We start from the raw sequence: 138,686 nt of genomic DNA on the forward strand, positions 1-138,686 counted from the left end.
TTTGAAGCTCTCAACTAATGGAGCCCAGCCCTGACCCCCATCTAAGGAGGGGTTGAACTACCAGCCCTGGGCCTGAGTCTTGGCCCCCTTTGACTCCTGACCACCCACAGCTCCCAGAAGCTCAGCAAAGGCATGGCACTACATGAAGATAAATGCTACAGAAAGAGGGGGAACCCCCAAGGCACACTTTCCTTTTCCCCCCTTTAACAGCAGAGCATGATGCCCAAAACCAGCAGGAGGGTCCCCAGGTGGACCTGGGGCACTGCTCCTCCAGCCCTGCTCTTTGACTCCCTTGGCATGTGGTAAACGATCACCAGCTTTTCTCCGGCACTGGAGGGATCCATTTCATCCCCCTTGTAGCAGCTCCGACCCCCGAGGTGGCTGGCTTGGGGGTCATCTTGGAGCAGGTCTTCAGCTGGATTCTCTGACCCAGCCAAGGCCACATTGACTGAGACATCCCGCATGCCCACATCGTTGACAGCGAGGCAGGTGTAGATGCCTTCATCCTCCTTGCTGAAGTTAGGGATGGCCATGGTGCCGTTCTTGAAGACCAAGAAGCGCTCTTGGTTCTGCTTGATGTTTCCATCCCTCGCCACATTGGGCCCACTGATCTCAACGCGGCGGCTGGAGGTCTGGATCTTCCACCTGATCTCTGGCAGAGGGCTGCCCGCCACACTGCAGTGTAGGGTCAGGGTGAGGCCATCGTACATGACAGTGTTGTCCAGGTTGGAGAGGTAGGTGAGCTGCACAGAGGGGGCAACACAGTAGTGGTCGGGGATGTCTGTCACCGCCCTGCCCTTCAGCCTGCCAGGAGCCACGCACAGCGTAGACCCCCCCTTGGTAATGGAGACAGAGGTGTTCTCAGTCCACTTCTTCAGCCAGAAGACCTTGCAGGAGCAGTTGAAGGGGTTGTTGAAGATCTGCAGTTGGGACAAGGAGGGCAGGTTGTCAAAGGTGCCCTCAGCCAAGGTGGTCAACTCATTGTCGTTGAGCCAGAGGGAGCGCAGGTCCTTCAAGGAGCGGAAAGCATCTCGGGGCAGCCCGGCCAGGCGATTGTTATTCATCTTCAGGATCTGCAGGCTGCTGAGGTTATGGAGGTCCTGCCAGGGGAAATCTGCAATCTTGTTGTGGCTCAGGTCCAGGTTCTTCAGGTGCACTAACAAGGCAAAAGCCCCTGGCTCCACCACCGCAATCTGGTTGTAGCCCAGCCACAGAGACTGCACTTCGGGAACCTCAGTGAAGGAGCCCTGCCCCAACCAGCCAATCCTGTTGGCCGACAAGGTGAGGATGGTCACATTTGAGGACAACCCCTCAGGTACCTCCTGGAGATCCTTGTAGGCGCACTCAGCCAACAGCCGCCCATTCTTCTTTGTGGAGCAGGAGCAGGCACTAGGACAGGCCAGGCAGGGCCCCAGGAGTGCAGCCAGTCCCAGGCAGCAGAGCAGGGGCCTCATCCTTCCTCCTGGGAACAGAGGTGGGGGGCAATGAACAGGACTGGTCAAGCCAAGATAGTGATCTGCTTTTTCTTGCCAAATACTAAGAGGAAGCAGCAGAAGAGTAAAGCAGCCGTGTGATTATCCCCAGAACTTCAGCTGGAAAAGGCTATCTGAAATATTCCTTAATCTGAAGAAGGCATTTTCTCACCAAGAGCAGAGCCTTCAATTGCCTATATAAACAGGGAACTTTCCTTCCTCCACTAGAGAATGCCTTGATCTTTGATGAAATGCTACCCCCTGGGTTGGTGTTTCCCTAGGTTTTGGGATGAAAAGTGGGAGCTGGTGATTTAGAGTTCACCCTGATGAGGCTGGAATTAGGAGAAACAGAGCAAGCCGAGCTCTTTCACAACCAGCCTTCCCCTAAACCACCAAGTTATTGAGATTTTCAGCACGCTTTCAGACCTCAAACCAACCCCCCCATCTCCATATTTTTCCATGTCATGGAAAAAAACAGCTTCTCAAGCACTTCATCTCAGCAAGAGAGTGTGGGGTCGCTGGCTGCTGGAAGTCTTTAGAGCGAAATATTTCTGCGCTAACTCCTTACTCCCCTTCTTCTTGCCTTGCAAAGGGGACTGTGCACGCTTGGTTCCTGGCGTCTAGAAGCTGTGTCCCACCAGGGAAGAGGTTAACTGCAGCTCTGCAAGGAGCTGGCAGCGAGACCCCTTTGTCTGCCTCGTAGGCAAGTTTTGTTGCTCCTTCCAGTCCCCAACCCTGTCATTTAGAGCAGGAGGGGGGAGACGTTTTATTGGCAAGGGAGAGGCTGAATAAGACCCGCACAACAACGGGGGGGGGGGGGGTGGGGGGGGGTGAGGGGGGGTGTAGCAAAAGAGGACACAAAGGGTCCTATCCTGCAGGGATAGACCACCTCAGGGATGGGGTTCAAGGGATGGGGAAGGAGCCCCGAGGGCTCTGGGGGTGATGGAAGCAGTGGGGGTGGGGGTGTTGTGTTTCTCCCTGGTTGATGCATTTAAATCCCCTGGAGGGTAGAATTTTGGGGTGCCCCGTATCTGTGCCAGCCCAGCCTCGCCAGCAGGGGCAGATCCACATCACGGATACAGGGGGAGCAGGGCTGGGGGCGCATCCCCTGGGCAGCATCGGGCGGAGGGACGGGGCTCCCTAGCCGCTTGAGTTCCCGGGGCACCCCTCCACCCCGGCTCCCTCCCATCCCAAACACCACCCCCCGCACCTCCAGCATCCCCCCCAGGGGCGCAGTTACCTCTCCCCGCCGCCTCTCTCGCTGCCCGGCGGGCCGAGGCAGCCCGGGGGCGGTGTGAGCAGGGCCCGCACGCAGCATACCAGAGCCGTGAATAACCGTCCAGCCCTCCCTCCCTCCCCGGCCCGGCCAGCCCGCTCCCCGCCGGTCCCCGGCTCCCCCCACCGCCCCCCTCCCCGGCCCCTCCTGCCCTTTCACCGGCAGCTTCAGGGGGATGGAGTCCGGTCGCCCTCGCTTCTCTGGAATGGGGGGAAAACGGGACCGCCGTTTTCCTCGGCCCTCGTCGGGCTTCTCCTCCCCTCCCCGTCCCCCGGGCCCTTTTGTTTTCCATGGCACCGACCCACTCCCGCTGTCGGAAAACGGCTGCGGGGGCCCTTCCCCCGCCCGCCCGCCTCCCCCCGGAGCTGCTGCCGGAGCCCGGCCCCCTCCTCTGCCCCCGGAGCTGGGGGGAGCTTCCAAACTTCTGCTCGCTCTGCCCGACCTCCCCGCCCCCCCAGCCCCGCATCTCAGGGGCCATCCTGGGCCACTCCTTGCAGGGGACATCTTGGGGGACAGGGCAGAGGGTGAGCGGCTTCTGGAGGCCGTGGGGAGGCTGCTGGACGGTGAGTCGCCTCCGAGAGGGGCTGAAAGGCTTTGGGGTGTTGGGGGTGGCAGGGTGGCCCCTGCTGCAGGGCACCGGGGCAGGGTCGGAAGGAGGGTGGGTGGGTGCCCAGAGGCTGCAGCAGGGTAGCAGGAGGAAGGAGGATGAGCTGTTGAGCCACAGGGAGGTCACCCGGAGCCAACCCCTCTGCTCTGCAACAAACTGCTGATCAAAGCTTTTAAAAGTAGATTGTGGGGCATTCCCCTTGCAGCCATCGGCCTCCAGCCTGGCAGAGGTGGGCATCCAGGACCAGGATGCTGAGTGGATGCTTGCTCCCTGCCCTCCCATACTCATCCACTGGTCTAACTGGGGCGTCTTTTGTAGGAAACCCTCCTGCTGTGGGACTGGGGCAATGTGGTGTGAACTGCCCTCGGTGTGGAAACACTGAGGCATCTGCAGAGGTGCAAGGAGCTCCATTACAGAGCAAGCCAGACCCTCTTTGGAGAGGTCCTGAGCAAGGTGAATATGGAACAGGGGGAGAGCTGGAAGCCCTCGGGAGAGCTTCAACTCCATGTATCCCAAGCACAGCTCCCTGTCTTCACACTTGTGCTGACGCAGCCGTCGCTGAGGCCAGGCTGTGAACAGGCTTGGGGTTAAAAATAGTGCTGTGCAAGGGAGAAGGGAATTATTTTGAATCTAGAGCAGATCATCAGGCGGGCTCACAGCGTGGCTGCTGCGGGACGTGCTAGGGTGCCGGGTGAGCTAGGGATTTTCTCCAATGGGGTCAGGACCTGCTTTGCAAAGCATTTGTGGAGGCTGTCACTGCCCCTGTTGGGTGCAATACTCTCACGGACACGGCCAGCATGGGCGTTGCTTCCTGACACCCCATGGGCTGATATCGATGCTACCCCTCCCCGTGGAACAGGGCAGGCTGACGTTCCGCTGGAGGCGGATGGTCCAGCAGCCCCCCATGTTGTGAGGCATGTCTTGAACCTCTTCAGAGCCCACCTGAAGGGTTCAAGGTCTTTGGATCAGTGGAGCAGGCAGAGCAAGGGTGACTGCAGAGAACCAAGCCTAATTCTGCCCACTCACCCCCACAAAGCAGATGAAAGATGCTGCTCTGACCACTTCTACGGGGACCCCAGACTCCATCTGTGATCCCACTGAGGCACAACCCCTTCAGCGGGTGAGGGCTGTAGTGCTGCAGGTGACTACACCGAGGGGGACACGGTGATGCTCTTTTCCCTTGATTTTTCATTCTGGGATAAGACACAATTTGGGGATGGGGCGGATGAAAGCTTCTTTATTCTGGGGCTGTCCTGGGCAAAGGGTGCCAGACGCCTTGCCAGAGTTGGGGTGACACCGTAAGTGTGTGACAGCCCGGGCTGCGTGTGCACAACCTTGTCACCATCACGCGTGGGCAAGTCCCACTCAGCCCCCGGGCTGGTGGCAGGCTCTGCAGAAGGGTTAATGCCTTAGCAGGGGCTGAGCCATCCTGCCGGGATGCTTTAACCCTTTCCAGGAGAAACCCTTCCCAGCCCCCACCCCCTAGGACATGGAGGGGGTGGGAGGATGCAGAACTCCATCCCTGACTCCTCCTTGTGCCTTTGGGCACCGGGTGCTAATTAGTGCCCTCCTGAAAAGAAGCAAATCTCAGCGTAATCCAGCATCGGTAGGTAGCTCATCACCGCAAGATTCCCCGTAGATATGTTAGGCGGGGAAATCTATTACTCTCTAATTAAACGGAGGCAGAAATGATTGTTCTTTTTCTATTCCTTATATGTTTCTAAGCATGAAACTCAATTATAAGTGTATCCACAGAAGGGAATTTGTCTACAAGGGGGAGTCTCTGCTTGGCACGGGATTTTAAAAGCTGGAGCAAACACCTGGGCTGCCGCAGAGCAGCCTCAGATTCCCAGGATTTGGGGGATTTGGGTGGGCACCCCCCTGCCCACCACCTCTTTGCTTGCTGACCTGCTTTGTCTGTCTCCCCCACGCTCCCTGCTGCTGCGGGAGAAATATGTAGAGGCCAGACTTAAAATAGAAAACCATCCTCTGCGGGACAGAGAAACTAGTGTTTGCTTGTGGGGGGGCTCTGCTGGGAGGCGGAGGGTGCGTTTGGGGAGGGTGAGTGGCTTCAGTGGGACCTCAGGGCCCACCTGTGGGTGCTGGTGAGTGGGTGACGGTCCCCATAGGACAGCAGGCTGCCGCCTCTGAAACGGGGACACTAGGAGGGCATGTGGCTTCACAGCTCCAGATAAGAAAAGCAATCAAAGGCAGCCTTAAATCTTCGCCTTGTAATTGTGGGTTTAAATCATCAGCGGGACGAGAGGCGAATGCTCCTGGCCAGGCTAGGGAGGGGGCATAAATCCACCGGGCACCTTCTTAGCACCCCCAGTCTCAGGGCAGGGAGCGCTTGGGGACTGGGGTGATATTAACCCCTGCCCAGGCAACCCCATCCTGCTCCAGCAGCCCCAGCATGGCTCTGTGAGGCGGCACAGTGCCAGGAATACAGTCATGTATGTACATGCATACAGGGTGTGTAAAGGAGATAAGTGTTGGGCGTATGCATGCACAGAGAAAAAACGTGTATACATGGGTAGTGTGGGTATTTAGCATGTATTTGTACATATATTGAGCATACATATTGCATGGGTGTAGATACACAGAGCTTACATAAATTGTATGTATATTTTGTATGCATTCTTACTGCATACCTACGTACACAGTGTATGAGAACTGGTACGTGTGTAGAGTGCGTGTGTATGTGCTGGGGGAAAATATTGTTTGTCTTTTTCTATATAGTGAGTTTATAGAGAGTGTCTACAGAGTATGTAATAAATTTGGGGTTTTTTGTATTTTCATACACACACTGTGTTTATGTGTATAACCTATGTGTAGAGGCTGAGCAGATACGAAATGTGTGTGCATAGTGAGTGCATGTAACAATTATTCGTGTGTATACGTAGCGTGTGATAAAACGAGTGTATGTAGCATAGATGTGTATATATAGTGTATGTACCTATATATACAGTATGTGTGTGAATTATATATAATGTGTATATACAGAAATACATCATATATACTGTATGTGCACATGATGTTTGGGTAGGAAAAAAAAAAATATCTATCGTGCACGTGAGTGTGCTTTGCCTGTAGCTGCGGCGATGTGCCTCCGTGCCGTCTCCCGCCTCCTCGGGGTCCCCTCGGCCGTGCCGGGCTGTACCGGGAAGAGCCTGGGGGCAGCGGTAGGGGGACCCGGGCGCAACCTCCCCCTCGCCCCCATCAAGCACAAACCCGGCTCCACTTTCAAACCCTTTTATTGACTCTTTTCACAGACAGAAGCTCGCAGAAAGGCGCCCGCGGCTCTCGCCGGCCCCGGGGCTCCCGGGGACGGGAGTGCAGGGAAACGGCGGTGGCGGCGACCCCTCGCCTCCCGGGGCCGGGCCCCCCCGCCGCCCGCCAGCAGCACGGGCGCGTCTACGGCACAGACACTTGGCTACAAGGCTACTCTACCCAACACACATCGAGGGGCCCCGCCGGGCCGGAGGGGGCGGGATGGGACCGGGAGCGGGGGGGGCGAGTCGGGCCGCCCCCGCCACCCCGGGGAGCGGACGGGGGGCGCGGAGCTGTCCAGCCCCGCCGGGTGCTGAACGGCGCGGCGGGGACCGGCGGGGAGCGCACCGGGCAGCGCACCGGGCAGCGCACCGGGGAGCCCCGGCACCCAGCGGGCAGCAGCAGGGCTCGCACCCCGGCACCCACCGGGCAGCAGAAGGTGGAGAATCGCACCAGGGAGCCCTGGAACTCACCGAGGAACGGAGAGCACCGCCGCGGAGCAACAGGAACCGGGGAATCCCGGCACCCACCGGGGAAAATAGGGATGCACCCAGAACGCGGTGAGCACCCACCGGGCAACGGTGGGGACCGGACCGAGGCGCGGTGGGGACCCACCGGGGACGGCGGTGACCGGACCAAAGTGCGGTGGGGACCCGCCGGGGAGCGGCGGGGACCGGACCGAGGCGCGGCGGGCACTCACCGGGAAGCGGCGGGGAGCGGGGAAGATAACGCCGAGGAGCGGTGGGGTTCGTACCGAGGCTCGGTGAGGTCGGACCGGGGAGCGGCAGGACCGGACCGGGGACAGGAGGGGACTCGCCGGGGACCAAGGGAGCGGCGGGATTGGACCGAGGAGCGGCAGGGACCTGCCGGGGACTGAACCGTTTCCAGGAAAAAAAAGGTTTTGGGGTATCGGGCTTTTTTCTTTTACCCATTTTTTCTCCTTTTTTCGTTTTTCCCCTTTAAGAGGAACGAAAATACGGGGCGAGCGGAGGGCAGAGGCGGGCGGAGGACCGGGAATCGTTGCGATGTTGCCGCCGAGCCGGGAGCGAGGACCGCGACACCAAAACGGAAACGAAATCGTTGGAGAAACGTCCCGCCCGTATCGAGCATCCCCGGGTCGAAGTCCCTTCCCCCGAGACCTGCCGCCTGAGCGCGGAGGAAGAGGAGGAGGAGGAGGAAAGACAGGCGGGCGTTGCTGAGGGTTTTTCGGTCTTTCCTTGGAGGAAAAGCAGCGGCGGTGCCCCGGGGGACAGGGGGGGCCGGGGGAGGTGGGTACCGGGGCAGGGGGTCCGGGGGGGGGGCGGTGCGGGGAGGCTCAGCGGGGACGCTGCCGGTAGTTGCCGTTGATCTCTTGGGAGATGGTGACGGCCTCGGCGCCCAGCGGCAGCTTGTCGCTGTACTCGGAGCGGACCTCGAACTCCTCGCCGTTGGCTTTGGATTGCGACTCCGCCATGGAGCTGGCTGCCACGCTTTCCTCTCGCTCCAGCTCTGGAACCCCTTCAGCTTCTCTCCTCCTCCTCTGCCTGCCTCCTTCATCCTCCTCCTCTTCATCGTCATCTTCTTCCTCCACATCCGCTTCCCCCACCTCGCTGGGATTGTAGTTCTTCTCGGACTCCAGGTAGGAGGCGCGGGGGTCGAAGTCAGCAGCCATGTGCTTCTCCATCTGGTCTGGGTTTTGGGCCTTCATGATGAGCTTGTAGGTCTTCCCTTGGTACTTGGAGAGGAGGTGACACCACGTGGCCCCCATCAGGGGTAAGGTGGCCAGCACCAGCAAGAAGATGCTCACAACCACAATGATGATGAGCGAGGGGATCTCTTTTTTGGTGGTGAAGACCACTTGGACCTGGCAGTCTTCCCCCAGGTAGGTGAGACACACAGAGTAGTTAGTGCCGGGGTTCAAGCCCTGGAACCAGTATGAGTTCACCCCTTCCTCGATCTTGGACCACTGGATCAAAGCATGGCCCTGGCTGCTCTCCTGACACAGGTAGAGCATCCTGAGGTGGACTTTCTCGGGCTGCACATAGGTGGGCGTGAGCTGCACCCGGGCATCGCGCTCTGACACATCTAAGGCAATCACCCCCAGGTCAAACGTGTGCTGCTTGAAGTCGCCACTTTGGTTGAAGGCGTGGTTGGAAATGTACTTGCTGGTTTGTGTGGAGCCACACTTCTTCTCAAAGGGTGGAAGCTGGAAAGTGACTTGCCCGTCTCCCGTGGACTCTGTCCCAGCTGCCGAGGACGGTTGACTCTGCCGGGTGGGGCCGAGAAGTTTGTTCCTCTCATCTGGCATGAGCACACTGTTCTTTGCTCCCTTGGCCCCAGGCTTCTTGTCACCTGGCTGTGCTTTACCCCCTAGTGGGTCTCTCCCAGGCTGCAGCGGGTATTTCTGGGTGCCTGCCACAGCCACATTGACTGAAGTCTGGTTGCTCCCCATTTCATTGCTGGCCAGGCAGGTGTAAGTGCCTTCTTCCCGCTTGCTAAGGTGGGGAATCACCAACGTGCCGTTCTTGAAGACCATAAAGCGCTCGGGATCCGGTTTGGGGAGATCCTTCCCAGCACTCTCCTTCAGGTTCCCATGGAGCTCCAGGGTTTGACTGGAGGTGCGGATCTTCCAGCTCACTTCAGGTGGCGGGGTGCCTGTCACAGCACAGTGCAGCGTCAGGGTGAAGCCATCAAAGAGCTCCGTGGTGTCCAGGTTGGGGTAATAGGTGAGCTGCACAATAGGCGAGGTGCACTGAACATCTGGGATCTTCCCCACCGGCACTCCTCGGAGCTGCTCTGGGAGAGCACAAGTGATGGAGTCCTTCTCGGGAATGGAGATGAGCGTGCTGTCCATCCACTTCTTCAACCACTGGAGCTTGCAGGAGCACTCAAAGGGATTGTTGTAGATCTGCAGGTGGGAGAGGGAACTAAGGGAGTCAAAAATACCCTCTGCAAGGGTGGTGAACTTGTTGTTGTTGATGCGTAGGGACCGGAGGTCCTTCAGAGTGTGGAAAGCCCCCTGAGGCACGAGAGCCATGTGGTTATTGTTCATCTTGAGCAGTTGGAGAGCGCTGAGGTTGTAAAGATCCTGCCAGGGGAAGTCCACAATCTGGTTGTGGCTGATGTCGAGGTTTTTCAGCTGCACGAGGATGGCAAAGGTACCAGGCTCGATGGAGCGGATCTCGTTGTGTGCCAACCACAGGGAGGTCACCTGGGTCACCTCCACAAAGGAGCGCCGCTGCAGCGAGGTGATCTTGTTGGCTGAGAGACTGAGGGTAGTCACGTTGGAGGGCAACCCCGTGGGCACCACTTGAAGATCCTTGTAGGCGCAGTCGGCGAACTGGTGGGCGTACTTGTCCACGCAAGCGCAGGGCTCGGGGCACGCCCGGGCCAGGCCGAGCAGGGCCACCAGCCACAGGAACAGCAGCGGGGCCATCTCCCCCTGCCAAGGGACACAGGGGGCTCTCAGGGCTCCCGCCCTCTCTCCCCGCCCCGCTCCCCGCCCCACTCCCTGCCCGGCGAGAGGCGGCGGCGGGGCCGCGCCCCATTGTCTGTGCCCGGCTCCCCCCGGCTGCCGCCCCCTCGCCCCTCGCTCCTTCTTATCCCCTCTGCCCCTTTCCCTCCCTCTCCCCCGTTTTCCTCCCTTTCCCTTCTGGCTTTTCCCACCCTTCTCACTCTTTTTCTTGTCTTGTTCGCGCTTTTCCTTACCCCCATCCCCCCCAAAAAATTAATTAAATCTCATTTTCTTTCTTCTCTGCTTTAATTTCTCCTTTTTCTATTATTTCTTTCGTTTTTCTTTTTTCTTTCCTTCTCCTTCCAGCCTTCTCTCTCTTCTTCTCCCCACTTTTCTCCCTCCCTTCTCTGTCTCTTCCTAGTTCTCTCCTTCCCTATTTTCCTCTCTCCCCTGACACCCATTCGCCCCTCTCGTCGTCCCCCCCTGCCCCCGCCTCGCCGCACCGGGGGTGACCCCGCACCTTACCCGCTCCTAAGTGGCGTTAAGCAACACGCAGCCCTTCTCCTCGCCGTTGCCGGTCCTTTGCATCCTCCTCCGGAGCCCCGTCCCTGTGATACGAAGGAGCCTCCGCCAGCCCGGACACGACGGCGAGGGGCGCGGCGAGGAGGTGGGGGAGATCCCCCCCACCCGTACCCCCGCACCTCGCCGGGCTGAGCTGCGAGCCGGAGCGGGGCCGTACGGGCACTGGGCTGCCGAGGCGAGAGCGAAGGGAGGAATTAGCATTCCTGCCAGCCTCCCCCTCCGCACGGCTGCCCCCTCCCTCCTCACCACCCCTTTCCCATCCCACCACCCACCCACCGCCGCCGCTCGCCAGCCTCTGGCGGGGACGGAGCCGGCTGCTTCCCGGGGCGGGCACGGCGCACGCCCCCCCCCCCCCCCCCAAAAAAAAAAAAAAAAAAACCATAATAAACGCCCTCCCCGCAGAGCAACGAGTACAACTCACAAGCACTTGGCAGCAGCCATAATCCAGCCCCCCCTTGCTCCCTGCTCTCCCCCCGGGTCGCCTCCCCCGGTCACCCCCGGGAGGGACAGGGATGCCGTCGGGGCAGATACGGGACACGGCTACCCGCGTCCTCCCGGGACATCGCGGGGCCGCAGCCCTTTGTGGACGGGGAACCGGGGCTTGGGACCCAGGTAAGCCCTCCCGGTGGCACATACACACACACACACACACACACACACACACACATCCACACCCACCCACACACACACACCCCGCTCCTGTGCTCCCCCCCCGCCCCGCGGCTCGCTGCGGTATTTCTGCCGGCGACGTGCGGCGTGTGCCACCGCCCCGTCCCGTCCCGTCGCGGGTGGTTCCTTTCTGCGGGGCGCTAATTGAATGCAAAAAGCTTTTAAGCATTTGAGCGGAGGAAGAAGGAGGCAAGGGGGGGTGGGGGGTTGGCACGGGGGGCTGCCGGGTGTTGCCGGAACGGGACCGTTCTCGCTCATCTTCCTCCTGAAGGTTTCAGACCCTTGGAAAGGCGCGGTAACGGGAGCCCCGCTCTGCCCTCCGCAGTTTCACCTCGACGTGGGGGTCTGTTCTCCCCCGCCAGCCACCATCACCCCCGGCCCTGCCCCTCTCCTCTCCCCCCAGCCATCAGAAAATCATTGATTTTTGTGAGCGGGATCGATTCCTGCCTCCCGCCCCTCCCCGCCCCGCACCCCTCCTCTCCTCCCCACCGGCGGCTGCGCCCGGGAGCTCTGCCGGGGAGGGGGATCGGGGTGTGGAGGCCCGCGTTTTTTGAGGAGGTGTCTTGTCGTCTCCCTGCTCGATCGCAGGCAAAGTAAAAGCTCAGTCACTTCTCCCTCGAGTGGAAGCCCGGCTCCGCATACCCGCGCCAAGGCCACGGGGATGGGCATATTCTCCCAAGGACGAGGAGCGGGAGCCGGGATGGTGAGGAGGGGGGGAGCAGAGGGGAGGTGGTGGCTGGAGAGGCAGAGAGGGGAAGCTGCTTGACAGCAAAATGCCAGGTCTGATCCTCGATGCCAGCTCCAGGCACCTCCACCCTTCCAGGAGCCGTGTCCAAAGCCCCCCAGCCTGGTGCCCAGTGACCACCTCTGCCAATATTCTCGGCCTCGGATGTGCCTCAGTTTCGCTTGAGCCCTGCGATCTGATGGCTGGTGGGTGGCTGACACCCATGGGGTGATTTGTGGACACCAAAACCATCTTGTTTCCATCCAAGTGAACCAACACTGTCCAGATGTTGCACCGCGGCCACGTTCACCATGGCTGTCACTGCACTCCCTGGCACAGATTTGGCCCAATCCAATTGACATCCCACAGAAAAGCCCTGGGCATGGTCTAGAGGACTGTCCCGAGCAGATGGACAAGGCCACATCTCTTTGGGGAGCTATAGGGTCCTGCAGAGGAGAGAGGCATCGCTTCAAATCCAGCACAGATATCTACAGGGCAGCACTTTCATGTCTCCCTTCCTGCTGGAGTGAAGTTTGAACTGCTGTGGTGTTCTCAGCATCCTGAGGGCTGGGCCATGACTCACTCCCTTCCCATCCCCGCAGCTGGCTGGTCATCCAAGCATGCCCTCACCCTTACTGTGACACTCTCTCAAGCACTAGCAATTTGCAGCTGGGGGAATTACAGCATCAGACATTTGGAGTTGTGGTTTATAGGGATTGTTTTTCACTGTTTTGCTTACTCTCTGAATGCCCACGTGCTGTCAGCCTCTCCCAAGCCCCACGGCAGGGAGTCCTGTGGTCGATGGGGCAGCACCCTGGGGGCTCATCATCTCCAAGCAGGCCAGATATGTACCCACGCTGCTCCTGAACCCTCATGCTGTGTGTCAGGTTATTGCACATCCCAGGCTCCTCATGCTGCCGTGGGGCTGCAGGACCAAGGGTCAGCCCTTGCTGATGTTGACCCATGACTGGGATTTGGGCTGCAGAGCTCAGGTAGGAGACACAGGGACTGCAAACTTGCTTTGAGGAGCATGGAAGCAGGTTAAAATGCTACAAGGACATGGATGACACGGAGAGGACACTTGTTTTCTGGCTTGGCTGCTATCCACTGCACTATGCTGAGCTCTTCCCAAGATGCCTTCATTCATCATGCAAGAGGAAGAAACCCCAGTGTCCTAGATATGGTTGCAACATTTCAGGAGCATTGGAGGCAGCATGTTGTGCTAGAAACGGGTCAGGGGATGAGATGAGGCAGACGTGACAGGATGGATAATGCATCCCTCCTCATGCTCCTGAGGGCTAGACCCTAACCTAGACACTTGTGAGGGCATTGTAGCATGAAGCAGCATGGCATGGGTTACACCATCCATCCACCTTCCCCTTCACTTCTCCCCAGTGGACATGTCGTGTGGGCTTAATGTCATCACTTGTGTCTCATTTTCCCATGGGCTGAGCACAGGGAGTAACAACAGTGCTCTGTGGTGGCTCTTCAGTCCCCTCAGATGAGAGCTCCAAGACAGGATGGCAGAGGATGGAGGCATGGATGGGTGGGTGGGTGGATGGATGGATGGATGGATGGATGGATGGATGGATGAGCAGACTCTGGGGTTGTGAACTCTCCTCACACCACACCTGCCTCAGCCCCAGGCACCCTAAGTTTCATCATGCTCCTAAACATCTGACAAATAGAAGCTGGGCTGGAGTCCACAGCTGGTGTTGACCATCACAGCTCTGGGGACACGCCTCCCACTGGTATAAATGAGGGCAGCCTCCCAGCTGGAGGAATCACTGGATCACCACTGTGGTCAATGAGGGTTTGCTGATTTACATCATTAATCTCCAGCTGGTGCCTGAGGAAGGAGCCCGCCTCACCATGCTGGTCAGGGGCATTGCCTATCTAAGGAGGAGAAGGCTGAGCCCCCGCTTGTGCTCTCCTGGTTTCTTTACCTTCTAGCCCCAAGCCAGCTCCTCCAAAATCAGGTGAGTGCATGAGCATCCTGTCTGTCCAGAGATGATGTGGCTTCTCCTTCCAACTAGATAAGGCTTCCCTCAGCTTTGCCTTGCTACTGCTCCAAATTTTTAAGAGTCCTGACCACCCTGTCCTTGTTCTTAGTGGTCCATGGGATGCAAGTTGTCTGGATGTTAGCAGGCTGGTGTTTTTATTAGATGTATAATCCAGGTAACCTTTCTCAGGCTCATTGGGGTGAATCCTCCTCTTCCTTGGACTTCCACCCACCCTGGGCAGTGAACCTGAGTGATCTCACAGGGCGTAAATCAAATGCGGAGGAACTGGCCCTTTGGCTCTAATTAGTGTTGCATGATTGGCGGGGGAAGAAATCCATTTTCATAAACAGAAAGGATTTATGCTTCTCCTTCTTGCCTTTATTTTTTTTGCCCATCCTGAGTCCCAAAGCACTTTGCTTGGGGCTAGCAGGGAGCCAATTTATGAATGGTTTAGATTGAGCAATGCATTATTAATAACAGCCAATCAAGCAAGCAGCATATTATATATCATTTCAGGAGATTCGCTTAATTCAGTGAAGTTATTTATTGCTCTAAAATAACCAGAGAGACTCCAATTCTTCCTTATATATCTGGCTTGGAGGGGGATTGTCATGTGGTGGCTGTGGGTGGAAGGGAGGCCCAAGCAGGGCTGTACCAGCCTGTGAGTGTGTAGAAGCTGCCTGTTGGTGGTAGAAGCTGGTGGGACCTCTGGGGAGCCCACACCTCACAGGGGTACCCCAGCTGCAGCCCTTTCCTCCAGGGCTGGGGCTTGTTGGGTACCATTCTGCTCACCCTGCAGTGACAAACCCTTTTCTAGCCGGATGAATGAGCTTTATGGCAGCTCAGGGCAAAGAAACAGCTAATCTGGCTCCCGCAGCCCATTGACTTCGCTATTGTTTTACAAGACTTTGATGAGGCTGGTGACAGCAGACAGATGGGCTCTGCTCTCCTCCGGCTGCACCCCTTGTAGAGGCTGCTCCCGGTGCACAGACCTTGTATCAGACACTGGAGAATCCCCAGGGTGAGGTGGCATTGTCTGAGTTTGGGGACGAGCCCTTAGAGCCACCACGGTGCAGTCATGGGGACTCCTTTGGGATTGCTCCCTATAAACTGCTGCTTGGTGCTGGATCTGTCCTGATTCTTCCCTCACCCAGGGAAGGCAGCAGGCAGGACAGGCAGGGGGAAGGCAGCCCTCTTGCCTACCGCTGCCTCGCTGCCCAAGACCCAGCTCTGACAAGCTTACCGCTGTGTCTGGGCCACTGTTTGTTCCTGGGGGGCTCCCAGAAGATGCGGGTCACATTTTCTACACATACACACAGTTTTCCAAGCCTGGCAGCTCCCACCGCACCCTCTCGGCGAGGAGACCCTCACCACATCCCTTTCCTGCCCATCTTCACCCACTTTGAGCCACCCAGGGGATCTGTTCGTTCCCCTCCCCGTGGCCAATAGAGCAGACCAGACGCCCCGGTGATGGTCGCAATACCTCCCAGGTACAGGAGGGACCACCAGCGGGCTCCAAGGATGCGTGTGCGTGCGAGACGCGTGGGTGTGCGCGTGCACAGAGCGGGTGTGCGCGGGCGTGCCCGAGCACGGGAGCCAGCCCTTGCACGCCCGGCCGAGTGCGGCTGTGCAAAGGGGACACCTGGCGGCGTGTGGCCCGCACTGCCTTGTCGCACACAGCCCCGGCTGGGGACACCGGCGGCAACCTCTGCCTGGCACCGGGGGATGCATCCAGGCTGCGGGTCTATTTTTTTGGGGGGGGGGAGGGGGACGACGACACTCGGTGTAAGGTACCTGCTGCTGTCCGGGCAGAGCGAGCAGCGCTCCGAGTTATCTCCCCCCCTGCCCGGCTGGGAAAAGGGGTGGAGATGCCCCAATAAATTACGCTGGGCTGCCCTGCCTGATTTATTTTAGAAAGATATTAATTTGATTGGGTGGTTTCTTCCCCCTAGAGCTGATCCAGTGTCCTGAACCTTTTAAGCCCCATGCTGGGAGTAGAGAGGGTCTGCATGTCGGGCTCGTGGCCGCTGTGAGCATCCCTGCATCTGTGGTGAGCACCCCTGGTGAGGTTATCCTGTGATCTGGCCAGCTCAGCTCACCCCATGGATGTGCTCATGCCTGTTCCAGCTCCCAGAGGATGAGGTTGCGTCGGGCTAGGATCTTGAGCGCCCTCCTGGTGAGCAGCTTCTCCTGCACCAGGGGCCGCAGGATGGTGTAGCTCTGCAGGTTGCAGTGGGTGAGCATGATCCCCGCATCAATGCAGGCAGGGAGCTTCAGGGCTTCCCAAAGCTCTTGCAAGGCCTTGGCTGTGGTCAGAGCGCTGCCCTCATTGAGCTGCTGCTGCAGGTGCCTTCTCAGCAGGTTCTGCAGCTTGTAGGAAGGGGCCTCGGGCAGCTTTTCTTTGATCAAGGACAACATATCCACGTAACCAGCTGCAATGTGGCAGAAGTCCACTTTTCTGTCTGTGGCATCCAGGGCTTTAAAGAGAGTAGGCAGCTCCGGTCCCCAGAAGTTATAGACGATGAGGACGGGCCTGGGCAAGGAGGAGAGGTACCAGAGGAGGTGCTGCATCCCCACCTCCATGGGGACACCCTGGGAGAACAGCGCCAGTATTGACTCGGGGGTTTGAATCATCGTCTTGAAGGTGTCCTTTCCGTTTGCCGCTGCCACCTCCATGATGTGCTGGGCTGCGGAGGGGAAAGGATGCGGCTGGAGTAAGTATCTGGGGGTTCCCCTCTCAGCACCCAGCCCCCTGTGTCCAGGAAAAGCAATGCTCACTTTTGTGATCAACCTTCAAGCTGAGGAACACCAAGGTGCTCAGCTCTGACCTGTCATTGCAGGGGCTGGTGGGGCCAGTGCTGTGGTGGGGTGAGGTGCCGCTCCCGGACCATGTAGGGCTGGAGGGCTTCTTGCTGTCCTTGGGCTTGCTGGAAGCCTGCAAGAGATTGGAGAAGGGGGCCAAGTCCTGTCTGCCTGCTTGGGTCTGGCTGGGAAGGCATGAGGAGCTCCTTGGGTGCACCATTGGCCATAGGCAAGGACCTGGTTTGTGCAATGCCATGAAACCCACAGGGTCTGATGTCCCGGTACTGCCAGGGATGGATTTGGTGTGTGTTGTGTCTCAGGAGTGGGCTGGCCATGGGGAGCCCCATTGAAAACCCCAAACCAGGATGCGGGTGAAACAAGCAGGTGCATAGCCCTGAATGCAGCTCATCCTAAGCGGGGGGTGTGATGCTGGCAGTCGCCAGAAGGACACAACATGCAGGACTGGGAATCTTGCTGTTCCTTTCTGCACATCTTATGTGGATGCAGCTCATGCAGGGACATAAACATGGCTGAGCAACCTTACCACATGAGATAGAGCTAGACTAAAAGATCTGTCTGGTGTTTAGAGGAAAAGGGGACTGAATTGGGCCAGGAGGAGGTTTGGTGCCCCTCCGTGCTCAGCAGATCCAGTGCCTACAGTGGTGCTTCCCAAGGGTGAGTAAAAGCAGCCATGCCAACCATCCCCTGCCCAGCCTCAGGAGGGATGGACATTCACAGCAAATATCTCCCTACGAGAAGGTAGGACAGCAATACATTCAAGATGTTCCAACCTTGGTTTTCCTCCCTCTTTCCCCCAGGGACAATCCTGCACCCCTGGTCTGGACACCCTGCAGCGATGGGATGTTCATCTCCCTCCACACCAGTTTTTGCATCTTTACCTGCAGCCCAGGAGCTGTGGAAACATGGCTGACTGATGTCCACAGGCATGTGAGCAAAACCAAGCACTCGCCAGCTCAGGGGACCTGGGATTGCTTAAATGCCAGGTTAAAATTTGAAGGGCATATGGGGTTCCTCTGTCTGGGAAGGGACAGGAAAAGGTACCGGCAGTGGGGTGGTGTCCTGTGTCCCCCTTGCCTGTCTGCACCCAGAATGACCCAGTTGGCCTGAAGGGAGTTAGATGAACCAAACTTGGCAACAGAATGTGATTGCAGATGCTCTTGTTACCCAGACCAGCAACATGCAAATTGAATTTCTATGCAAAAAGCTTTTATTGAAGGGTTAAGCAGAGAGAAAAAAATATTTTGGGGAGGAAAATCACCCAGACTTGTAGCACTGTGGTGGCTGTGGGCGATGGATCCAGGCAGAGCCAGGTGCTGACGACGCTCTTGCGGCTTCAGCTCGGCATGCGGAGCATGACAGTCCCCAGGTGACCCCATCTCCCCAGCCCCCCAATCTAATTTTAGGTGTCTGAGCCTCTAGGCAGGTCCTCAGCCCTTACCCTCCACCCCCTGAAGGCTGCAGCTTCCCTGGGCTTCATCTCACTGTTCAGCCTTTTTTCTCATTCCGTTGCTATTTCCCCACCACCACCTTTTCCAGGCTTTAAACCGATTTTTCCCAGTTCTCAGAGTTGCACTTTTGTACTGCCCAGCACCAGATGTTTATAACCCTGGGACTTCTCTTTTTCAGCCTGTGCCTTTGTTACACCCTTCACAATGTTACACCACATCGTACCAAAGGACACCTGATTCATGCAGGGATTTCTCACAAGCAGCTAACATCCCCAAAAGCCCCAGGTTTTGGATTTTTTGGCATTAGCAGGGAATGGGGACAGAGTTTTAGCCCCACAACTCTTCCCTCCCCCCCCCCCCCCCCCCATTAGAGACAAATCAGGAGAGCAAGGAAAAACAGCAAAGGAAAAAATTAATAAGGAAGCCAGCAGCAGGCTGGAATTTAATCTGGGAACAACTTTATTGAAGAGTAAGAGCTTCTGCATTACTTTATACAAAAAAAATAATGGGGCTGTTAACCCCTCATTAAGCCAGTGCTGGAAAACCAGCCCCTGCCAATCCCAAATTGTCCATGCTCACCTCCATTTCCAAAGGGATCCCCTGCTTGTGATGGTGACGGAGTATCTCAGCAGGGATTCCATGCCCTTGGTTCATCTAACCAACTCAGCCAGGGCCATTTGGTTGCAACACACAGGGTTTGCAGCACCAGTGCTGTGAAATGTCACTGCAGGGAGCTTGGAAATGTCACTTTGGGGATGCTCAGCTGGTCCCTACCTGCTCTGGTAGCTCCTGGGAGCTTTTTAGCCTGGGTAGGCACAGGACTACTGATGAATCTCCGAGCATGGATGCTACATTCAATTTGAAAACTTGATTTTTATATGAAAATGGATTTATTTTTTTTTTAAGATGAGAACAACCTTTCCAGCAAGGTGGAAAGGAAGAGGCCATAAGGACCAATTTGAAAGGGTCGTCTTGGGGGATCGTCTGGTGTGGGATCCCACCTCAGAGAAAAATCAAAGTTGGGTTTGCTGACTGAGAGAGAGGACCCTGGTTGCGCCAGAACACTAGGAGATGCCAGCAAAGGTCTTAGTGTAGGAGGACTAGATTTGGGGTGGCCCAGATGCCCTGCTGCCTGGGAGCAACCACAGCAGAAGAGAAAGCTGCAAGCAAGTCTCTGGCTGATGCTGGGAAGGGAGAAGGCTTGGGTCTGAGCATAGCTGGAGGAAAGGGAATGGCACCCCAGAGATGATGGGGGGCAGCTGCCTCTTCTGCGTGCAGCATGGCTCAGCAAGGAGGGAGGTCAGGCGTTCCACTCACCGCCATGTCTTCCTCGCTGTCCTCTGAGCTGGAGATGATAATGCTGGTGTCTTCTGCAGAAGGAACAGGAGGATGCTGAAGCTTCAAGACATGATTTTGGATCACACCGATTTTCCCATCAGAGGACTGATCTTATCTCCTGATTTTTGCAGTAGAAGGCAAATGCTTCTACAAGGACCATGAACCGCTCAGCCCTTGGCTGCTCTTGGATGCACCCCAAGGTGGGGGCAACCTCTCCACTGCTGCTTCACCCTGTGGACCCTGTACCAGCCTCTCCAGAAGATGCATTTCATCCTCCCTCCTGTTTGCAGAGTTGAGCCCGGGACCCCTCACTGCAGGATGCTCCAGGAAAATCCATAGCTCCTGGAGAAGGAGGCAGCAGATTCTGTCTGTACTTACCCTGCTGCTACGCTCCTCCCCAGGCTTGGGTTTTGGCTGCCTCAGAGGCAGGGCATGGAGCTGGATGGAGCATCCATGTCCACCCCTGAGCACTGCTCTTGTATTTACCCCCTCGGGAACCAGCTCCCACCCTTTGCTTCTCTGACCCAGGAGAGGTTGGCCAAGGCTCTGAGTGCATGGGGGTGCACAGAGGTTGGGAAAGATGGGGGGACCCCCGTAAGATGGGGGAAGGGATGGGGTAACAAGGAGGGTCATGTCCTCAGTCCCCACCTGGATCATCAATGCGGCTTCTGGCGGCAGGGATACTGCTGCAGTTCTGGCTCGGCATGGAGGTGCTGGGCCCCTTTTTGCCATCCCACTGGTTTGAACTGGGATCGCTGGGGTCCGGCATGTTGTCACACTCCAGCTTCAGTACCTTGGGTGAGACCTGGCTGCCCTTTTCCACACAGTGCAACCTTCGCCTGGGCCATGCAGTGTCGGTGACAGCCTAGGCAGAGGAGAGCACAGGGGATGTAAGGCACCAGGGTGGCATCTCCTGGTCCCCAAAGGCTCCCGCCTGCTCAGGGCTGTTCTTACCGGGCTCATCTGCATCTCCCCAAGGCTGATGGTGAAGGTGGGCAAGATGGTCTGGCTCTCAGGCTGGACAGACTCCCCTTGCTACAGAGAGAGTGCAGAGCAGTGTTAGAGTGAACCTTGAGAGGGGCAGAAGCATCATCAACAGAGGGGAAACTGAGGCACAGCCTGGCTCTCCAGCTTGGCTCAGGGCTCATGCCTCAGCTGTGGATGTTTGGCAGTGCTACAGCTCAGGGAGGCTGCGTTTTTTCCTGACAAGAATGAGGGATGAAGCAGCAGGCTTGGACAATCAGGATGGGGTAGGAGCATGTCTGGGCAGCGGAAAATGATGGCTAAAAGCAGGTTGTTCTCTGCCCAAGCAGAAGCATCCCTGGGGGTTTGTTACTGATGAAGAAATGGGAGTGACGGGCTGGGGAGGGGAAGGCAAACCCTTGGTAAAGGCTTGCAAAGGTCAGAGGAAGGGGGGATTCGTATCTCAGCTGATGCAGGAGCCCTCCCCGCATGGCAGTATATACCGGGATGAAACACGGACATCTCACCGGGTTGTTCTCCAGGGCCACCTCGACTGCGGGGACAGCTTGGGAATTAGTACCTGCAATGGAGAGAGCAGGGCTGCAATCCTGAATCGGGACCTCTGGAGATCCCAACTGGCCCTGGTGGCAGCTGAGCTGGGAAAAACCTGCCCAGCAGCTGCAGCCAGGAAGGGGCAGCTCTGGTCTCCTTTCCCTTTCACAGCCCTTTGGTTAGGGATGGCCCAAGTGGCTTAGGATTTTTCTGGGGACCCAGAAATCAGCATCACCAGAACCTGCCAGATTGGTGGGACAGCAAAAAGAGGCTCTGGCCATATAAGCAAAGGAGCAAATCTTGGCCCCAGTGGAAACAGGCACCCTGCAAGAGTGCAGGGCTCGTTTTGCTCCAGGGAGGTGGCTCTGAACCCTGAGGGACCCAGAGCCGGGTGACTGCTTTCTGAGCTGGCCCAGGTCCCCACTGCCTGTGGTGTGGCTGGATCCATCCCCACACTGACTCCTCACCTGGGTGCCCCATGACACGCTCCACCAGCGCCTGCAGCCTGGCTCTGCACTCAGCAAAGTTCCCAGGCTGCGCTCGGTCCTTGGCTGCTGGTGGCTGCAGCTGCTGCAGCTGCTCCAGCGAGTTCTTGATGAAGGGCTGCATGTCCATCACCTCCTGCTCTGTGGCGTAGAGCTTCATCTTCTCCACCAGCCGCTCGCTTGCCTCCATCCGCCGCAGCACTCCCGCCATGCGCTGCAGCTCCTGCTGGCCCTGCTTCTGCCGCGCTTTCACCAGCCCCAGCAGCTCCTCTTCCTCCTGCCGGATCAGCCTCACCAGCTGCTCCACGTGCTGCCGGATCAGCTCCCGCATCTCCCGCTCTGCCTCCTCCAGCCTGGTGGCCTCACCCTCCAGTGCTGCATAAGTGGCCTCAAAGCCACTTCTCTTCTGCTTCAGCTCCTGGCTCATAGTGCCCAGTTCCTCCTGCCTGCGCTGGGTCTCGCTGCGGATGTCGCAGAAGGGGGCATGCTGGCTGTCCAGCAGCGCGCATGAGCAGCACAGCGCCTTCTCACACTTCTTGCAGTAGATGCTGGAAGGAAACAGGAGCATCCTTCAAAGCTCGTACATCAGCAGGGCAGAAACAAGGCATTTCCACTGTGCTGGGCAAGGCTCCCGCTGCCCAAGGGACAGCTGTGGAGTTTAATGAGAGGAGCAACTGAGGCACAGGGCAGGAAAGGGCTTTGCCTCACATCGCCAGCTGCAGATGCGGGCATGAAGCTGGGTGTTCAAGCCACCTTTGCTCCCCTCCCTCCTCCCAGGGACCTGCCAGCCCCCATATCACACCCTACTCCTGCCCCAGATGTCATCGGGGTAGCAGCAGGCCCTCTCCAAAGGCAGGTGATGAAACCCCCTTTCTGGCAGAGCTGGTCTTGGAGCAACAGCCCCAAAGCCCTTGGTGCAGGATGGGATCTGGGGATGAGGCACCACTCTCACCTGGAAATTTGGCCCTGGTCGGCATGACCTGGACGGGAGCAAAAAAGGTTGCAGGACTTTCTAGTGTCTTCCAGGAACTGATGGGCTGACTCAGCACGAAGCTCCTCCACCTTCCTGGCCTCGTGGCTCCTCTTCTTGAAGAACCACTGGTGGTCCTCAAAGCACTTGGTGCAGAGGAACTCGCACTCGGAGCACCACACCGCTGCTGTTTCCCCCCGGCACCGGCTGCAACTTGGGCCGTTGCTGTCTCTGATCTTCTTGTAGATGCTGAGCCTGGCCTGCAGGTTGGTGAAGAGCAGGTTGTCCATGTCAGGGATGCCATTGGCCTGTGGGATGGCCGTCCAACACACAGGGCACTGCCCAATGGGCTTGTTCTCACTCAGGCAATCAAGGCACAAGGTGTGGAGGCAAGTGAGGAGCTTGAGGTTGGGCGATTCCTGCTGGCAGCCCTCACAAAGCACGAACTGGAAGTCATCCTCCACCACAGGAGAGTGGGATGGAGTGGAGCATGAAGGTGTAGCCTGCTGGGGTCCTGTCGCCATGGGGGCAGCAGCGCTGTCTCCATCTAGGTGGAATGTGAGGGAAAGACCCCGTTGGAGCACATCAGATGGGCCAGGGGGACAGGAGCCTCAGTCCCACCCGTGGGGGCCATGCAGCCCGCTTTACCCTCCCCGCTGCAGGGAAGGGATAAGGGACTGCCTCTTCTCCACCCCTTCTGCTGAGAGCGAGTGGGTGGCAGCACCCCAGCAAGGCAAAGGGTGCTCTCCCAGGGAGATTCTCTGCTGGCAGCAAAGGGCTGTGCTCCCTCCTGCCCTCAGTGTGGGACCCTTGGAGGGTCTCCTTCCCCCCTCCCCAATCTCTTTCCCTTCGGGGGAGTTTGCATTTCGAAGTTGGGGCGGGAAATGAAGGCTGCAAAGCGACTTTACTTTCGCTTTGCTGCCACCGCCACTTTCTGCCCTGCGTGCGGGGAGGGCAGGGGAGGGAGGGGGGGACCCTGGCGACCGTCCCCTCCGGTTCACGCAAAACCTCCCGGGCAGCACCGGGATACTGGCACCAGCCCTTTCTCCAAAGGTGTCCCCCCTCCCCACCCCGGGCCTCCCCCAGCCCGGCAGCGCAGGCAGAAGCCCCCCGAATAAAGCAGCCCCCCTCCCTTACCACCCCCCGCCATGCAACGGTTTGGCACCCTAAAAAATAACGTCCCCCACCCAAGCAGGCAAGCCCCGTGGCTCCTTTTGAGGGGGCCCTGGGCCAAGCTTTGCCCTGTCCCGTCCTGCCTCCCCCTCCAGAAAAGCGGGGACACACACACACCACCCCCCACCACCGCCCCCCCCCCCCCCGCCCCGCCTTACCTGCTGGGCGGCCGGGGCCGGGCAGCTGCGGGGCGGCGGGGCTGTCGGGCATCGGGGTAGCGGGGCCGAGCAGCGCTCACCGGAGACTTTCGTTTCCTCAGCCTGCCTGGGTGGGGAAGAGGAGGAGGAGGAGCTGATGGGGAAAAAGGCGGGGAAGGTAGGAGGGTTCGCCGGGGGACTGCTGGGTGGCAAGGGAGCGAGCCCCCGGGGTTCCTCGCTCCCACCCGGGCAGCGCTCTCCGCCTTGCCTGCCCCTGCCTTCCCTCTGCCCTTCGCGGGGCTGGGGGATGCAGGCACCGGGGGGATGCTGGCACCGGGGGGATGCTGGCACCAGGGTGTGCATGCAGGCACCGGGGGGTATACAGGCACCAGAGGACTGCAGGCACCGGGGCAGGGATGCAGGCACCCGGCGGGGGAGGGAAAGCATGCTGGTACCACGGCGGGGTCGGATGGCAAAGCTCTACTTCAGTTGCCAAATAGGACCCCCGAGCTGTGCTGGGGTGCGTGTCTGGGTGCTGGCTTGGCTGCACAGGCTGCTGCTGTGCCCGGGGCAGTGTCTCAGGCCCCCGATTCAGCCAAGGGGGGCTTTAAACCTGCTCTATTGCCACCCCTCACCCTCAGCAGCGCGGCTCCGGGCTGTTCTTTGGTCTCCACTATCCTTTGTAGGCCTTCGACATGGGGGCGGGGGGCCTTGGTATGGCGAGAAGGCCATGCCGGAGCAGGAATCCCTGAGAAAAATACTTCTCCTGCTTCCCTCTGGGGCTGGGCTACCCTCCGGAGCAGCCCAAGGTGAATGTGCAATGGAGGACCCGGTCCTCCCCGTTGCCAGTGGAGCAGTTCCGAGGCAAGGCCTCTCCGGAAAAACTCACCCAGCCGTGAGCCATGAGCCGTTTCGTCCCTGTGCCGTCAGCAGCCACATGACAGGCGGACCAGGAAGCACCAGCTGCTCCTTCCTTCCCCACCACCGCAGCGTCCTCACCGCCACAGCCCCTGGTCCCCACAACCACAGGGCTGGTGGCCGGGGATGCCACGGGGTTATCTCCCAGCTCCAAGAGCGTGCGAAGCAGAAGGCAGCTGCGGGGCTGCAGCTTTTGTCTCCTGGCTCGGCTCCTGCCCAGAGGGTTGCTGGGAGGATGTGAAACCTCCAGCCCCCAGCAAAGAAACTCCCTGAAGCATTTAATTTCTTCCAGCAAGCATCCTCCGTGATAACAGCAGGGTTTGTCGTCTTTTCTCCAGCGTCTCTCCGGTTGCACATCAGGGCAGGGAGGTTTGCAGGCAGCTGTGCAGGGGGGTTGGGTCGGGTCAGGGACAGGCAGAAGCCATGCTGAACACAGATGTGGCTGCGATGGCAGTGGGGAGCTGGGCTTAGAGGGCTCTGAGCACCAGGAGCAGGGCACTGTGCAAGGCACCAGCACCATGTTCAGCCGGTCGGGATACCAAGCCCTTCCTTTGGGAGACTTTGACCGCTTCCAGCAGTCCAGCATTGGGCTCTACGGTGCCCAGAAGGGCTTCTTCTCCTTCAGCTCCAAGCAAGAAACTCTGGGGCCAGCTGGGAATACTGCAGGTGAGTCCCAACCTTAGACAGGAGTTGCTGCTTTCCTCCCTATTACCACTTTTGCTGTAGGGTGGTGTGCTGGCTTGGTACCCCCCATGCTCTTGGCTTCCCAGGGGTGCAGGGTGCATGGAGGGAGAGGCTTGGATGAGGGTTCATGGGCAGGGCAGGGGGTTTTGGAGCAGGTACATCCCTGTTTTACCCCTCTGCAGACTCTTCCCAGGGTTGGCTGTCCTGGATCTGCCATGGGATTATCACCTCCTTGGTCTTCTTGCTGATGGTTGTCACCTTCCCCATCTCAGGATGGTTTGCCTTGAAGGTAAGGGAGGAAAGCAGGTAAGGAGTGGGATGACAACTCATCCTCTGTGGAAGGGACCGCTCCTGGCTGCCCCTGCTCCTGTTGCTTCTGGCACCACAGGACCCAGTGCTTTTCTTCTGCCCTGATCTAAACTCTCCTGTTCCAGGTCGTGCCCACCTACGAGCGAATGATCATCTTCCGCCTGGGCCGCATCCGGGCGCCACAGGGACCTGGTGTGGTCCTGCTGCTGCCTTTCATCGATCACTGGCAGCGAGTGGATCTGAGGACGAGGGCCTTCAATGTGCCCCCCTGCAAGGTAAGCTGCCTTGGGCCTCAGGGCAGAATGGAGGGACATCTCTAAAATACCCAGAGCAGGTAGATTTTGGGATGGTCTGACCCTTACTGCTGTGCATGAACCCAACTTTCTGTTCCTCCATCATCACGGTGAGGTGAGGGGGGGCTGTAGCTGGTGCTGTGAAGCCAGAGTCCTCACCCGCTTGTGGTTGGAAAGCTCTTCTTGACTTTGCACACCTTGCTGAATGGGTGTTGCTGGCTCAAAAACATCAATCCCTACCCTTCTCAGATGTCTTTCAATAACAGCTCTGTGCTGGAAACTTTCCTCACCATTCAAACTAGCCCAAACTGAATTATTTGGGTTGGTTTTGCTTTCAATAACCCTAATCTTAATAAAGAGATCTAGAGCTGTTTGCCAGCTGGGAAAGAAGTGAATGCCTTTGCTCCCAGGCTCCTTGCACAAGGGTTGGGCCATGGGGCGGAAAGGAGGAGAGATCCTGACTCCCCTCTGCCCCAGCTGACCTCCAAGGATGGGGCGGTCATCTCCATGGGCGCCGATGTCCAATTCCGAGTGTGGGATCCCGTGTTGTCTGTCATGATGGTGAAGGATCTCATCGCAGCCACCCGGATGACGGCGCAGAACGTCATGACCAAGACCTTGGTGAAGAAGAGCCTCCGTGAGATCCAGGTGGAGAAGCTGAGGATCGGGGAGCAGCTGCTGGTGAGGACTGACCCAGTTCTGTGCAAAGCTCTCCCAAGCCCCTCAAACCCTTAGGCTCTTAGTGTGAAAGTAACAGTAAGAGAAAGACGGAGCTGCTGAAAGTCCATCTAGCCATGGACCTAGCCAAGGAGGGCAGCTGGGAAAACGTGGTGATTAGTGGGGAGCAGATACCTTCAGCCTGTGGATTTCTGGAGCTCGGTGGCTTATCTCTAAGGGCTTTAGCCACACAGACAAGCCACATGTTGTTGGCAGGCTTAAAATCTCCACCAGGAAAATATCTGGAGGGGGCTGCAAACTGGAAAGGGCTTTTGGGGAGAGAAGGAGGACAGGGTGGCGGCAGAGGGGCAATGAGTAGTGCCTGCAGCCAACCTGGGCCACGCCAAGTTCTTGTGGGGTGAATGTATACAAAGAATGATATAAAAGGATGCTGGGGGGATATACAGGTATCTCTGGGGTGGTTTAGAGGCCAGAGATGCTGCCTGGCACCATACCATGACACGTTGCCCAGGGGGAAGCAAGGAAGGGGAGGAGGCCGTGGAAAGGGGAGGAAGACAGAGCTGTCCTCCCTGTCCCAACCTCCTCCAAGCCAGGAGAGCAACTTGGGGAGCAGGGTTGAACGTTAGAAAGTGTACAGCTTGGAGGAGGTAGACTATTGAGCCTGGTCCAACACCCCAACAGCTAAAGCTGGTGGGTAGCAGAAGTAGAAGTCATGGGATGCCCATGGTTAGGGGTGCGATGGTGGGTGGTCTCCACAGCCATACCCAGATCTGCCTGGGCTGCCAACACTTCTCCCTTTCTTCCTGGCTCTGCAGCTGGAGATTAATGACATGACAAAGTCCTGGGGCCTGGAGGTGGACCGGGTAGAGTTGAGCATGGAAGCTGTGCTGCAGCCACCCCGGGAGAACCTGGTGGGCCCTCTGGCCACCATGCCACCCGTGCCAGGTCTGGAGGGGCTGGATGGCACCATTCAGCAACTGGCTGCCCATTTCTTCAACAACACCCTGGTTCCAGCAGGCAGTGGGACTGGCGCTCTGGAGGCAGGTAACCAACCCAGGGCCACTGCTTTTCTGCTGGGGGATGTTCCTCCTGCCCAATGACCTTTGTGTCTGTTAGCTGTTTGATGGAGGAGTCAAAGTCTGGGAGATATCACACTCTTATGAGCACAGCACAAATAGGCTGGTGGGGGTGGGGAGAGCAGACCACTTCCACCACGGCTCCATAGAACATGTGGCACAACTCAGCCTTTCTACCGACACATTGGAGATGGCACCGGGGAGGGCAGGAGCAGATCTGCAAGAGCCCTGGCTCAAGACCAGCTCAGATCTCAGCATTTCCATCAGGAAAACCCAAGCCTGATCTTGCCAGGAGAGTCACATCTGAGGGCAACATGGATTTTTTTACAGAAACACTGCACCAGTTTGTGCCCAGCTATTTCTTTCAGGGATAACTTTCCAGCCTCTGGTAGAAGGGGAAAGGTGACCCATGGCAAACAGAGGAGCAGGCAGTAGGAGCTGGTAAAACCAGTTGTCCTCTTTTTGCCTAGCTGGAAGCTTGCTGGATACATGGGTTTCTTTAATCTGGAGAACTTTTCTGGTGGGTCCATGCAGACCAGCAAAGCTCACCACCTGAAGGTGTTCCCTCAACCCACTTCTCTCCCATTGTCCCCAGGAGACAGTATGGAGACGGTGAATGAGGTGGAGCCTCCCACTGCTGCCGGCAGCACCCAGAGGAAGCCCAGCGCGGATGAGCTGCTCTCCGCAGTGGAGCCTGTCCTCTCTGAGAGCCTGGTTGGCCAAGTGGGAGCATCCTACCAGGTCAACATCGTCCTGCCCAGCGGCGCCCAGAGCACCTACTTCATAGACCTCTCCTCAGGTCACCACTCTTAGGGGTTGTTGTGTTGGAGACAGGAGAATGTTCTGTGCCTGTACCCCCTTTGCATGCTGTGAACCCCACAAAGCTTGGTGGTAGGGGGGTCCCAAACCAAGCCCGCTTGGTAGTTCCCTGAAAGGCACCCAGGGTCCATCAACTGAGCACTGCAGTCTGGCAACCATGGCGTTGAGTCCATGCTCTCTGGAAGTCCAAAGTATAATTTGTTTTGTGTTTAAAACCATGAATTTTCCTTCAGAAAGAGTATTGGCAGAAAATTGGCAGCCAGATCTCCTCATGGCTGGCCAAGCAGGATGGCTCTGACATGTCAGGGTTTGTTGTCTCTTGTATGCCACCAGCCCAAGCGGGTAGTCATGGAGGGACATGTGTGAGCAGCACCTTGGGCCACTGCCATGCTGGAAGATGTCCTCCCAGCACCCTAATCCATCCCCCCCATAGTCGCTGACGGTTTTCCTGGTGGCCATGGCAAAAGTAGGACACGGCTCAGAGGTGGAGCACTGTAACAGGACTTTGGTGGAGCAACACAAGAGAAATTTATCTCCATAAGGAGTAAGGACTCCTGTCTCTAAAATCCCCCTGCCAGGCCCTTGTCTGTCATCTGGCCCAACTCAATCCTTATGAAATGGTGGTGGGAAATGCCAGCAGGCAAGGCTGGATCCTGAAGCCCGCTGTTTCTTCCTCTCCCATCCATTGTGTACTACAGGCAGTGGGCAAGCTGGCCGTGGCGTGCCCGAGGGCAGCCCTGACGTCATTCTGGAGGTGGCAGAGAAAGACCTACAGGACCTCTTCTTGGGTGACCTGCGCCCTTTGAGTGCCTACATGAGTGGGAAGCTGCAGGTGAAAGGCGATCTGCACCTTGCCCTGAAGCTGGAGGAGCTCGTCAAGGCGATGAAGCAACGTAGATAGAGCATGCGTGTGGGTGCGTGTCTGTGTGCTTGTGTCTCTGTAGGTGTGCAAAGGCAGGGGGACATATAGAGGTGCTGCGTGGTGGGGGCCTTGCCCTGCTGGAACTCCTGCTGCCCTCCCTGTGGAGGCTACAGGAGCTGGTGAAGACCTGAGCAGGGAAACTGAGGCTGAGCTCCATTGCCTGTCCTTGTCCTTGGCTTTACCTTCCCTGCCCAGCCTTTGCCTACAACATCATGGGATGGGAACCAGTTGGCACCCCAAGCATGTGCCAGTTTGCTTCCAGGTCCCTTGGACAGTATGCCACCGGGGCACAGATGGATGACCTGGTGCCCCCACAAAGAGCTGCATGGCTGGGCATCTCAGACTGGAAGGGGCATGAGCTGAGCAGAGTGGGTAGAGAAGAGCTTGAGGACACCGTGGCCAAGGACAGTAGTCGTGGGGTGGGCAGCCGAAGCGGGGCACAAGGGCTGGCTGGACCAGGCTGGGATGCCACCAGCAGGCTGGAGTTGGGGTCCAGCATAGCACTGCTAATAGGATACTGGCATTTATGGGTGAGGAGCAGAGGTGGCGATTTAGGGAATGACCTGCCTGGAAGTGCGTGAGCCTTCTCGACACAGCGCTTTGTAAAAAGTGATTGCGCTAATTTGTGCTTCAAAGTGCTTTTGCATGCGTGCTGTGAGATCTGTCCGCGGGGGCGTGTGGACTGTATATAGGTATATACAGATATTTATTTATTTATTTTGTAAGCTTCCTTTCTATCAACACTCGATGGACAATAAACCTGGTCTGCAGCCTTGCACTTGGGCAGCGATGGGCCAATGACTTCTGCAGGCAGATGGGGCTTCACCCCTCAGTGCCTCAGTTTCCCCAAGGGATGCCAGGGTGCTGCATAAAGAGGCCATGTGCTAGCCATGGTGTGGGAGTTCTGCCAGTCAAGGAGGCTGCATGGTGTGACTCCATCTCACCATATGATCATGATGAATACATGAAGTCCTGCCACGGTGAGGAAGAGTTGTCAGGATGTGGCATGGCCTTTCCAGGGATGCTTAGCTCCCCAACAACACCCCAGGGGTTAAAATGTCCTGGAGTTCCAGGCAGCTTTACCTGTCCCCAGGATCTTTTGCTGGACCAGTGGGAGAAGCCTGACCGGTCTTCCCGGCCTGACCTGTTCCTGCAAAGGGCTGCTTGTCAGGGAGAGGGCATGAGAATTGAAATGTTTCCAAAATTAGAAATGTTTCTAATTGAAATGGTTGGCAGGTGCAATCAGGCCAAACCACCCGCTAAATATCTTCTTCAAAGCCTGGGTCTGGGTGGCATCAGCCTGGGCCAAACTTTGAAGATCCTACAGCCTCGAGGGGAGGTGACAGTTGTGTCCCACCATGCCCTCTCCCTTTGGGGATGCCAGTCTAGGTGAACCCCAAGTGCTCCTGGGGGTCCCCCTTTTGTGGTGGTCCCCCTATCATGGTGGTTCCCCTGGTGAGACAGCTGGGGGGGGTACCAATGCCTTGCAGGAAGGGGCAAAGCAGAGTCAGGATACAGCCCCCCCCCCCCCCCCCCCCCAGGACCAAGAGGGATGTGGAAATCATCTCCAAGGAGCTGGGGGACAGTCCCTGAGCCACCTCACAGCCACGGGGTGCAGAGGGATAGGGTGGTCGCACAAGCCGAGCCCCCTTTGGCACTGCCTCCTCCGGAGCGGGGCAGGGCACTGGGGCCCTGAAATACATTTTGGGGTTTTTTGGGGGGGAGTCTTGGGGTCCCCTCCGCGTTTCTTCCCTCCTGGATGGCCGGGAAGGGCTGAGCCGGCTGTGAAGCTTTTTTCGGGGTGGGGTAACCAGGGCTGGGAGCGGGCTCTGAGAACCGCCACCCCCGCCGCGCCCCGACACGGAGGAGGAGTTATCCGCAGCGCAGAAGAAACCGAAAGTGCAGGCAGCGCGGGCAGGGGGGGGGGGGGGGTGTGTCGGTCTCCCGGCCCTGCCCGCCCCGCCATGGCCAGCTCCGGCTGCGGCCCCCGGGTGAGCTCCGGCCGGTCCGGGGGCGGCGGGGGGGGGGGGGGGGGCGGGCGGTGCGCTCCGGCGGTGCAGGGGGGCTCGGGGAGGGGGGGGGGGGGTTGGTCCAGGCCACCAAAGTCCCCGGCTCTGCGGCGTGGGCTGGAGGGAGGGGGGGGGGGGGGGGCGATGGGGATAAGAGTTTTGGGGTGTTCCCCCCCTCCCCGGTTTGGTGGGTGGCAGGGAGGGTAGGGCTGGACCCCAGCCAGCCCAGTGAAGGAAGGCACCGGTACGGGAAGAAGGGAGGCAGGAGGCCAGAGGGATGGGCTGAGCGAGGGAGGTGGGGAAGGGAATGGCTGGGAGGGTCATCCTCACCCTGCCAGGGTGTCACCCAGGCGTTCTTGGATGCTCCCTCTGTTCCTTGTCCTCCACGCTGCCCCTCTGCAGCCCCCCCAGCCCCATAGCCAGGGGGACCATCCTGTTTCCTCTTTGCTAGAGAGAGAGGAACCATTCAGCAGGGCCCTGTCCATCCAACCATACCGCAGTGCGGCCATCTCCAGACTGCTTACAGGGCCTGGGCATCACTGGTGGGAAGTGGTTGCTCACTGGTTGCTCCAAGTAGGGTTTGCAGGTCACCTTCCCCCAAGATGGGGTTTCAGAAGCTCTTAAAAACACACCCTAGTGCTCATTCCTCTTCCTCTCTCCCTCCCTGCCCAAGCTCCTAGAAGATGACTTCCAGTTCATCCTTTGTGAGGGCTGCCAGCAGGAATCGCCCGACCTCAAGCTCCTCACCTGTCTCCACACCTTGTGCCTCAGTTGCCTGAACATTAACAGGTCCATTGGCCAGTGCCCCCTGTGCCGGATGGCCATCTGGCAGTCCGGTGGCATCACCGACATAGACAACCTGCTCTTCACCAGCCTACAGGCCACACTCAAGGTCTACAAGAAGATTGTCGACGGAGTTGACTTGGTCTGCGACAATTGCAAGAAAGCAGGTGAGTTCTGGTGCTCTGAATGCAAGGAGTTCCTCTGCACCAAGTGCTTCGAGGCCCACCAGCGCTACCTGAAGAGGGAGAGCCATGAAACTAAGAGGGTGACGGACATCAGGGCAGGGTCTGCTAAAGACTTCCTTGAGAGCATCAGGAAGACTGGTAACTTGTCCTGCTTCAACCCGGCACATGAGAGCCAAACTGTAAGGTACGTCTAAGGAGGTCTGTCCCCATCTGGGTGGGTTTTTGTCACAAATCTTTTTGTGATAGTCCATGATGGGACTGAGCAGGGTGTCCCTGTCCCTCTGCTGTCCTGATTGCCACCATGTCATGGAGAAGATGGGTGGGAAGTAGTGACTGGTGAGCTCTAGGCATGGAGGGATGGGTTTGGATGAAGCCAGGTTCAAGTTGATGATGGGAGAGTGTGGGCAGGGTAGACAGGTGGAGGGGAGCATGTGGGGTGCTTCTTGCTAGGGTAAGGAGGGTGAAGTTGATGGAGCTCTACGAGAAGAAGGCCCGTTGCTTCAGCTGCTGTGATGGACAGCAAAGAAGGGTGTGTTTTGCTGATGGTGCTAGATCAGCTTGGAGATGATTTGGGAAACAGCATGGGTGCAATGCAGGACAAGGTTTAAATGCTCTCAGGGAAAAGTCCAAGAGAGAGGGGAAGGGCTTGGAGCATCCATAGAGGCCAGCACTGAAGCTAGCCACAATGGCCCAGATGCAACCCCTGCCTCAGCATGTCCTGAGCCCACCACTTGCTGAGGCTACCAGGACTCATATGAGGGATGGATGATGATCTCCACTCCCCACCTCTTGTATTCTTGCCTTAGGTATCTTATGGAGATAAGATACTCTTTGGTCTTATATTCTTATACATAACCCAAATAAGCACTCATGGAAGGGCAGCAAGCTCATTTCTTCACTGCCCTTGTGGTGTGTAGAAGAATATCTACCATAACACTTGCACAGTCACCATAGTGACTTTAGCCAGCCCAGCAGAGGAGCAGAAACCCTGTGGAGACAGTGAACCAGCATATTGTTTTGAAATTCAGAGAGTATAAAACCAAATGCCTGGCTGAAACATGATGGTAACTTAAATTCAACAAATGAACGAATTTGCAATTTGATAAACAAATGAATTGCAAAAATGCATGGTCTAAGTTACCGCTCTGCTTGTATTTGGCCTCGCAGCTTCTACTGCAAGAAGTGCGAGAAGGCGCTGTGCTGCTTGTGCATGCTGCTGGACAGCCAGCATGCGCCCTTCTGCGACATCCGCAGCGAGACCCAGCGCAGGCAGGAGGAACTGGGCACTATGAGCCAGGAGCTGAAGCAGAAGAGAAGTGGCTTTGAGGCCACTTATGCAGCACTGGAGGGTGAAGCCACCAGGCTGGAGGAGGCAGAGCGGGAGATGCGGGAGCTGATCCGGCAGCACGTGGAGCAGCTGGTGAGGCTGATCCGGCAGGAGGAAGAGGAGCTGCTGGGGCTGGTGGAAGTGCAGCAGAAGCAGGGCCAGCAGGAGCTGGCAAGGGAGCTGCAGCGCGTGGCGGGAGTGCTGCGGCGGATGGAGGCAAGCGAGCGGCTGGTGGAGAAGATGAGGCTCTACGCCACAGAGCGGGAGGTGATGGACATGCAGCCCTTCATCAAGAACTCGCTGGAGCAGCTGCAGCAGCTGCAGCTGCTGGTGGCCAGCGACCAAGCGCAGCCTGGGAACTTTGCTGAGTGCAGAGCTAGGCTGCAGGCGCTGGTGGAGCGTGTCATGGGGCACCCAGGTGAGGAGGCACTTGGCCAGGTGGGCTGGGGAGGGGGGACCAAAAGCAGAGTGGAAGGTTATAATCCCTCATTAGACCATATTCTCCATGGGTTTCAAGTCTCCTTCCACATGGTGACTTGATAGACCTGTGCCGCCAGCCTTTGCTCATGCAGTGGGCACACTCCAACCTCCCCCAAGTATGAGATGCAGTTATTGCATCCCTCTCTTCCAAAGCAATGCTCGTCTCTTGCCTTTGTGGTCCCCCAAATGCAATCGTGTTGGGAGGGAACATGGTGAATTGCTTGGAATGAAGCCATGCCATGGGCTGAAGGACAAGGGAGGCGAGTGGCACCTGGAGATGGTGTGCATGGAGGGGGCTCACAGAGGCTGCTGTTGGCAAGGAGGAAGCAGATGGAATGGTTGGATCCACTCTGCATCCCCTGTGAGAAATGTTTGTGCTGGTGAAATGTCCAGGTCCCTTGGGGGTCATAATCATCCTCCAGCCCTTAATGTCCTGCCATCACCTGACCACTTCTGCTCCTCAGATCTCCAGCCAGCTTGTCTTTGCTCAACCTTTGTCCACAACCATCTGGGGCAGTTCCCCTTTGGGGTTGTTGATTACCACCTTGGGATGGCATATCCAACCGGGAAGGTGAAATATTCCCAGAGGGCACTCCGCGACAGGGGTGGCAAGAGGTCCACAACCACTGCTGGGTTTTCCCAGGTCTTCCCCCAGCTCTTTGGCAGCAGAGCTGTGGCTTAGATGCTGGTGGTTTGGGGGTGGTGACAGCCTTGGCTTCTGTGGTGTGTGCAGGGATGGTGTGCTGGAGGATCCAGGTTTGGTCAGAAAGTGGTGGCATTCTTCCAGAAAATGGGGGGGAAAAAAGCAATGGGAGGAAGATACTTTGTGGGGTCTTCTGCTCCATCCCCCTGCTGCTGTCTTCAGACCTGGGCTATGACCAGTGTCCTCCTTGGACCTCTGTGGGTGTCCAGCACTGAGCTCTCAAGGGCAAGCTCATGGGCTATGGAAAGTCCATAGAAGAGCCCAGGGGTGATGTCCTGGATGGAGCTTGGGGTTTCCTGTGGACAAGCTGCCTCCCACCCCACTCCTTCCACCTCCATCACATGGTAGGCAGTGTCCCTTGATCTCCCCTCTCCACCCCACAGAGGCAGGCTGGGTGGACCATCCAAGCCCTGATTCTCCCCTCCTACTCCCCTCAACTCCCCTCCCTGCAACAGGTACCTCCGCTCCTGAGCATGACTTCCTGTCTGAAGAGAAGACCACCCTGATCCTTGACCTTGAGCCTCCCGGGGAGCATTGCCAACCGCATGGAAGTCTCCCTGCAGGACTGCCTGCCCACTACCAGCCCTGTGCCCCCGTGTCGGACCCCTCTGGTGGCAGAGGACACAGGTGTCCAGACCAGCAAGGGAATATATCCCCCACCCAACCCACACCTCCAGCCTGTCTGAGGCAGAGGGTTGAAGAAGCAGAGGAAGACTCAGAGTCAGCCCATGGAGACACTGTGCCTCTTCACAGGAGCATCCAGGACACTCTGGCCTCCCTGCAGGAAGACTTTGGTGTCTGGGCCAGGTCCAATGTGCAGCAGGCAGACAAGCTCCTGAAGACTGGCAATCACCTCCTGCAAGCTCAGCGCAGGGCAAACAGGCACCTGGTGTCCGTGACCCAGGAGATCCAGGCCATGTCCCGCTCCCTGGCCACCATTGCCTCTGCTGTGGGACCCTTGCTGCAGCCTGTGGCCATCCCACGGGACCTCCCTGCCACAGACGTGGACTGGCTATCACTGCCCTCCCATGTGCTGGAGTTATTCCCGCCCAGCACCCCACAGAATCGTGAACCACTTGTCCCAGCAGCTGCCACAGCCCCTTCCCCCAGCAGACCTCCTCCTGCCACTGCCCCTGCCAGCCCAGCATGCTCAGAGCCCTCCAGCCTGGCCTCCAAGGGGGAATGCCCCAAATCAAGGGATCCCACCAAGACCAAGAAAGGTGGGAAGCCCAGCACCAGACTTCAGAAGCGGAGGAAGAAGTGAGGGTCTGCAAACCAGAACATTTGCCATGGACTGCGGCTGCTTGGAAAACCCTTTAAAGGTCCCTGCAGAGAGCAGGCTCTTCATCTCACCTTGCTATGGCAATAAATTGTCCTGGATTAAATGGTGCATTGTTCTTTTACTGGGTTTGGGAAGGCAGCATCTCCCCTGCAAATGAGCCCCACCATTGCATGGCAGTAACTTGCTTGGGAACAGCATGCTACTACTAATTTTCTTTTTTCTTTCCTTCCCAGCACATGTGACCTCCTGGCTTATGGGTCTGGGATGGGTGGGAGGGCAGGAGAGGAGAGCTGGAGGAAAGGCTTTAGTGCAAGGATGGGTGAATGAGCTGGCAGGTGGCTGGGCAGAATGGACACTTCTCCACCCAGCCTGCAAGCTCACTGCTGGATTTCGGTCTCAGTAGCAACTCCAAGAGGTGACCCTCCAAGAAGATGGCCCCAGAGCCACCTTCTGCAGTGTCTTTTCTTGCTGCTGTCAGACATCCCCAGCATTGCTCATCCTCCTCTCAGCTTGCTGTGTTTTTCTTCTTTCAGAAGCCACCCCAGCTCCAGCCATGGAAGACTCCCACCAGGTGAGAATGGGCATTGCTTTGGGATTTTTGCCTCATGGGGTTACCTGGCAGGAATCTGGGGCTACCCCCAGCCCTTGCAAGATTGTTTGAGCTCGAGCATTTGGTTGCTGCTTTCAAAGTTCTCTTTTGAAAGAGGAGATCAGCCAAGCTGGCTGAGCATAGAGCTGCAGAGCCGGGGCAGACTTTGTCCCTTGAAGGCACCTTTCTGGCTAAAGTTTAAACATCTCAGCGTGAGACATGCCGCTGCATGCACCGTAAAGAGCTCTCGTAGGCATGGTAGGTTGCAAGTCATTTCCTGCCTGCACTACGCCCTGCCCTGCTTATACCAAGGGCTGGTGGGGGAGAGGTGCTGTGACTGGTTGTGATGGATTTGGGGCCCTCAAACACATCTCCCAGAAGAAGGGCAGGGCCCCACTCAAGTAGAAATGGCCTTCAACAATGTTGAAGGCAAGCTTTCTTCTGGTTTCCAGTCCGATAGTGCATGAAGGACTTGTCTAGCATCAGACCTGTCTGCCCTTGTCTGGGACAAAACAGCCATCACAGGACCAGGGCTGGGGACCCCCAGGCTGCCCTCCTGCAGAGCATGTCCCCAGATCAGAAGGGCTTAGCCCTGCTACAAGCCCTGTGGAGCCTGGGAGCCTCAGGGCTGAAGCAAGAAGATAAAGATGATTTATTTCCCCCAGCTCGGGAAGGGGAGGTCCCCGTATTCTTCTTTGCAGCCGTTAAGCGAAGAGGAAAGTTTTCCTGACCCCTGTCAGGCAGAGAGGGGACCTTGACCAGAGCAGTTGGAGAGGCCATAGCCTGGGAGATCCCGGGCCTTCATGCCAGAAATGAAGACATGGTGCTGGGTGACCCCAGAGCAGCAGAGACCATCTGGGCAAGCAGAGCACTTTCTTTGGGCAGGGACAAACCTGTATGGTCAAGCTTGTTCAGCTGTGCTCCAGTAGCAAAGGACATCTCCATTCCTGGCCACGCAGGGCCTCTCTCACTGGGCTCCTCTTTGTACGTTTAGATCTCCACCTCCAACTCTGCAAAGAGGAAAAAAGTCCAAAATGTGTCTGTCCCGGTCACCAGTAAAGGTGATGAAGATTGAAGACAATGACGATGGATGGAACCAGACCGTGCCTCAGCAGCCAAGCTGCTCGGACCAGCCTGGGACCAGCCATTTGCTGTCTCCCATGACTCTTGCCAAGGAGGACATCCTGCTGGAAGACATGCCAGATGGCAACGGTGGGCTGCATGACTCAGGTAAGTGGTGTCCAGAGCAGTGAAGCCATGGGTAGACTTTATGGGATGTGAGTATTGAGGCAGGGTGGTTTGCAGCATCTCCATAGACCTCCCAGGAGGATAGTTATGTCCCAGCACACTACCCTGTTTAAAAACAAGATACTTGGTGGAGACTGATCAAGAACCAGACTTTGTTCCTTCAACTGCTTGCACACTCTTAGGCTACGTGACACTGCATTTTGGTCCTCTCTCCCCCACAGGATCTTGCCTAGCGTGTACTCTGTATCTGTGGCTTGAGGGGGAATCAGTCCTTTTTCAGGTGGACCCTGAGCGCAGGGTTGCTCCCTGCTTGCTCCCCACCCACCTTGCTGGCTGTCCAGGGCCACCTCTTGGCATGGTTGGTGATGCCAATCAGGGGGCCATCAGCCCTGGCATTCACTGCAGGGGTGGACAGCCCTGCATCCAAAAGGTGACACGTCTTTCCTACCTTGGCTGATAGCGATATTCTCAAGTTGGATAGCTTTGAGGAGGACAGCTCTGATGAGGTGTCAATGGTGAGTGCAGCTAAAGGGCTTTCAGTGCGTGGCCCTGCATTGCTCAGTGTTTGAGCCATGAAGACTGGACCACTTGGTGCTTCTAGGCCTTCAGGACCACCCCATAACCCCCCTTAGAGCCTGGCAAGGAACTTGTGAAATCCTTCCTGAGTGCCAAAATAAATCCCCTCTAGCTCTCCTCCACTTCTGGGGGAACACATCTGCCTGGCAGCTTGGAGACTTTGGTAGATACCATCTTGGTGACACCAAGGTGGTAAGCCTCCAAAATGAAGACCAGCAAGAAGATGCAGTCCCAAACCTCGCCTCCTCTTTGAGGCTATGGATGGATGGTGGTTTTTTTGTTAATTTGCAGAACCGATCATTTTCCATGACAGTCTGCACCACCAAAAGCTGGTGACCAGCTCTTCAGAAGAGATTTTAGAAATGGGCAGCTTCCCTTCCCTGCCTGCTCTTTGCTGGCTTAGGCCCTTGGCTCACAGCCAGAGGGGAGATGTTGGGTAGCCCAACTTTTCTGTGACTTTTGAGCAGAAAGCCAGTCAGGAAGGGTCCAAGCAAGCCATCCCATGTGGACATGCATGGAGTATGCATGTTACTTTGTTTTGTGGTGCCAGAGGAGGCAAGTCTTCATGACCAACCAGCGGGGCTTATTACACCCTAAGTTCTCTAGCAGGCAGTTTGAGTAGATCCCTGAGCTTTGGTGGCCTTCAGGACACATGAGTGCCCAGAGCTGCTGCCCTGGTTCTTCCTGTGATGTTTATTTAAAGGAAATTGTGTGCTCTTCCAGGACTCCAGTCTGCTAGATGATCTCAGCAACATCCTCGATGAGAGCATCAGCTTTCCCATCAGCAGCCAGAACACAATGGACTCAAGACAAGGATCCCTTGTCTTCTTTGACATGAGGATTTTGAGTAAGATCCTAAGTGGGGACGTCCCATGTTGCAACCAGCTCAGTGTCTCTTTTTGGTTTTAGGGGGGGAAGTTCAGGAATATCCACGATGGTATTGGCTGTGTAAGGGAGAGGACAATATCCTGAGCTCCCAAGAGGCCTTGCCTTTGAGTTTCAGGGCATCTGGAGGAACATGGAGCCCATAGGGCCATGGGGAGATTTCTCTGAGATTGCTCAGCCAGTTAACCAGCCCTTGCACCATTCTGTCAACATGGGCTCCCCTGCTTCTCCTTCCCATGGGCCAATCTTTCTTGGGTGAGGTGGATTTTACTTTTCAAGCCCCTCTCCTTAATTCGCCCTCAAAAAGCTGTAAAAGCCCTCCTGTTCCTGGTGGGCACAATGATCCTACTGCAGGAGGTGTTAGTGTTGATGGAAAGGACACTCCTGAAGGAACGTTGGAGAAGCTGGACGTTGAGGGTGTGACTGAATGGTGGAGATAGGTGAAATGGAGGATCAGTCCCCCAGCTGCTATCAATGGTGAAGGCTGTTAAAGGCTGAGCAACTCAATCAATGTTTTATTTTCCTACTGAATAAGAGGCTAATTCTGCCTTTCTTCCCTCTCCAATCCTCTTTCCCTTTCCCTTCCTTTTCTCTAGAAAATGAAAGCATTCAGATGACGGTGGTAGATGGAGAGAAAATATTCCCAGTCCTGATTCAGCCAGTGAAATATTTGTCCAGCTTGATGGCCAAAAATACTGTTTGTGAGATCGGTCTGAGGAATCTGCTGTGCCACCTCAACACTGTCCACAGGCCCATCCTGGGTGGCTTTGGTCTCTGGTCACTCTCCTTTCCCACTCTCTTGAAAGCATTGACAGTCATGAACAAGAACGAAGAGTTCAGCTCTGTTGTGTATGGTTTCCTGGACATTTTGCCCCTGATTAAGGAGGAGATCCCCAAGACGGATAACTACAAGCTGAAGAACTTGGCCAGCACTTACCTTTGGTGGCACTTCAGTGACAGCAGCACCATGGAGAATGACAGCATCATGAAGTATCTGTGCGAGGTGCTGGATGTCAACCTGGTGAAGAAACGCAGGCTGATCCTCAGTCAAGCCAGCCTGGAGTCCTTCATCTCCCTCCAGCCCTTGCTGGACGAGAAGCTCCTCACCAGCCATCAGCCCAAACACTGGCTCTGCACAACATTGGCCTCTCTGAGCTCTGGTCCTGCTACCAGCACAACCCTGAGAAAGGGCTCCAGGAAGTGTGCCGTCTCATCAACGCCCACCAGCACCGCTCCAAAAAGAAAGTCCGAAGCCTGAAGAAAATCAAGGTCTACTTCCAGCGCCAGGAGCAGTCACCTGAAAACCAGAAGACCCAGCAGGCAGCAATTTCCCAAGAGCCATAAAGAGCAAGGAAAATTGTTGAAAGATGCTGGTGCCCTCTCACCCATGGGGAATGAGTCCTGGAGCCAAATCCTGGCTCACATCAGTAGTTTTGCCTTCAATATTTCCTGCCTGCTCCTGCCTGGGGTGATGAATCTGTCTCTGGGGTATGACAGTCTCTTGCTGTCCTTTCTCATCTGAACTTGTGCTAAGGTGAAGAGGTGAGGACACTAGCTTGGCTGGGAGATGTCCTGGCTCTGATCTGATACCCTGTAGCTATGCCGTGCCTTCATTTCCCTCCTGGATGGATCAAGCCATCTCTTGGGAGGAATCTTTTGAACCATTTCTGGTCTGGGTTTTTTGGGGAGTAAAGCAGAAAAAACAAATAATTTTCCTAATTTGTTGCACTTTCCAAATTATTTCCCTTTGCTCGCTGTTCGCACAATACCCGCCTCAAAAAGGCAGCTGTGCAGGGTGGCGGGTACTTTGCCGTGTGATGGCCCCTTGAGCCCATGACACAGCTGGTATAAGCACAATGAGCACAGGATGATCCACATACGTGAGATGTGCGGCTATCCCCAAGATAACTTGGCCTGAAGACAAGCGAAAGAGCACCAAGAGGTCCTGTTTGCTCAGGGAGGTGCTGAGAAAGCCTGTCAGCCTGCTCCCCATGGGAACAACCTAAGCCATTTCCCTTTAGATGGTGCATAGCTGTCTTACTGGCAGCTGTCCAGTTTGGATCATGCCAAACCAGCCACAGATATCACCTGAAACTTGTGGGCATCTCACCTGGTCCTCACCTGCATGTGCAGGCAAAGCAATGAGCACACTAACATTCACCCAGAGGCAGGGGCAGGGGCAAAGCAAACATCCTTATCCCTAAAACCCCATACAAGGACTCCTGTCCAAATCCGTGCTCCTCCCGGTGTCACTTCAATACACAGTTTTTCTTCCTGATTTACAGCCTCTAACCAGGCATGAGGAAGCTTGCAGGGTGATTTAGCTGGGTCAGCCTGCCCAGATCCCCTCCCTCTGGGGACAACACAGGTGACGTCCTGCTGCTGAATCATCCCAGGAAGGGATGGACTGCCCAGACACCGTGGGAACCATTTTGCTCCATGTCTAATACTTCTAATAACTATTAGAAATAATCATTATTTCTGATAACTAGTAGCTCTAATACTATTCCTCATAAGGATTATTCTATTCGTTATTTTACTACCACTCACTTCAACACCAGTCCTGCTCAGGAAGCCTGTGGCTCCAGGGAGCAAGTCCGTTCAAGAAATGGTTAAACAGCTACGTGTGCACAAGCATTTTCCTCCCTTTTGGTAAAATTCCAGGAAACCCAAGGAAACATGGGTGGCCGTGCCGGTGCGGACGCCACCGTGTGGAGTCTGGTCCTGCAGGAGCAGGAATGTGGTTCAGGGAAACCGATGGGGATCTCCTCCACGATCCCCCTTTTCCTTTAATCTTCCACTAGATTCAAGCTTAAATTTCCCCTTCTTCCTCCAAAAAATCAACTTTTGCTCAGCAGTGAAGAGCCAGCCGTGAGTCCCTCACGTCCCGAAGAAATCTCCAATTGCCCTTGACGTGAGTGGCTCCAAAAGGATTATCACCAGTTTAAAGCAGCTAGGGACAGGGACAAATGTGGGCACCTGAAGGGTGGGTTTGCCTTGGGAAAGTGTCACCCTCCATGTCATTCCCTAGCGACACTGCTGCAGCAGAGCCCCACGATCTGGAGGTGGGACATCTGGTCTGGAGGTGAGACACATCTCTGTGGATCTTACAGTACCAAAACCCAGTAAAAAACTACAGTTGGCTGCACAGCAAACTCGACATCTCTCCTGTGGGCAAGGGACCCAATCCAGCACATCATTAGCTCGTTAGAGCCCACCAGATGGGCTCCCCAGGGAACTGGGTGCTCTCAGCTGTTGCCAATAGCCCTTATGGAAGGTACGGCGAGCATCACCTGGGGTGGGAGATGTGGCCTATAAATGGTCCCTGGGAGGAGCTACTCCTTGTGCTGGACCCTGGTAGGCAGGATGAGGTTTGCAAGCAGCCTGGGGTTTGTGCTTTTCTGCTGGGTTTTTGGGGAGGTGGTTGCATACAACCCCTGGGGCTTCATTAGAGGTGAGGCAGAACTATGGAGGTATGGAGGGGATCTTTCCTTGGGGCAACCCCGTGCCTTCTCCCAGCCCTCTCCCTGGGCATGGGTGGATGTCTCCCAGCTGCAGGCTGCTGCCCCACTACACCCTGTGGCCGTGCAGTGCCAGGAGGCACAGGTGGTGGTCACGGTGCACAGGGACCTCTTTGGCACGGGGCGCCTGGTTAGGGCTGCGGAGCTGACCCTGGGCTCGGCTGCCTGCCTGCCTGCAGTCTGGAGTGCTGCTGAGACTATGGTGACCTTCGTGGCTGGACTGCATGAGTGTGGCAGCACCCTCAGGGTAAGGCTGTGGGGGGCTGGAGGCCTAGGGTGTGGGTCTGCCTCTTGGCTTGCACCTCAGTGCCTTGGGATGCCAAGACTGGCAAGAGATTGTGGTGTACCTGGGCTCAAGGAAGTGCTCAAAAGCCTTTCCTAGAGGCTGAATATCTCAGTCTGCTTTTCAAGGTCAGCAGAAGCTGTGCTGTCCTGTCTGGGGCTAGTTCTAGTGTTGTGTGAGCAGGGAAGGGCACACGAGAGGCAGGGAAACTGTTTTTTTCTGATGACTACAGAGGTATCTAAGTCTTCCAGGACTACTTACGCTGTTGCTGCCACCTTCAGGGTGGAGCCCAGATGACCTGGTGCTGGGAGCCACTGCAGCAGTGGATGCTTGCCTCAGGAGGCATCTGAGTGCTACCTACTGCTGCTTGAGTGTAGCATGAAGCTACTCCACAGGAAACTTAATTTTGGTTTCTTTCCCCTGGGAGAGGCTTGTGACTGTGAGGGTAAGCAGGTGTCCCCCACGTTCCATCCAGCAGATATCTTCATTAAATGCCACTGAGAAGAAGTCACCCTCTGATATTCTGGGGGACAGACTTTCCTGTCTGTTGTTCTGGGGTATGGCAACTAGAAGAAAAAAGTAAGGATCAGCTTAAGCACCTCTGCATCCAGCTCCACTTCTGACCAGAGGGTGTCCTGGGACAGGCTGGAGCAGCTTCTCAGCCCAGAGCATCCCTGCAGCAGGATGAGTGACACTCACCTGCCTCCACCACAAATGCTATGAGAAGAAACATCTCAGCACTGAGTCTAGAGGCTTCAGTGTGCTGCTCTGTGTGTGTGGACAAGGAACAGGCTCTTAATGATGGGATAATGTGTCTTGTCTTTTCCCCAGGTGACCTCTGATACTCTAGTCTACAGCACCAGCTTAAATTACAAGCCGATTCCTGCTGGCAACCCTGTTATCATCCGCACCAACCCTGCTGTGGTTCCTATTGAGTGCCACTACCCAAGGTGAGCCAATGCAGATGAGGGCCAAGCAAGCCCTTCTGCTGCCACAGAGAATTTAACTACAGGCATCTCTTCCTCAGGAGGGACAATGTGAGCAGCAATGGTGTCAAGCCCACGTGGGTGCCCTTCCACTCCACCCTGTCCTCTGAGGAGAAGCTGCCTTTCTCCCTGCGCCTCATGAATGGTAGGTTTTGGGTGAGGGTCTTCTCTCAGGGCTGGCCTCTGAGGTGGACATGTTTCTGATAGATGGCACAGCTGGTGCTGGTATCACCCAGTGCTCCTGGAGCAGCTGGGCTTTGGTATGGTTTTGGTGAGTACCTTGTGCTTGTTGGGGTTTCCTTGGGTGGAAGCAGTGAAGCACAAGCTGGCTTCCCATTCATGAGTGCCTGGTGATGTCTTCTTCCAGATGACTGGACTGCTGAGAGAGTCTCCACTATATTTCAACTGGGAGATGTCCTCCATTTCCAAGCTGGTGTCAACACAGAAAACCATGCACCTCTGAGGCTTTTTGTGGACACCTGTGTGGCCACCCCGACCCCAGATAGGAGCTCTTCTCCCCAGTATGCTTTCATTGACTTCAGTGGGTAAGAGCCAGCTGTTCCCTTATTCAGAGACACCTTTCTGCGGGTTATAGATATCTCTGACAGTGGGATCTTTCTGGCCCTCAATTTTGTGTCTAGGTGCCTGGTGGATGGGCAACTGGAAGATGCCACCTCAACTTTTATATCCCCAAGACCCAGGCAAGATGTGCTTCAGTTCACAGTTGATGCATTCAAGTTTGCAGGAGACTCCAGCAATCTGGTAAATCCTTCCTAAAGCAAGTGAACTCCCTTGTCTAGGCAGGGCCTCACTCCTTTAAGAAAGTTAATGTGCTTTTTGTCTAGAACTACATTCCCAAGGAAACCGCCTCATAGCAACATATGAATCAGGCCACCCTGTATTACTACTGGTTCATCACCCTCTCAGCCAAGGATTTTCCTTGGAGACCAGTTCTGATACTAGTCAAGACAAACCCTTCTGACGGGCTTCAAAGCCTGAATCCTTAAGTGGCTTGAAGGAAGCAGAGGGTTTGAGCTGCCCTGGGGAGTTGGTGGTCCCATTGGAGACCAGCTTCATGGTGTATGGGAATGCCATAAAGGCAAATGCCAGCCTAACCCTTCTGCTCTGCCTGGCCTCCCCAGATATACATCACCTGCCACTTGAAGGTCTCCCTGGCTGACCAGGCTCCTGACCCTCTGAACAAGGCTTGCTCCTTCAACAAAGCCAGCAACCTGTGAGTAGCTGGAACAGCAGCTTGCCCAAGGGTAAAGCGCTTGGGCTTCTCATCTAGTGTGCCATCTTCCAAGAAGGTGGGGTTGGCCATCTGGGCAGGAGGGTTTTGGTCTCTCCTAGGAGACCTCAAAGCATGTGAGGAATTCCTATCATAGGATGGGCTGGTCATCAGGCTTTCTTTTAGCTGGGCTCCTGTAGAAGGCACCTGGGATGTCTGCTCCTGCTGTGAGATGAGGAGCTGCGGCTTGGCCAGGCACTCCAGGAGGCTCCATGCTCCTTCTCGATGGCAAGGAGGACGTGCCCGGAGAGAACTGCCCTCCCAGCTTGGTATGTCTCAATGTGCTGCTTGGTCTTTGTCACCATTGTGGTAACTTGCTCAGAGCTGGGTGGCTGGAGCTGCCTCACTACCTGTTGGCTCCTCAGTGCTAATCCAAGACTTGGGAGAGCTAGATGTTCAAATGAGTTTGAGTACTCAAAGGTGGTCCCTTTCAGATCCCTTGGTGAAAGAAGCAGATGTTGTGGTTGGACCTCTCTTCATCCACAGCTGGCAGGACCGCCCAGTTAGGAGGATGCCTTCACAAGGTGGGGCAAACCCAGAGAAGGGGGATGGTTTGTGCAGCAGGTCCTGACTCTGGCCATAACTCCCTCCTTACTTCTCCCTAGATACAGGTCACTTGTGGATGGTATTGGGGCTGGCTGCAGTTGCTGGTTTCGTCATCCTGATCCTTGCTGTGCTGGGAGCTCTAACTGTCTGCCGGACACCCAGCAACCCCGTCTAAGTCACTGTTTTCAACTTTTATAGTCTACCCAATAAAAATAAATTGAAGGGCTGTGAGAAGGAGAGACAGAGAAATCAAATCTTCATGCTAACTAACTGTGCTTCTTTGTCTCCCTAAACCAAACATGAGTATCTCATTCTCCTGAAGCCCTGTCCTCAGCAGAGCTTTGTACAGCCTTACACCCCCATGAACTTCTCCCAGAGCACCTAGTTGGGAGCTATACAAAAAATCACCAGATGCTCTGTTTTCTTGTCTGTGGAAGCATGGAGTTGTGTTTAGCCTCAATGTTTTACCTTTCTGTGGAGCTACTTGGGTCTGCTCCATACTGGCAACTCCTAACTTAATAAGCCAAGGGGAGCTAAGGGTTTAATAAAACTTGGACCACTTTCCTCCTGCCTGAAGCTGTTTCTGGGAAAGAAATCAAGCTTTGCTGGATGAGGAAGGGAGCTCAACTCTAGGGTCGGTGGGTTGGGCTCTTCCTGGGACAGACGCAGGCAGGAATTCCAGTCCCTGCCCCAAGGACTGTTTACACATAGTTATGCATTTCAGCCAAGGCTTGTTACATATAAACAGTCCTTGGAGCAGGGACTGGAATTTCTGCTCCCACTCCCCCACCCCCCCCACCCCCTCCAGAAAGGGGCTTTCTGACATGCCTGAGTCACACTTGCTTTTTTTTTTTCCCCTCCCAGTGCTGTGAAATTAGCGAGTAGCTGTAATGGCAAGATGTTCTATGCACCAAACCAGAGACCTGTTGCTCCCCACTAGCTGGGAGAGGTTCCCGTTTTAGGCAGCAGTAGGAACTGGACCAACTGAACATCTTGGGATGTGGTGTTTGTCAGGTGGCTGGATTCATGGAAAACTTGAGACCTCCAAGGAGCAGGGTCTTGCTTGCAGCATGGCAACTTCTTGAGCTGGTTTTGCAGGGCCCAGGAGGAGTTCCGCAACCTCCTAGCATGCTCTGGGGGAGCTTGGGCAGCTCTCTTGGTTGTGAGGGACAGAGGAAATTGGTGTCTTGCACAACCTAGCATGTCTTTAGGTGTCATCCAGCACCCCAGGGTCCCTCAGCTGGACGCCCTTTAATAGATGTCACCTTACAGTGGGATCTCTTTGGTACAAAGCTGGAGTTGAGAGTTTGGGTCACCTAGACCCCAGTCCCACCCCTTCCCTCGGCTGCTCATGGATCTAAAAGCAAATTAACCCTCCCTCAAAATCAAAAGGTTAGTTCTGGGTTGGATGAGGGACCTGCAGTGACTTTGGGTTAGGGTTGTCAGTATGGCTTCTTTCCTCATCCATATAATCTGACCCTTGCTGGAGGGGTTTGGTCCTTGGGTTGCAGCAAGGTGGGAGGTAGGAGATTTTAGGGGGAATAGCTGCCTGAGAGCTGTGAGCTATCTGCTTTTGGGGCAGAAGGGAGAGGAGGGGGGCATGGAAACATGGGTAGAAGTGATCTCAGAAGGTCTCCAGTCCAATGCCAGATGTATCGGCCTTGCTGAGGCTGGCAATGTCTGTAGGTGAAGATGGGCCTGGCCCAGGGCTGCACCAACCCCCTTGGAGAAGTACTTTCTTACCCAGCCTCAACTTCCCAGGCCATGAGTTGTGGCTGCTGACACGTTAAATCTTCACATAACTGATTTCTTCTTGCTCAGCTTCTTCTCTGCATGTTCAATGTCCTGACCATCCTGCTCTGAGCAGGGACTACCTCTCATAGAGGAGCCTTTTGAATGACAACCCTTCTCCATGCCACTCAGCACAGCTACACTGCAGCCATTCTACCAAAATGCCTCAGTTGGCTCCAGGAAGGAAGACAAATACCAGTCAAATCTGTCCCAGCTGTCCCAGTCCAGCAGCTCCTGCCCCTTGCCTGGGCAGCAGCCCTGGCTCCAGCAAGGCTTAATGGCAGCAGTGACCTTGCTGCCTGATGAGAGATTTTTGACTTAAACTCTGTTATAAGAAAAATGAGATGTGCTTTAAAGTCTCCTTTATACAATGGGGGAAAAACACAAGGTTTTGTGCTTGTCTACTGCCCTGGGGCTTTCTAGTCTCTGCTTCCTCTAAAAAAAACAAAAAAAACAAAAAAACCCCAAAAAAACCCCAAACAAACTCCTGCACTTTCCCAACTGTGCTGGTCTTTGGCCAGTGTTGTTCTTGAATAAATATGGGACAGCTGACCCTGGCCAGGGCTAACCTGGGAGCAGAAATTCCCTTTTTCATAGAGAAACACCACCTCTGCCCTGAGGCTGGGTGTGTTTATCTCTGCTAATTTGAGCTGTGTAAACACAAGATGACCAATCAGAGGGATTTATTCTCCTGCTGGGATCAAGCCCTGGTACCCAGAGACCCACAACCTAACCCTAGAGCTGGGCCCTGAGATGTGGCACTCTGGGATGCAATGGGGTAAGACCAGGCATCTCCTGCGGTCCTTGCAGCCAAGGACCCGTCCCAGCAGTGATGCTCTCTCCTGGGGAGTGGGGCAGCCAGTTATTCACTGATTGCTGCTGCTGTTATCTCCCTGATGCTCAGCCTGCTGGAATCCCTGGCATTTCTACGCAAGTGCCAGTCTCAAGGTATTCTAAACATGAAGGAGAAGTCCTGGATGCGATTACAGCAGCAGGGCTGGGGCATCAGCTCCCGGAGGAAAGGAGGAAGGTTTTACTCTGGCCTGTGCACGGGTGGGTTTTGGGGATGTTGAGTCAGGCACAAGCCAGTCCCAGCTCCAAACCCAGCAGGATTTCTTCTAGGAGTGGCCTGATCGACATCTGCCCCCCAAACTTTCTGTTTCTTTTCATTTTCCCAGAAATAGCTCGGCTGCTCCAGCTCAAACATCCAAATCAGAGGCTTTCTACTATCCCTAGGGCTTGCCAGGGACATCCCAAAAAAGAGAGAGGGATTTGGAGTATGAAACAGAGCATCTCTTGTGCAGAGCCAACAGGATGCTTGCAGAGTGCAGAGCCCTGGCAGGGAACAAGAGTTAAAGATGCTTGAAAGAAGAGACAGAAACTCCAATAATGAGGCTTGAAAACATATAGGGTTTATTTTCAAGCAGCTGTCCCTGTTTCGCAGCTGTGAGAGCTGGACAATGCCCAGCTCATAGGGGGTGGGATGCAAACTGGGATGCTTCAGCGTGGGGAAGGGAGCAATGGGTGGAACCCCTCACCTCCGGTTGCTTCTACTCCAAGCCCATTTTGTTGAAGGCAACAAAACAAACACAACCCAAAGAGCTAGGGAAGGGCAGCAGAGATAGAAAAGAAAGGTTGAGGCTCTGCAGCTAATGACCTCACTGCAAAGGCTGAAATGAGGGTTATTTGGCCCCAGCCGAGAACGGCCATGCTTGTGTCAGTGGTGAGAGCTCTCCATCAGCTGCTGCTGACCGAACGTCCTGGTCTCGGCCCCGCTGAGGAGCTGGGGGACGCGTAAAGCCCCTTGGTTGGGCTGGAACTGTGAGCATGTGGGCTCCCAGCCCCCTCAACACATCAGCATCCAAGCGGAAAACCAAAGTCCCAGGGGGGTCAATGGCGCCAGGCAAGGATGGTCCCTGCAGAGGAGACGGGAAGCACCCGGATTGTAATCATGGACCCTGCTCTCCCCGCTCCTGCCACCTCCCCAGCAGCCTTGAAAAGCCCCTTATCACCTTATAACCTAAACAAGTCACTTTGTACCAGTCTCCCCGTCTCCGGCTTCTGCTGAGTTTTATAAACAACTTCCCCAAAGAGGCTGACGAGGATGTTTTCTCTCGCCTTGGGCAGCCCAGGAACAGGGGGTCCCAGCACCCCGGAAATGACTCGGTCATGCCCGCACCCCTGAGGGCTGGCCTTTGGGTGCCATTGGTCCCCAAATGGGAGCACAGGGGCGGACGGCTCCTGTTCCAGGGGAGGATATAAAGGCTGGAGGAGCAGCCCTGGGTCTCTGTGCCGAGGTTTGCTGGAAGAAGGAGAGATGGGACCTGAAAGCAGCCTGATCCTCACTCTTCTCTGCTGGGCAGCGGGCGAGGTGGCTGCCTACCCACCCTGGGATTTCTCCTGGGGTGACCCAGCGAGACGAGGGGCAAGGGCAGACCCCCACCCCTGGTCTTGGGTGGAGGACCCCCAATCTAGAGCCATCTCCAGCCAGCAGCAGCCGGTGATGGTGCAGTGCCAGGAGGCTCAGCTGGTGGTGACGGTGCACAGGGACCTCTTCGGCACCGGTCGCCTGGTCAACGCAGCCGACCTGACGCTGGGGCCCGCAGCATGCAAGCATTCCTCGCTGAACCCTGCCCACAACACCGTCATCTTCACCGCCGGCCTCCACGAGTGTGGCAGCACTGTGCAGGTAAGACCTTCTCCCCGTGGTACCTCCACCAGTCCTGGGATCCCACAAGGCATCCCCCCCCATCCTGGAGCAGTGCCAGGCTGTGGGACTAGGCACCGGGCAGCCCCTGTGATGCCGGGGGAGCTCCGGGTGCTGGACACAGAGCACCATCAAGGAACATCCTAGTGGAAGGACGAGCAGGTGTTTCCTCCAAACCTGTGCATTTTTCCCCGAAGCTGGTTTGCCCTTTCAGCTGGAGACATGCTGATGGCACAAAACCCCCCATGTCAGACCCATTTCACTTGTGTTTTGGCCCATTAGGAAATTTAACTTGCTGAGAACAGGGTGGGACTCCTTCTCCACCCCTTTTCCCTGGCTTTTCCCCCGCTTTCTTTGGATTTCCCAGTTGGGAAAGGGCAGCTACATGGCTTGGTGGTGGTAGGAGGTGGGGGTGGCCTCTCCAATTGCTTCTCAATGCTTTTCTGCCCAGATCACCCCGGATTCCCTCATCTACCGCACGCTCCTCAACTACGACCCCAGCCCCGCCAGCAATCCCGTCATCATCCGCAGCAACCCTGCCGTCATCCCCATCGAGTGCCACTACCCCAGGTAAGGCCTTCCTGTCCTCGGTACCCCCCAGCCTGGTTCCTAAGGACCAGCATGGGGCCATATCCTGATGCATGGTGGTCCTTACCCAGGAGGGAGAACGTCAGCAGTAACGCCATCCGGCCCACCTGGGCTCCGTTCAGCTCCATGCTGTCGGCAGAGGAGAGGCTGGTGTTCTCCCTGCGCCTCATGAACGGTAGGTGGGAAGCCATTGCGACCTGCAGATGGGGATTTTCCACCCTTTTCCCGGTGTGGGGGAGCTCAGGGACCCAGCACCCCACTGGGGAAGCCAACCCACCCATGGCAAGCACCTTTTGGGCTGAGCCTTGGCTCTAGTCCCATGGGAGCTTGGGGACACTGGAGCCACCCACACTTTGTCACCCCGACACTGCCTTCCAGAGGACTGGAGCGCTGAGAGACCCTTCACCGGTTTCCAGCTGGGCGACGTCCTCAACATCCAAGCAGAGGTGGGCACCGAGAGCCACGTGCCGCTGCGGTTGTTTGTGGACAGCTGCGTGGCCACCCTCAGCCCTGGCACCGATTCCTCGCCCCACTACACCATCATCGACTTCAATGGGTGAGCCCCGGGGACCTGCCAGCAGTGGCACACTGGGGGGACCCGCCGGGATGCTGACCCCTGCCCCGTCCCACTGCAGGTGCCTGGTTGATGGGAGGTCGGACGACACCAGCTCTGCCTTCATCACCCCCCGGCCCCGGGAGGACATGCTGCGCTTCAAGATCGATGTGTTCAGGTTTGCCGGGGACACCAGGAACCTGGTAAGGCTGCATGTCCCTCCCCCACCAGCCCCAAACCAAGCCGATGTCCCCCACCAGTGGGTCCCCACCTCTCTCGCTTGCCCTCCCCACAGATCTACATCACCTGCCACCTGAAGGTGACCCCAGCGGACCAAGCCCCGGACCCCCTGAATAAGGCTTGCTCCTTCAACAAAGCCAGAAACACGTGAGTAGCCACCGCACCGGGACGGGACACATCTGGGCAGGTCCCCACCAGCATCCTGCAGTCCCAGCATAGATGGGGATGTGTCACGGACACAGACTCAGGGGGCACGAATGTTCCCTGGGTGCAGGGGATGATTCTGGTGACGACGCTCCCACCCTGCTACAGGTGGGCACCCGTGGAAGGCACCCGGGACATCTGCAGCTGCTGCGAGATGGGCAACTGCGAATCCCCTGCGCTCTCCCGGAGGCTCAGCCCCCTGGAGCAATGGCCTGGCCGCCGCTTCCGCCGCCACGATGCCAACGGTAAGGTCCCTGTAGGGATGGAGGGGACACCCCGGGGTTGCAGGTCAAGCCTGCCTCATCACTCCTTCCTCCCTAGGGAAAGAAGCTGAAGCTGACGTGGTCATCGGCCCTGTGCTTCTCTCAAGGGACCCGGGTGCCATGGGAGAGCGGCAGGAGGGAGGTCAGGGTGAGTCCCCGCTGCTTGTGACCCCATGGCATGGTCCCAGTGACAAGCTCAAACAGCTCCCCTTGGTTTTGCAGGTGGGGTGACAGCAGTGTCTGGTGTGGTGACAGGGCTGATCTGCGCAGTGGCCAGCGTGGGGCTGGTCGGCATGGTGCTGGCCATCAGCATGGGACGCAGGAGATGTGCCCGTGCCCCGGCATGAGCGTGGGGCAAAAGCCAAATAAAGCTTGGGAAGGACAAACCGTGTCTGTGCTGATCCCTCTGCAATGGCACTCTGGGGACGTGCCTGGGCTGGGTGCGCTGCCAAGAAGGGAGCATCTGTCCCCACCATGTGGCTGTGGGGGTGCCGGAGCCCCCCCAGCTCCCGGGGAGGTCCCCCACATCTCCACCCGGGTTTCAGCCCTCCCTGGGGCTGAGTTTTGGGAGCTGCCCTGCTCACGGGTGACACTGGGGACAGTCCACTCGCCCTATCTGTGTCCCCGCAGCTGTGTGCCTCCGGCCTCCGGCCACCGCTCCCGGGGGCAGAGCAGGGGGCGGGGAGCTCCGGCTCAGCCACGGAGGGACCTCAGCTCCTTCGGGAAGGCGCGTTTGGGGGGACCCTTCTGCAAGGGGGCAACTGACAGCTCCGGGGCCCCCTCGCCAGGCCACGCCCACCCCCTGCCCCGCCCCTCGCTCCGCCCATTTAAGCCCCGCCCGCCCCTTCCCCAGGGTCGTGGCGGTTCCCGGCGCTGCCCCGGTCACTCCGCTCCGCTCCTTCCCCTTCCCTCCGCCGCCTCCGGGCCCCGCCCGCCCCCAGCCCGGGGAGCCCCGGGGCGGAAGAGTCGCCGGTTCCGCCCCCAGCCCCGCCCCCGCCCTCCCGCGGGGAGGCGGCCCGGGCCGGGGCAGCCGCGGGGCGGGGGCCGGGCGGAAGGGGCCGGGCCGGGGAAGGCGCGGGCTCCGCGGCGACGGGCACCGGGAGCCGCCGCCCCGCCCGGAGAGGCCGGGGGCGACCGTGCCGCGGCCCCGGGGCCCGGCCTGGAGCACCGCGGCGGGGAGCGGGGCCGCCCCCGCCCTGCCTCCCTCCCTCCCTCCCTCCCGGGCACGGAGCCGGGGCCCGGCGGGACGCGGCGCGGTGAGGAGCCGGGAGCAGCCGCCCCGAGCCCGGGTGAGGGGCGCCGGGGGCCGCGGGCGCAGCGGGGCAGGCGCCGGGGCCGGGGAGCCCGGCGGGGCCGCGGCGGGTCCCGGGCCGAGAGCGCGGCTGCAGCGGGGCCGGGGGCGGCGGCTGCGGGCTCCACGGGGGCTCCCCGGGCCGAGCTGCGCCCTCGCCCCGGGCCGGGCTCCCCCTTCCCGGGGGCGGCTTCTGGGCGGGGCCCCAGCGAGGCCCTGCAGCCCCCGGACCCTCCTTCCAGCCCGGCCGCACCCGCGGGGCTGCGGCGCCGGCGGCCCCGGCCCCGGCTCGCCCGCGGCCCGTTTCGCCCCCAGGGTCTCCGTCTCCCCACCGGGCCCACAGCAGTTGGTTCGGCTCCAGCCCCACGGTCGCTATTTCAGCTCCAGCCCTGCAGCGTCAACAGGCAGTAGGACGAGAGGAAAAGGCCTCGAGTTGTGCCAGGGGAGGTTTGGATCGGGTATCGGGAACAATTTCTCCACCGAAAGGGTTGTCAGGCACTGGAACAGGCTGCCCAGGGCCCTGCTAGAGACACCCTCCCTGGGGGTATTTAATTATTTACTATTATTACAGTATTAGTCTACAGCTTTTATTTCAGCTCCAGCCCCTGCCCTACAGCTGATTTTGGCTCCAGCGCTGCGCCGTTGCTTCTCCAGCTCTCCAGTCTCTATCTGAGCTGCAGCTCCAGACCTGCAGTGTTTATTTCAGCTCCAGCCCTACAGTGTTTCTTCCAGCCCGCAGGTCAGTATTTCAGCCGCAGCCCCTGTCCCACACTTTATTTCAGCCCCAGCTCTGTGATGTTTCAGCTCTGGCCCTACAGCATTTCTTTCAGCTCCAGCCCTGCATCGTTTCAGCCCCAGGCACACAAGTCTGTATTTATCTCCAGCTCCAGCCCCAGGGTCTTTATTTTAGCCCCAGCCCCACCCCTGCAGTCCCTGTTCAGGCTCCAGCTCTGGACTCTTTCAGCCCCAGCCTTTATTCCAGCTCTGTGAGATTTCAGCCCCTGCCCTACGGTCTTTACTCCAGCTCCAGCGACAGTTGATATTCCAGCCCCAGCGCCGTGTTGTTTCAGCTCCAGCCACGCAGTCGGTATTTCAGCCCTGGGGTCTGTTTCAGCTCCAGCACCAGCACCAGGGCAGTGTTTGTATTTCAGCTCCAGCCCCACGGTCTGTACTTCAGCCCAGCCCCAGCCCCACAGTATCGGTCTGCAGTCTTTATTTCAGCTCCAGCTCTGCACCCTGTCAGCTCCAGCCCCAGAGTCTTTATTTCAGCTCCAGCTCTTAAGGTCTGTATTTCTGCCCAGCCCCAAGGTCTGTATTTCTGCCCAGCCCCAAGGTCTGTATTTCTGCCCAGCCCCAAGGTCTGTATTTCTCCCTAGCACCATGGGTTTGATTTCAGCTCAGCCCTGCATCATTTCCCCTCCAGCCCCACAGCATTTATTTCAGCTCCAGCTCTGCATCAGGCCAGCCCCAGCCCATCCTGCATTTCAGCTCCAGCTCTGCGTTGGGATCTGCCCCTGCAGTTGCCATTTCAGCTCCAGCCCCATGGTCGGTATTTCAGCCCCAGCCCTGCAGTCCCTGTTCAGGCTCCAGCTCTGGACTCTTTCAGCCCCAGCCTTTATTTCAGCCCCAGCTCTACCACCTTTATTCCAGCTCTGTGAGATTTCAGCCCCTGCCCTACAGTCTCTATTTCTGGCCCAGCTCCACAGTCTCTATTTCAGCTCCACAGTCTCTATTTCAGCCCCAGCACCGTGTTGTCTCAGCTCCAGCCATGCAGTCGGTATTTCAGCCCTGGGGTCTGTGTTTCAGCTCCAGCCCTACAGCATTTAGTTCAGCTCCAGCACCAGCATCAGGGCAGTGTTTGTATTTCAGCTCCAGCCCTATGGTCTGTACTTCAGCCCAGTCCCAGCCCCACAGTACTGGTCTACAGTCTTTACTTCAGCTCCAGCTTTGCATTCAGATCTGCCCCTGCAGCCGGTGTTTCAGCTCCAGCCCTACAGCATTTAGTTCAGCTCCAGCACCAGGGGCAGCATCTCTATTTCAGCTCCAGCCCTATGGTCTGTATTCCAGCCCAGCCCCACCCTGACAGTTTTTCTCTCAGATCTTAGTCTACAGGATTTGTTTCAGCTCCACCTCTGCCTCACAGTTGATATTTCAGTCCCAGCTCTACAATTTGTATTTCAGAACTCCAGCTCCACATTGTGTCAGCTCCAGCCCCACGCTGGTTTCTTCACGTCTAGCTCTACCCTTACACATTTTATTTCAGCTCCAGCCCTGCCATCTTTACCTCAGCTCTGCATCTTCCCTCGGCCTCCACGTGAAAGCTGCTCCTGCTTCCCACAGCAGCACTGGGGCTGTTGACAAGGTCATAAATCAATCGCTGCCATCACTCACATATCACCCCTGTCCCAATATTGCCTTCATTCGTGTGTGTGAACCCCGATTAAAGCACTGGTCCCCCAGCCCCCACCTCAGGCACTGAGTTCGGCCTGGTGCATGCCAGTGTCCCATGCTTCAGGGGCAAACACGACCAGACCCCCACCCCCGGTGAGGGCCACACGGCCCTGATCCCTCCCCCACACCCCCCGAGCTGCCGTCTGGGTGCTGGGAACAGCCACTTGGCCTCTGGTTCCCCATCCCAGAAGGCAGCGCTCGGGCCGGTTCCAAGCCCCCAAAACGGCCCCGAGCCCCAACCCCCGGCTGGTTCCCAGGCCTGGAAGCGCAGCCCTGGCTCCGCTCCCCGCTCTCAAACCGCAGCACTTGGGCGGGTTTTGACTGCGCAGCCCAAGCGCTGAGACGGCGGTTCAGCCCCAAAGGCGGCCCTCGGCCTCCAGGGCAGGGGCCGAAACCCGCCCTGTCAGAGGGACGGAGTTGCGCACCCACCCGCAGCCCCGGGCCCGGGCAGGGAGTGCTTGGGAACGGGGGGCACCTCCCGCGGGGAGGGACCGGCCCCGGGGCACCAGGGGCAGTGCCCGGGAAAAGCCTGAGGGAGCTTGGTCACACTTTATTGAGCTGTTACACACCGTGTTCACAGTAACAGAATAAACCAGTAGCAGTTCTTCCACCATCTTCAATTACTTTATTAGCTAAGCCCAAGCCCCCGCCCCGCCGGGCCCGAGCCCCACCAGCGCAGCCCCGGCGCCCAGGGGACGCCCCGAACCCCGACCGGGCTCCCGCTGCGGCTCCGGCCACGCTCGGGACCCGCCGCCCGGAACCGGCCGCCACCCCCCCGGAACCCACTCGGCGCCGCACGAACCCCCGCGGCACAACCCCAGCGGGGAGCGGCCGGCGGGACGGCGTCCGGCTCCTCCGCCGGGCACCCACACGGGCCGGCCCCGCGCTCCCACCCGGCACGCCGCCCGCCCGCGGCCGCCCCCGAACCGCCTCCGGCCCGCGGCTCCCGGCCGCGCCTCTCCCAGCCCCGGAGCACAGCGCGGGCCCGCCCGGGTAGGCGCCCAGCCCGCTCTCCCGCTCCGCAGCCCGGCTCACCGGCGCTCCTCGGCCCGCCGGCGGCAGCGCCAGCAGCAGCCTCCGCTCCCCGCCGCCGCCGCTCCGCACTGACGACGCCGAGGCCCGCGCACGCGTCCTACAGCCTCCGGGCCCGCCCCCGACACGCCCAGCCAATCCTGGCACAGGCCGCCGCCCGGTCCCACCAATCCAAGCCTGCCCGGCCACGACCCGCCCACCTCATTTTGACCCAATCCCGGCCCGTGCCCCTCCCGTCTCCTGCCCAATCCTGACCCATTCTTTCAATCCGGCCCTGCCCCGCCCATCTGCGATCACACAATCCGGCCCCGCCCCACCCGTCTCCTCTCCGCCCAATCCCGGCCCGTCCCTTCAATCCGGCCCCGCCCCACCCTTCTCCTCTCCGCCCAATCCCGGCCCGTCCCTTCAATCCGGCCCCGCCCCACCCGTCTCCTCTCCGCCCAATCCCGGCCCGTCCCTTCAATCCGGCCCCGCGCCGAGAGCCCGCGGGGTCCGGGCCCTGCTGCCGCAGCCCGGCAGGCGGTGTTGGGTCCCGGGGAGGGCGGGCGGCGGCTCCGCGGCGAGGCCGCGCCCGGGCTCGGCTCAAGCCCCCAGAGCCGGGAAGGGCCTGAGATCGCGGCGATCCCGCGCCGCCGGATCCGGGAGCGCCCCGGGAGCGGGACGCGGCCGAGAGGGGCAGCATGAGGCTTCCCGCGCCTCCGCCGAGCAGCGGTGCCTCCCGAAGCGGCGGCGGCGGCACCGGGGCCTGCGGGGAACGGGCGGGGCGGGGCCGGATTGAAAGGACGGGCCGGGAGCCGCGGGCCGGAGGCGGTTCGGGGGCGGCCGCGGGCGGGCGGCGTGCCGGGTGGGAGCGCGGGGCCGGCCCGTGTGGGTGCCCGGCGGAGGAGCCGGCCGCCGTCCCGCCGGCCGCTCCCCGCTGGGGTTGTGCCGCGGGGGTTCGTGCGGCGCCGAGCGGGTTCCGGGCCCCGCAGGGGCGTCGAGGGACGGCGGCCGGTGCCGGGTCCCGAGCGTGGCCGGAACCGCAGCGGGAGCCCGGTCGGGGTTCGGGGCGTCCCCTGGGCGCCGGGGCTGCGCTGGTGGGGCTCGGGCCCGGCGGGGCGGGGGCTTGGGCTTAGCTAATAAAGTAATTGAAGATGGTGGAAGAACTGCTACTGGTTTATTCTGTTACTGTGAACACGATGTGTAACAGCTCAATAAAGTGTGACCAAGCTCCCTCAGGCTTTCCCCGGGCGCTGCCCCTGGTGCCCCGGGGCCGGTCCCTCCCCGCGGGAGGTGCCCCCCGTTCCCAAGCACTCCCTGCCCGGGCCCGGGGCTGCGGGTGGGTGCGCAACCCCGTCCCTCAGCGGGTTTTGGCCCCTGCCCTGGAGGTCGAGGGCCGCCTTTGGGGCTGAACCACCGGCTCAGCGCTTGGGCTGCGCAGCCAAAACCCGCCCAAGTGCTGCGGTTTGAGAGCGGGGAGCGGAGCCAGGGCTGCGCTTCCAGGCCTGGGAACCAGCCGGGGGTTGGGGCTCGGGGCCGTTTTGGGGGCTTGGAACCGGCCCGAGTGCTGCCGCCTGGGATGGGGAACCAGAAGCCAAGTGGCTGTTCCCAGCCCCCAAACACCATCTTGGGGGGGGTCTGGGGGTGGGGGTGTGACAGTGGGGGGTGGGTGTTGGGTGGGGAGGGTGTCAGGGCCAGCTGTCCCTAAAATGATGCAGGGCTGAAGTGTACATCAGCCAGAGCTGTTCAAAAGCCCCTGTACCTGGGAAATGCAGGAACATCTCTCACCTGGCATGGGTAGGAGTTGGAGCTGAAATGAGAGGGGATGTCCACGAGCTGGAGCAGGAACAAGCTGGAGCTGCAGCAAGGCAGAGGGTCCATTAGCACATGCCAAAGGCTGGACACTGCATCACGACTCCCCTTAGCAGAGCGAACGCTGCCTAAGGCTCGGGGGGTTTCCCGCAGGGGTGGTGGGACCCCCAGAGCCAACCTAAGGCAGCTCTGGCTGGTTGAGAACACCCCACTCCAATGACACCACCAGAGAAGATTTACCCTTCAGTAACACCAGGCACAAAACCATAGCCAGAATCCAGCATAACCCCCCACCCACATAGGAGAGGCAAGTACCAATGACACAAACAACAGCGACTGATGAGCCCAGCCCTTCCCATGGGCGATTGGATCAGTCTGCACAACTGCATTTCACATAAATAACTGCTCTTCTCTGTATCGTGGTCCCCCCGGCATCAGGCTCGGGCACTGCTAAAATAAAAGGATAAATCCCCTCGATAATTCCACGCTGAGCAGCCTCAGCGCCTGCCCTGGCTGGCAGAGAACTGACCTTTACACCCAAAAATGAGGGAGCAAGCCAGCTAGTCCATCAGCTGGAGCATCTCTGACCCAGAGTGTCCAGCATCAGAAGCTGAGGGGATGCTGAGCTGGAGCATCTATCAGTGGGGCTGGGACAAGCTGGAGCTTCAGCAAGCCATCAGCAGGAGAGGGAACAAGATGGGCATCCGTCAGCCAGGGCATCTCTGACCTGGAGTGCCCGGTGTCTCAATTGTCCCTGAAATGCTGCAGGACCAGAGCATCCATCAGTACAGCCACGAGCTGGAGAAAAGCCCGAACTGCTGCAAGCAGCAGATGTAAGAACCCAGAGCTGTTAACAGCCAAGAGCATCTCTTACCTGAAGCATCCAGCATCTCAGCTGGAGCCAAAATGACACATGGCTGGAGCTGAAAAGGTGCAGAGCTGGAGCATCCATCAGCCGGGGCTGCAACAAGCTGGAGCTTCAGTGAACCAGAGTTTCCATTAATGGGCCAAAGTTTGAGTCAGCCAGAGCTGTAAGAAGCAGAAGCATCTCCTACCTGCAGTGTCCAGCATCTGGAGCTGAGATACCGCGGGGCTGGGCCGAGCCGGGGCCGGGTCGGGCCGGAGCATCCCTCGGCGGAGCCGGGACCGCCGGCGCCGCAGCCCCGCGGGTGCGGCCGGGCTGGAAGGAGGGTCCGGGGGCTGCAGGGCCTCGCTGGGGCCCCGCCCAGAAGCCGCCCCCGGGAAGGGGGAGCCCGGCCCGGGGCGAGGGCGCAGCTCGGCCCGGGGAGCCCCCGTGGAGCCCGCAGCCGCCGCCCCCGGCCCCGCTGCAGCCGCGCTCTCGGCCCGGGACCCGCCGCGGCCCCGCCGGGCTCCCCGGCCCCGGCGCCTGCCCCGCTGCGCCCGCGGCCCCCGGCGCCCCTCACCCGGGCTCGGGGCGGCTGCTCCCGGCTCCTCACCGCGCCGCGTCCCGCCGGGCCCCGGCTCCGTGCCCGGGAGGGAGGGAGGGAGGGAGGGAGGCAGGGCGGGGGCGGCCCCGCTCCCCGCCGCGGTGCTCCAGGCCGGGCCCCGGGGCAGCGGCACGGTCGCCCCCGGCCTCTCCGGGCGGGGCGGCGGCTCCCGGTGCCCGTCCCCGCGGAGCCCGCGCCTTCCCCGGCCCGGCCCCTTCCGCCCGGCCCCCGCCCCGCGGCTGCCCCGGCCCGGGCCGCCTCCCCGCGGGAGGGCGGGGGCGGGGCTGGGGGCGGAACCGGCGACTCTTCCGCCCCGGGGCTCCCCGGGCTGGGGGCGGGCGGGGCCCGGAGGCGGCGGAGGGAAGGGGAAGGAGCGGAGCGGAGTGACCGGGGCAGCGCCGGGAACCGCCACGACCCTGGGGAAGGGGCGGGCGGGGCTTAAATGGGCGGAGCGAGGGGCGGAGCCTGAGGAAAGGGGCGGGGCGGGCTGCTGGGACGAGGGGCTGGGGGGGGCAGGAGTTGGCAATGGGGGACAGGATAAGACGTCGAGGGGACAAGGGTTGGGGCGGGAAAGGACCTGGCGCGGGGCCCCAGGAGCTGATGGCAGGGCTGTGGCTCCCAAAGCACAACGGGTGTCACCAAGAGGTTGGCCGTGTCCTACCCCCTCCCCTGCCAGGGCTAGCAGGGAGGAGCACTTGGGGTGTCTTGGGGAGTGCATCCTTCCCAGCCATCCCCCCGTGTTGTGCCCTTTGTTCCCCAGCGTCCAGGATGAAGGTACCAATGGCTTTCCCTTAGGTCACCTCTCTGGAGAGATTCCCCATCCCGTTTGTGGCCCAAGGATATCCCTCCGTGGGCTGTCGCAGTGGCACTGCGGCCTCAGTTAAACACCGCACCCTCAAAAGCAATGTGTTTTAATGATTTCTTGTTTTAAAGCTCGTGAAAATAATAATAATAATATTATTAATAATAATAATAATAATAAACCAAGACTTCCAGTCATCTCAAGGACTCTCTCCCTGGTTTTAAAAGCCAAACAGATGGAGTGAGCCCCTCCGTTAAGGTGACAGGATTTCCAGCACCTTTAGTCCCAAAAATAACCGGAGGATCCCAGTGTGGCAGCCGCTTCGAGAAGAGAGGTTGAGCATCCCTGCTGGGGCAGCACCTCCAAATCTGGGCTGTCTTCTTCCTCCCCAGGAGGTGGCATCACTGGATATCCCCTCTCCCCCAAAAATGCCAAGGGGGTTAAAGACTACAGAGCTCTCTATTGCTAATATGCGATTTACATAATTTATACAGCATTTACAGGCCCCTGCCTTTATTCCAGCTAAAACTCAGCATCAGTTTCCCTTAGGAAATGGGGAAAACCAAAAACGCTAAAGAAAACTTAAGTATAAAAAAGTATTTCAAAGAGTCATTCTCACTTCCCCTCCTTTTAACATGAAGAAATGGTGATTTTTTTTTTGTGTGTGTGTAGGGGCGTGTCTCGAGAGGCTGTTGATGGGCTCCAGGGTCTTCAGTGGGACAGAGGAGCCAGCTCAGGCACTTTCTCAGGAGGAGGACAGAGGCTGGGGCAGGTGACATTCCTCCGTCCCTGCTCCCATTAAGATCTGAAAGAAGACCAAAAAAAATGCCAGGATTTGGGAAATACACTTAGGAAGACACTTTAAAATGTTATTTCAAAGACAAGGGGGTGTGTGTGTGTGTGTGTGTGTGGGGGGGGTGTATCTTCTGAAACTCAGCTTCATTCTTCCTCAGAATAACAAGGAAATTCAATATGAACACCCGAAAGGGAGTGAGATGCCAACCCCCAGCTCCACTGCTGGCCAAATCCAGCTTTTTTTTTCGATGCTCAGAGAGAAAGGGAGGAAAAAAGGAATTAAACCTCTCGAGTCTGACCCCCACCTCTGTTTTTTTTGATGGCCAAGGGAAGAACAGAGAAGGACAGATGGACAGAGAAGGACAGATGGACACCTCCTTACTGGGAAATCTTGCAGTTTGTTGTGGCAACATAGCGTCCGGTGTAATGGATGTTGCACCTCACCACGTTGTTGGTGAAATCTGACTCCAGGACGATGTATTTGGGGTTCACTTGAACCTAAAAATGGGGAAAAGGGAAGGAAAAACACCCCCAAAAATTAGTAAGAGGGGGGATGAGCAGCACCTGAACCCATAATAAAGGGATGGCACCAGAAAAGCTGCGTGGTCCTGAACCCGATGGTCGGGAAAATCCCAAGCCAACCCCAAATAGGTAATGTTTGCCCCTAAAAATCTCCCCCAATGACCCTGGCCACCTTTAAGACGTAGTTCCCCGGCTGCACGTCTGTTATATCAATCCACTGGCAGTCGATGTCAGCATTGTAGGTGTCGTAGCAGCCCGGGCTTAAGCCCTGTGGGGAGAAGAGGGGGTTCAGGGTGTGCTTGGGGGGCAATGAACCCCGAGGAGTCCTTCAAGCACCCTCCCTCCCCAAAGGCACCTGGGTGTGGGCCGTGCAGGCGTAACGCTTCAGGTTGCCGAAATCGCAGGTGGTGTCCTCCAGGCAGAAGCTGGCCTTGTGGCCCTCGGCCACCTTCCTCCCCGTGGTGGCATCCAGCAGGTCGTAGTGGCTGAACTCATCCATGCTGTGGTAGTGCCTGGGGACGGGGAGGGGACATACACACAGTCAGGGTGACCCCCCAAATGGCACCATCCCCTCCCTCGATGTGATTCTGGGGGCTCATGGGCCGACACTATTTTGCCAGCTCCCTCCTTGGGGACATTAATTGCAGGAGCTTGGTGGCTTTAGGGACAAAGAGGCAAAGCAAGGTGACACCCCACCCACCCTCAAGGACCTCAAAGCAAAGCCACAAAAAGGGGGAAATGCCATTTAAAACCCCTTAAAACTGCCTGGAAAAGGAAGGCTGATGGGGGGGAGGTGGGGACACTCACTGGTGGCAGCTGTGCCACTCCCAGCTGTGCCGGGGCCGGCTGGGCAGAAAGTCGGCTGTGCCCTGGTTCTTCACCCGCTGGGGAAACCGCAGGAGCACCCGCACGTCGTAGTCGGTGGCTTCAGCGGTGTAGGCAGTGCTGGGGACATCGGAGAAGGTCAATGCCAATGTCCCCTCGGCCCCAGCCCCAGGGGACAGGAGCTCCCCCCAGGCACGGGGCACAGGCTCAGCCCTATCACCCCTGGGGAGGAGAAGACCCAGCGAGAGCCTCTGTAGGGAGAGTTTCCTCCGCAGAAAAGGAAACGTGAAAAAAGAATTGGGAGAGGAGAGCAGGTCCCCTGCCCCACAGCCCCTGCCAAACACCTTCCTTTGTGCTTTGCTTTGCTCTTCGCTCTGTGCTTTGCTTCAAGCTTGCCTTAGCTCTTCGTTTGGCCCTTTGCCCTTTCCTTTCCCCTTCCCTCTTTCCTTCTCCTCACCTGTCCCCTCCTCTCTTTCATCCTTCTTCCCCTTTCTTCTTTCCTTTCTCCTTTCCTCTTTCCTCTCTCCTCTCCTTTCCCCTTTCTTTCTCCCCTCCTTCACCCTTCTCCTTCCTCTTCCCTTTCCCCTTTCCTAACCTTCTTTTCCCTTCCCCCTTCCCTATCCTACCCTTTCCTTTCCTGTCCCCTTCCCTCTTCCTTATCTTTCCCTTCCCTCTTTCCTCCTCTTCTCCATCCTTCTCCTCCCCCTTCCTCTTCACTTTCCTTTTCCCTTTCCTTCTCTCTTCCACCCTTTTCCTTCAGCTTTTGTCTTCTTCCCCATCCCTCTTCCCTTTCCCCTTTCCTTTTCCCTATCCTTCCCTTTCCCCTTTCCCCTTTCCCTCTCCTCTCCTCTCCTCTCCTCTCCTCTCCTCTCCTCTCCTCTCCTCTCCTCTCCTCTCCTCTCCTCTCCTCTCCTCTCCTCTCCTCTCCTCTCCTCTCCTCTCCTCTCCTCTCCTCTCCTCTGTCCTTGTCCTTCATCCTTCTCTTTCTTCCCCTTCCCTTTCCCCTTTCCTTTCCCTCTCCTCTATCCTCCATCCTCATCCCCCATTCCCCCCCCCCCCCACCTGCTCACTCCCCATCTCCTCAAGACTCTCCCCCCCCCCTTGTCCCCACCTCCCCCTTGCCCCAAGATGCAGCCCACACCCCCCAGCTGCTCCTACCTGGCCAGGCACTTCTCCTCGGCCGCGCAGCGCAGCGAGTACAGGTGAGCTCGCTGCACGTAGGTGGACGCTTGCACATAGTTGGGGTCTGGCACCAAGTCGGGGAGACCTGCCAGGAGGATGGGGACAGCCCTGAGGACAGGGACAGGGCTTGGGGATGTGGCTTGGGGACAAGGCTTGGGGACACTCTGGTCCCCTCCTCGAAGCACCCAGCCCCGACCTCATGGGGAAGTTTTGTTTCGGTCACCACCACGTTTTTTTAATTTTAAGCTGCAGACGGAAAATCCTCCCTTCCCCTTCCCTTCCCCCCCGGCTTCTGCTGGCAAATCCCAATCCTCCATTTTCCTCCAGCGGGATTGCTCAACCCGTCCTCCTGGAAACGATTATACCCAGCCCTGCCCGGCCGCCCTGTGAGGGGTTATTGGGGTCCCCCCGAGCCCCTCGGCTCCCACCTCTGCAGCAGCCGGGGACGGGGGGCTGACATGACCCCCAAAAAGCAAGGTCCCTATTTCCCACCCTGTTTCCTCTTTTTCACCCCAAAACAGGGGTGAAAGTGGGGGATCTGCTAACCCCAGGCTCCCCATGCCATTAGCCCTACTCTCCTTTAATTCCCAACGTTGCCCTGCGCTTGGGGCCAAGCCGAAGGGAGCTGTGGCCAGCCAGCCAGCCGGCCGCAGGGACGGGCGGGGGCTGCCTCACTTTCCAAAAGCATTACAGAGCCCAGCTGGAGCCGGCACTTCCCCCCTCAGCAACGCCCTTTCACACCTCCCCTTCCCAAAGGCTCCTCCGGGACTACCGACCTGGAAAGCATCCTTACATCTGCCCCTCAAGAAGGACCAGGATGGGGGGAGGATGCTCCCCAGGCACTCCATGCCTCTGTTTCCCTTCTCACAACCCCCTGCAAAGTCAAGCCCTGCTCTACAACAACCGCTGCTTAGCATCTCTCCTTCCTGTGAGCTCACCAGCCTGTCCCCATCCTCGTCCCCATCATCCCATCCTTATTCTCATCTTCATCCTTACCCCCATCTCCATCTGCAACCCCATCCCCATCCCCATCCTCATCCCCATCCTTATCCCCATCACTATCCTCATCTGCAGTCCCATCCCTGTCCTCGTCCCCATCCCTGTGCTCATCCCCATCCTCATCCTTGTCCCTGTCTTCATCTCCATCCTCATCCCTATACTCATCCTTATCCCTATCCCCATCTTCTTCCTCATCCTCATCCCCAGCCCAATCACCATCTTCACCCCCATCCTCATCCCCATCACCATCCTCGCCCCCATCCCCATCATCATCATCATCCTCACCCCTCATCCCCATCTCCGTCCCCAGCCCCGTCTCTGTCCCCATCCCCATCATCCCCATCATCTTTGCCCCCATCTTCATCCCTCATCCTCATCCCCATCTCCCTCTCCATCCCCATCCCCGTTTCCATCCCCTTTCAAGTGACCAGGGGGCTCCAGCCACACCAGCTCCTCTCTTTGCACCCAGTTTCCAGCACGTTTCCTTTTTCCTCTCCTATATTTTTTATCCCTATTTTCCCTTTTCTCCATGGGCAAAAAGAACAATACCTCCTTGTTTCTCAGCCTGCCTTCCCTCGAGGGATCACGTCACTCCATTGGAGCTCGTTTCCTGCCCCGCTTGCTTGGTCATCGCTGCTGATGTAATACCCGAGGGGTGCCACGCACGCCAGGGGGGAAAATCGGCAGAGCTTGGAAAGACTTTTACCCCCACTTAAAAAAATTAATAATAAAAAAAGCGATGGAGAAAGACCCCTGGGCCCCGTCCCACTTGTGAGAGGAACATTTGTCATCATTTATAAAACAGCTTTTCCTCCCCGCTGTTGTTTATAATAAATTCTTGGACGCTCCAGAGAGAAACCCGACTCCTTTACCAACGGGGAGTTTTATTGTCCCCCCACGACAGAGCTTGCCCTGGATGGCCCCGTTGCTATTGTAGGGTCTCATGCCTGATTTTCAGCTCAGGCCCAGCAGTGAAGGGTCAAACTGCTAGCGCCGGCATCGCTGGGGTTAATAGGATGGCAGGATCCAGCCTCACCACCTTCCAAACGTCCCCTTATCACAGCGGGGCACTGAACTGTCCCTATCCGGGGCTGGCCAAATCCTGATCCTTTTTGCTGAGCTAGCACTTTCCCACCTCCTGCAAGTCAGGGGGCCTGGCAGCCCCCCGCTATCGCCTCCGTAAAGGGACAACCACAGCAAGAAAATGTTTGGTTTTCCTCCTCCGCCCCTCGGCCTGCCCTGGGGAGCTGCCAGAGAAGATTTGCTTCTTATTCACCGTGAAAATTAGAATAATAAAAAAAGGCAGGCCTGCTCCCTGCTGCGCTGTTTGTGCAGGTGTGCTGGGCTTAGCCGAAAAATCCCAGCTCCAGCAGTTTCCTGAGAGGGTGGCTGCTTTGCCTCCCTGTGCCCTGCAGTGCTGGGTCCCAGCCCTGGAGATGCAGGGACTGCCAAAGGGGGTAGCTGTGAGCAGTGGGGACAAACTCGAGTGACCAAGACGCACTCCTTCATCCCCCTATCCCATCCCACCCCTGCAGCATCCCTCTTCCAGTACATCCTGGTGCTCCCCTTCATCCCATCCCATCCCATCCCATCCCATCCCATCCCTGCAGCATCCCTCCTCCAGCCTCTCCTGACACGTTCCTTCATCCCAGCCCCACTGAATCTTCTCACGATCCCAGGTTGGTGGTTAAATGCCTGAAGATATCAATCCAAACCCATCTCCAAGCCCACAAAATGGAGACTTTCCCAGCAAGACTGTCATCTCCTGGCCCAGATGCCCCACCCATGGCTGACAGCATCCTCAGGTGTCACCACAGCCACCACAACTCAAGCTTAGTGGGTACCAAAATCCACATCACCCCATGGGATTTCTAAAACCAACCCCAGGTGACTCGCTCGTATGAGGGCAAGACGAAAAACCCCACTGGAGATGGAGGAAAGCAGAGAGGAGGGGTCTGGGGAGGGGTCAGGGTGAGGAAGCTGCCTCCTGGGTGTTGGTTGAGAGTGGGGAGCCCCTGTAGGAACTAGCACCTTGGCTGAACCCCACAAGAAGGGGTGGGCTATCTGCCCCCACGGCTTAGATGCCATGCAGACTTGGCTTCCACCAGCCAAGACCTCCTTCGCATAGGTGATTCAGTCCCCGAGCAAGACTTGTGTGACACTTGGGTCCTCTGCAGTGGTCGTGAGCAGGAGACATGAGGACTTTTGGTGTCTCCTCCCCATCTCCTTGCCAAAGCCTGGTCTGCTGCAGTTATCCCCCTCCCTTGACTAAGCCACATGAGATACTCCTCTCCCACCCCCACCTGGCCTGGCTACCTATAAATTTCAGGCTGGAAACTATTTCAACTCTCATCTTCCAAGATGTCTTCATTGGCTGATTTGGATAGAGGGGGGCAGACAACTTACCATGCTCACACAAGCCCTAGTAAACCCCCTCATAAAAGCCTGTGGGATCTAATTGCTTAATTAACCCCCCAGGTGCCCCAGTGAGGGGCCAGGAATGCTGCACATTCCTGGCTGAGCTGGGTTGGATTAGGAGGCTCTTAAAGAGCTTAGGCGCATAATTAACATCTGATTCGGCTTTATAAAGTGTTTTGACCAATTAATAAACCTGCCTGAAGGGTGGCCCTGCAGGTGACAGGCTTGGAGGTTTTTTGGTGACCCCCAGGGAGGTGACAGCTTTCCCCAAACAAAGCTTGGCTGGGGAGAGCAGCAGATGATCAGGAGGAGAGGCCAGGCAGTGGGGTGGCCCCAGAGGGCCGCCTCCCTGGGCTGGTTGGATGATCCTTATTCCCTTCTTTAGATTTATTAAGGAAAAATGTGAAGGTGGAGGCCGGGGGCTCCTGCCAGGTGGGTGGGTGTCCCGTTGGTGGGCTCGTTGGCCAGCAATGGTCATCCACCCACCCATGGACACCCTGATCCCCCTGGCAGAACCACAGCACTGTCCCTCCTGGCCCAGCTTCCAGGGATCCTTGAAGCACACAGACTTTGCCAACAGGGAGAAGATGGTCTTGGCAGGCATCTTCCCATTTCCATGTCGCCTTGGGTCAGTCTGCAGGGCAGCTGTTCCCAGGTGTCCTCCCCAAGAGACATGAGACAGCCAGCATCCCTCATCCCTGCATCCCTTGCCCTTGCATCGCTTGCCCCCTCCATCCCTCGCCTGGCAGGAGTGGCTGCTCCCGGTGAGGTGGGCAGAGATCCAGAGGAAGATCCTCTCTGAACAAACCCTGTCCCCAAGCTCTGTCCCACATGTCTTCGGCAGGGCCAGCCGGACCTCAGGCTGACCCAGCCCGGCTGCTCACACAGTGTTTACTTGCTCACACGCAACAGGGCAGGGCTGGGATGAATGCTTCCCCCAGTACAAACCCTCTGGGATGGGTTTTTCTCAGAAACCAGGGATGGGGCTGGCTGGGTTATGGGGTCAGACAGGTCAGAGGCTCCAGCTGAGATGCATTTCCCAAGGGACAGGCAGGGAACAGATCCCCCAGGCTGTCGCTCCTCACGCCCTCCAGCCTTGCTTCCAATTTCACCACGGAGCAAAAACACTCTCAGCATGCCTCAGCCAAAAGCCACAGGATTTCATCAGGATCGGGGTCAGTAGGACATGAAATGACGGTGTCCCTGCTGCAACCTTGGTCCCCTGCTGTGGCCTGTATGCGGCCAGCCCAGGGGGGCAGCACAGATCCACCCGTGAACCGTGAACCAAGCCCAGGCACAGGGCACACAGCCAGTATGACCCTGGACATGGCACTGTCCTATCCCAGGAGCATGGCGTACCCCCAATCCACAGCACACCCCACAGATGCAGGATGACCTGGGACGTGGCATATGGCCATCCCAGGAGCACAGTGTGACCCCGACCCACAGGACACAGCCACCCCGCGCAGTCAGAATGGCCTGGGACACAGCACAGACCCGCTCCACTAATGCAAGATGACCAGGGACATGGCACAGAACCAGCCCAGGTGAAGAGTGTCCCCCCATCCCGCAGCACAGACCCACCCCACAAGTGTGGGGAGACCTGGGACACGGCACAGACCCGCCCCAAGCCCTGCTTGGGACTTGCTCCTTCGCACCCCTTCCCCTTCCTCTCTGTTTTTCACCACCTCAAACATCATCCCCAAAATATGTAGGGTCTCCAACAGCCCCTTGGTGGCCCCTCGGCCACATTTGTCCCCACAGCACCAGGGCAGCATCCTTGGAGAGAGAATGGCACCAGACACGGGTGCAGAGGGTTCTGCCTTCAGGGATGCCTTCTCCTCGGGTGATGAAGCACCCAGGGCACTGTCCCACCCCTGGGAGCTGCCACCCACCCCAGGGTCCTTCCCAGACTCACCCCGTCCGTTGTGGCTGGGCCTGTAGACGCTGCCCACGCTGACCCGGGCTTGGCTATCGGGGACGACTTGCGGCATTTCAGGGCTCCTAGCAGGCAGGTAGGGCTCGGGGCGAGGAACCCCGTAAGGCTCCAGCACCCGAAAAGGCGGCTGCGGCTCGTAGGGTGGGTACTGACCCCCGTACCCTGTCCCGGTGGGAGCCTGTAGGTTATCCGCTGATGCGATGCTGTGGCCCGCGGGTTGCTGGTTGGCATACGAGTCTGGGCCGCCCTGCTCCGGTGAGCCCCCCGCATCGTGGTACAAGCTATGGGAGTACCGGCGGTCCAGCCCATCAACCGGTTGCGGGGCGGCGGGCACGTAGGGGCGTTCGGGCGCCGGGTAGTAACCCTGGGCTCTATAGGGGCTCTGCTCCTCCCCGTAGTCCTCGTAGCGTGCCCGGGGTTGGAAGGGGTACACCACGCTGGCACCCGCTGCCGCCGAAGCCACGGCCGCCCCGCCGGTGCCGGTGCTGCGGTAATAGGTGTACGCCTCGTCGTACGCCCGGGGTGCCTCGTAGGGCTCGTATTGGGGGGCGAAGGGGAATTGGGGGTACGCCGGCTGCCCGACGGAGGCGTAGGCGAAGGATGAGGCTGAGGAGGAGGAGGAAGGTTGGCGGGAGCGGCCAGCGGGCCGCACCCGTTGCGAAGCTGTACTGTCGCCCACCGGTCCCTCCCGCCAATTTTCGGGCACCTGCCCGAAACCGAAGGGATGCCGTGTTTGCCCCCGCACCGTTTCGGAGCCCGGTCGCGGCGGTACGGCCGGTGCCTGCCGCCGGACGCTGCCCGTTCCTCCGGTCACCGCTCCCGCCAACAACAACCGGTTCCCTCCGGGTCTCTCTTGCCCCGCCGGTACGTACTCGGCGCCGGTGTTCAGCAGGCTGTAAACGCGGCCGTTGTTCTCCCACTGGATCAGCTGCCTCCAAGGCTGCCCGCCGCCCGCCTGCTCCTGCCCGCCCGCCAGCAGGCACAGCCCGCACCCCAGCGCTGCCCACAGCCCCCAGGCCCCCCGCCCCGCCATCCCGGTACCGCTCGCCGCCGGTCCCCGGCCCCCCGCGGCGGCTTCCCCCAGCGCTCCGCCGCCCAGCGCCCCCGGCGGAGCGGCTCCCGGGGCGGGCGGAGCGGCCGCGCTCCCCGGCGGCAGCGGCGGCGGCGGCGGCGGCGGCAGGGAGGGAAGCGGGGCGGGTGCGGGGGGGAGCGGAGCGGCGCCGGCCGGGTCCTAGGAACCGCCTCCGCACGGATCCTGCCCGCCGGGAGCCGGGAGGAAGGGCTGCGGGGTGCTGGCTGTACGCAAAAGTGTATGCGCTCGGGGTAAAAAAAAAAAAAAAAAGGCAAAAAAAGCGCTGCAATTTCGGGGGTTTTACGCGCCTTTTTTTTTTTTTTTAAAAAAAATAAATCCTGGAATGATTCATGCGTTCAAAATTTGGGGCGAATTCTGTGGGGTTTGATCCTAGGAACCGCCCCCGGCACGGATCCTGCCCTCCAGGAGCTGGGAGGAAGGGCTGCGAGGTGCTCCCTTGTGCACAAAATGCGTCCACGCGGGATAAAAAAAAAAAAAAAAATTCAGGTTTTTACACTTCTTTTTAACATCGGCACGAGCACACCTTCAATATTTGGGTTGAATTCTGCAGGTTTTGGCGTTATACAATAGCCTTGAAATAGGGATCGGGCTTGTGGAAAGCATTGGCGGGGCAACACGTTGCAATCCCACCCCAGGCCACTGCTCAGAAAGGCCCCGTTTTCCCCCAAAGGGACACAAATTCACACCAGTGACTGTCCCACGTGGAGGCCTGATACCAGGATGAGGGCCTGGACAAGCACATTCACTCCCTCACAAAAGCTTTTGGTAGTTTCAAAGGGGAAACTTTGCCCAAAAAGTGGAGCTTTCCCCCAGAATTTGTCTCTGTGACAATTTGGTATTTTCCCCTTGATATTGTACCCCAAATGAAGACAAATCCTGCACAAAACATTTTTAACAAGCTCCAGGGAGGAATAAAACCAGTTGGTAACTCAGGGCTGGAAATATTAAACAAAAAAGGGGGGACGTGAGGAGCGAATCTGAGGGGTCCACCACCCTGCTGCCAGCTAGATCTGGCCCGTGTAAACCCCAAATCCATCACCACACTGAGGCCATTGCTCTGGCTTGCTCCCCTGCATCACTGAATGAAAGGCCTCTGCAAACAGAGCGGCCGGGCCTCGCTGCCTCGTCCTCCCCAGGGACACCCTGAATCCCCCCCCCCCGCCTTTTTACAGCCCCAGGACTCCAGCCTGGCATCCATAGCGAGATATTCTGGGGCAGAAGCAAGGCTGGGAAAAAGCATTCCAGCATCCTTCCCTCCATCTCCCACCCTGGGGAAACTGAGGCTGCACCCCGAAAGCCAGAGAGGTCACCCCAACCCCTGCCACCTGCCCTGTCCCTGGAGCTGCCCTTGTGCTGCCCGGCACTTCCCTGTTACTTTAAGTCCCAGCCTTAGGGACGTGTGTTTTCCACGTGTAGATTTTTCCTTTTCCCCTTTTCCCCCCCTCCTGCCGCTTTCGTTCCCAGCCCCGAAGCTGGGGATGGAGCCAACATGAGGCCAGGGGCCAAGGCCAGCCTGACCACGGGGGATCCCAGCACCAGGCCTTACCGGAGAGCCTGAATTCCCCCCATGGGACCCCCTAATTCCCTGCATCCCCCAATATTTCTTTGCTTTTCCTTGCTCCCGCCCGAGCTCCTCCCTTCTCCCCGCAGGGACTGGAAATACCAGAGTTGATGTAATAGGCAGCTCGGGCTGGCCAGGAAGGAAAGCATGGCCTAACCTCCTCCTCCCACAGCCCCACAGCCGCCTGTCCTGAGTGGGGACGGGGACATGGGGGGCTGCCCTCCGCATCGCCCCAGCCCTGCAGACAGCCAGGATTTGGGGGAGAGATAGGACTTGGTGTGATGTCAGGGGGGATGGGGGGGGACACAGGCAGCAGGGACAGGGTTACCCCCCTCGGTGCAGGGCAGGAGGGGGATGGAGGGATGATGGGGGGTGTGCCCTATAGGTTTGGTTCAAGGGTGGGGGTCCCGCATGGCTCCACTCCTCAGGCTGTGAGATGCCACCAGGCTGCGGTGGCCAAGGGGACAGGCTACCAGCCCCATAGCACTTAACGGGGAGGATTAAGGACACGCAGGGTCCCACCCCGCATCCCCAGAGTCCCCGGGTGGGTTCAGCAGCTCCAGAGAGGATGCAGGAAGGGGGTGGCCAGAGGGCTTCTGTCCTACAAAAGGGGACCCTGGGCCACCAAGATGTGACACGAGGGGCTGTGTCCACCTATATTGGGGGGTCCCACCCCCACTAGATGGTGCCAGCAGCCCACGCTTCCCGTGCCACCACACCTGGAGTGACAGCGGTGGGGACAGCCACCCCTGCAGCGGCTTCTCCCACCCCAGCCCCACAGAAACCCCTTCCCGAGGGGCGTTGGGAGAAGGGGGTAGAGGGGCTGGATCTCCTGAACCATTTTCTCCCCCCTTCTTTTTGCAAGGATCCCATGGGAGTGGATGTAGGTGCCCATATCCAGAACCAGAGCTGGGGGCATCACGGGGTGGCTCCCAAAAAGAGAGTAAGGCAAAGCCACCGTGCTGGGGAAACAGAGGCAGCGCTGGCCTGGGACAAACCCCCAGCACAGCTTCGGTCCCTTCATCCCTCCCCACTGAGCTCAACCACCAGATTTCAAGTTAACCCCTCAACCTGTCCATTCTGGTTTCTCTTTGCAGAAATAATTACCAATACGGTGAATTAATTTCATTCCCAAGTGACTAAATTACTTAGCAACTTAATTACCTACAGACTACTTTTCTATTACAATTATTTTTAGGCAATTTGGGATAACCAGTCATGTGAGTAATTGGGTGTCACCTTATTGAACTAATGGTGAGACACGTGGTCACCATGGGGCACGGCGGCAAGAGGGTTCCTCTGGCTCCATCCATGTCAAACTCACCCAAAAACTCATTCCCAGGATTTTCCAGTCTCCTTTTTAATATGGATTTTCCAGGACTGACTTGATTTTTCAGGACAGCCAGGTGAGGGAGAGCACAGCAAATAAAAAAAGGGAATTTAACTGAACTTGAATCTCCACTTTCTTGCCCCTAAACAGGTTGTTTTGGGGTACGGCAGACTTCCCACAAACAAATTTTAACAGTTTGTGGCAGAAATCCCCCTCTTTGCTCCAGTGCCCACCACACCAAGGACCACAAGCCCCAGGAGCAGGGCCAGCATCCCCCATCTCTTCAACCCCAGTGCGATAGGGAGGCCTCCCAGCTAAGTCAGTGGTGACAGAAGACAAGGACAGCCATGTCTCCCTGCCAGAGCCAGTCTCTCACTATTAATTTTCCCTCAAATCAGCCAAACTTAGAGAGGCTACAGCCTCACCAAACCCTTGTCTCCTGCTCACGCTGCCGCTCCAGAGGAATCACCTCCTTTCCTCATGACTCAATGGCTCTATTCTCCCCAGACAAAAAAAAAAAAGGGGGGGGAAATATAAAAAATAATCAAGATTAAAAGAAAACAATCAAAACGACTGCTCTCCATGTCCATCTGATCACTGGGAAAGCTGCAGCTGAGAGACGCCACTTAGGTGCTATGAGCGTGCCAGGTCTTAGCTGTCCTTCGGGATGGACCGCAGGGGAGCTGGGATGTCTCCTGCTCCATCCCTTCACCCCTGTGCCTGGGTGGGTATCCCTGCATTTTCATCTCTCCTTCCGTGGGCTGCTGGGAAGGCAAACTGGAGCCCCGGGGATTTTCCCCTGGCTGGCACAGGGTGCACTCACACTGGGACCTGAGCAAATCCCACCTGGCATTTTGGCACTCACCAGCAGAGGAGCTGCAGTCAAGGAAACCTGGTGAGTATCCTCCTCCACATAACTCATCTGAACTCTCCAGCCGGAGCCAGTAAGTGCTTTCAGCAGGGGAATGTGTTTGAAACCTCATTTCTCCACCAACCTAAATGGAAGACACTTTATTACTTTTATCTCTGCATCCCTATTGAAATACTCACTGGCTGGGTGTAAACAAGGTCTTAACTACTTCTCTGCCAGCTGCTAACAGCCACAGAGGTCAGCTGCTACAATTGATGCTTTCAAAATCTCCTGCTCAACCATCCGCTTCTTGATTTTAAGCGTGGGGTAATTTCCAAGCCAGGGAAAAGCAGATTTGTCATCCCAGCCACAGCCCCGGCCATTGAACCTGCCAAACCCTGCTGCTCCACAACCCACATCTGCCCCAAGCTTTATAGTCCTGGTTTCCCAGGGCACGTATAGGAGAAGGGAGAGCATGAAGTTATGCTATACATCCTCCAGCAGTTAGTGGCAAAGGGATTTTTTTGGATCATCTTGTCCCTAAAGGCCTTTTTCCTCTGTGAATTTTCTGGCAATGGCATCTCATGGGAAGGAGCTCTGAAGCCAAACGAGGGTTGTGCAAGCTCTTCCCTTCCTAGAGCTGTCTTGAGGCAGGAAGACAAGAAAACAAGGGTAAAAAAATATGATCTGGAGTAACAAAACTAAAAATCAAGCTTGGGACAAGGTGGCTCCTCTTGTTCTTCCCCAACCTGGGCAACACCACAAATATTGCAAAGTTCAAGAGCAATTATGTGGAGAAACCTACGGGATGGAGCAGGGAAGTCCCAGCCCTGCCACCACCTTGGCTGTGCTCGGCCAGCTTCTTCCCTACCCCACACTTGACCCAGAGATGGCTGGGTAGGGTCTGCGAGGGATGGTGGTCCTTCTCCAAACACGTGCTCCCCTAACTTGCTTTATGCCTTCCCAGTATTTTTGAACCCTTGCAGTGCTCCTTGCTTTCTACACTGACATTCCTCTACTGCATTTAGCAATTAAAGGTGATTTTCTTTTTCCCCCGTGTTCTTCACGGAGCTTAAAATTAACTCGCTTCTGACTCGCGTCCCTGTTTGCGTGCCAGCCTCATCAGAGATGTCAGCAAAGTTCATCAATAACATCGCCTTCAGGTTTTTTATAGCCAAGCGCAGCTTGGGATGCAAATCCGGGCTGTTTCTTTTCCCAGAGGATGAGAAGATCACTGTCCCCAGGATGTCCCTTAGCATCCAGCCTGCAGGGACATCCACAGGCAGATGAAGCTGGCAGGACTCGTGGCTTCACCCAAATTCCTGGCTCCTGGTCCCAGCCCAACCCATTCTGAGCATCCCATCCAGAGTGTCAGGGTTTTAGCTAAAGCCAGGGGAGGACAAATACAGCTTCTGAGACCCATCTTGGTAGCTCAAATGAGCCTTCATTGTAGGACCAGCCATTGGGGACATTAAAGGTGATCGGGAGAAACAACCTTTCAATCTGCATGGCTGCCTGCTCCCAGCACACATGCAGGAGTGCCTGCATTTTGCCAGAGGTTTCTCTTAGCTCTTGTAAATCGAATAAAGTTGTCATCACCCTAATCTCAGCGGTTCTGCATGAGGAATATTCCCTCTCTTATCTCCCCAAAACTCCCGTCTCTGGTTTCCTTCCCGTTTGGATTGCTTTAATGCTTTGGAACCCAACCTGGTTCTTAGCTAAGCTGGGAAAATCCATCGTACTCCTCAAGGTGAAAGTCCATGAAGGCTTTCACTTTCACAAGCCTTCCTAAAGGACAACATCCTCTGATCTCATGAGCCTGGCTACCATCATGGTCCCCAAGTGCAAGCCAGACCTTGCTGGGGGAAAACACCTGCCCAGAGGGAGAAAATAGGGTGGGCATCATCAGGGACATCACCCTCAGCAGCTCTGGACTGCTTGCCTTCCAGCCTTCCCATGCTCCCATGGTTGCAGCTGGCTTGGATTCCTGGGCAGAGCGAGATCTTCACCCAATAGCCCCAGGGAGAGACATGTTTTGCACAAGGTGGGCAGAGGTTCAGGAGCATCCATCAGCTGCTGCAAAAAAAAAGAAGAAAAAAAAAGTGTTAAAGCCTCCTTTGGGAAGCCAGGAAAGAATTTTCGTCTGGCATCTTCCCACCTTCCAATCAGCCATGGGTGCACCGTTGGGTTTGGCAGGGCTGCCTGCACCCAGCTGTGCAGGGGAAGCACCCCAGTTACAGCCAGCCAGCAGAGTCCTAGGAGAGGTTTTCTACCTTCACATCACTCTGTTGATTTCCAGAAGGCAAAAATAAACATTTCCACCCTCCCAGACCTGATCCCCTCCACCAACACACCATAATTATTAACCACATCCAGCACAACAGCACCCAGAGACAGAACAACCCCAGCAGCCAACTGACACCCTAAAATAACACAAACCCACTATTCCCGTAGGTAATTTTTTTTCTTTTTTTTTTTTTTTCTTTAAATCTTAATGCAAGCATCGGGGGTTTCCCTGCACAGAAGGGGTGACCCGAGGTGGCTCGGCTGTCCCAGCATCAGCAGATGGCAGCCTCAGCAGCCTAAAAGCCGCCAACCGCTGTCTCACCCATCCCCACAGCATTGACCAGGGGTCTCATCATCCCCCTGGGAGTCTCAGCGCCATCCCTCAGGGGTCCAAGCACCCCGTGGGGGTCCCATCCCAGCATGCATGCGAAGGACCCTGCGGGCTTTGCTCATGGGTGGCAGGAGATGGAATTAATTAGGGAGGCAGAGTGGATAATAACATGTTTTTTAAAGCGTGTTGTTTGCAGCAGACTTCTCTGGAGTGGTTTATTTATAGGACGCGTCTATAACCTAAATAAAGCAGCCGAATTTTGCCGTGCTGCTCCGGGGGATGATGCTGGCTGGGTCCCGTGGGGGTGCAGATCCCCGAGTGATGCTCCCCAGGCACCCCCAGCCCCTCCATGGGTGCAGCAGCACATTTCAAAACAAGTCACCAGCTTGAGGACCCTGAGCATCTCCTTCGTGGTAGTACACTGGTTAAATGAGCCAGTTTAATGAGCAGACCCTCATTAGGGTACTGCAGCCCCCCACGCCTCGTCCCTCCCATGAGACCCTGAGGAAGAGGATGCAATGCTCACTGTGAGCTGGACTATCTGCTTTGCCACGGCTCCATCCCAGCCCTGGGCCACTGCCAGCAGGGAGTGGGAGCCAGGGCCGTATACTGAGCAGCATAGAGACAGGGTAAAGTTGTCTCCCATTCCCAGCTGTCCCAGCCACAGCCCAGTTGGGAACTGGGTAGGGTGTCTCAGACACCCCAATCCCAGCTTACACCAAGGGAGCCTTGCATCAGCTGGCAGGGATGCCACAGCCGCCTCCCTGCACCAGGAGCAATGAACCTCCTCCCACCACTCTCTTCTTTGTGGTCTTCTTCCTCCTCCTCCTCCACCTCACCCTTTATTCCCTCTGGCTGCTCTCAGGTGTTTAATATTTCCCCCACATTTAACCCATCGCTGCCCTCTTCCTGCAGCTGCCCAGGCTTTCTCAGGTGGGCTGGGACAGTGGTGGCAGTTGCCACCAACAGAAGATTGTCCCCAAACCTTGCCAGGATGGTGTGTGCTTGCCATGAGGTCCCCCCAAACACTCATTTAATTCACTGGACATAGTCAACAGTGGGGTTGTGGCCATGCTCCCCTGTGCCTCAGTTTCCCTCTTGCCTTGAGAGGAATCTGAGCTGATGGCAGGGAGGATAAATAAACCCCAACATGTCCCTTGTCTTTCCTACAGCCACTTTAAAAGGAGAAACACCACCCACAGCTGTGACAAATGACTTTGTCTGGCTCACAAGTGGAATAGCTAACACCCAGAGAGCGGTGGCTGCTTACACTCTGGAGTGGTAGGTGTATAAATATATAGTGAATAAAATGAATAGTTTTGTTTGTTCTGCTCTTATCTAATTTAATAGCTTCTGGGTGAGCAATTACTCTCTGTAACAAGAGCAAATAAGCATAATTGGTTGAGTATTACTCTGCTTTATGCTATATAATGCTACATTAGGACCTCAGCACTTACTCTTAAAAGAAGGTTTTCTACTCCAGTCAAGGCTGGAGGGATGCTTGGTGTGGCTTAGCCCTGGCTTTACCCACAAAACCCCAAACTCAGCTCCCTTTTGCCATTCCCACCTAGGAAGAACTGCTCTTTTTTTGCTTAATATTTACTGCAGTACATCTGCAGGATGAAATGTCTCCGGGAGGAAGGGGTGAGAGGTCTCGCTAGGGGTTTGGATGCATTTCACCATGATGCTCATCCTCCCCCACACCCAAAACAAGGCTCAAGCTGGCCTGAGTCACCCAAAAACCTCAGTCCTGCACATGGCTGAGTTTAAAAGAGAAGGGAAAAAAAATCACCTGTCAGAAAAGCAAGAGAAATCAGCCCATCATCTTTGGCCAGACCAGCTATGTACACAGGTTTAAATGGTCATTAATGCATCCCTTCCTGCTTGAAATCATATCTGGGTTAACGTCCTCGCCCGCACACTCCATGATGGACATCTCCATTAGGAGCAATTGAAAAAGCGACAAGAACTGTCTGAGGAAAAAAAAGAGAAATTGGCTTTTGGGTTGGGGAGAGGTGGAAATTTCATATAAATCTGCTTATTTGCTTTGTTGCTGACAAGGAAATGGAAGCAGCATCTCTGGATCCAGGTGAGTGTGGAGAAGGAACTGGGAAATGGGAGATAAAAAACTCAAACCACAACAGTTTTGAGGGTTTGTTGGGGGCAAAAAGCACATTTTTTAATTCAGCAATGCCAAATCTTTCTCCCCATGCCCCTTGGGAGCTGCTGTATTTTTGCCCCATCGAGGAGGTGGTTCCTTCATCTGTTCATCCCTGAGAAGCAAAAGTAAAGCCCAACTCTTCCAGGTGCCCCCTGTTCCCCTTTGAAACAGTCCCAGCAGGTCAGTCTTTCCAGTTAACCTCACTGGTCTTGGAGAAAGGAATTGGAAAGCTGGAGGAAATTGCTCCAGCCATGCCTCAGTTTTCCTCCCTGTGGCAAAGAGAGCGGAAGGAAAGGGGGACATGTGGACACCTTGAGTTGGCCCAAAGAGAAAGGGTTGTAGCATCCATCCTGTTCCTTTGCCCATACCCCCCATTCTGGGTGCTGAGCACCCATCCCATCCCATCCCATCCCATCCCATCCCATCCCATCCCATCCCATCCCATCCAATCCCATCGACACAATTCTGTGCACAGGGATGGGCTAAGCCTGATGATTAACATGGTGTCACCCTTAGAGAGAAGGAACCGAGACAATCGCTCTATTTGACACCCCCACAAGCTCCCCCACGACAGCCCTACCCCTTATTAAGGAGGGAGCAGCCAGTTGGCCACTCTAGTGGGAATCAGTTGGAGGGTAGGATAAAACAGAAGATAATAAGGAGCTGGGAAGGATGGTTTAACCCCATCGCAGTGTCCATCTACAGGAAAGGTGGCTCATCCCCAGGTCCTGTGGCAAGAGAGGGATAGCTTGTAAGCAGATGTACAGGCCTGCGAAGGGCAGTGTGGAGTGAACTGGTGCAAATTGGTCCCCGGCAGCGTCCAACACAGCCCTGAAGATGCAGATGTCAGCACAAGCAATTGCCGGACCAAAGTGTTTTGTCACTGCGGGAAAGGACAGGTCTGAGGTGCAAAGAAAAGTGGTGCTGTTATCTGCACTGGGAGCAGGCGGGGCACCCAAAGCAATGCACCCCCACTCAAAACAACAGCACCCCACAAAAAGGCCTTTTGCAAGCAAAACACTCGTCCCCTTTAAACCATTTAGCAGGGTTAGCTCCCAGCTGGTACAAGGCTGATTATCAATATGCTCTCCTTTATCCTGCAAAAGCCGCCTCATGCCATGAAGCCACACGTCTGCCCGTGCCGCGGCATCTAAACCGAGCCCAGAATAGCATCAACCCCAAATCGGCTCATGTTCATTGACTAACCTTAGTAATCCTACAAAGAAAAAAAGCATAAAAGCCCCCCAAAAGCTAGGAGGTTGCGGCATTTCTCCTGCAAGCCCAAAGCCAGCTTCATTTCAATAAAAGAAATTTATACTCTGCTAAATACTCCGAAGCACCTGATGAGGTCCGCAGAAAGAGGCTTGAAACAGCCAGAAAGATGAGCTGGGGTTTGCTGGGTGGGATGCTGTGAACACAGCCAGGTTGATGTGGGTCCATCATGGAGCAGATGGATGAAGAAATCAATTTATTCAAGTTAAGAAATGCAAGCTTTGCAGAGCGAGGGGTGTGGATAGCTAGGTAACGGATACAACAGGGGAAAATATATAATCCAGAGCAAGAAAAATGAGGTTTCGGGTATGGAGCCTGTGTTTCAGCAGCAAACTTCTGGCAAGGAGATGCGTCACAAGCATCCCAGACCTGGGAAAACGCTCCTACAAGCTGAGAGCTCTCACTTCGGTGCCGCGTTTGTCTGGAAGCTGAAGTGCCTATGACAGTGGTGAATCACCTCGAAATGTGGCCGGCACAGCACTACCCATGCTGCAGAGCCCACCGGTTCTTGGGGCTTTCCCCAAGCAACCTGTCTGCCCCTTCCCATGCTGGAAGAAAGCACCATCATAACCATCTCCAACAACAAGCCCCATCCATGCCATCGTGCTCCTTCCCCTCCATCCTGCCCCAGCTGTGGGCACTCCCCTGTGGCACATGGGCTCCTCGCCGCTGCGGCCCCAGGGAAATCAAGGCAGCTCCTTCTCTGTCACTGCATGAACGCAGTCAATCACTTGCAGCACGCGAACATTTAAATGCCTCTCAGGGCTGGAGAAAAATCTGCCACCGAGATGTTTTTGATCTTCTCCCTGCCAAGTCCCCAGCTCCAGCTCAGGCTTTGCTGCCTCCTCTCTGGGCACGACAATGTCTTCCCTTGTATCTGCTGAAACTGGGAGGCTGTGCCGGGATGGGACAGCAAGCACAGACAGAAGGACAACCCAAAACAATGCAGTGACACACTGGAAAGTCTCATCTTAGGGCCAGGGCCACGAAGAGAGGATCAGCATCCATCTCAGGGATCAGATGAGAGGATCAGCAGCCTTCTCCCCTCCAGCACAGAGGGAATTTGCTTCCACAGCAAAAAAAAAAAAAAAAGCCACCAAACAGCAGCCCCATGTGCACACACTGGGTCCCACCCCCATCTCCAGTGGGTTCCACCTCTCAGTGAAACCAGAGGCAGTGTTGCCCATGGGAAAACAACCTCTTGAGCCCGGTACAGGAGCTGAAGCATCACCCAGGGAAGGGTAATACCCCAGTGACTCTTTCCCCCATGCCCCAGCTTGGGTGATGTCCCCCATGATGGAGTTGCTGCTGCTGATCGTTCCTCGTCACCGGTACCCCGGGGTGGAAAAAATCCCAACCCCAAACACAAATCCCACCGTACGCAATGTGCTTTGAAACAGGAAGGGAAGAATAGGAGGAGAAAGGGAAGCGGCGAGGCTCGGGAAGCATAATCTTGTTAAAAATCTCAGCAGGGATGCAGTGTAATTAATCCTAACAAATTCATCACGGAACAATCCCTCCATTGGTTTGGAATAAATCAGGAGCTGGAGCCTATGGCATCAGCACGAGGAGGTAGCAGCTACCACCTGGTACTTTACAGCAAGTGAAGCAGCACGAATCCTCCCCTTTCTGCTGCTGCTGGGGCTGCCATCGCTGCTGAAAAGGCGGCTGCTTGTGAAGGAGAAAGGGTTTTGCCAGGTTATCAGGTAGCAAAGGGGGACAGGGACCCCACCGGCTCCCAGGTACCCAAACCACTCCCCAAGCTGAGATGGGGAGCAGGATGGGGCTGCTCAGGCAGGCACAGCCAGCCCTCTTCCTCCGTAATGACATTTAGGAAAACAAGACTCAGATCTTTCCAGATTTTAGCTGTGGGGTGAAATGAATTGAGTAAATAAATACATGTCAATTTGCTCTGATTTTTTTTTCAGGGATCGCCTTTTGTCCACCATTTTGCAGAAGAGCCATCGCAAGCTGAGCCAGCACTGACCTGACTGTGTTGCTCAGCCTTCCCCATCTCCTCTCACTCTCAGTGCAAGCAATGAGTTCCCTCTGCAAGACAATTTTTGCCCTAACAAGTGCCCCGACCATCTAAAATAGGAAGCATTAAAAACCTCTCCTGTTTCAGCTGGAGAAGAAAGTTTGGCTTAAAATATATAGGGATAAACATGCTTCGATGTCTCATGAAAAGGAAGAGGGACATCTGTGCTTCCTCATCATGCTCTGCCTTTTAAGATGTCCCAGGCCAACAAAATAGTAATGAAACACCCTCAACTCTGCCAGCTCTTCCTTGCCAGAGCCTGGGAGCCACTGCTTTTAGCATTCCAGTCAGCCCTGGACTGGGATGCTGGCTTTGGGTGCCACCGGCATCCCAACACCCTCGCACTGCCCTTCTCAGCGCGGGAGGGCTTTCCTCCCCCTAGGCTTTCCTAGCTTTCCTCTCCTTCTCCGCCTCATCTTATCTCCTAAATGAAGTATGTCAGGCAGCATTAGCTCAGCCTTCCCCTGATCCCTGCCCAGGGAGCATCCCTTGCAAAACAAATCGCTCCGTGTCAGCAGAAGTGTCTGGAGTGATAAAAGCCGTTCAGCGGTGGCAGCTCCGTATGACCAGCCACTGGACGCTTCCAAACTTATTAGGACCTTGAATGTATCGTCAGATTTTCTGCTCCACCTGCCAGCCTGGCTGAGAATGAATGAATTCCTCATGCTAGCTAGAGCCTCTTGCTTCTCCTTCTTTAACCCTCATGGAGATTTATGGTCCTTTGGTGGCTTTCGCCTTTCTAGGGAGATGACAAAGTCCATCCCTTCCTTGCTCTGCAGCAAGGTGCATGGTGAGTGCTTGCCTCAGTTTCCCTATCTGTAAAAAATCAGGAGGTGATAATTCTTAGAAGTTTGGGATCTATTCAACCATTCCACACACCCTTGGTGCTGGCATGACCTGCCAGACTGCAAGAAGACAGAAAAAGCAGGAGGGCACAGAGAGGTGCTGCCCAGCATCCTGTAAGATGGGGTGCTCAAGTGGGGATAGGCCAGGGGGTGAAGCCACGGGCAGCACATGGACCTCCTCTCCAAGACGAACATCCCTCCCTCTGAAGCAGCAGCCACAGTTCAGCACATCACCATACTGTGGTTCACGAGCAATTTTTCTCCTCCTGCTTGTTTATTTTGCTGTGAACTTGTTTGGTGCTGGGGAAGATCATCTTGCCTGTCTCTTTGCAATGTGAAGGAGGAGGGCTTTTATCTCCCCCTCCCCTTTTTTTTCCTTTCTCCCACCTTTTTTTCCCTGCCTCCCCCCCCCCCCCCCCCTTTATTTTTTTTCCTTTCCTCACTCCTGTCACTCACTGTCAAGATGTCATTCCTGCTCCTGTTCTCCCACAGGATCTACTCCTGCAGAATCAAGGCCTCCAGCACTTGGGAATTTCAGCAGGGCTTCCCTGTCAAGAAAACCTGGAGGGGCAGATGGGAGAGGGGCACAGAGCAAGTTAATACCAGCAGAAGCCTGCAGGCAAAATCTCCAAACCCTCACAACCAGACCCTCAAATACGATGAGTTAAACTCCCTGATAAGCTTCAGAATAAATAAAGCAGCAACACAAATTCCTTTATGTTCCTTCTCAGAAGACTCCAAATCCATCCCCTGGGTTAAGGGTGAGAGTCTTACAGACTTGGGACAGACCTCAACAGTCAAAGCGACAGCCCATGCACACAGGTAGATTTGGGGATTCCACATTTTGATTTTGATGCTTTCCTTCAAAAAAAAAAAAAAGGCAATTTACAGTTCAGGGACTTCCTGAGCCACAGAAGCCTCTGAAGAGGTGATCCTCCATCAGCCAGAGGATAATGACAACAAACACTTGCCACATGGGCTTCATCAAGACAAGTGAGCATGGGGAGAGAGTCTGTGCAAATATTAATTGAGATAATCAAAGCCACTAGGGAATGGGGCTGAGGGAAGAGTTGCAAGGAGAGAGACCTTTCTCCTTCCCGTGGACCAGGAGTTGCAGCTGGATGGGGCTGGATGGGTGGATGCAGGATGCTCAGGGTTCCTGGGCAGACAGATGCAGGATTCTCAGGGTGCCTGGACAGATGCAGGACAGGTAGGGGCAACCAAGGATGGGATCTTAACATGCACTCACCTCCCACAGCCTCCAGGCATCATTGAAAGACTTGAACACTCGCTGGAAGGAGAAGCAAAAGCAGGGGACCAATGAGTGAATAACTTGCAGACCTTTTCCTTCTGATAGATGAAAAAAGCAGACCACAGGGCAGAGACAATGCTGTATTTTAAGGGCAAACAGGAGTAGTTATGGGCCATTGGGATGGGAGGTAAAAGCCAACCTGGCCAGAGAAAGTCAGGTTGTTAAACCTAGAGGAGAGGGGACATCTTCTGCTCAAGCAGCATCAGCAGGACATGAGAAGGGCTGGCCTGTGGAAGTAGAGCTTGGGAGAGCTCAGTGGCTGCAGTTTCAGCTCCTTCTTCATGCAACTCACAGACTAAAGGAGATAAATTCAGAAGAGCAAGTGCAAAGGGCTAAGGTCTTTCAGAATCTCACCACAGAGCGATCTCAGGAGAGCCAAGACACATAAGCCCTTCTCAATGGCCCTGACCAATGTCCTCAGCATATTTAACAGGTTTAGGTGATGCCAACTGCTGTGCAAATATTTGCTTTGCTTTGCTGGCATCCTCTCTAAATGATGCTGCTGGATCTCTGGAGGTTCTGAGGAGGCTGGGGATTCAGCCAGGTGTTTTGCAAAGGTGGGATCCATAAATGCAACTGTGGTCTTCAGCACTATGAAGCTTTTCCCCATGTCTATATTCGCCACACAGCTGGGCTCCTGGGGGCCACCAAAAGCAGGAACCCAGGGCAGGGAAAGCTCCCGTGGCCCAACTTGTTCATAGCCACAAAGCCCAAAGCCCCAGTAACGAAGGGTTAGATCCCTTTACTACAACTCCATCCCCTGCAGGGATCAGCACTGTCTGGGCAAGTTGGATGAGGGCCACTCCAAACTAACGCTCATGGGGACATGGCCAGGAGGAGCAACCATGCCTGGGTGGGGGCAGAGGGGAGCTGAAGGCTGTAAGTGGCTGTTTCCCCCAGGGTGGGAGGACATCAGACCAGGAGCAATTACGGACTTTCACCACCTGGACTGTTTGATCCAAGGAAGAAGCACCCAGAAACTTACTGTTTTCTGGAGGGAGAACTGGAAGACCCAACAGACCTCATGTTCCCTTTCAACCAGGAGATGGAAGAACAGGAGCATCTCACAAAAGCCTTGGTACTTTGTTGGTACTCTGCCAAGAGAGAGGTCATCCAGACATACTTGTTACACCAGAGGGCAGAGATGAGATTGGCACTGCTGGATGCCAATGGGAAAGGTCCTCTTTGGAGAAGCCCCTCGGGGCCACACAGGACCTGCTGATCCTCTGCCCACTCTTCAGCCTCTGTGTGGCAGCCGTAGCTCAGCAGAAAGATCTTCCCCAGCTGCTTCTTGTCCACCACACTTTGGCCTCATCTCATGTACAGTCTCTGCAGGTCCAAGCCTGGAGGGAGAGACATCCACTCACACTGGACTTTTGGAGCAGGATATTCATACAAGGTTGCTTCACACCATTGCATCCTGCACACATAAATACCTTTGGGAAAAAAGTTCATGGGCAAAACAAGCTTGAGACAGGGCAAAGATGATTTTCTTACCTGGAGGACTCAAGAGGGCTCCAAGACAGCTGATTTTGACCATAGGTTTCCTCCTGGTCCAAGGGTCCCACCATCCCTGCATCCCAAGTTTTACCTGCATGCTTGCCTGCGTCTATAAGAAGTTTTAGCTCTCTAAGCAGTTCACTTCATGCAGGAAGTTGCAGAGCGATTTCTTCCTCACCCAGTTGTGGGAAAAAAAGGGAGCAAGGAGATGTATCTGGCTGAAAGTGTGACATTTTTCTAAGGTCTTCTCCAGCTGGATGCAGCATCCTCCGTTTCTAAAGCAGCGACTTTATCACAGCAAGGCACTTGAAAAAAACCCGCAAACCTTACCTTCTTGCTTCGGCTGGGTTGATTTATGCAGGTTACATTGATTTGTAACATAAATTTTGCAAGATCATTTAATATTCCTTTTGTTGTACAACTTGGAGAAGCCTAAATGGGAATCTGAATATAATAACGTTCTTCACTGAAGTAAGATCCTTTCATCCACAAAAAAAATGGGCCCGGAGGTTCTCTCTTGGCTCCTAGCTTCTCTCTAATGACATCTCTGTCTCCTGTCTTTCTATATATAATTCGCTTTCTCTGGGTCACTCGACCCATCGCTGCAAAGCCGATAGCTCCAGGCAATGCTGTAGCAGGTCCCACATCTAGCAGTCAAACACTGCAGCTCACGGTGAGAAAAGAGTTAGAAAAATGCCATAAATTGGAGTGGCTGTTGGGCTTTTAAGGTGTTTAGAATATATGATGTGTTGGGACTGGGCCAGCTAGGGGGTAGCATGGGTGGCTGCTGGTGGGTTGCCATCCCTTACCCTGCCACTGCTGCCACACCCATTCCAGTATCTCAACTGGGTAAAAATCCAGCATTGATAGCCCCGGTCCTGTTGCAGTTGATGGAGAAGAGGGAGGATTTCATTGCAGCTTCTCTCCCGAGTCCCAGCATACAATTTCAAAAGCAGCTTAAGGTGATGCATGACCTTCATATGGTCTTTGGTGGTGTTGGCCCCATCCCTCCTGTAATTACTTGTTGTCAGCCAGCTTAGGGACCTGATCAGTCTTGCAGTTGGCTCCATGCACATCTACAGTGTTAATTATCCTGTAGATGGATGGACATTGAAACTAAAGTCACTGTAACCCTGCTGGGGACCCCACGCTCCCCTCCCCGCTGCCATCAGCACTTACCGGTAAAGCTGCAGACGTAGGAGAAACCCCTGTGCTGTGTCTCCAGCCATAGACAGATCTTGTCATACATCTTGCACAGCTCCTCCTAATTCTGCCTGCAAGGAGTGGCACAGCTGAAAAACTACCACAGGGTTTGGACCAAAATGGGATTTCTTATTGATTTTTACCCTGTTTCAGATCCAGAAGGGTGTGCAGCGTGGTGGGATGGACTGGCAGACAGGTGTAACTCCAAGCGCTGTCAACCACAAGCATCTCATCTCAGGAACTGTTCCACGAGGTTTTTCCACACCTCTGGCTGCATGGAGGATGCTAGGTGCTGCGGATGACAACGTGACACCTCATGCACCCCATTCGTGTCCCCAGGGCTGGCCTTGGGGCCATCAACTGCTCTTGCGGCCCGACAGACCCTTGTGAAGGTGGCAATGTCCTAAACCACATTTCTCAGACAAGCAGTTTCAGGGTTTCCTGCTAAAGCAGCCCCAGTTCACAAGTTCATTCAAATCCGAACAGCTCTGCAAAAGAGCTTTCAGCCCAGATTTTCCCATTTCCAGAGGCACTGTGGCTCCCTGGTGTCACGAGAAGGGAGGGGGGTTCACAGGATGCTGCATGGACATGGATGGCAGCTGCACCTCCTTTGCAAGATCAACCCCATGTCATGGTCCCTCTTGGACAATACAATTCCATTTCCAAGGAGGCAGGAGCATCCTCTCCCTCACCTCCCCATCCCCTGGGTCCCAGAGCTGTAGCTCCATACACCAGCTGGACATGGTCTAAGATGTCAACCTAACAAAAAGCACCATCCCCAGCCTCCGTGCCACCAGCAAGCCAGCCCTGACCTCCCCAGATGCTTTCCAGACACTGCCTTTAAGTTCAGACAGGAAAATTTCTCACTACCAGCCCAGCAAGAGGGAAGCAGGCTGTTTTCGCAGCTCTGCAAGTGTGACAAGGTGTCTGGGTTCGTCTCGGGGCTCTCCCAGTTGCTTTCAGGGGAATCAAAAGCTGTTTTTAGAGGCTTAAAAAAAGGAGAAAATTTTTTTAAAAAAAGGTGTTTCGCTGTAAGAATCAATTCTCCCTCACTGGGCAAAGCTAACTAATTTGTAAACTGCGAAAAAAGAATAAAAAGAAGCCAGAGAGTGAGAAATGCCAGATGAGGATAAGCATAGAGCATCGCTAGGCAAAAGTATGCTGGTTCCTCAAGGACTTATCTGTTCTCCTAGAAAAACAGGGAGGAAAAAAGGAAACTTTCTGGGGGTGGTTTCCCCTTCAGATGCCGCCCAGATGGACCTTCCAGCGAGGCTGGGGACACCCTGGAGCCACCTTCTCCAGTGCTGAGCCTCCTCACCCTGTTGATGGGCATCTTGTTGGCTCCCTACAAGAAAGAGGAGAGTGGAGACAACCAGGCAAGGGTAGAAAAAGCTCCCCTGGGTTAACACCATCCTAAAGCTCATAAACCACATCAGCAACCTGCTTGGCTCCGGCACAGCTCTTATTGACCAAATACCCCGACTCCTTCAGTGGGAAAACGTGGCCCCAAGCCTACATCACTCCATTTAATTCCAGTCCAAGCCCACTTTTAGCAGAGGATAAAAGGCAAACGCAGTGTGGGTCAGCATTGCTAATTAGAAACGATCAGAGAGGAGGAATTAAGGGGATGAAAACCAGGAGAGGAAACAGTGTCAGAATCTGAAATTTCTGCAGCCAGCAGAAGAAACACTTAATAGTGGAATTTATGGGGTCCAAAAGCAGGTCCTGAAGGAAGAGCTGTGCAGGCAGCAAGGAACAGGAACACTGCCAGTGCTGCTGCCCAGTTCTTTGAAGGGAGTGGGAGCAGGGAAATTCACTTTTTTTTTAAACCCAGCACCAAACCAAAGGGAAACAAGAGCGGATTTGTGTTTCTTGTGCTTTTTCTCCCTTGTTACAAAAGAGTGGGCTTCAGCAGAAGCTTGGCCGTCCTGGGAGCAAGCAGACCATATCCCCATCGCTGGCACCCACATGGCAGTTGTGCAACCTTGGATCTATGGGACTGGAGAAACATGGTGCAGAAAACCCAGGCTGGCTCTGACTGAGACAGGTCAAGGTGTATTCTCAAACCAGGACACCTAAACTGGAACATGCCCAAGGTCCTAAGCAACGCCAGCTCAGCCAGTGCTTATCAAGGCACAAGTCAGAGATGCCTGACCTTTCAGGTCACGTCTCCAAAACACCTTTATGGCTTGTTTCAGTTAATCTGTGTATGTACAGTTGGGCTTTCATCTCCCAAGGAAATCTGCTGGGCTGAAAACAGCATCTCGGGGAATGTTACAAAGAGACACGGTGTAGGCTTGCCCAGTTTTCACTCCTCTGCAAGTGAAGTGAAAGACAGGGACCAGGAGGGCTGCCCAAACCCAGGGAGCCTCATATACCAGCAGGGAGAAGGAGGGTCTGAGCTGAGAGACACTAGTTTGGGAAGAGAGTCTCACCATCTCCCAGCTCTGTAGTGATGCTAATGCATCACCCACTCAGAAAAGAAGAGGGGAGGGTATCACATGCCTGCGGTGCAGAGATGCACTGATGGATGCTGTGAGGTCACGGGAACAGGAGCTCTCTGAGATATGAGGTCACGTGATGTTCTCAGCCAGCATCTCCTCTCCAACCCAAATCTGAGCCCCTCGGCAAGGAGCTAAAGGTGTCCAAGTCGTTTAGCATCTCTTGGGTTTGCTGATGACCCATTTACAATGGTTTTGGTAGATCTCAGTCTACATCCCATGTATAATGTGACTACAAGGCTGTGTAATTGCAGCATAATTGTCCTTCTTCCTGAGGCTGGTGCACCCTGGGGTTCCAGCCTCTCGATTGTAATTAAAAAGAATAACTCTTAATCAATCTCAATTGTAATTTCAGAGCTGGGGGCACAGGGGGAGGGTCCCTCAGCACACAACCAACCTTTGGGGTATAAGGGGAACATGAACCCATGTGGGGAAATTAGCCTGACAAAGGGTCTCGGAGGTGGCATGCCCCATCATTAGAGGTCTAATTGAGGACTCTCTTAAATAGTACTTTAACTCCTCAGCGGCTGATCATTTGGCAGAGCAAAGCCTCAGGAAGATCCACCTGCCAGCTACAGAGCATTTCCAAGCAGCCAGGCATCCTCTTCCCTGCATTTTACAGAGAAGGAAAACAGGACATGAACAGAGCTGCTTGCTGTCCTCCAGCTGCTGGGAGGCAGGAGTAGATCAGTCTTTTCTTCTCCTTGAATCAAAGGGAGTGATGCCACACCTCATTTTTCTCAGCAAAAGTTTGCAGCAGGAGTTTGAGACTCCCAATTCTCCTTTCACCCACCCACTCACAGGCCTTTTGGGCAGTGGGGTGCAAACCAGCTCCTGCCTGGAAAGCAAGAAGCCGTGTTAGTGATGGGTCAGAGCTAACAAAACCTCGCCAGCACCTGGTTGCCAAGCTGCTGGGACCCAAGGAACCTGAGGATGAGAAGAAAGGGCTTACCAAGAGAAGGGTTTTCCAAGGCAGGGATCTGGAAAGAACTGTTGGCAGGAAACTAGGAGTGAAGGCAGGACCTAATGACACTGTGAAGAAGAAGCCACACCAAGGACTTTGCAGGTACCTGCTGAACATGAGCTGCCCCATGTGGAGAGCCTGCTTCTGGAAATAAAGTCTGTGCCTTGGTCTCACACCTGCTGAAGTGGTGGGTCAGACATCCAGATGATGGCTGGGGTGGTCAAACAGAAAAACAGGGGGAAAACAAACAGGAAATAGGGTAAGGGAGGCAAAAAAAAAAAAAAAAAAAAAAAAGAAAAGCAACTAAAAAGGCAGATAGATATAGTTAGAAAGAGACTGTCTCAATCCCCAGGGCAGAGCCCAGGTATGTGGTGGGCACCTGCAAAGCCTGGCTGGTTTGGCTGCAGGCAACTGTAAATCAATCAGCCCTTGTTATTGCAAATGAGCCGCCGGTCATCTGAGATACACAGCTGCTAACACACAGGATGGCATGAGAGAGAGATACTCAGGCAAGCAACACTGAGAGGAAGGTTTGCCCACCATCCCCATCTCCCTCCTGCATCCTCCCATCTAGGACCAGGACAGTTGCCCCACTAGCCCAGAAAATCCTTTTACAGAAAAGCCACCCAGAGAGCAGGGTTTGCACCTGGAGAGCTGAAATGCTGTTAGATGGTGCAGCATCTGAAAGAAGAAAGGTATAGACACAAAGAAATGTTTTTTCAGAACTATCTTGTTGAGGAGTAGCTGGGCCAGATCTCATCTCCTGTATTAACTACATCATCTTCACTTCTGTCTGAGACTAGCAAGGATCTGCCCCACTCAGAGTCCAGGGAAACCTAAGCAAGTTACAAAAAGGCTAAGCAGGAGTGAAATAAGGAGGAAAAGAGAAAAGAATGATCCCAAGAAACTTTGGAGACAGCTGATGGAGAACTCAGCTAATTACATCCTCAGAAACCTCACCACTTTCAAATAAATTTTTAATGAAAAAATAATGCTCTTTTCCAGCTAGTTAACATGGAAAGGAAAAGCTCTGGAGATTGCCACACCATCCTCCAATATCTACTGCATCTGGGCATCTCAAGACTACATGGAGAGGTGAAGTAGAGCCTTTTCCAGACAAGTCCTGACCTTGGGAGGTGGGACCAGAAATTAATTCAGTCTCAGACAGGCTGAGAAAATGCTCTTTAAAGTGGAGGCAGGGAGGTGGGAACTCAGTGGGGTCAAGTGGTGATGACACCCCTGGGAGGAGACTTGCTACAGAGGCCCCAGTTGGAGGCTGAAGTAGAGTTTTCTATTTATACAAGGATAGGCCTCAATTCCCCAGGGCTCTGAAAGCAATGTGAAAGCCTTGCCTAGCACAGGACTATGGGAAGGCAGATAGTGCCACAAACCAAGAGCAGCCAGTACCTGCAAACATCTCCTCCACCATCCAGGAGAACCCCCAGGAAGGGCTTCATCTCCACACCCATGTCAGGTCCTGGCATGGCGATGGGCATTTACCATGATGGTGTATGACTTCTATCTCCCTGCAGCCTGCCCTCATGGTCAAACCTCCCTCTCTGAACCATTGCTTTACTCAGAGGACAGGGTAACATAGTTGGAGGGTCTCAGCATTGCAATTCAGCTCCTTTCCAAGCCCTCTGAGCAAGGCCTGCCTGGAGCTGGTGGAGGAGGTAATCCCCCATAAGCCATATGCTGTGAAAAACTTCACTCACCCCTGAAAAGAAAAGAAAAACTGAGCGTAGATAGAGGGTGAAAAACCCACTGTGATTTGTTCAAAAAGGTGGAAAGAAATTCTAAAACTCCAGCTTCAAGATGAGAGGGAATTGATCCACACCATTTCAAAACAGTCAGACGCATCACCACTGGGTCCTGCCTGAAATGCTGCACCTCTGTGCTAATGCAACAGAGCTGAATGATAGGTTGTGCAAACAAGTCCTGTCTTTGTTTTAAAACTTCTTTCATCTGATGACTTCTGATTCTTACGTTGTGAAGAAGAGCAATCATTCCCTTCTAGCCCTTCCCTGCTGCTCAGGTTTTTATAGACCTCTGTCACCAACCCCATCTGTCATCCCTTCCCTATGCTGATGAGAGCCAGGTTATTTAAGCTTTCCTTGTGCACAAGCCGTTCCACCCCTCTGATCTCCCTCGACACCCCTCTAAATTGTCACACAATTGATTCTCAGCACAGAGCTAGGAGCCACAAGATGCACAAGAGAAAGGTGCAGGCACCGTACTACACCTGGCTGAAACCTCTAAAAGTGAAAATGTGATTATCTCTACCTTTAACCAACTCACATCCATCCTAGATGACTTTTAGGCAGCATTCGGACTCATGATCTGGAAGCCTGATGTCCTAAAATTGTGTATCTGCAATAACTGGGCAACTCTTTACTATAGCTCAGCTGCTGTGCTACCTGTCTTCAGGTTCCCAAAGACCATGAAACACTAAGGGAAAAAAAAAAGCCAACCATAAACAAGCATTTATAAGGGATTTCCAAGGAGCTCTTGTCACCTGCTTGAGTGGGTCAAAGTTGGATCCTCAGAAATGAGCAGGAAAAGGAGGAGAGTTCTTTGACATAGCCAAGATCTCACCAAGCAAGATGGTCTTAAAAGAAATTGAAGGCAGGGATACTTTGTGAGGCAGAAGACGGTGTTGGGATGGAGGATCCCCTTTGGGCAGCAAATTCACCATCATCCAAATAGCTTCTCTGACAGCATCTTCCAGCAACCCATTCATCTTTTATGGATGGAGGGCTGCAAACTCTCCCTCCCTGTTCCCAGTTTTGTTCTTAAAAACTGTTCCATCAAAGAGATCTATGAAAGGCTCAGTTCCCAGCTGACAAGCTATCTATTTAAAGTTTATATGCCTGGGAACATTCACAAAGGCTTATTAATGGGAAACTGCTGAAAAGAGCAAGCCCATATGCAGCCACTACACAAACATGTCTCCATTATCATTTAATGCTCCCCAGCTTGGTGAAAGAGCATGTTCTTGCTCCTCATCCCATCCTCTCCCTGCTTCAGTGCTGAGGACTCACTAATTCCCCACCAGTGAGAGCAGGTAGGTGTGAGGGTCTGGCAGAGAGGAACAAGACGGTACATGGAGGTCCACCTCACTAAGAGGGTGAAGCTGGATGCACAACCTGCCCTGGTGCTCCCATTGCACCATCTAGGAAACACCTGCAGTGGATGGCTCTTGTTGAGGAGCTGCAGCTCCAGCAGGGACCACAGTGCTTCAGTCTGCATGGAAGGAGAGCAGTTCCCACTTCAGTGAGGTGGACACGGGAATAGCAGAGTCACGTCTGCTGGGGAATCAAAGGAGCAGGCAAGTTTAAGATAAAGCAAGGTGAAACCATCTCCAATACATGTTGACAACTTGCAGTATTTTAACCCTCTCTGCAAAGATCCCAGAAGATATATGGATGGTCTGGGTGGAGAAGGAGGGTTGGGTTCAAAAGGGCTGGGGGCATATAGAGCCAGAGGTCCCCCTGTGCCCCAGGAGCTGCTGCAGGCCATCCAGCACCTCAAGATCAAGGCCCACCGGGAAAGTGCTGCCATTGTGTGGCAGGAGGAAGAAGAAAGCAGCAGAAACTTTGACTCGTGGCCCCTGCCTCCTCTTACGGCTGCCTGCTGAGCTAGGCACAAGGAAATACCCTTGCTCTGACAGTTGCACAAGCCTAGAGAGGGTCCTTCCACCTTTCTGAGCACTTGCTGCCTGGGGAAAACCACCTTGTCCAACACTGGCTTCATTCAAGCTGAGAAAATAAAGAAAGGAAATAAAAGTGTCCTTCCCAAACCGTATCAGCTAAGAAATGTAAGCAATTGCATTCACGTATGCATGCCCTGGGTGATGTTTTACTCCTGGCACGCTGAGAAGCAGAGCATGACCTTGGCTCCTTGAAATCAAAGATTTATCAGCGAACGCCCACAAAGCTCATCAAACCAGGCAAGGAGCAGAGCAGAGATGAATGGACAATAAGGGCATTGCTCTTTCCTCTTCCCAACGCACATGTAAATAAATGCAGTGTTTCCAGCCAGGCGATGACATATCAAATGTGGCCAATCCAAGGTAATTGCTTGTGCTTTTTCTGGCTTAAGATTTCCAGCCTTGGGGTTTTCCGCCTGGAAGAAAAGCCCTGCTCTTCTGATAAATACCTCTGGCTGTGCAGCTCGTGTTTAGTTTGACAAGAGGACAAACCAATAAAAGTCTTGAAATGAGAGACTGAAAAGAGGATATTAACCTTGAGAAGACTTTCTTTGGGATGAGGGATGGAAAAACCTGGGGCTGTGAAGCCAGAATGGCTGAGACTGATGGAGATAGGCAAAGCAATGCGTGCTGGAGGGGGTCAGCAGGGAGATGCCGGTCCGTCCATCTCTGACCACGACCTTATGCTGAGCTCCCTACGCAGACCAACATCTCCAAGAAAATTTCATCCTGACATCTCCATCACTCCTGCTTGCTGCAGGCTCTGGGTTTCTGCATCATTCATGACCATTTCTGAGATGGTCCAAATGCCCCCATGCCCTCCTCTGGGCAGCTAGCAGATGTTTTGGAGTGATGAGACGGCAGGGACCGGGATTTCTGCTCTTATCCTTATTCAGCCTTGCACCGCTGCCAGCACTGAGCATCTCCATCTCAGGGTATGGAGACACACACCTCTCCTGCATGAGACACGCTTTTATACACAGACAGTGCCCAAGGTGGTGCTTAAACCCATTTCTAAACCTGTAGAGAGGCTATATAAATGGACAGCAACGCCAAGTCTCGTTCTTCCCCCGCAGCCAGGTGGGAAAGGCCATCAGTGCTAGAAAAAGGCATTCCCCAAACACCCACAAATTCGTCTAATCTAACAACCTCACATATTGATTACTTGATGCGGCCAAATTAAGCAGCTGCTGGGAATTCCCACTAAGATTTACGGACACCGCTTTGCGGCACATGGATTTCTGCGAGGACACAAAGGATGTCATTTTTGGTATCATTCCATTTGTTCATGATATTACTTCCTTTTATAGGTTCAATAAATTTTTAAAAAAGCACTTTTGTTGAGCTATTTCCTAATGAACAACCCCGCCAACTGGCTTTTTGAAAGAAGTCAAGGTAATATCAACACTTTATGTCAATGCAGTATAAAGCAAAGTAATGTTGTTAACTCCTCAAAGTTCACAGGTCCTCACCTGCATGGAAACACTGTGGGAGGCAAAGAACAGATCCACCATGAATGTGTTATCATGAATCACTTAGCACTGCACACCAGCACCTTCTACAGAGCCCAGGCTTGGATTTCAGTGGGAAATATCCGTGTATATATAAGCTCATCTCAGTGTTTACTGTGAGGTTCCCCGTCTATTGGGAAAGGTTTTCTTCGGCTCAGGCTTTATGGACAGGTTGGATGTTATGTTAGGGCATCTCAACCTGGAGGCCACTACAGGGAGATGGGACCAGTGCTGGATCTGACCTAGAGATAACCTGAAGAAGCAAACAGACCTGGAGAAGGAGGGCCAGATTTCACAAGGACCAAAGGAAGAGATGCAAAATGGGGTCAGACATAACAAGCATGGATTAAAACCAACAGGAGACACTGGAAAAGGGGAGTCAGACATCCAGACAGCCTTCCAAGTTCATTGCCTCAGCTTGCAGCATCACTGACAGACAGCCCTGGCAGGAAGGCTGGGAGAAGATGCTCCGGTCCAGAAAAGCAGTCAGGGACTGCGAATAGACAAGAACAACTGCCCTCAGCTTGGCTTACAAGCTCAAAAATAGCCACTCACCACAATTAAATCATTGGCAGGTTATTCACTGACATTGTCAGTCCAGCGCAAACTCCTCATTTGGAGGCTTCAGTCGTTGGAAATAAGGTTTATTTGGGGTGAGCTGGAAAATTACAGGGAGCAAGGAGACAAATCACACTGAGATCACCTATCCTGTTGTTTGCTCCGAGTGAATTACATGGATTTAAATTCAGACATGAGGTTATACCCAGGACATATTTCCTAGATAAATAAGCCACTAGCCTTTTCTACTTGTAACCAAGCAACATGCAGACATGTGGGTGTAGGACGCCAATAAATGTTTATATTGGGTATTATAACCTTTATTTACTGTTGGACCGGCGCTATTCTTTCATTCTGAAGAAGAAAGGAAGGTTTATTGCCAGGATGAGTGGATATGGACTCCTGCCTTATAGCCAAGCCCCACAAGGGGAAAAAAAAAAAAAAAAAAAAAAAAAAGAGGTTTTAGATCTCTCCATCCTCCCCAAGCATCAGATCAAGGGGCCCTGCCACAGCTCCTAGCATGGGGAACAGCTCTTTAAACATTTAACATGCTAAAATCAGCAGCGAGTGAGATGGAAAAATAAAAGAAACACCCAGAGCAGTCTGATTTTCAGCCTTTAGAGACACAGAGCCATTAAACTTTCATGTCCACCCTTCACCTCCTCACTGCCCAGCTCTGATCTGATTTAGCAAACACGCTATCCCAAGGACCAGGACCTGCTGTAGGCGAGGCGGGGAAGATAAAAAAAAGGCACTGGTGCCTGGGCACAGTATGCTGAGACACAAGATCCTGAGAAAAAGGTGGTTTATTTGGGTTAGTCTTTTCAGGATTGCTTTCTTTCTGTGCCAGGAGATCTCCATTCCACCAGCCCTGCAAGACTGCCAGGGATAAAAAGGGTATCACTAGGGCTATTAGAAAGATGTATGACCATATATGAAAAAAATATATTATATAAATATATATAAACATATAAAATATATAAAAAATAGAAATATATTAAAACAATATATATTTATATTTTAGTGACATTTTCTCAAAAGGATCTAATGGGAATGATTAAACAAACTTCTTGGTAAACTAGCCACTTCAATAATACAAAACACATCACGGAAAAAAGAATAAATCTCCAGAATTGTTCAGATTAGGGTACTGTACTTTTTTTCCTCACCCACCCCTTGTATTCTGCAGAAGCTGTCCCAAATACCCCATTTCACCCAGGTTTCTGACACAGGGCAGCAAGTTTGGGCTTTCCCTTCAGTGCAGTAAAGCCACATGTGATGAGCAGTTATGTTTTCTGGAGTTTTACATCAACCAGCAGTGTGACCCACCCACCCACATTGAATAATAACCCCAAAAGCCATGTTTTCTGGCTGTCTTCCCTCCTCTGCACCCCATCGATGCACAGGACCCTCAGGCATGGCTGCTGTGCAATCACTTGTACAGCAAAACCAAGGTCATTTAAGCTATTTACAAGTGGGGGTCTCCTCTCCCCAGCACCCGTGGGTGTCCTGCCCCACAACAAAGAGCCTGTGAGGTACAGGATGGTGCCCAAGGGGAAACACACTTGGACGCTGACCTTCAACCTGCTGAGGTCCACCTGCATGGTGCCCCACCACCAATGCTCTCCCACCCATTTTAATCCATCTTAGTTAAAAAGCCTCTTTGGGGATTTCTTTCTTCACTTCAGGAAAACACATTTCCCAAACGAGCGGCTCCAAGCAAAATATGGCTAAACCATCCAGCAAAAAGCATTTCCAGATGCAGAGTGGCTTTATAGTAAGCAAGGTGCCTCCAACCCCTGGCACAGCCTGATCTCCGGGTCTCACCACCACCAAGCATGCTCCCCCATCACTGCAGGGGTGACCTCCAAACCTTACGGCACATACCAGCACCCCCACCTCCACACAGCATCACTGCAAAGCCCAGATCTCGGCCGAGCTGGGACTCATGAGGAGACACTCCCATATACTGGAGTGTTTACCATGGTCAGAAAGTTACACTTCCACTGTTCCTCCTGACCCAGCTGAGCCACCAAGCAGGCATCAACCACCAGTCTCAAGCTGCTGACAGCCCACTATGGCACCCGTGCAATAAATCCATAGGTATGGTTATAGATTGAAGCATTACAGCCAAATCCTGGGCTGCACAGCTGGTAGGGACGGTGAGTAGCAGCTCACTCATGGTTCTCTTCCCACCCCAGCACAGCTGCTCCATGCCCTGGTGACACCACACCAGGATGACCGCTTGGACGCTACTGTCACAAGTGGGTGCCCCCGTCTCACTCTTGACTTTTTTGTGCAGTGTAGCAAGCCCGTAAACACAAGAATCACTCCCAAAGCAAAAAACAGGCAGGAGATGGTGCTGATGGCACCAGGGACAAAACCAGGGCAGGTTTCAACATCTCGCAGTCAGATAGATACAGGCTGTGGGATGCCCTCTTAGAATGACACCCTTAAAATGGAAGATCCTTACGTTGACTGAGCATCCTTGCTATCTGATGGGGAAAACCTGCCAGCCCAGCTACCCAGTGCAGATATTTGGAGGAGGGATAGGGACAAACCCATGCTCAGAGGATCTCCTGGAGCCCTGCAGGCAGTCTGGGGTCATTTAAGGTGGAGATCATGTACCTGTTGCATCTGCAGTAGCTTTAAAGGGTTTAGTTCTGTACCACCTTGACTCAAAATTTTGGTGCAATTCTTTGCCTGCTGTTTATCCACTTTAGATACGTTTGGCCTGCTTCTGCAGAGACCTTTCTGGGACACTTTCCAACCTTCTGTCTCTGTTTATCTTGCACCCTTGATAGGGAAAGGGAAAAGAAACCACAACCCAACCTCCAGGCAGGCAATCTGGTCTCTTTGCTGCACATCACATCCTCCTTCCCCCTCTTGCTGACCTGTTCTTGTCTCTGTTCTTTTCCTTTTCCCCCCTTCTCCCTTTGGCTGCTGTAATAAAAACTGGCCTTTAGGAGACCAAGGGAAGAAATGGAATTGTTTTGCTGCAGCCCTGAAAGCCAATCTACCTGTCTTTATTCCTTAAATATCCACTTAAATGGACCACTTCACCTCTGCAGCATCCCAAGCCCAATTAATATCAGACTAAAAACTGCCTCGTATGCATGTTTTGAAAAAAATGAGTAGAATTTTTTGTAGGAAGGATTTGCTCCCAGCCAGGGATGCAGATCAGGGTGGTGATGCAGGGAGAGAAACTGCTTTTTGCTTGGACCATTTTTTTTTTTCCCTGTTGCTTCTGACAGCATAGAGATCAAACTTCTTTCAGTTCTTCCAAATTCCGTGAATTTTTTGGATGCCAAAATGGGTTTGCTGCAAGAAGTTGATGTTTCCTTTCAAAGTGTTCAAGAAAGAACAACAACAAAAAAAGATTTTTTTTTTCCTCTTTTTGGAAAAGGAAATACCAAAATAACAGACCTTGATGAGCACAAACCGCTCTGCTCCTGGGTGTTTCCATCCCAGGGATGCAGCTCACCAGCCAGCTGCAAGGCACGAGGGTATACAAGGACCCCCAAAACCCTGGGCGGGGAGCAGGGCAGCAGACCCCAACCCACAATGGAGGACTGCAGGCTGTTTGCCTTCCTTCAAAGGCTGTTTCCAGCCAAAATCTCTGCAGAGACTTTAAAAAAAAAAAAAAAAAAAAGAAAATGAGGGTGAATCTTGCCAAAGCCTGGCTGGGAAGGGATGGAGACACATGCCAGGTGGTGAGGGTCTTGCTGGGGTCCTGCTAACCAAGGGGTGATCCCATTTTGGGGCTGTGGGCTATAAATAATTCCCAAAACAAGAGGAACCAACTTATCTAGTGCTTGAGTATAAGATTTTGAAAGCAATCCCCCTGCAAATTCACAGGGTGAATGCCCCCCTGTGCAGAGGAAGATCCCTGGGGGCCGCAGAGATGCCCGAAGGGGTCACACGGGGTGGCAGCAGCTCTCATCGCTGCCTGCACCTCTTCCCAGGGAATTACTCAAATCTGGGGATTTGCAGCCCTGGTCCCACTCCTGCCTACACTACTGCTTCCCTGGGCACAGAGTTAAATCAGCCTTGGTCTGGGACAGCAGAGGGGAGGAGCAGAAGTGAAATAGCAACACAAAGAGGACAGGGGTTTATAAACGGCATTGAAGAAGCACAAATAACATCCTCCAGGCCACTGGCTACAGGGGACAGGGAGGGTTTGCATACTCAGTGCATCCCTCAGGGACATCAGAGGCACAGGGTGAGCCAGAGAGGTGGAACAGCTCCATCCTCAGAGGATTATTCAGAGATAACTCACAGCATCACCTCAGGATGAAACAACAGCTCACAGCAAAATCTCGGTTGGCCAAGAATACTCCCAGCAACCTGCCACCACAGGGAGTAACCACCACCTCCATCTTACCTCCTCCCCTCTTCTAACATCACCCCTGTTACCTAAGCACCTCCCTCTCTTCACCCCTTATTATTTAATTTATTGAAGTAATTAAGCTCAGCTTGAAGCAATTGCTTCTGTGGTGCTGGGAGGGACCCTGGGCAACAAAACAGGCTCAGAGACAGGAAGCTTATGAAATACAATTCTCAGAGCTAAATTTCCTTCTGTAGGGTTCAGAGTGAACAACTTGTTGCTGTGACCAAAAAAATCTCTGGAAAAGTGGCACCATATCCCAAAATCAAGCATGTCTCTCAGTTTAGCGCTGCTGGAAGGAATTTTATGCCTTGTAGGAAATTCCAAAAGGGATTAAGCTCAAAAAATAACAATGTTCCACTAGGACGTTTCAATGGTGTAATGCGACATCAAATGTGAAGCTTATATATAAGTAAGAAAAGTCCAGATGAAATTAAAGCAATAACATCTCAATGAAACATTTAGACTATCAAAATGAGATTGAAAAGATTCATTACAACACTTCTGCAATAAAGGGTTTGGGTTTTTTTGGTATTAATACACTTCTAGGAGTTTTTCCAATTCAATAAAACTGCGTGTTCTGCAAGAAAACTCCTGTATCAGCAACATCACAGAGTTCCCTTTTGGGAGATTCCTTGAATACCCCAGAGGCTTGGAGATTGTTTTCTTTCTTGCAGGGAGTACTGGCACAGTCAACCTGGCACATCCCTGGCACTGATGAGGGACTCATCGGCTTGTCCCAGGGCCACCGTCCCATTCCTGTCTCCAGGGCTCCTCTGCCAGGCACGTCAGGCTTCACAGCACCGGAGACAGAAAAGCAAGAGGGGGAACAGATATCCCAAGACCCCTTCCAGAAACAGGGAGGAAAAGAGGACTGGTGAGGCCGCACTTGAAATACAGACCTTGAGGTGCTGGAGCGTGTGCAGGGAAGGGTAATGAAGCTGGTGAAGGGTCTGGAGCACAAGTCCTCTGAGGAGCAGCTGAGGGAACTGGGATTGTTTAGTCTGGAGAAAAGGAGGCTGAGGGGAGACCTTATCGCTCTCTACAACTACCTGAAAGGAGGCTGTAGTGAGGTGGTGTCAGTCTCTTCTCCCAAGTAACAAGCAATAAGACAAGAGGAAACAGCCTCAAGTTGTGCCGGGGAGGTTTAGATTGGACATTAGGAAAAATGTCTTCACCAAAAGGGTTGTCAAGCACTGGAACAGGCTGCCCAGTGACATGGTGGAGTCACCAGCCTTGGAGGTATTTAAAAGACATGTAGACGTGGTGCTTAGGGACATGGTTTAGTGGTGGACTTGGCACTGTTGGTGTAACAGTTGGACTTAAACATCTTAAAGATCTTTTCCAACCTAAAAGATTCTATGATTCTATGATTTTTGAGAAGAGATGAGCAATTTTCCAGGCACAAACATGGGCAGGGGAGACCCTGGTCTGTGCTGAGCCCATGCCCATGCCCATGGCTCCCTTTTGTCTGTCTGTCTTCACCGTCTCATCAGGTCCATTGTGCAATGGGAAGCCCCCCTCCAGGGGCAAGCAGAGAAAAAAGAAACACATCCATCCAAATGCATCTGGCTAGTGAGATGTGGCACCAGCTCACCAAGATGCCCACCAGCTGGTGATGCTCCTCTGCCTGCCAAGCAGTCCCCACCACTTGAGCGTGCCAAAATTTATCCAAACTCCAAGGGCATGGAGAGAAGGAGGGCGGGGGGAAGAGTGAGAAATCCCTAATGCATTTATTAAAGATCATTTTGGTCACAGCAGAAAATTGCTGGCAGCTCCAGCCCCATCATCTGAGCAGCTGCCATGTGGCCTCCAACCCTTCCCTGCTGGAAGCCAGCCTGGAAATGAGCTGGCCCCAGTACCAGAGTCCTACCCAGAGGATGGGAGGAGATTTGTTCTTTGAAATCAAACCCAGTGAATATCCTGCCTGATTTCGCACAGGGAAATCAATGTACACAGGGTGTTCCTGGAGGGAAGCAGAGCCCTGCAGGGCCAGCCTGGGCTGGCATAGGCACCCCCAAGGGCATCAGACTCCTCTGGCAGGGTGAGGACATGCTGGGAGAGCAAGAGAAATATCAGGATGCCTAGTGCAATTTTACCAGCCTGGAAACACAGAGGAAGCATCACTTGGTTCATGGTCCCTGAAAACAAGCACAGCAACAAGAGCCAAGGTGGGAGAGGACAGTTTCTCCCATCCCCACCATCTGTCTAGCCCAGCCTCCTGCTGCACTCCACCAGAGAAGAAACCATCAGCCAGAGTCCAACTGATGCCCAAATGCTTCCCAATACTTCGAAGTCATCATATTTGTCAAAGCCAAATGTCTTGGATGGCTGCAAAAAATGCTGTGCAAATGGTGAATTCAGAGCCACTAGTGTCCCCATTGGTGCCTGGGCAGAAGGAAGGGTTGGGGTACAGCTACCTGGGCCGAGCTCCTGGTCTCCACGGTGGCATGGTGTCTCCCCATGGGCATCAGGCACCACCTAGCACCTGGAGCAGCCCCGCCCAGTGTGGGCAGCATCACCCTCCTGCTGCATCCCCAGCACCTGCCAACACCATCAGCAGCAGTCGCAATGTGGCAAGGTGCCACTGCCCAGCTGGAGCCACGTCTACTGCCCCTCAGCTAGCAAACTCCCCTTCTGTTCCCTGGCTCTGTCGACCAGGTGTGGCCCTCAGAAGGAGGCACCTCCTAGACCCACCCTGCCCTCTGGCATCCCACTCCTGCCCAGGACTCTCAACCAGGTTGGGGCTGAGCTGATGTCCCAGCCAGGGGACATGTTGGCCAGTGTGCAGCAGGGTGAGTGCCCCCTTAGCACCAGCACTGCTAAGGCAAGTCTTGTGCAGATGGGCAGATAACCATTTCCCAGTGGGAGATCTTCTTCTTTCATCAGACCAGCTCCTAGGGACGACTTTCAAAGGAAAAGCAAGTCTATGCCAGAGAATTTGAGATCCCGCTTTCATGATAGGAGACACGACAGTCTCCCTCCTTCTCTCTGCCTCCCTCCTTTACCTCCACCTCGCGAAAATCAAATTTAAAAGTCACGGCATGCCAGCCTGCTATCCCCAAGGGGGGTGAGGAGCAATTTCCTCTCCTTTGCACACTTCAAAGGTGCTCGTGATCTGAGAGCGTCTCCCTCTGGTTCCCTTCCCCTGCAGCTTGTTTTCTTGTCTGGCAGCCTCTGTACTTCCAGCTTCTTGCTCTCTCTCTCGCCCACGTAGCTGGAAGAGAGCTGTGCATGGATGGCAGCTCCGCTCGGCTTTCAGAGGCGCCAGGTTAGCAGCCCTCAAGGACTTTTCTCTAATTTTTCTCTTTTTTTGAGCTTTTTCCCCTCCTGTTAACTCATTTCAGCTCCAACATGCTGAATGTGCACCTAGCTAATGCTTGGAGAAGATGAATCCCTGTCAGGTATCACATAAATGGTGGATCCTTTATGATTTGTCATAGGAACATGTGGGTTCAAGCTTCGGTCTCCACCCATGCATGCAAGGAGATGACGTCCTACTCCCCAAGGTCTGGATAAGCCTCAGCATTAAGCAGGTACATCACTGCACACCCACCCCAAGAAGAGGCACTAAAGCTGGAAATGAAACAGAATGTCTCACCACAGCCTTTCCTACAACATCACAGGACCTGTTCAGATTCACATTGCAGAGAGGATCCAATAAAGGGACAAACCCAGAAGGAAATTCGGAGCAAGGTGCTGCTTAGAGGGAAGTGATTGCTTCTCAAACTGCAAGTTGCTGCTTGGGGGGAAGTGACTGCTTCTCAAACTGCTCTCATGCCCTGGAGCCCATCCACCAGGAAATTTTACTTGTATGATTGTGGTCCTTTTTGAGTCCAAATCAGGTGGAAACAGTGAAAAAACACTGGTCCACAATCTGACAGAATTGCTCCTCCTGCTCTTGTTGGCAGAGGGATAATGGGTGCAGGTGCAGACCAAGGAGGGGACCACCCTGAACAACCCCAGCATGGGCATACCATGGCTTTCCAAACAGAGTGCCCTCCTTGCAGGCACAGGTTTCTGGCAGAGGGATGAAATAATTGATAGGTGCATTCCAGGGCTATTAATGAGCTTGCAGAGAATTTAAATGCTTTGCTGGTGACAGGAGGGAGGCAGGTGTCCTACCATGTTGCAGAAAGCTGACAGGAGAGGAAACCACCCAAAACTGGTGAGACCAGAACAAGCTTGGTTCCCTGTCTCATCCTGGGATTACCTTCTGTATCCTACCATTGTCTTTCATCCCTCTAGATTCTGTCAACCAACAGACTAGGTTAAACCTAGTGTATTAACTGAAAAGAGTAGGAATCAAAAAGACAAATAAATCATAGATGTGGGTTGATTTATATGGTTTAAATAAAGCCTTTCAAATGGAGACATTATCCACTGGAAACTCTTAATGAAAAGTTAGCAATGTTCTTAGAAGCAGAAATATTCTCAGCATGAAGGCAGGACATCTGTTAAAGCCAGTAAAATTAGATGAATGGGACTCAAAGCTAGTGATTTTTAATACACTAGTTGGACATTGCGAATTTAAGCTAATGCCATTTGGAATTAGTTCTGCTCCCAAGGTATTTCAAAGAGTAATTTAGCAGATATTTGAGGGATTAGGAGGTGCTGAAGTTACAGCAGATGATATTTTAATTTGAACTGTGGAACCTCAAGGAACATCATGAAAGGCAAAGGCAACTTCTGCAAACAAGTGAGAGGAAGAAAGCCCTATCTGCATATTTAAGAAGTTCAAATGCCATGGGTATAATTGGCCTCAGGTGAATCGTGTTAGCTCTGGTGTTCTCCAGAATAAATGCTAACCAGCCATGAAATGACCTTCAAAACTATTTTGACACCAAGGCCAAGATGCTTTAAGTCAGCAGTCAGCAAGTTGGGCACTGAAGGCTTCTGGAAAGGTGCCTTTCGTTCACTGCCCAAGCAGGATTTGGAGATTCAGCTACTGGAAACTCTATACGAAGGACTCTCCAGCCTCTCTTCCTGAGATCTCTTCAACCCTGATGGACACATTGAGCTGTGATGTGATCTCTATATCCAAATAAGTGCCTCAGAGGCACCAAGATTAAAAAATGAGTGAGAAATTAGAATGGTCAATGGGAAGATGCTGGAGAAACCACTTGCAATGAGGTGTGTGCCCATGCTGATGTCCCCATAGAGTAGCCTTCTAGCAACCTCCAAAACATGAATGAGCTGAATGTCACCGCAGGGCTCTCAGCTGCTTTGAAAGGACTCCATGGCATTATATGTGAGTTTCCCATTAAAAGAAGAGCTTTAAAAAGACAAAACTTTAAAATTGCCAGGAACCATTTACCCTCCATGGAGCCACAAAGCCATGTCACCTACCCAGGGGTCCAGGGCTGGAGACAGCCATGGCCATCTCTAACCCATCTGGCCAGAGAGATGAAGAGGGCATCTCTGCAGGGAGGAGGATAAAAACCCCACAGGAAGACTGAAAAGTCCCCAGTGAGCAGTGACACTAAGAGCTGCTGTTTTTCTTTTGCTGCTTACCAAAAAAAGAAGAAAAAAAAAGGTGAGAAAAACATGCATTTGCCCTGTTTATAATATTGCTTTGGATCAACATATTAATTATTGATACAACTAGAGACGAAAGCAACCTCCAAACACCTCCCATTGCATTAAACTCGTGTGAGAGGTTTCCATTCATTAAATTCACTGGAAGGAAGCAGCCTAAGAGCAAGTCTCCAGGTGGAGGAGAAAGCAAAGTGAGAGGGAAGACCACCCAGCTAGGGGTCTCAAAATCCAAATCAGTCCAAGAGCAGTAGAGCAAACAGTCACTCCTTCAAGGCTCACCACTGAACACAACTTCGAGCAAGGGGTGAAATGACCCATGGGCACATGCAAATTAATTTTAGAGGGTGACAATATAAATACAAGCTCCTGCTGGCTCAAATAAACCTGCTCTGCAGTGGTTGCTCCAGAATTAGGCAGAGCACTGCTCCGAGAAAGGCTGGCTATGAATTAATAATTCATGCTAGAAAGCTGAGCCAAACTCCTAGATGTGAGTTTGCAGCCTCCCTCCCTGAGCCAGGCAGGAGGTTCAACCTGGTGCCACCCGGCCACCATGCCTCCTCCTTGAAGAGGTGCTTGGGCTGGAAAAAGGAGGAAAACCTCCCATAGCAAGTGCAAAAACTTCTCATTTTTAAGCCAGGCAGGCACCGTGGTGGTGATCTGGTCTTGTCCCCCTCCCAGAATCACTCAGACAAGGAGAGGAAGCAAGAAATAATGATCCTGATTGAAACTCCAGGGAAGGAGTGGGGAGACATTGCTCCACGGCATAATTACCCACACTGGATTGCAGCCAGGATGCAGCCCGATATCAGGTCTGAGTCCAGCTGTGCAGCTTCATTACAGCTGAAACACAGCCGTGGCATCCAGCCGATTCCTTCCTTCGAGGGCAACGAAAGGCGTATTCAAGCACTAGGGTGAGAAAGTGCTGGAGCAATTCCTGTTCTCAAGGGGAGCCATGACATGGTGGTCCCCAGGGACAGAAAAGGGAGGGAAGTGCCCACATCACAAGGGCTCCCTGCTCACCATCGTGTGACATGGGGCTGCCTTTCCCTTCTGCCCATGCATCCCCAGGTGCAGCAGACCCCAAGCATCAGTGGTGACAAGGCTCATCCCAGACCAGCTTTGCAGTGGCAGTGGGATGGGGGACCACATCACCCCAGCATAGCTTTGCAAGGGGCACGGGGACACCTCATCTCTCTGTTATGCTTAAGAGCATCCTGCTGGCAAGGCAGACAAAACATGTTTTATTTTCTGCAGTACAGTTGGAGAATTGAACACCCATGGATGCCCCAGCTCATGTTGCCAGGAACAAGGGAGGCAGAGGATCACAGAATGGTATTGGTTGGAAGGGACCTCTGGAAATCATCTGGTCCAGTCCCCCTGCTAAAGCATGTTCACCCAGAGCAGGTTGCCCAGGATCACATCCAGGCAGGTTTGGAATATCTCCAGAGAAGGAGACTCCACAGCCTCCCTGGGCAGCCTGTTCCAGTGCTCTGCCACCCTCAGAGTAGATGTGCTATTTTATCTTGTCCATTTGGAAGCAGAGTCTATGTCCTGCTCCAATACCTGGCCACTCTCTTTGCTGGACAAGCTGCCTCAGTTTCCCTTCATCACTGGTGGTGGTGAGGCAGGTGGAGGATACCGCAGCCAGGTACTGTCCTCCTTCCACTTGCTCCCAGGGGAGCTGAATCCTGTTATTGCACCTCTCATGAGATCTTTATCCCATCCTTGGTGCTTCCAGATCTAGAAACTGCAGCTCCTCAAGTCCAAACCTTCCTTTGTCACCTGGAAATAAAACAGCTAGCATTCAGTAAATGCACAAAAAAGAATTGTAAAAATAGGTAGACAACTACAAGACATCTAATCTGTTTCGGTAGTTACTTCCCAGGGTTTGAGAGATGCATTTTTCAGTGCTTGAGAGGGCCAGGCTTTCTCGTTTGCCTCCAGGGGCCGAACTTTAGACAAAAACTGTCCAGCCTTTTCTGATGGACGTTGGTGAAGTACTTCTAAGTGTTGAAACAATGAAGGAGTTCTCATGGTCATCCAAGAGTCTCCTTGAGTCAGGGCTCGGTGTACTCACTCCAGAGAGGGCTTGGCTCTGCCACTTTATGGGGCTGGCCAGGAGGTCTCACCACTTTTTCAGAGAGGAGGTGGTATCTGCCTGTGGGTGTTAAACCAGTGGGTCCATCAGTTGTGAAGGGATCCATCATCACCAAACCACCAAGTGCCAGTGGAGTGAACAACAAGTAGAGGGGGGATTTAAAAAGGTACCTAAGAGAAGAAAAACAAAGGTGTCTTCCCCATGGTGGGAAGATTTTCAGTTGAGATTTTCATTAGAAAGGGCTCCTCCAAGCCAAGATCTCACGAGGGGAGGATCCCCATGAGATTGAGAGGAGGCTTCCTCCTGCAAACAACTGTCTCAAGCCCAGAGAGCCTCTCAGGGAGGAGCTGTACTGTGGCAGCAGAAACTCCTGGAGAAGGACATGACAAAAGGGGAGGTGTCCTCCTGTGAGGGTCTCCTCTTGCTGCAAGCAAGGCTGCAGGCAGACCCTTGCACATCGCAGAAGCAACTAGCTTGGCTGGATCCTCCCAGGTTGTAGACTTGGTCATGAGGATGTGGGGCCCTTTTTTTGCTTCCAATCAACTCTATGAAAAACACAATTATCCCCCCCCAAGAGACTCCTAAAACACCTGAACTCACACAGATGCCCAGGTTCCCCCTGAGACCTCACCCAGCGGCCATGGTCAAAGAGACACAGGCAGGTTTTGGATGGACAGGCGCTTGAGTATGACAATTTTTATCTGCTGTTATTGAGAGTGGCTGCAGGACAGCTCAGGGAACAGAAGAAGTGTTTAATCAGCCTTGTTCCACCAAAAATCCCAGGTCCCACGCTAATTCACAGGGGACTCTCTACCTTCGGGGTTTGTACAATCACCGAATCTTTAATAGCTTGTCCTCACGCAACCCAACTTTTTTTTTTCCATGTCTGGAAGCTTCCTCTCCTGCTCATCAGCAAATCAAATTTCTTAATAGCGAAGTGAAATAACCTGAGAAGTAATGGAAAAAAGGGAAGGATTAAGTTTTCCCAGGGACCTTGATCTCTTTTATCATCTCATTGTCTTCAGAGAGGTGGTTTTCTTTCAATCTAATTATCTAGTGGATATGTCTTGCTGGCTTTCTTACACATCCTGGCTTCCATCAAAACAAAAAAAGAGGATAAATCCCCTGTTATTGTTTTTTGATGAGAAATTCATGCTAATAGCTTACATTTGGGAAATAATTTCAGCAAGTTTACCTTGTTTTCCTGAGAGGTGTCCCCTGTGAGTTCTGCAATGGAAGAAATGGCCATGAGGAAGAGACAGCTGTTGCTAAGAAGAAGAAAGGGGTATGAATGCCCAATATGCCTCCTGAAGGACTTGACTCAGGTGTTCAAAAACTGTAATCCACATAAGGCTTTCCACAGCTGGTGGCCATTATCAGGGAGCACTTCCAGCAAGCAGGGTCCAGCCAAGCTCCTTCTGCACTTGACCATGAAACAGAGAGCAGACAACTGTGAAAAAAAGGGGAAGATTGCTGAAGGCATGAGGATGTATTAGGGAAGAGTTGCCCAGAACCATGGAGGGAGCAACAGTGCAAGACAAAGACCCTGCAGCAAGACATAATGGGAGCAAGGCAGGAGGTATCTGCCCTTGAGAAAGCAGGTGGAGACAGCAACACAGGAGATGAGGGTGTGCATGGGCAAAGACGAGGCAGGCCAAGATGGTCCTCCAGGAGAAAATGGACTCAGGTGGAAAGCAATGGGAACGGCAGCCGTGGGCATCGGGACAGCAGGCAGCACGTGGTATCCTGCCCTGCCTGGGGATTTAGAGGCAGGAGCATCTGGTAATGCATGCAATCATACAGCTGAGTTTCCTACTCCAGACACAGCTCAACATCTGTCCTCAAGCCTGACAACATCAGGGTCACGCATGTAAACTAGGAATGTACTCAGTTGTCTGTAGGAAATGCTGAGCTTCTCTCTCAGGCAGTAGCATGATTCAGGCAACTGGGGATTTCAGAAAAAAAACACAAAGACTGTGAAAATACAGGAGGAAGGGAAATCTCAAGACACAAACACTCCAGAGCCTTTCCCCCTTGAAAATGAGCTCCTTTACTGTCCCAGCACATGAGAACACCAAGGTACCTCCTGGAGGGTTAATTTGCCCACACACTGATCAGGTGAAGGGGAAGGAAGCACTTTTTTTTCTGTCCTCCCACATATTTGAATAATTGCCATCAGTGCCAGCCATCTTCCATATGACCAGCACATTACCAGCAACATACCCAAGAGGCGCATCACTGAACTTACTATGGGTGAAAGGGGTGTCTTCTCTTCTTGATGGCTACTTGTTGCTAATTTAATGCAATAAATAGACATCAGTGTATTAAAGCAAACCTATTAGTGCCTCTTGACAATACTTGTGACTTTTGAGGATGTGCCTCTTGCTGAGGTCACTGGAGCCCTCTTTCCCTGGCATGCAGAGCAAAGCAGGCTTCTCGGAGAACAGTCTTTAAGCAATGTCACCTGCAAAGATGGAAAGGGCATTGAGTGTCTGTGTCCAAAGAAAGCATATGGGGCTTGGAATGGGTTGATTCACTCTCCCCAGGAGGAAGGAGCACTGACCTGGGCTAGCAGAGGAGACAACATCCTGCTCTGGGTTGACCATGCTGGCATCAAGAAGGTTAAACATCAGCAGGATGGGGGGGGGCGAGACATCAGCACAAAATCAAGATACGCAGAGAACAAAATTAATCAAGGGCACCACAGGATGTGGCGTGAAAAAATTATTTAACTGCCTACCCACCGATCCCTGCAACATGGTAATGCACAAACAGCACTGAGCTGCTCATTTATAAATGAGTGTTTGACCCGGTCGGTGCTGCTGAGAGCTGGCGGGAAGTGGTACCTGCCAGGAATGCCGAGGTGGCTCTGAGTCACGCTGGCAGGAGCGAGAGGTGGAGGAGGGACATGGCTTGAAAGCAACACAACTTGATGTTTGCAACCCCAGTGAGAGCTTGGAGAGAAGGGCTTATTCCTTCCCCAAGACCGTGAAGACACGGTGACATCTCCTCAAAGCTTCATACACCTCCTTGTCACTGATGTTCCTTCATCACTGTCCACTGCAGGAATGCGCCCCAGCACCAGATCACATCCCCAAATGCGTAACATGCATAGTCGATCAAATACCTCACTAATGACACATTTTCTTAAAATATTCTGTTCAAGAGGAATGGTGAACATGGTTAGCAAAAGTTGCAGCATGCAACAGGTAGAGTGAGAAAGAAAAACAGTCCAAAAGCCAAAATTTATTCAAAGAAGATGGAGAGAAGGGAAAGATTTTATAGCTAGATTGATGGTCATACATAAGGGCAAGAGAGATAATGCAGAAAGAAGTAGGCATAGATTTATATTGAAAGATATTCCAGATAAACAGGAGACAGATAGATGAATAGCTATAAATGGATTAGATAAATAGACTGTAGGAAGGGAAAGGAAGAAAAAAATGAATTAATATATATAGACCGCTTTATTTCCCAAATAAATCCTGATCTCCCATTTTGGTCTTTGGTTTGCAGACATAAAACACACCTCCTTTGATAGATTGGAGAGAGAAATGACAAAAAAACTTCCTCACCTGTTTTCCAGCCTCGGGTAATCAGCAGCACCCACTCATGATCCCCAGGGAGCTCAGAGCATGAGCGTAACTCCAAAGTCCCCTGAACCACAGGCAAACGCTGCTGCTTCACCCCCTGTACGCACCCCCGCAAGCAGAGGTGCTGGTGCTCCAGGGCATGCAGGTAAAGGGCTCTCTGCAGCCTCCATTTGACTTGGGTGAGGAACCACATGCACATGGGCCTACACAACATCATCTATGCTGAACACCCATAATGCCGTGGATGGTGGGCTTCCCATCTGTTAACGCTTTATTTCTAGGCCCCAGAAAAAAAGAAAAAGAAGAAGGTAATTTCCTTGTAAAAGGCAGAAACTTTACATGAAGATGAAAATCCTATTTGCTGTCATGATTTGCCCTATTTTCTTACTGATGCGTTCTGTCCATCATGTTCACAGCTCCCAGGAAAAAGAGATGGGGCTCAGCTGACCTGTAAGAAGCCTTCAGCCTTTGCTGGCACCATTTCTGTGCTCACCAGGAGTGGAAGTCTCACTGGAGACACAGGAACTACTCAAGTTGTGGCTCTATCCTGCATGAAGCTGGGAGTAAGAGCTTGCTGTGTGCAGGGTTGGACCCAGCCCTGGATGATGGGGAGAGTGAGGAAATGCTGTAGCTGCATTGCAGACCTGCTCAATGCACGTGCAAGAGGCAACATTGTACATCCACAAGGGAGAAAACACCTTCTTGCTTAAACAGATATAAACCCCAGGAAAAGATGGATGGATAGAGAGCAGGGATTGGGGACCATGCACCCAGTGGAAGCCATCACCCCTCCACGAGTTGGGTTTGCAGCATACAAGCACACACCTTTTAGCATCAGCTTAAGCAAAACCACCTCGAGTCATGTTGCATTTGCTAGAGGATTGAAGCGCACACATGTATCTCGAGGGGAAAAAATCCCTTTTTTCCTAACACAAGCCTTCAGGGAAAGAAAGTGAGCACAGGCTGCTTCACACAGCCCAGGGTACTCACCACCATGGGTTGCCACAGAGATCAAGGGGCCTGCAAAGAAAAAGTTATTGAGAGATATCCTGCAACAAATCTATCAGATGTGATGGATAGACAGTCTGGGAAGGGTTCAGATGAGCGTTGTGAGATTTCTGATCTGCATGTGAGATGTGAGGTTTGATGGCAGGGGGAGGTCCCAAAAGCACTCGCTACCTTAGGGGCTTTGCTAGTGCTGCTGCGACAGGAGCACAGCTTCTGAAAGAGACCCCAAGGTTATACCATCACAGTGAAAAATTTAACCCTGCCTCCCCCTATAAAATAACCTGTGAGGGATTTAGTCTAAATATATCTCCTCCATCACAGCTTGTATTTCTAGTGGTGCATTAATACAAACGGCAGGATGCTGGCGGAGTCAGGCAGCGGGGGAGAAATGGGTTGGAGCGTTGTGAGCAGGTGTGGGCTACCCCTGGCACCCCCACGGGAACCCTCTCTACAGGAGCGATGGGGTGCAGGGGCCATCAGTGCAGGAGGCAGGGGGAGCATGGGAGAGAGCAGGCATGGTGTTTTGGGAGCACAGGAGGGGGTGTCAGTGTGGAGCTGGAGGTATATTTAGGTGCTCGAGGGTGGGAAGGAAGAGGTGTGTGCGCTGGGGGTGGCTGCATGAGTGAGTCATGGCCTGTGATGGTATGTATTGCAAGCCATGGGGGTGGGTGGCGGTGCTGGGGATGTCCCCCAGGATGGAAGACCTGGCATCCCTCCAGGACAGGATTGCTCCTCATAAGCCAGAGCCACCACCACCCCCATAGTTCCTCTCTGCCAGAGCACACAAGGAGCAGGGCAGAGGCTGGAGCATCTATGGCCTGTGCTTCCCATTTATTCCCTCCCATATAACATCACCAGACCGTGGCACAGGTGAGGTGATGCACCCCAAAGCAGTCCTGGCTTGCCCTGCTGGCATCACATCTAGGACCTCCAGGGATGCAAGTTTGCCCCTGTAAAGCCTGGGGCCAATGCAGTGGCTGTCACTGCTGTCAGAGTACAGCAGCCGGGTTCTGATCCCATCACCCCATCCTGAGTGCAAAATAACCTCCTGCACCCTTCAAAAACTCATGGATATGCCCAGGGTGGTCTTTGGTGCTCACCTTCCATCTACCCAGCAGAAACATCTGAGAGGGGCCCAGGTGTCTCCACCGAAGCAGAAGGGCGTTCAGCATCTGTCTCCAGGGTCTGGCCAAAGACAGGCAACCACACATTGGCCCAGCCATCCAGGAGAGAAGAACTACCTGAGCATTTTTCCAGAAGATTTTTGTAATTTTGCATGAAATATTTTCCAGAGCAGTCCCAGAGACCTGGGCACCCTGGAGATTTGCGTGAGGACAAGCATCAGCCAGACCTGCCTCCTAATGAAAACGAAATGTGGCCATAAACCCTGTCAAAACCCAGAGTGAAAAAAGACAGAAGGCAGCCAGGTGAATGTGCATCAATAAATAAGTTTTATGGAAATCCCCAGCTTTTATACAGTTGCTGAGTTTTGATGGATCTTGACAGCTACTGCAGGATGCAAGGGGCTGAGTGGGACCAACCCACTCGTTGCATCTGTACATTATGTTTCCAACACGGCTTCAAAGAAACAAGGAGTTTGTGTTTTCTTTCCTTCCAAAGGGTGGCAGGACACAACCACTTCTCTGTCCAACTTTGCTGGAGTCAAAAATCACCCAGAGCAGGATTTGAAGTACATGTACCTGCATTTACATGGTGTGGGTGCTGCAGCATCTCATGGGGGTATCACTCCCAGCTTCAGCTGCCTGGAGCTCACGCAGCACCACTCCATCAGGCCTGATCCTGCACAGCCAGGAAGGTCAGCATCTCCTTTGCCCAAACTGATGTCCCCCTTGACTTCAACACATGTTGACAGAGTGATATTGAGAGACCCACCGAGCCAAAACTCTTCAGGGACGACCTCCACACTATCAGCACCAAGCATGCAGCTCCAGCAGCCCAGCTTTAAATTTATATCCAAAACGTGTTTTCTGAAGTATGCTCTAGCCCCATTGCATGGCAAACCCCTCTTGACACTGGAGTCCTCCATCGCTAGCTTTGGCCATGATGGACACGCAACCGAGCTCCTACCAGGTTAATTCAGCATCGTTCCCATGAAGGATCCTACTCCCAAAAAATAACTTAGACCATAGAATCATAGAAACCTCCGGTGGAGATGGCTTCGAGGTGTCAATCCACCCTCCAAGTTCAAGCCATACTTGGGAAGTGCCAGCTCGGAGCTCCCAGGGACTTCTCACAGCCACCCACTTCCAGCCCACTTCTTGCACCTGAGCCCTTTTCCAAGGTCCTGGAACACTCTGGAAGACATTTCCAGGACACCATCAGTGATGCTTGGTGCAGCTCCCAGCAGCTCCAACACCCTCAGCCAGCCATATTTCCATATCTAACAGTAGCATCTTCGAGCATCAGGCAGGGTAATAATGGTCTTCACATCATTCAAAGGGTGACTTACAAACTTTTGAGGAGCTTCTGTTGGCAGTGATAGAGATCAAGGGCTGCAAGCAATGCTGATCTGCCGCAGACCAGACCAAGATTGTCAGCAATTTACAAATGTTAGTTTGATGTTGCTGCACTTCCAATGATGCTGAATGCTCCCTAGTCCCATATTCCCCGTGGTCTTGCCACCCTGCCTGCCTGCAGGAATTACCTGCGAGGGTACAGCTATGGCTGCATCCTTTATCCATGCAGATTAGAAAGAGGGGGTCTTGGGCCGCAGGTGGGTATGCAGGAGCAACATATTGGCTTGTTCTAGCTCATTTTGTCCGCAGCCATGCATACACCCCTATATGAGGTGCCTACAAGTGTGCACACATGGGGACTATTGCTTCCCTGATTTTCTTTGGCGAGAAAATGAAAGCTGATGGAAAATTTGGAAAAATGAAAAAAAAATTCTGGTTTTTTGAAGCTTTTTAGCATTGATAGGATTTCATCTTCTGACAGGATGGCTCCACTGAAACATCCCCAGCCCGCCCCTGTCTATATATAGTCCTGTCACCTACACGTCTTCAAAGGTATCGCAGGTGTTGGCACAGTCCCACCACATGCCTGGCAGGTAGCTTACCTGGATGCAGCCCTGCTCAGAGCAGGGTGGTGCAGATGGTGAAGAGGGGCAGCAGCATCCCATGGCTCAGCCCTCCTGCAGTATAAATACTTACTTATGTCCCTCCTGGGATAGAAACATATATAAAATTATATATTAAATTATATCCTTTTATATACAATTTATATGAATTTATAACCCTCTGGAGATATGAGTATGTTCTGCAATGGGTGTGCTCAGGAGCATGGACCAGCAGCACCAGGCTCGCCAAATCCATCCCGTGGGGATCATGAGCAGGACCAAGCTAGGAACCCATCAGTGACCTGTTTGGGGTTCAGTCCAGTGGGGTGTAAAGCTTTGGGGCTACGTGCTCATGTGAGACATCAGCAGTGCTGGATGAGACCCAGGAGATGAATACAACCCTCCCTCTGCTCCGACTCATAACTCATATCAGGGCACCCCAAGGGATGCTCCAAGGCAGGTCCATGCTCCAACAGCCAGCAAGCAAGGGCCAGATCCTGCCCCACTGCCACCTCTCTTGTTACTCTTAGCCTAATTGAACTCAAGACAGTGTCTCACTGGAGACAAAGCAGGCTGGGGGTTGGTCTGCTCCTGCTGAGCTGTTGGCTTTATGAAGCTACTCTGCAGTTTTTTGGGTATGGCCACCAAAAAGCAGAGCTGAAGGTAGATGAAAGCATGACTGGGGACTACGTTGGGGCATTTCCAAGGTCCCCTTTCCATCTGGAAAATATCAGCTTGGAGCAATAAATGCATTTCAAATTAAGAAAAGATGGATAGAAACCTGAAAACCACCCAAACACACTGGACCAAGTTGGCTTTTGGTTGCCCATGTGTGGGCCCACCACATTGGGCTCACATGATGCAGGGACGATAGACCCTAGAGCCACCTCCCCACAGGATTTTAATTTAACTCATTTTCTCAATTTCTCTTAAAGGTCTAATTTAGTCATTGCTAAAGGAGGTCTTGAGCATTAGAAACACACCTGCCTATTTAAGACCAGCTCTGCTCACCTGCACTGAACCATCCCCCTGTCCTCACCGTGGGTTTTGGCACATCCCTAGAAACCAGTGGCAACGCTGAGTGATCCCAGAAAGTCTCCTTGGCAAAATAACACACTAAACACATGAGATCAAGGCTTGGATAGGTGGGACTAGGTCCTGCTCTATATCCTCACGCATCTCTCCCAGGCAAGGGGAGTCCGGCAGTGGTGCCTCACCACGGCAACACATCCCCATATATATTTTCCTTCTTGACTATTAAAATAAAAAAAAATAAAGCAGAAGTCATCTTCAGTGCAACGCAAAGCTTGCAGGAGCAAGGAGAAATGCAAAGCAAGTCTGAGGCCACCATGCCCCAGCACCTGAAAGCAAATATATCGCATAATCCCACTTCTAAATGGATTAAATTCCCTCTTAAAACCAGATGGCCCCTGGCTGTCCTCAAAATCCCTCCAGAAACTCTCATGACAGCCAAAAACCTTCCACTAATTTTTTAAGCACCTACATCCTAATTGGCTGTGCTAGTCATTGCTGCGACTGTGCATCTCGTTTCATCTGCAGAGACAACAAATGCATGCAGTATTCGATTCCCTCCAACTTAAAAGCTGCTTTATAGCCCATAGAGGAAGATATTACCACTTACATTGCAAACACGCAACACAGAAGCCTCAAATTTTGTACTTTTGAATGCGCTCATGTATTTTAAAACCCCCTTTCTTCCCTGTTTTAAATCAGTGTTAAAGTTTGCCTGTGCATATTGGCTACACTTCGACATAATTAAAAATACAGAGTTTGGGATTGTACTTACTTCCATAGTAGCTTTACTTGAGTCAACAAAGTAGGGCTGGAAATGCCACATGCCCAGCAAGAAACTCAGCTTCAGGTGGCAGGGGACCGATGGCTGGAAGGATGGCCGATGGCAGCACGTTGATGAGCATCCTCTTCCCTTTTGCACCTGCCTTTCTATTTCTACACCTATCAGGGAAAAGCACAATTACTCATAATTAAAATAATTAAGAGGGTAATCAGAGCACGGCAACTGCTGGATCCTAAGCACCCTCATTGAAGACCCTGGAGCTGCAGCTACGTGTAGAGGGAGGCCCTTCCCTAGATGTTCCGTGCTTGCGCATTGTTTCCATCATAACTAAGGACAAGAAAGCAAAAATCAAGCAGAGTTCAAGATATGTGCTTTCTGGCTTTTTATCCACATTAAAACATTCAGTCTGGAGCTACAGGGCTTGGGAAGGGACCCCAAACCCATCCCAAGCCCCAGAGCCACAGGACATAGCCAGGAGCAATATCAACTGTTGGGGGGTTCCCTTTTCTGACCTGAACCTCCTTTTCTCTGCACCAGCCAGGACAGGCAGTGCAGTACTTTCCCTGCTCCTCCTCCTCCCCTCCACTGTTTCGGCTGCCTGCTGATTTCCATTTTAAGTGACAATCAAATCCCCATTGGAGCTGCCGTTCCCAGGGAGCAGGCTGCGGCAGGGAATATTCATTCCCAGCATATTGCCTGGCATGAGATGGGTGAGGACTGGCACAAGTGGACAGCCAGCCAACGACCAGCATCCCTGTTGCTTGCTCTAATGTGGGCTCCCCTGCCACTGCTCCAGGTCCCACCAAGGCTGGTCTGTACCATGTGCAATACAAAACACTCATCAAAGGGTCCAGCAGCCTGCAGGCAGGTCAGGCAGCAGCATCCTCCTCAACAAGCCCAGCCAGCCGGTGATGGGTGGAGCATTTTGGGATCTGCAGTGACCCCATGACCTGCCTCAGGTGCCTTGCCAGCAACTCTTCCCACCCAAGGTAACCTGCTCCACAAAGCCAAGAGGAGGTGTCAGCCCGCCATACAGACAAGCTCATCTTGTTTTCAATAAGGCATTTGCTGTTGTCACAATCCACCCCAAGGAGTGGCTCTGGTCCCACCACACGTGCTGGGAGCCAGGCATCCCCCAAGCAGCATGGTCATGGAAGCCCACCTGGCACCATCAAGGACTCAGAGCTGCCCCCAGGGCACCTTCACTCCCCACAGCCAATTCGCCCTATTGACCATGCCGTTCCTCCCTGATTCCTTTTTCCTTTCATTAAATCAGTGATTTCCAACAGGGAAAGAAAAGCAACCAAGTGTTTCCTCCTGAAAAGTTTTTCCCCACCCCACAAGCCACTGGTAGCTCCAGTTCCTCTCCTCCAGCCCCGGGACCCACTCCAGCCCTCTAGACCATCACTGCTCTTAAAACACAGGACCTTCTCTATCAGCCCTCTTTGTCCTCTGCCATATTACCCCATCATCCATCCATCAAGCTTCACTTCCTGTTTGCCTCAAAACCAAAGGAAATTCAGTTTATTTGATCCTCGAACTCTTGAGGTGTGATTTGTCAACAGCTGGTGACAAGGATTTATCCCTTGCCAAAAAAGGTACAACCCCTTGTAGCAGCTCCAGCCAGCAATAAGGGATTTTTCTGAATGGGAAGGAAATAAAAACAAGCTTAAGTTATTTCTGCAAAGGGCGGGGGGAGGAAATAATGCCTTTTCCTGCTGTTGGCACGCTGCTTTGATCTTTACTTTGTAGTTACCATAGTGACAAATAAAAAAGGCATAGGTGGAATAAATTGCTGAAAGTTGATGATGTCCTATATATGTTTCTCCTGCTGCTGCGACGTATGCTCGGCTTCAATGCTTGGCTCACAGGGAGTATTTACACTCTGCCTCACATTGATATTTAGACATGTCTCAGACACAGAAAGCTCCATCACTGGTGTTTTGTGGTCTGGAGGAAGGAGGTTGAGGGTTTGTCTTGTCTGCAAAATTAAGTGGTACTGTTGCAACTTGGTGATAGACCGCCATCATCATCCTCATCCGGAACTAGAGGGGATTTGGGTGCTGAGGATGGAGGAGCAAAGCAGCAGAGGAAGAGAGTGGGGAGGCAGCCTGCAGCTGACGGTCAATGCAAGAATGTCTCCATCATCCAATAAACCTTTTTTCCAGCTGCTCTGAGGTCTGCACTAATACAGCACCAGGCTAAAAAAATTACAAATGTATGAAACCATTTTTTACTGAAAAATTACATCCCAGATCATTTTGCCTTTCCCTGGATCATTCACCCTGAGGATCAAGCTTTAGGACAGAAAGTTGCTGCCAGTTCCAAAAACTTCAAGCGTTTCTGTTTCTGCTAGAAACCACCCAAAAATCACTGCCCAAGCCAGTTCCTATTGGTTAGACACATTTGTCAGTCTGGACAACCTTCGCCCTGGCCACTTGCACCTCTTAACTGGGGTGACTTAACCTCGAGGTACCTGCTTTTCCCCACAACCGACCTCCACCGATGCCTTAATACTTCTTTTCATACTAAAAAAAAAAAGGAGCAAATCTCTATTAGCACTGATTCCTGTCATACAGAGAGGTTCATTGCAGATTTGGATGTATCAAGACATTCCCAGTGGGCAAGTGGGATGAGTTCCCACTCTGGGGCAGCCCCTTGGACTGGCCAGTCCCCATCTCGTGGAGCAAGGGAACAGCCAGCTGAAAGAAGCAACAAGACACTGTCACAGGCTCCGATGATCCTGATTTTCCCATGTATGGCAACTGGAAATTGCTAAGGCTTGCACTCCTGTTGATGGAGGAGCCCAAATGTTTGCAGGGCTCTGAGCCCGAGTGGCTGCATAAAGGCATAGAGCAAACATCGATGATGCCAGCCCCCCATCACACATACACGGAATAAAATATAAGAAAAAACAGAAGAGCAAGACTAGTATCAGCACAGCAGAGAAACTTGGAGGGTTGAAAAAGAGATGGAGCACAACGAGTTACCACCTGCCTGGAGGGACAAGGCAAAGGTAGCGTGGGTTATTGAACTGATCTGGGAGGCAGGGAGGTAGGGAAAAACCCCAGATACCACTTTCCAAAGTTCCAGAGAATGACCATAGGGGATCCCCACCTCTCCTGAGCACCCATCAACTCCTTTAAACTCAAGAATTCATGAGGATGGAGTCGTGCTTGAGAGATGCAACCAGCCTCAGGCTTTGCCAACCCCTGCCTTGCTTCAATGCTGTTGACACACAGGTCTTAAGTCAATCCGTGCACAACTAATACGCTACATCTGCTGTGTATTTTGCTCAGCATTTGTTTGCTTTAGTTCTGTTGAATCTCTTCCCGCGCTCCCTGGTAAGCTCTAATGATGTGCGGCGGCTGCTGTTGTTGCACCATTACGCCACGATAATCTTTGGACAATTATTTGCTGGATTCACCCCTTTGCTGGATGAAATGATGCTTTTGCCAACTGTCAGTTATATATTTCTCCAAGCCGAAGCCAGACCGCAGGGAACCATCCTGGCAGTAAATTCAGAGTTGCCAATGCCAGGAGCATTGTAGAGAAGCATCTCAGGCTTCAGGCGCTCATTAGTGATTAAGCGTGTGTTGGGCAAGGTTGGGTCCTGGGGCAATAGATGACGCCTACGGGTATTGGGAGAGTCTGCACCCAGAGTGGAGATAGGGATGGGTCCCGAGTGCTTACACACTTAGTTCCTAAAGACACCATTTCTTCCTCAAATATCATTCTAGTTTTTATTTTTCCTTAAATTCTAGGAAAAACAAGGCTTTTCCAAGCCAGACTCACACAAGAAGAGGCAGCAAGAGGTCACAGGTTGATTCCTTACTATGATGTCTTCTACAAAGGCCACCTTAGTCCACGCACTGCTCCCCCACCCCCCATGCTTGTGGGGTTCCCCAGATGGAGGAGACAGCCCATTTTACATAAATGCAAAATAAATTTTCGCAGCAGAGGAGAAAACCCACACAGCTGGTGAGTTGGAGAATCTGGGCTCTGGGTCAAGCTCATGGGCAGGAAATCATCCAGCAAAGCTCCAAGCTTCTGCAGCAGGGAGGGCTGGGGAGATGGCTCAGGCCCCTGCCTTTAAAACTTTTTGTATCAAAGACACAAAAAAAGGGATTTGTTTTTTTCATGGTTATTATTTAAAAGCAAACCCTCCGAAGCTAATTTGACTTGGGGGATCCTCCTAGAACATCTCAGAGGTAACTCAGTCGCAGATCAAAACACCTGGTACTTTACAAGGAGCTTTCATCTTCCCTCACCGCCTCTGCTGTTCCTGTAATTAGAGACAAAGGTCCTTTGTCTCCAGCTAAACCTCCCCTTTCCCTCTCCCTTCCAGAAGATACTGACTCCATTTGATTTTTGATGACCGGCCTTTTTTTTTTTTTTTTTTTTTTTAAAAAAAACAAGCTTGCTCCTGCATGCCCCATTAGCCTCATTTCGAGCCTTTACGGGTTTTTTTGCAGCATCCTCTTCCCTGCATCATTAATGTTGTCGCTCATCAGGTCTCAAATACACTCACCCAGCCCATCTGTGGGCATGCTCAGGGCTCAGTGGGTTTCTAACCAGCTGCTCCTGTTTAAGCGATACCTACCCAGGGTGGGAGAAGTGCAGGCAGCATTAAGATCTGAGCTTTTTTCTCCCCCTCCTCTTTTAAATGGGATTTTACCTTCCACTCCTCATCTCCAGGTCAAAAAGAAGAGAGGTGGTTCTCACGCAGCCTTGGAGCTATTTTGCCCTGGGACATGCATTAATGGGTTACCGAGATAACCAGCTGCTTACATCTGTTCTCCCATTACCTTCCCATCAATGATGCACGAACCCATCACCACAGGCTCAATCTGTCCTTGAAAACCCAAATTAAGATGGGAACTCACAGCCCCACCTGGAGAGATGATGCCCTGCACATCAGCAGACACCGATGCCAAAGATGTTGGGCGAGCAAGCAACCTAGAGGCAAAGCTGCAAAAAAAAAAAAAATTGTTATTTCAGCTACGCCACTCACAGGAGGAATTGTTTCATTCAAATGCAAGTAGTGAGCAAAGCCAACCAGCAAAATGAGATTTCCCAACAGCAGGAGGAGGCGGAAAGCCGGCTGCTCGCCCCAGCATCACGTCCTCGTGTCACTCCTTCCCATCTCGCCTTTAATCCTTTACATTATTACAACAGGATATGAAATTGCTGGAGGGGCGAGAGACGAGATACCACTGACATTACACCGTTTGCTTTCATTACTCTTGATTAAATGCATCATTCCAATAACCATCACCAAAGGGGATGGAAAGGCTGTACTGAGCACGGGTCATGATGCTCTCAAACCCCAGCAGCAAGGAGAGCTGGGAGAAAAGAAACCAAGCTGGAACATCTTGCAGAAATATCCAACGGGATAATAAAATGGGAATCCTGAAGGAGAAACCCAAGTCTTGTTTTCAACAGTGGACACTGGCCTTCAGATGGCTCAGTAGTTTGGGGAGCTTGACCAGAGTCCCAGGACTCTGTGGTGATGGATGAGGGATGTACATGGTACTCGAGCCCAGTACTTGGTGTTTTCCTTGAATACCCAGTTGTGGGGCTTGTGTGATTTCCAGGGAGATGCTACCACCTCCATTTTGTGTTCCATGGCAGCGAGCACTCCTGCTGTTCAGACCTCCCTTCCCATTAACAGTCATTAGATTGAGAAAGTAAATTAAGTAACACAAGGTCTGGATATCCTATGGCCAGCATCAGGCCCTGGGTAACAAATCGGGTACCCACACACAGCATCTGCTCTTTAAATGAAGGCTGAGCTGAAAATAGGATGATACTTTGAACAGTGCTGCCACTAGTCCAAACCCAGGGATGCTGGGAGCTCCTTTTCCCCTGCTTAGCTATGTTCACAGTATGGATCAAAATCCTGAAGAACCCAAAATCCCAGGAGCTGCTGGAGCATCATTTGTGCACCCTCCAAGCACAAGCCTTATTTGTTCTTTAAGAAAGTGCAATGGAAGAATTAGCTGGGAGAAAAATCAACCATGGAGCAGCAGAAAACACCCGATATATTAAAAGCACCAAGAAGCCTCATTACTCTCAGAGGGGTCTGCACTCCCTGTCCTCTTCCAATATACCAAGCCACCCCAAAATCTACACCAAGAGATCCTTATGCTTCTTGTGAACAGGGGAAAGGGGAAACAAGAGGTAAATATCCAACCCCGCTGCAGCATGACATAGAAATCATGCCCAAAACAGCTTCTTTGGGGCTGTAAATATCACTGTTTCTGTACAATAGGCATTTGCTCCTGTCCCATCTCCAGCAGGATGAGCCGAAGCTGGTAAAAAACAGAGAGCAAAGGACCTTTTAGTGGTTGGCAGGGCTGCCTTCTAGGAAAGGAGAAAACACAGTGACAAATTTCTAGAGCAGCAGGAGTTAAAAAGTTCTTCTCATCTGTCAGCACCATCCAGTCTCCTACGAAGTTCAGGAAGAAAAAGAAAGGGGAAAAAAAAAGCCTGACGACATCAAATTAAATGGCAGATTTCCTTTTCTCTCGTTACTTTAAAATACAAGCTCATGCAGCATCCTGGTTTCAGGGAGAATCAAAGTGATTTTATTCCCCTGCAAAACAGATGCTCGAGGGTCCTGCACAGCAGTGGGCATGTGGCCATATTGTTACCCTTTGGCCAAGGCACCCTCACACAACACGTCAAACTATCATCACGATCAGCTGCCTCCATCCACGGTTAAATCAAGCCCAATCATGACAGGTGCAATTTTATATCACCGTTTGTCTTTTATTGCCATCATAAACGGTCCAGCTGGCATCAGGCTGGCGGTAGTTCATAGCAAGAGATGTGCTGAGATAAATAAAAGGAGAGGGGGCTTTCTTTTATTCTGTGACCGAAATCCATCCCTGCGCGGCTCAGACTGACCCCGGGGCCAAAGCTGGCAAAGAGAGAAGCCAAAGCACTACAGGGGAAGATGCTCCCCCGCATTTGCTGTTTGACCTCCATCAGCAACACCAGGGAGCTCACAGCAACCCCAACAGCCTGGTTGGAAGAACAGGGATGAGACAATTTGCCTAACAATGGGCTGTGGCTCTCAGGCTTTGCAGTTCACCCACCAGACTGAAGAGGGTGAGAAGTGGTCTAGGGCTTGTAACCAGGACATGGCTTGGGCCACCCAGCCAGGTATAATGCAGGAGAATGAGCATCCTCAAAGGCAACATTTTGCGTGAATAAAGAGCCCGAAGGAAAAATCCTGCCTGGCACTGATGCTATTTTAGCGTCTCCTGCTTCCCATCGCCTGATCCACAGCCTCTGGGCCTCTTATCCAAGGACCTGATTCTACTTGTTGCTCATCACCCAGGACAGAGTCAAGAGCCAGTATCTGAGCCAATGGTCCCCCGTCCCCAGGTTACTATCAAGCCTTTCAAATATAACAAATCAATTCTCATCACACCCAGCACATCTTGGAGAAAGATGAGGGTCCTAGAATTGTAGAATCATAGAATCATTTAGGTTAGAAAAGACCTCTGAGATCATTGAGTACAACCATTAACCTAGCACTGCCAGGTCTACTAAACCATGTCCCTAAGCACCACGTCTACATGTCTTTTAAATACCTCCAAGGCTGGTGACTCCATCATGTCACTGGGCAGCCTGTTCCAGTGCTTGACAACCCTTTTGGTGAAGACATTTTTCCTAATGTCCAATCTAAACCTCCCCGGCACAACTCGAGGCTGTTTCCTCTTGTCTTATTGCTTGTTACTTGGCAGAAGAGACTGACACCACCTCACTACAGCCTCCTTTCAGGTAGTTGTAGAGAGCGACAAGGTCTCCCCTCAGCCTCCTTTTCTCCAGACTAAACAATCCCAGTTCCCTCAGCTGCTCCTCACAGACCTGTTCTCCAGACCCCTCACCGGCTTCATTGCCCTTCTCTGGACACGCTCCAGCACCTCAATGTCTGTCTTGCAGTGAGGGGCCCAAAACTGCACACAGTGTTTGAGGTGCGGTCTCACCAGTGCCAAGTACAGGGGCACGATCACCTCCCTATTCCTGCTGGCCATGCTGTTTCTGATATAGGCCAGGATGCTTTTGGCCTTCTTGGCCTCCTGGGCACACTGCTGGCTCATGTTCAGCCAGCTGTCAACCAGCACTCCCAGGTCTTTTTCTGCTGAGCAGCTTTCCAGCCACTCATCCCCCAGCCTGCTGTGCTGTGTGGGGTTGTTGTGACCAAAGTGCAGGACCCGGCACTTGGCCTTGTTGGACCTCATACAATTGACCTTGGCCCATCGATCCAGCCTGTCCAGATCCCTCTGTAGAGCCTTCCCATCCTCAAGCAGATCAATGCTCCTGCCCAACTTGCTGTCATCTACAAACTTAGTGAGGGAGCAGTTGATCCCCTTGTCCAGATTGTTAATAAAGACATTAAACAGAACTGGCCCCAATACTGAGCCCTGGGGAATGCCTCTTGTAATCGGCCACCAACTGGGCTGAACTCCGTTCAGCACCGCTCTTTTGGCCTGGCCAGTTTTTTACCCAGCGAAGGGTACACCTGTCCAAGCCATGAGCAGCTGGTTTTTCCAGTAGAATGCTGTGGGAAATGGTGTCAAAGGCTTTACTAAACTCTAGGTAGACAACATCCACAGCCCTTCCCTCATCCACTAAGCAAGTCAACTTGTATAGAAGGAGATCAGGTTAGTCAAGCAGGACCTGCATTTCATAAACCAATGCTGACTGGGCCTCATCACCTGGTTGTCCTGTATGTGCCGCATGATGGCACTCAAGATGATCTGCTCCGTCACCTTCCCCAGCACCAAGGTCAGACTGACAAGCATGTAGTTCCCTGCATCCTCCTTCCAGACCTTCTTGTAGATGGGCATCACATTTGCTAACCTGCAGTCAACTGAGACCTCCCCAGTTAGCCAGGACTGCTAGTAAATGATGGAAAGTGGCTTGATGAGCACTTCTACCAGGTCCCTCAGTGCCCTTCAGTGGATCCCACCAGGCCCCATAGACTTGCTTGCATCTAAGTGGCATATCAGGTTGCTCACCATTTCCCCTTGGATTATGGGGGCTTCGTTCTGCTCCCTGTCTTCCAGCTCAGGGGGCTGGGTACCCAGAGAACAACTGGTCTTACTATGAAAGACTGAGGCAAAGAAGACATTAAGTACCTCAGCCTTTTCCTCATACTTGGTCACTATGTTTCCCCCCACATCAAAGGATGGAGATTCTCCTTAGCTCTCCTTTTGTTGCTAATGTATTTATAGAAACTTTTTCATTGTCTTTACAGCAGTAGCCAGATAAAGTTCTAGTTGGGCTTTGACCCTTCTAACATTCCCACTGCATAACTTCACAACATCCTTGTAGTCCTCGTAAGCTGCCTGCCCCTTCTTCCAGAGGTCATAAACTGTCCTTTATTTCCCGAGTTCCAGCCAAAGCTCTGTTCAGCCAGGCCAGTCTTATTCCTCAGCAGCTTGTCTTTCAGCACAGACGTATGGCCTGCTCCTGTGCCTTGAAGATCTCCTTCTTGAAGAATGTCCAGTCTTCCTGGACTCCTTTGCCCTTCAGGACTGCCTCCCAAGGGATTCTGTCAACCAGTCTCCTAAACAGGGCAAAGTCTGCCCTCCAGAAGTCCAAGGTAGCAGTTCTTCTGACCCTGATCCTTACTTCTCCAAGATTCAAAAACTCTATCATTTTACGATCATTATGCCCAAGATGGCCTCCAATCATCACAAGTCCTTCTCTGTTCACAAACAACAGGTCCAGTGAGGATCTTGGGGGTCCAGGATCAGCCAAGAAGCAACACTAAAAACCCACTTGTCCCATCAGCCTTGAAGAGGACACTTCTTCTGGAGGAGAACCACCAGGGATGGGAACAGCACAGTTTTAAGGGCAAACAGTACAGGCAGCTCCATAACAAACTCTGTGACCACCCCATGGCGTGAAAGGACCTGGACCACCCCAATGGGAGATGTGTGGGACTTCAGCCTGGTTTTTAATTAACGTGAGAGCTTTTAAATTAACTCAGAGTGCTAGGAAAGACCAGCCCACCTTCTCCCCAGCTATTTAGAGCCAGTTCAAGTAAAAAAACCAACCAACCAACCAAAAAAAACCCCAAAACAAATAAAAAGAAAGCATGGCAGGAACCACCCTGTTTACCCAAGCGATTGCACAGCTCCAAGTAACCCCCCGGAGGAGGATGAAGCGTCTTGGCCTCTGCAGTAGAGCATCACAGCAGCTGGTGTGTGGAAAGAAGGAAGAAATTTACTATCCCTGGTGCTTGTGTTTCTCCTTCCCCACCCCCTCTTTTTTGTAATAATAATCGTAAAAGGGGGGGAAAAAAATCTTCTGCACCTCCTCATGATGCTGCCTTATTAAAAAAAGTGACAATTAGTCATTTGAAGAAGCAACAAAGAGAGCCGGCGTCGGAGAGGCGCGATTTGAATTTCAATGTGCTATGGGAGGGATGGGGAGCCAAGGCTCTGGGAGGAGAGCTGCCAATCTCCCTGCAAAACCCACAGCCACCCTTTTCCACCCCATCTTTCTCTGCTTGGGGACCCAAATATAGCTCACAGCAAGTACCCTGCTACTTCTCCCCCAAAATTCACCCTGACTTGCTCCCCTGGCTCAGCTCTCTGCCAGATTTCAGCACAGGCACTTTGCATGGGACACTGTGCAAGGAGGGGATCAGCTCCACTGCAAAGCTGCTTTGCTGTGAGACATCACGTTCAGAAGGGCTGGGGGGACCCCAAAATCCCACCCCAAGGCAGCTGGACCCCAACAAGCCTGACCCAGGCACCCTGAGCAATTTTCTGGGTCCGGTGTCCAGTGATACAGGCAGGGCTGCAAAGGATGTGGGCTGTGGTGGGAAAGATGAATGAATGGATGGATGCATGCAGGCTGGGATAAGAAGGATGGATGGAGGATGGGGTAGGAAGGATGCAAGGCTCAGCCCAGAGCTCCCCTTCCCCACACTTTTCCCTCCTTCCCCATGTAATCCTTCTGGAGGGTTTCAAGGTAAAATTAAGTTAAATTAAGGTAAAAGTTGCATCTCATCTTTTATCTCATGAACACATTCATGATCTCACCCTATTTCATGCATCCCCTGAGCCCCTAGCTCTGGTTTGCCAGGAAAAGCCCCAAAACATGACCCAAGATCACCCTAAAGATTCAGGATCAAACCCATGAAAACAGAAGCCAAACACATTTCTAAACACAGCAAAATGAGCCTAAGAGGGTTTAAGGGGCTATAAATCCCTCCCCCCCCAGCCAATACCCCTGCCACAGACCCCACCTACCCTGAGAAGAGGTTGGGGGGAGACTCCCAGCTGATGGCCCTTCTCTTACAGCACATTTAACATCTTACACAGGACTTGTCTCTGAATTCAGAGGCAGAGAGCCGCCAGCCAGAGAGAATACAAATGCAGCCCCACAGCCCAACAAATGAACAGTATCTGTATTGGCATCTTCCTTTTATTATAGGTTATAGGGATTTTCTTTTTTTTCCCCTTCATTGCCTTTCTCCTCCTTCTTGTATTCCCATGAACTATGACGTTTATGTGACAAGATGGGCAGGATGCCTTTGCCCAGCATCCCCCAGAGGACATAAGGCCACCCTGGGGACACTGGTCCCTCTTCAAGGAGGGCAGCAGATAGGTACAGCGAAGGAATTGCAGTGGCTAAGAAGGGGCTGGAGTATCTCCTCCATCATCAGCAAAGAGGGGAAAAAACCCCATACCACTTCCCAAAGCTTTCTCTCCCCAAGGAAAGCACGGGACTGAGGGCTCACCACCCTGACAAGCCAGACGTTGCAGATGGAGGGACGAGAGGCAGAGCTAGACATACCGCCCAGAGCCAAATATAGGAGACCCATCTTTTCCCTGCCTTGGAGCCAGCTCATTTACACTGCAAATAAAAAATCCCTGATTGTCAAGTTGGAGCATCCCTTCGTCCCTGCGTTCTCAACACCGCATCCCCCCAGGGACCTCCCATGTCCTCCAGCATCTTCAGCTGCCGTGGTGAAAGCTGCCTCCCATCCCCACAAGCTCCTCTCAGTACCCCGCATCCCGGGGGAGAGAGAGATGCTCGGTGACGTGCTTAAAAGCAAGCTGACCTCTTTAGCCATGCATGGTTGCTGCTGAACAGCCAGCAGGCCAGGAAAACATCTGCAGTTCCCCTTACTAGGAGATGCAAACAGCCTCCGGGTGAGGCTGGGGGGCTCAGCAGGATAGGGCCCAACAGAGTTGCTGGAGACTCAGACGGGGAGGTCACGCTCAAGAAAAGGGTGCATATATAATAATAAATACATCAGCAATGTGCCCACCCCAGCAGAGCTGTGGGCTTCCCAAAAACCATCCCACCCTGTCACTGAGATCCCCAAGGAGCAATGCAACTTGGTTTGCAAAGAGGAGCAACACCACGGTTTAATCTCAGTCCCTCCTCACAGAGTAAAAATGGATTTATTTCTTTTTTATTCTTATTCTTTTTCTTCCCATCCTGTAGGTGAGACTTTTCATTTAGAGGAAAGAGCAGATTGCAGCTTTTAATTAAAAACCCTAAGCCTTTTCCTGCTTCGAGTTGCACTAGGAGAAATCTCTAAACAACATTCAGCAGAGAGGAAACAGCACTGACTGCTGCTCTGCTTTAAAAAAAAAAAATTAAAAAATAAAATAGCACAAGCCACAGAACAGGGAGTTCTTCCAACAATCTGTTTTCTGTACCCTGGAAAATAATAGCAACCCATATGGAAAGCCCACACAGCTATTTTCCAGGTGCTTTGTATGGCGTGAAATCCACGGAATAAATTACCTGTGTAATGTTGGGGGGATGCTGGGGCTGTGTTTATTTGCTGCATCTCATTCCCTTAGGATGCAAACATGCAGCATGGTGCAGGATTTTCCCCTCTGTGGGAAATGTCACCCTAAATATCAGCGGCGTGGGGCATCACCGTGGCAGAGCCCTGTTCCCAGCTGGGAGCAGTCGGGGAGAGGGGAAAAGAAAAAGGCTGAGAAATATGTTCCAGGCATATCTGATCATGGGGTGGTGCAGTGTAATGGGTTTTCTCCATGTTGGTTATTCAAGGTGTTTATAGGATGGATGCTGAGCTGGCATCACAGCAGGTACTTTTACGGGCAGGGGTGAGGGAGCAAACCTGATACTAAAAGGGAAACTGAGGCACCATGACAGTAAGGTATTTGCTTCAGGATGATGCTTAAATCAGATACATGAAGGAGATCAGAGTAGCTAAATAAGTGATGAAAATATTCTAGTTCTTGGAAATGCCAGCAAGATTCTGGCTGGTCCATGAATAAAACCCTGGAGCCACTTGCAGGCACACAGGTTTCTTTCTCGCGCCCAAAAAAAGCCCTGCCAGCAACCCCCCATGCAGACAACCAGCTCCTGTATTTGATGAGGGGATGAAGGACATGCGGACACCCTCCCAAAGAGGTTGCTCTTCTTAGTTGGACATTTCTCAAACACCTCGGAAAGCTGTTTTCACTCGGAAAGCAGCAAAAGCCGTGTGGTAATTCTGTTCTCCTGTCTCAGCTCTTAAACCTGGGGTGTTTATTTTGTCTTTTTCCTGGACAAAACAACATCAGTTCGAGTACGTGCTCGGGCTGCCTGAATCACCCCTTCAAGGAAGTGCAGGAGCTGCAGCAGATCCTGGCACGGGGTTACCACCTTCTTGCAGCACTGAGCAACCCCTCCATACCCTAAAAATCCTCTGTATCTCCCTTTGAGCCCCCTAAACTGGCTCTGAAACGTTTAATACCATTTCTTTTCTGTTTTTAACCCAGAGCAAGCAGATCTCTATAGCCAGAGCTTCCAGGATAGGCTCTGCTTCAGGTCCTGGGATGGTTTCATCTCCTGGATGTCACACATGGATTGCAAGGATAGAGCCAGTATCCCACATCCTGAAAATTTGTTAGGGGTTCCCCCACAGAGCCTGCTCAGGTGGGATGCAAAATACATTTAATCAAACTGGGAACTAAAAGCTTTTCAATTTGATGGGAAGAAAAACAAGCCTTGCTTTCTAGTGAGCCAGCGCCAGCATCTTCTTGGGTGAGGATGAATGAACTGGTTTGATTTCTTCCCGCTCCTCAAAAGCAAAGCATCCAAGAGATGGCTCAGCAAAGACCAGCACAAACTCAACTCAGAGGTTCCAGGTCCCACTTCTCCTCCTGAACCACACAGACGTGTTTTTCCCACCTCCCCATCCGTAAGCCACTTACTTACAGAGAGATGTACCCAAATCCAGACAGAAAATTAAAATGTTGTAAAAAAAGTAAGACTAATTAAAGCTACAATCATCCTGTGCTGCAAAATCCTTTCAGGTTTTCCTAGCTGATAAAACAGAGGGGACAGCACCTGGGTTGCTTGTCCACCTGGTTGGGCTCTTACAGCCACATACCCAGCATTGCAAACAGATTATGTGACTAAGAGAGAATAATTAGGAAACTGGACCATAAACTTTTTTAATTGATGGGCTCTTTCCCTCCCTTCATGTCTGCTCCTAACTCAAAGGTGTTGCCCAGTGCTACATTTGATCCCATCTCCTCAAACCCTGGCTTTTTTCTTTTAAACTCTCTACCTCTGGCCTGATAATCCGCTCCTCCCACTGTGTCAGCTCTGTTCTCACCCTCTGCTTTTCTTTCAAGCCTCCTAAACCACGGACAGAGGAGTGATGCAGGCGGTTTTGTCCCTCCTTCCCATCCCCATGGGACATCACATCCCCTGCCAGGGCTGAAATACATCTCAGGGGAGTCATGCAGCTCCAACATCTCCCCCAGGTCAGAGTTTTGGGAGCCCTATTTCATTGCAAGGTCTACAGGGAATTAGCAAAGCCTCCAAAACCCAGCCAGAAAGAGGAGTTTCTGCCTAAAAATGGGGGTGACCACTGGTACCCTAGTTCATTGCAGCAGGATGCAAATGGCTAAGCTGCCAGGCTCTGCCCCAGCGCTCACTCAGTCCGAGCCAACCCGACCCCTCATCACAGTGCTGCCTGTGAGCAGGTCCTGCACCATTGCCCACCCCAAATCCTTCCTGCCACAGTGACACAGCTCCAGGTACAATAAGGAGCATCCCTGCAGGGCTGGCCCACAGGACCATCATCCAGGTGCCCACCCTGACCCTCTCAGCCCAGCAGGCACCTGCTTAGGCAAGGACCTCCATCCCACAGATGCAAATTTGAGGTCCAGTTCCCACATCCCGGCAAGGAGAGCCATGCCCCAGAAGCACTGAGCTGCCCCCATGCCTGGCAGCAGCCACATTTTGGGGACGCTCAGCCCCAGCCCACTCCCAGCAGGATGTTTACAGCACTAAAGGGCTCTCTAAGAGCTTCAGACAACCCCAGACAGTGAGAAAAGCAGATTATGTAGTTAACCCACACCTGGGGGGCTGGAGGAGAGAGCAGGGTGTCCCCATGCATCAGGATTTGCCCCCCCCCAACAGAGGAAGGGACACAGAGCACCACTGGGACAAGCCACAGGCAGAAACACCCCTTTCCAGGGTAGGGCTACCACTGGGGATACCCAGCACCCTACAACCCTGCAGCACAGCCAACTCAACATGCCCCCCCAAAGAGCCAGCACCAGCCTCCCACTTGCCTACACCCCAATTTTAGGGGATTAGTGATGGCACACGGGAGGGGTCCCTGCAAGGAGACACACACACACTCCTGAAGTCCCCACAGCACTACAGCTCCTCTAAAAACACAGCTGCCTCAAATTTCCTCAGCCCTCCAATAAAGCCACAGCAGCGCCCTACAGGTGCCGGCGGTTGGGGTCCTGCTCCTAACACACACCCACACCCACCCCCTCCCCCGCTGCTATAGCAGCAGCAATTAGAAAACCCTGATTAGAAAGCTCAATTTCAGGACATTAAATGCACCAACACGGATACAGTGGCAGCAGGACAAGCCTGAGTCTGCATCCAGAGAGGCAAAGCTGAGGGATGCAGAAAGCCCTTGCGCTAGCCAGGGACCAGACCAGAAGATGGACAAGCATGAATAAGTTTTTTCTCTACTAAAGTGACTTTTTCTGTTCCTGATGAATTGAAAATGTGTGACCACTGGTTTTTTAAACACAGGCAAGAGCCTGTAATCTCTGATTCCCAGCCCTGAATCAACATGGCTGGTGGAAAAGGCTCAGGCGCATCATTTTGGGCATTTCCCAACACCTCCAGTTTCCTCCTTTGGAGCCATCCTGCTGTGAACAAGCACCACCCAAGACCCATTTCCCCCTGAGACACCAATCTCTCTCCTAAATTCCATTAAAATTGGGCCGTGAAATAACCTTGTGGAAGGGAGGACAGGACAGACAGATGTATGCAGAGCACCCTACTTCCTCCAGAACTCACAAAAAAAGCCACCAAGCAGCCCCTGCTCCCATCACCTTGCTGGGGAGGGACCAGCAAATATCTCCAAGGTTAAAATTATTCTCGGTTTTGGGTGCTGACTGCCAAAAACACACCATTTGAGCCTGGGGAGACCCCAGGAAAGATACTCATCTCCAAGATGTCTGTCAATCTCAGCACCAAATTTACAGAATAAAACCAGCCCAGGGTGTGAAGAATTTAATAATACAAGTTGTTGCATGACAAAGCCTGCAGAGTAATATCCATATTAGCGTTATTATTTAATAAGAGCAGCCTCCTATGTTTTGTCCTGCCTGTAATTTAAATGGATCCCTGGCTATATGTGGGTGCTTTTGTAGGGAAAAAGTCACGAGTTATATCTGAGTAACCATCAACAGTGTCTAATAAGCAACAGTTCTCTTTCTAAATCAAAATCTAAATATGCAAAATGTATATTTTAAATATTTTATAGGTATTTTGTAACCTCACTGGCACAGACTCTGCCACCGCCTTGCTGGGTGTCCTTGGCACAGCAAAGCAGACGTGTCCCCACGCAATGGAACATCTCACATGGGGAGGGGACAGTTTTACCAGGGATTCCCCCAAGGCATTTCAGTCCTCAGCTGAGGGAATTTTTTTTTTTTTTTTTTTTTTTTGACTTTTCAATCTCCCTGCTCATTTGCTCAGCCGTTGCTCCCAACTCCTGCTGGCCGGCAGCATTTGATGAACGCCGCGGAGCTCCTTCCTCATTAAAAGTTCTAAAGTTTAGTACCCAAGGAAAAAAAAAAAAAAAAGAAAGAAAAAACCTCACCGGTTTCCCCAACTTCAAAGTACTTTTGAAGATCAGTCGTGAGAGCACTGGTGGAGTTACAGCCTCTTCTATCAACCTTCCCTCCTGGGAAGTGGTCAACCCACAGTACGGAGCTGGTAGGTGATGAAGGGGGATGGGTGGGCTCAGCAAGCCCCATGGGAAGGGGTTTGGGATGGACAACGTCATGTGACAGAGCTTGGGGACTGCAGGGTTGGCATTTACAAGGGATTTGTGGCTGGGTGTGTTTAAATGTGCCTATTTCACTCTTTCTAGCAGCAGGGATGCTGCTCCTCGTAGAGGATGCTGCTGCAAGGAGCCGATCCAGCACTTTGCTTTCCCCAGGTGGAAAAAAATCAGTATTCTTGCAAACACTGTGCAGGAAGACTAGAGGGAAAAGGGAAACTTTCTTTCTGGATCACTGGAAATACCTCGCTCGCCAGGCCCAAAAGGAAGGTGATGGCCACTGGCTGCAACAGGAACGAGCCTTGCAAATGCCTTGGGTGGGAAACTAAAGCCAGGCTGGCCTGGGCTTTCAGAAATGAAGGATTAACATCATTTGCTCTGGCCTGTGAGCTGACGTGCTGAATTAGTAAAGCTGGGCTCAGGGGCAGAGACCGCGACCACAGCTCGACACGCGAGCCGGCAACACCACCGTGGCTGCGGCCGAGGCTATTTATAGAAAGGCTGAACTTGGCTGTTCCGTGGGCAATTTTTGCAGAGGGGAAATCACTTCTCAGCTGCGCCGCCAAGTTTTTGACGGGGAATATCGATCAGCGATGTAATAGCCAAGCCAGAAAGAGGGCTGGTGGTTCTGTGCTGGAGAAAGCTGCTGCAGGGAACCACAAGTGAAATGAGTGGTGTCGAGTCAATGTAATTCCCAGCACTGGCTCACCTGCCTTGCTGGACCCTGGGGGTTTCATTCCCCTTTGGGGGAGCAGAGCCCCAGGCCTGGATCCATCCCCCCTCCCAATCAGGTCTGGGTTGCTGATCGCTCCCCCACAGGATGCCCAAGCAAGCACAGACTGGGTGCCACCCAGCCAGGCGCTCCTGGCCTTATGCCTTAGTTTCCCCTTCTGCTGTATGGGTGCAAGCAATGCAGGGAGTTGTTGATACAGGAACACAGCTAAGCACGGACCGCACTAGAGGAATGATGCCTGCCCCTACACACCCCAAAATAAACCCTAAAAACCAAGAGAGAACCTAAATAAAATTAAACAGAGATGCCACACAATAAAACCAGGGGAAACCTGGCAGGCTGAGCCGGAGCTAGTGGAGCCCTTGGGCTGGCTCCAAGGCCCTTGGAAGGGACCAGAGAAAAGCAAATGAAGCCCCTAAATCCCTAAACATCACTTTGCAGGCTCAAACTACCCTCCAGAGCTGGGCCTGCCTCTCCATAAAACACCCGGGCTCTCTCAGCCCACTAAATTAAAAAAAAAGCAAAGAAAATACGTTTCCAGGTGGGTGAAAATGAGTTTGGTTCTGGGAGGCAGGAATCACCTTTTCCTGGCAATTATGAACAAAGAGCATCATTTACTAAATGCCTGCAAGGTGGTTAATTAGCAGAGAAGTGAGCATCTAGCAATTAAGAGGTATTTTTCCAACGATTCAGGGTGCCAGGGTCAGGAAACAAGAGAAGTGGAGGATCAGAGGGAACACTCAGCTTCAGCATCCACCGCTGTGAAGGGACACAAAAAGGCACAGCCTCCAGGGCAGCCCTCGATCCACACTCCCAAAAAAGTAAAAAGCAGAGGTATTGCATGATTTGGGCTGGAGAAAGCATCTCCCATGTAGTCTTATGCTGCAGGGCGGCCCCATGCCTCAGTTTCCCCACGCCTCAGTTTTACCACCACCACCACCTATGAGTACAGACGCTGGGGAGATGATGTTGTTGGTTCTGCTCCCAACTGAAGACCATCCGCCTTGAAGATATCCCCTTCCCCTCCCTGTGAGCACCTCCAGTCTGCCTAATCCCCCCACCAAGGCTCTTCCTTGGGGACACAGACGTCACATCCCCTCCTGTTTGTACTCAACATCCCTGGGTCTGCCTTGGCATTACAACAGCAGATGGATTTCGGCAGAGCCCCAGCCCTCCACACCATCGGGGCCATCCCTATTTAACGGGTTATTGGCTTCCCCTTTCTGCTCCGCCACATTCCAGCATCTGCAAATACATCCAGAACTTATTTTATATCATTTTTCAGCTCAGTGACAAATATAGCAAAGAGCAGAAGAGCAACACTGACGATCTCTCCATTAACCGGCTTTTAATCCATTTAACACGAGCTGCACAGGGCTGGTACGGTGCTGGGGTTTTATCAGGCTGGGATGCACGATTAAGTCAAATGCCTCACAGAAGTCAAAGTGCATTAAGTCAAGTTATCTTTATCAGCCGACCTTGTGATTTAATAAAAAAAAAATAGTCACGAGATTGCTCGGCAAGAGTAGGCTCCAGCAAAGCTGCAAGTTTGAGGTGGCAATAACCCTCTGTCCTGCCTGCTCTGGGACGTGGAACCACGTGCTGTACCCCTGCCTTCCTCCCACAAGGTGCTCCTGTTGCTCAGCAGCATCACTTTAGCATGTAGAGAGGATTTAAATACCCCTCTGGGGAGAAAAGAGCCTTGGAAAGGACTCCCCTCCAGCCCCATGGACCAGGTATTGCTGAGCCAGGAGGTCTGGGATGCTGGGAGAGAGCAGCATCCTTAAAGGAGCCCAGGAGGCGACTAGATCCTCTGACCTCAAAGGCATACATTTTGGGAACAAAAGCAGGTGGCTGGCAGCGACACACTGAGCACAAGGGGAGGGCACAGCACTGGCAGGAGCTGCTGGGTACATCC

At 53.7% G+C, this 138,686-nt stretch overlaps 8 protein-coding genes across 8 annotated transcripts; 4 read left to right on the forward strand and 4 right to left on the reverse strand.

Moving 5' to 3' along the window:
* Positions 1-203: 203 nt before the first annotated feature.
* ISLR (immunoglobulin superfamily containing leucine rich repeat) lies at positions 204-1,454 on the reverse strand. The gene has a single exon (XM_009952023.1). The coding sequence runs from the start codon at positions 1,452-1,454 to the stop codon at positions 204-206; it is 1,251 nt and encodes a 416-aa protein (XP_009950325.1).
* A 6,486-nt stretch (positions 1,455-7,940) lies between these two features.
* LOC104349248 (immunoglobulin superfamily containing leucine-rich repeat protein 2) lies at positions 7,941-10,040 on the reverse strand. The gene has a single exon (XM_009954729.2). It carries the CDS (start codon positions 10,038-10,040, stop codon positions 7,941-7,943), a length of 2,100 nt encoding a protein of 699 aa, XP_009953031.2.
* A 6,108-nt stretch (positions 10,041-16,148) lies between these two features.
* LOC104346739 (PML nuclear body scaffold) lies at positions 16,149-23,998 on the reverse strand. Its single transcript, XM_086471717.1, has 9 exons — positions 23,947-23,998; positions 22,598-23,162; positions 21,628-22,193; positions 21,136-21,188; positions 20,600-20,680; positions 20,294-20,510; positions 19,625-19,677; positions 16,815-16,971; positions 16,149-16,723 (listed from the first exon to the last, which is right to left on the reverse strand). Exons 1-9 carry the CDS (start codon positions 23,996-23,998, stop codon positions 16,149-16,151), a joined length of 2,319 nt encoding a protein of 772 aa, XP_086327843.1.
* A 1,363-nt stretch (positions 23,999-25,361) lies between these two features.
* On the forward strand, positions 25,362-29,603 carry STOML1 (stomatin like 1). The gene is made up of 7 exons (XM_086471661.1): positions 25,362-25,509; positions 25,710-25,816; positions 25,962-26,111; positions 26,607-26,810; positions 27,623-27,851; positions 28,479-28,682; positions 29,401-29,603. Exons 1-7 carry the CDS (start codon positions 25,362-25,364, stop codon positions 29,601-29,603), a joined length of 1,245 nt encoding a protein of 414 aa, XP_086327787.1.
* A 1,985-nt stretch (positions 29,604-31,588) lies between these two features.
* On the forward strand, positions 31,589-36,375 carry LOC104353061 (protein PML). Its single transcript, XM_086471330.1, has 4 exons — positions 31,589-31,615; positions 32,307-32,785; positions 33,769-34,346; positions 35,567-36,375. Exons 1-4 carry the CDS (start codon positions 31,589-31,591, stop codon positions 36,373-36,375), a joined length of 1,893 nt encoding a protein of 630 aa, XP_086327456.1.
* A 6,682-nt stretch (positions 36,376-43,057) lies between these two features.
* LOC104353062 (zona pellucida sperm-binding protein 3-like) lies at positions 43,058-46,493 on the forward strand. The gene is made up of 9 exons (XM_009959535.2): positions 43,058-43,459; positions 44,327-44,445; positions 44,523-44,626; positions 44,849-45,026; positions 45,123-45,243; positions 45,624-45,715; positions 45,899-46,041; positions 46,207-46,296; positions 46,378-46,493. The coding sequence occupies exons 1-9, from the start codon at positions 43,058-43,060 to the stop codon at positions 46,491-46,493; spliced, it is 1,365 nt and encodes a 454-aa protein (XP_009957837.2).
* Positions 46,494-50,426: 3,933 nt separating this feature from the next.
* LOC104353063 (zona pellucida sperm-binding protein 3) lies at positions 50,427-53,011 on the forward strand. The gene is made up of 9 exons (XM_086471506.1): positions 50,427-50,798; positions 51,268-51,386; positions 51,476-51,579; positions 51,783-51,960; positions 52,040-52,160; positions 52,253-52,344; positions 52,510-52,646; positions 52,723-52,812; positions 52,887-53,011. The coding sequence occupies exons 1-9, from the start codon at positions 50,427-50,429 to the stop codon at positions 53,009-53,011; spliced, it is 1,338 nt and encodes a 445-aa protein (XP_086327632.1).
* A 9,641-nt stretch (positions 53,012-62,652) lies between these two features.
* Positions 62,653-71,192, reverse strand: LOXL1 (lysyl oxidase like 1). Its single transcript, XM_086471668.1, has 6 exons — positions 70,139-71,192; positions 64,780-64,888; positions 63,604-63,741; positions 63,152-63,308; positions 62,969-63,064; positions 62,653-62,772 (listed from the first exon to the last, which is right to left on the reverse strand). Exons 1-6 carry the CDS (start codon positions 71,190-71,192, stop codon positions 62,653-62,655), a joined length of 1,674 nt encoding a protein of 557 aa, XP_086327794.1.
* Between the last annotated feature and the right edge of the window lie 67,494 nt (positions 71,193-138,686).

This window comes from Leptosomus discolor, chromosome 11, assembly GCF_034619465.1.
Source record: "Leptosomus discolor isolate bLepDis1 chromosome 11, bLepDis1.hap2, whole genome shotgun sequence".
NCBI classification, from domain to species: domain Eukaryota; kingdom Metazoa; phylum Chordata; class Aves; order Leptosomiformes; family Leptosomidae; genus Leptosomus; species Leptosomus discolor.

Coding starts and splice junctions, on each gene's coding strand:
- LOC104349248 (XM_009954729.2), bottom strand. CDS start 10,040: ATGGCCCCGCTGCTGTTCCTGTGGCTGGTGGCCCTGCTCGGCCTGGCC.
- LOXL1 (XM_086471668.1), bottom strand. CDS start 71,192: ATGGCGGGGCGGGGGGCCTGGGGGCTGTGGGCAGCGCTGGGGTGCGGG. Junction 63,309..63,603: donor GAGTGGCACAGCTGCCACCA/GTGAGTGTCCCC, acceptor CCCCGTCCCCAG/GCACTACCACAGCATGGATG. Junction 63,065..63,151: donor CCTGCACGGCCCACACCCAG/GTGCCTTTGGGG, acceptor TTCTCCCCACAG/GGCTTAAGCCCGGGCTGCTA.
- LOC104353061 (XM_086471330.1), top strand. CDS start 31,589: ATGGCCAGCTCCGGCTGCGGCCCCCGG. Junction 31,616..32,306: donor GCTCCGGCTGCGGCCCCCGG/GTGAGCTCCGGC, acceptor TCCCTGCCCAAG/CTCCTAGAAGATGACTTCCA. Junction 32,786..33,768: donor CATGAGAGCCAAACTGTAAG/GTACGTCTAAGG, acceptor TTGGCCTCGCAG/CTTCTACTGCAAGAAGTGCG.
- LOC104353063 (XM_086471506.1), top strand. CDS start 50,427: ATGGGACCTGAAAGCAGCCTGATCCTCACTCTTCTCTGCTGGGCAGCG. Junction 51,580..51,782: donor CTCCCTGCGCCTCATGAACG/GTAGGTGGGAAG, acceptor ACTGCCTTCCAG/AGGACTGGAGCGCTGAGAGA. Junction 52,161..52,252: donor CCGGGGACACCAGGAACCTG/GTAAGGCTGCAT, acceptor CCCTCCCCACAG/ATCTACATCACCTGCCACCT.
- LOC104346739 (XM_086471717.1), bottom strand. CDS start 23,998: ATGCCCGACAGCCCCGCCGCCCCGCAGCTGCCCGGCCCCGGCCGCCCA. Junction 23,163..23,946: donor CGGCCCCGGCCGCCCAGCAG/GTAAGGCGGGGC, acceptor CATTCCACCTAG/ATGGAGACAGCGCTGCTGCC. Junction 22,194..22,597: donor GACCAGGGCCAAATTTCCAG/GTGAGAGTGGTG, acceptor GTTTCCTTCCAG/CATCTACTGCAAGAAGTGTG.
- ISLR (XM_009952023.1), bottom strand. CDS start 1,454: ATGAGGCCCCTGCTCTGCTGCCTGGGACTGGCTGCACTCCTGGGGCCC.
- LOC104353062 (XM_009959535.2), top strand. CDS start 43,058: ATGAGGTTTGCAAGCAGCCTGGGGTTTGTGCTTTTCTGCTGGGTTTTT. Junction 44,627..44,848: donor CTCCCTGCGCCTCATGAATG/GTAGGTTTTGGG, acceptor GTCTTCTTCCAG/ATGACTGGACTGCTGAGAGA. Junction 46,297..46,377: donor TAGGAGGATGCCTTCACAAG/GTGGGGCAAACC, acceptor ACTTCTCCCTAG/ATACAGGTCACTTGTGGATG.
- STOML1 (XM_086471661.1), top strand. CDS start 25,362: ATGTTCAGCCGGTCGGGATACCAAGCCCTTCCTTTGGGAGACTTTGAC. Junction 25,510..25,709: donor GCCAGCTGGGAATACTGCAG/GTGAGTCCCAAC, acceptor ACCCCTCTGCAG/ACTCTTCCCAGGGTTGGCTG. Junction 25,817..25,961: donor CAGGATGGTTTGCCTTGAAG/GTAAGGGAGGAA, acceptor CTCCTGTTCCAG/GTCGTGCCCACCTACGAGCG.